The 144179-nt window shown below is 38.2% G+C and overlaps 1 protein-coding gene across 1 annotated transcript; it reads left to right on the forward strand.

The window, feature by feature from the left end:
* The first annotated feature begins 28884 nt into the window (after positions 1-28884).
* Positions 28885-102506, forward strand: LOC149147565 (transcription factor ILR3-like). The gene is made up of 5 exons (XM_089438127.1): positions 28885-29268; positions 84112-84180; positions 101217-101294; positions 101467-101629; positions 101830-102506. The coding sequence occupies exons 1-5, from the start codon at positions 29138-29140 to the stop codon at positions 102100-102102; spliced, it is 714 nt and encodes a 237-aa protein (XP_089294253.1). The 5' UTR covers positions 28885-29137; the 3' UTR covers positions 102103-102506.
* The last annotated feature ends 41673 nt before the right edge of the window (positions 102507-144179 follow it).

A 144179-nucleotide genomic window follows, 5' to 3' on the forward strand; every position in this document is an offset into this window, starting at 1 on the left:
TGGTAGATATTGTTCTTTTGGTACATTGTAATCATTTCTGGAAACTATCCACTGCCCAACATATCTTGTAAAAGTGAGGCCGGTAGAAATTTGTTAAGCATTGGGCAGCAATGTAATATTTCTTTATAAATGAAAAACCTTGACTTATACTATATATGTATGTATATATATATATATATATATATATATATATATATATATAGAGAGAGAGAGAGAGAGAGAGAGAGTTTTGTCTAAATTGATTCTCAAATATATATTATATAAATAGAATAATGATAATGAAATTGAAGGAATGCATATAAAAAAAGGTGATATTGCTAATTATAATCTATTTGTCAATGGATAATGAAAATAGTTATTATTGATTGTTATTTACAATCCAACTCATTATCATTATTGCACTGATAGGCGTTCTCCAACTCAATATGGTATAGATGTTGTGATGTTTAATATTTTGACTATGTCAAACTTAAATTAAATTAAATTAAAATGGTTTTCTCATGGTATTTTTAAACCATGGTTTTTCCAATGGTATTCTTCTCTAATGTAGCCTATTATCCCATGGTATTCTTAACCCATGGTTTTCCCCATGGTATTCTTCTCTAATGTAGCTTATTTAAAAGTTAATCATTAAATCAACCTAGATCTATCTTAACTTCATATCTGCCAAACCTGAAAAGAGATCAAATCTATTTTCACTCTAAAAGAGATTTACACTTCGAGATATTTGATCCCTCTTGATCCTTGGTAGATCTAAAATTGAAATGAATCTAAGCCTATTTAAAAAAAAAAATCATACCATCTAAAATAATAATGTATCTATAATTTAAAAAAAAACAAACTTTAATTTTTTCAAACTCCATCTCTTAACTAATTAAAATTACCTTTAAACGTAACTCTACAAGCAAAAATTGTTTTTAGCCGAGTAAAATTAAAATAACCCAAACATCCCTCTCATTAAAATTAACTTTAATAAATTTTATACTTTTAACTTCAATCCTATTAAAAAACACTTCTTATAATTATAATTTAACTCTTTACCATAAAGCCTTAACGCGACTTTTTACTAATTATAATTTTACTTCTTATACTTTTAACGCGACTTTTTGAAAGCCTTTCCGGCGATTTTTTCCGGTGAAAATCCGGCAGTGATTTATGGAAATCCAAGTTTGATAACTAATTTCTGCACAATGAAACTGTCCCAGGGGTTTTTCAGGGTGCTGAATCCGAATATGCAGTTAAAAAACCATTTTAACTGCAACAAATCATGATTTCAGCTCAATTTCTTTCGCCGGATTCCGTCACCGGAATCTCAAAAAGTCGCATTATAGACAACTCCTTAATTTTATATGATGATTTTTACCAGAAATAGATTTTATATTTTATGATATAAAATCAAATCTTATAATCGTGTATCCGGGTGACTCTTCACACAAACAACATGTGGCCAACCATTCTAAAACTCTCCATGTGATAATAGAGACATTATTTGCCAACCATTGACATTAGGATGACGAGGATGTACTAGTTATGTGTTAATTAGTTGGAATACTTTACATTGGAATCCAATTGTCCATGTGATAAAAGTGGTGTATGTGAAGTGGACATGACGTGTACCATATGTCATGTTTATAACAAACTATTCGTCACGTGTTGATCGTGGAGTAACTATGTACCTACTTTTTTCAACCCAAAAAAAAAACTCACTTTTTATTAAAAAAATAAGTTTACATACTGCATAGATCTTCTTCATATATGGCAACACAAAAAAACTAATACAATGTCTCTAGTACACATTAGAGTTACATTCTAGATCCACCTCTCATCTATACTACCTAAAAAGATAACCCCCTAATAAATTCAATTCTAGACTCCAACCATCTTTCCAAAACATTACACAGACATAAAGCAAGTAGTGTAGAGCCAAAATTGTTGTATAACAAGAATATCTAATCTTACGTGACACTTAATTGCAACTTTCTTTTGATAAAGAATTAACTTCATTGTTATGTTTTTGGAATATTTGAGTGACAGAGATCCTTTCAAAATACTTGATCAAAGTACATGTCTTATCCATTTAATGTGTGAGATCTGGAGCTTCAGTGTAGATATTTGATTTTCCCATTCGACAATCACCTTTAAGTCACCATAAACGATAATCTCAGCAATGTCCAACCACTTAGTGCAATAGAGGATGCCCCATAGTACCAACATCTTTGCTTCGGTGTTAGAGCCATAACCACTTAACCAACTAAACTTGTAGAAATCTCTAGGCCTCACAACAATTAGTATCCCACTACCACATCTAGTTGATGATGAAGCCCCATCGAAGAAGTCAGTCAAAAACCTGTCTCATAGATCCTTCAAAATGCATCTTCGGTTTGAAATCTTTTTTATGACAAGTCCTTTCTCCATAAAAAAGGCAACAATCTTGATGATGGACCCCCTTACATCCATATCTTTCATGTCAAAGTATTAGCGTTCCTCATATGCCAAATGCCCCATAATATGTAGAAGGGAAGATATTTGAATACCTTGTTCTTTGCAAACCATTGTGACTGGAAAGCACTGATAGAGGACTAATTCCAAAATGCATTGAGATGAAGTATGTGAAGGACCTTGTTCTAGAAAACAGCTGCAAATGGGCATATAAGGAATAGGTGATTCACATCTTCCAAGGAAACCTGGCAAAGAGCCTCTTTTGATTAAATTGGCCCAAGTGAGGATTTTATCATGGACCACTAACCATAAAAAACATTTAAGCTTCTGAGGTATATCCCAACTTCGCATTTCTTGAAACTAGCTTAAACTTGAATCCATCTCATTTCCTTGTGACAAGTATTGGTAAATCCCTTTGACCTATAATTTTTCCTTGACCATGTTGTCATTCCATGACAACCTATCATCCTTTGCTATCAATGTGATGCCTACTAACTTAAGTTGGAGAATATATGCATTCCATTCTTCAGTTAATGCACCAGAAAGACCTATGTTTCCTGTCTCTCTCCAAGATGATCGTTGAAGGATTGTGCCTCCGTCCATGGAAATAAATTTCAGCCTAAAGAAGCCATTATTGTGCAATTGTGCTAGGAGAGTATGAGACAGTGTATAAGATCCATGCATACCTTTGATGTTCGTTAGGTTTATCTCTGTCAGCAAACCAGAGCCTATTTCCCATCTGATGTGACCAAGAAATCAATGTTTTGTTTTCATCAGTCTTCTCCGGGTCATGGATGACATTTTATTCTTTGGAGTCGCCTCCATTATCCAGTTAACCAAAGAAGGATTTCTTGAGTAGTTTTCCTCAATAACTCGATTCCATATGCCTCCTCCACTAACAGCACTCCACAAATTTTTTATCAACAACGCCAAATTGAAAATTTTCATATTTTTGATACCCCAACCACTGAAATCCACCTTTCTAGACAATGTCTCTCAACTTACAAAGTGGATTTTCCTATCATTTCCAGAACCAGCCCACAAAAAATGCACTATGATAGATATAATATTATTGATGACAACAGTTAGAAGTTTTAAAATATGCATCCAATATATAGCGATGTTTTGTAACATCACCTTTATCATAATGAGTCGCCCACCCAAGGATAACCATTTTAAAGGCAACGATCTCAAACTTTTCTCAAATTTCTTCAACAACCAATCCCAGTCACTTATCTCATAACAGTTTGGCTTGATGAAAAATCCAAGATATCTAAAGCCATGGTCCAAAGGAAGAGATTTAACCCTGAACATGTTGGTTATCTCTTTCATCGAATTTTCCTCATAATCTGACGATATCAGAGTAGACTTCCCCTTATTCATGACATGGCATGATGCTTCTCTAAAATCATTTAAAATATTATGAAATATTGTCCATTCTAGTATGGTTCCATTCTCAGACAAAAGTATGTCGTCGACAAACATCAAGTGGGTCAGAGAAGTTTGTTTGGAAAACCTGCACCCCAAAATAATCCCCCTGGACCCAGCTTCCCTTATGATCCTGCTTAGCCCATCAATCATAGTCAAGGACAGTAGTGGAGACAAGGTGCAACCTTGTCTTAAACCTCTAGATGCCCAAAAGAAATCAGATGGGAGCCTGTTAATGATGACTGCCAGGTGAGCTGACGTAACACATTGCATGATCCAATCGACTATCTAGACCCCAAAACCAATCTTATGGAGAATTAACCTAAGAAACTCTCAGTCAATGCAATCACGGGCTTTGATAAGATATATCTTCAATAGACATGCCTTAAGTTTCTTAGACTTTATAGAATGCACACACTCTTGTGCTATTGCAGCAACATCATGGATTTGCCTTTGATATAGAAAGCCAAATTGCTATGATGTGATGTACCTCGATAACACATGTATGATCATGTTAGCAATTAGTTTTGATATTAGTTTATGTATTGTATTACAAAGGGAGATAGGGTGATAATCAACAAACGTGGACGGATTTTCAACTTTAGAGATAAGTGTAATAAAAGTAGAGTTAATTGCTCCTGATATCAAGCACATCCGTCGACAATAGTCTACCATAGTTGTTGGGTCCTCGATCATGATAACTTAGAAGAATAGGAAGAGCTCCACAAACCATTTGTCTGGCCTAGACTCTTCTCCTTTGCCAAATCTTTTAAAATCCAAAATACATCTTTCTTGGAGACCGGCCACTCCAAAACTGCTTTCACCTCCTCATTAATCATGATTGGATATAGATTAACAAAACCCATCTGTTTATCCACATTTTCTCCTTCTCTGGCTTTGAATATATGGCTGAAATATGAGACCACTTCCCTTTCTAAGTCTGGTTGTTTGGAAAATGAATTCTCTTCTTCACCTCTTATATGTCATATGGAATTTTTCTGCCTCTTAAAATACACTTAATTATGGAAAAATCAGGTGTTTCTGTCACCCTTAACCACCCACAACACCTTGCTTTTGATACACCATTCCTCTTCCTAATCCATCAAAATCTTGTTTTTTTTCTCTTTTCCATATCTATGACTCTTTTCTTAATATATTTTGAGAAGTACCATGGGTCCTTCAGATCAAAGAACCTCTTGATCTCCTTATCAATCTTAATTAGCTCCCTAAACATCTCTTTTTTTAAACATTAACCCAAAGCCTGACTACTTTATTTAGTGCTTTGAGGTTATAACATACAAATTCCATACATGTTGCTTCGATACCAGGAGATGACGAGAGCCATGCCTTGTGAATCGTATTAGCCAACTTCGAATCCTTAAGCCAGTTATAATTGAATTTGAAGGGAAAGGGTCTTCTATTAGAATCTTCTATCCATTCCAAAAATATTGGGAAGTGATCCAAAACCGTAGAAGTAAGGATCCATGATTTGAGATTCTCTAGGAATATTATCAAGTCCGACCATATCAAGAACCTGTTCAATCTTTTGGAAATCCCCACTTCACCAACTTTACCATTGCTCCAAGTCGGCCCTGCAGAAGCAGGTCTAATGTCCACCCGTGATTTTTGAGCGAGAAGTTCTTTAAAGAAAGACCCCAGGGAGTCCTCCTTAACAGTTGTACCCAAACCTCATCCTTTTCCAATGTGAAGTTAAGTCACCAACTAGGACCAAAGAGCTAATGTCCAATAAACCACCAACCTCACATCTTTCCCAAAAACTTTTCATGCTCGAATAAGGGGCATACATATTAATAATATGAAGCTTTCACATAGCCCCTCTCCAATAACCAGACAAGGTAATCCATGTGTCGAAATGATAAGCATTTAGCTTAAAAGTACTGAGATTCCACATAGCGGCCAAACCCTCCTCCCTGAAATTCCTGTGGTGTTGGTCGCGCAAATATGCCATTTAGGACAAGTCTTCGACAAGGCTTCCCAAGCCTTTTCTCTACTACACATTTTCTCTTGTAACATAACCAAATCTGGATGGTGTATGCTAATCAAACTACGGAGGGGTCTATGCTCGGGGCTCATTCCTAATCCCCACACATTCAAGGACATAATAATCATTTTGGAAGGTCCTCTTTAAGGACCCGAGAATCTAGAAGAGCAACATCCTCATATCCAACCTTGAAGCTAGCCTGATGATTACTAGGCATACTAGTATCCATAAGGGGCTCCCGTAATGTGGACTCGAGATCTGATGGCATCATTAAAACTTTTGAGATTTTTTTAAACTTCACCCCTTTTTTCTTCCTAGTGTACACGAATTTTCTGGACTCCAGGCTCACATAAACCTCCTTATTGGCAAAAAAAGACTTTTTGATAGTTAATGACTTTTTGTACCTACTTAATCTTTTCATATATCAATCTTTTATTTTACATTATTAAAATTTTAAAATAATTATTTTTAAAAATGAGATTTATGAGTAATATTCCATATATTTATTTTTAAATTTAATATTAAAAATACCTTCCCATAACCACTCAATCACATGTATATAGTTTTTTGAATAATTATGTTAAAGGACACTAGCTCTAGTGGTAGGTATTAGGGGTTTAATTCTCCTCTACCCGAGTTTTATTCTCCAGAGACATGTTAGCTTGCATGGTAAAAATTTGAATATGTTGAAAATCATGACGAGTAATTCTTATAAGCCCAAAGAGGCATGAAAATTTGAATACACTGATATTGAGGTGAATAACGACAATGTTTAGCCATGAATATTAATGAGTTTAACATTCTATGCCTAATCTATCTCATAGAATTTCTCTGTAAGAAGAGAATTATTTCTATCTTTTTTAAAACTATATATAAATATATTGTCAATTGGGTTTCATTTATGTGGTTGGAAGACATGTTTTATCCTCTCCACTATGTATGACATTTTGAGCTCATAACAAGTATTTCTTGTAATGGTTTTGAGTCTTATTGTCTAAGCAATGCTTTGAAGACTAAAACATGTATAATAAAAGTTATTGTTCATTTTCATTATCCTCACACTACATCATTGCTATAGAATTTTAATATGGAATTAAGTTAATCTCACTTACATTGTTTTAAGTTTTATTATTATCATCGTATGTATTTTTTAAAATGAGTTTATGATAGTAATTCCAAGAAATATCACATAAGTTATAACTACTTAAAATTCCAACCTCAAACTCTTCCAAATGAATATGTGTGTGTGTGCGTGTGTGTTTATTTTTCATCTTGTCCTCACATTACATTATTACTATGCGGTTTCAATGTGAAATTAAGTTCACCTCACTTGCATTATTTTGGGTTTATTGTTATTTCTTTATTATGAATTAAATTGGTGTTGCATAAATATTATGTCATTTCTAGATTAGGGTTATAACAATAAACCCAGGTAATACTAGGTAAGTTTTCGCTCATTTAAAATTGCAACATCCAAACCCTATCAAGATAACAATATGGAATAATATAAACCTAATTTGGAGACATGCAATGGAATTATCATCATATAGGTCATTGTAGGTGAGTATTACAAGATAAATACTAACATAGTGTGATTTAGAGGATACTTAAGATGAATAGTATATGGACATTTCTCGTTTATAAGATGACAACTATTTTAAACTTCTCTTTGTTTGAAAAAATAGTATATTCGTACAAGTCAAACACTTAAGGGAACCACTCACAACATAAATCAACGGTAATTATAGTTGAGTTTATATGGTTAAACCCTAAAAAGAGGGAAACAAACCATGGGCACAAATAACATGACCACTTGAGGTAATATATTAATGCAAAAAAAAAGAGTATATGAACATATCGCACAAAACAATTATAAGCAAATTATCCTCCATGCCCTTTAAATCGAAATCATAGATCGATTGAGTGCTAAGTCATGGATCAAGTGTCATCAATATTGAGGATAAATGAGCCATTAAAGCACTGTATGTCTATAACATAATCATAATCATTGATTATTGTTGACAGTGTTGGAAATCCATCAACCAAGGGGTTCTCCCCAATATGAAGTCCCAATTAGGCCTCACACCATTTGGAGTAGGATCCCCATTCGGAGTGTCGGCCTAGTTGCCATGCATTCTTATATATTTGGCTTGGCTTTAGCTATCAGCAAGAGAGAGAAGCGTCTATGTGCCTTTGCAAAAAGCAAGTAAGTGTGCCTGGTGAATGTTCGGTTGTAGGTGTATCAAGGTTCTTCTACTGTAGAGGGAGGAGAAGTGAGCCTCTTAAAAGAGAGGTAATAGTACCACACTAGTAGAGGTGCACAAAAGCAACAAAAAATAATTACCTAACATCAAGAAGAATAGTCCACATAAAATGTGGCGATTGCTACAACCATTATAACACATTTTCAATAAGATAAGCACTAAAATAACTGAAATAGTTCAACTACTTTAGTACAGGTGGAAACAAACATGAATCATAAACATTCACAAAACAATCTTACAAATATTCACAATCCATGCATGAAAATGTGTTGGCCATCAAGCTTCAAGTATTAAGTAAAAGTCCTAAGACACATGTATACAATGAACATCACTAGCTCCAATAATGGAGCATTGGAGCCATGATTTGCTCCCCAAAAGTACTGACTCTGTCTCTCTGATGCCTTATGGGAGAAGCCAAGGTGAAAAGTCTTTTGCATGAACAATGAGGGTGTATATATAACAAATGGGGTGATCCTTCACCTCCCTTGTGACTCTTGGACTACCCTCATGACTGTATTGCTTCTCATTACTTTTCAACTTCTTACATCACTCTTCACATTACATAGATGATTCTTGGACTTCCACTTCACATTACATTTTTAATATAGAATTACATAATCCATGAATGATGTGCCACATGATGGCTCATGACACGAAATGACATGACACCAATGACATGGACTGCATGATGACATGTAAATGTCAAGTCACGTTTTGTTGTTGCTTTCTTTGTGTCTTCTTGAAAGATGGAACATGCTCTTCTTCTTCCTCTTCCTCATGACTTCAAGATAAAGAGTTTCCAATGTAGTCTTGGTCTTCAACTGTTGTTGCAAACTGATGTCCCTTTGTCTTCTCTTGATGGATCAACTTGTCTTTACAACTGTAAGGGTATCTTCTAGAATGGTCTCCTTCTCCATCTCCTTCATCATCATCATGACATAAAAGAATACCCGTGATTACAAACCACTCATGACAAGACGACATAAGTCTGATAAACCCCTAGCCTAATATGCTTCATGAAATCACTTGTTAGGGTTGGAACTGGTGACTGATTGAGTGACTAAACCAGGGATTGTGTAGTTCCATAGGCCAATGTTTGGGACTAAGGCTTGAGACTGCACAATGCGCAGTTCAGGATGGCCAAGGTCAAAGTATTACGCAGTTGAGGGACTCAAGGACTCAGGTTGGAGGCTTGAGCCTTGAGACAACAAAATGTGCAGTTGAGGAGGCATGGGCAGAGGGAATGCATAGTTGAGGGAATCAAGGGCTCAAGTTGGAGGCTTGAGGATTGAGACTACCCAGTGCGCAGTTTTGAGGGCTTGGACTAAGTGACTGCACAGTTGGGGAACTCAGGAGGTCAAGCTTGAGGCTTGAAGTTGCCCAATGCACAATTCAGGCAGGAGAACAAGTTGGGAGATTGCACAATTGAGGGGTTCAAGGCCTCAAGGTTGAGGCTTGAGGCTTGAAGTTGCCTAATGCGCATTTCTAGAGGGAGAATAGTCTCAAGGATTGCGTAGTTGTGCAACTCAAGGTGTCAGGTTGGAAGCTTGAGGCTTGACACTGCGTAGTGCGCAGTTAAGGCTGAATGAGAAGCTGAAATTGCATAGTTTTGGAGCTCAAGGGTCGAAGCTAGGCACTTTGACTGCGCAATGCATAGTTCTAAGAGGCAAGGTTAGGTCTTGAGGGGTAAGATTGTGCAATGCGCATTTCAGGAAGGTTGAGTGAGGTCAAGTTGCCTGAGAGTGAAATTTTCCAGATGAGGCTATGTGTGGAATGAGTGAGCCAAAGTGAACAAGGAAAAAACTTGAGCATGATCACACATTTAGAAAAATTAGAGACACAACATTTATCACTCATAATGCATTAACAACATACTTCCCTCAATGCGACAATAGTGACAACACTTGTGCGATAGTGCTTGAAAATTTGGAAATGAGTGTGAAACATGTCTGCATGATAAGAACAACTCATTATCATGAAGATTTACGCTTGAAACAAGCCAAAACTCTATTTTACGCGATAAGCAATAGTTCCCACACCAAAAGACGACACTTGTGATATGACAAGAAAAGTGCAAACGACACTTATGATATGTCAACGACAGTGAAAGCAACACATGCCAGAGCGAAGATAACATGAAAATGAAAGAAAGCAAAAGTGAAAGTCAAAAGCATGAAAATGACATTCGTGAAATCAAGGGTGTGCAAAATCGACAGTTCCCAAAACTCACCGAAATAGAAGTACAAATGCAGTTAGAAGAAAGAAATTGTCAATGTCAGTGTGCAATCACTGTCGACATGGATTGAAAATAGCGCAAGCACTATCTTGATGGATGGTGCTAGGATTATTCGAGTTTGCATGAAGGAATGCACCCATTAATTCATTGCGGACTAAGCATGTGTGAGCAGGTGACTTCGACACTTATAATCCAAAAGGGAACTCAAAGGCTTAACAAAGCTATAAGTCACTATGGAAAGGTCGATCACAAGATCTAAAGTAGGCTCCACAATTCAAGTATAGGCAAAATTTTGGAGGGTGTTTGTCACAGCAACAATAATTAGATAATTACAAAAGGAAACCAAAGAAACATACTTTACCCAAAAGCACAGTTGACCAAGTTGAACTTAACTAACTCGTAATTGTATGAATATCTTAACACCTACTCTTAATAACAACTTAAGATAAGATTTAAATATTTATAGAGGTGACACAATAAGAGATGGAAGGAGGCATTAGAGCCTACCCCCATTAATCAACTTCTTGAACTCCTAACGTGGCTTGAAGCTTTGAAAACTTAGATTTTGAAGGGTCGTTATGAAATTTTGGAATTTGATCATTTGTTTAGAAACAAAGCTCTTCAATGATGTGATCTGGAAGAAGCTTCTTGTTGAAGTGCATGTGTATCTCAATGTGTTTGTTGCAATAAAGTTGAATTGGATATTTAATGAGCTAAAAAAAACTTTGATAGTCACAATAGAGTGTCATGGTCAAATGTTGTTACTAGAATCCAAACTTAGAAAAGGATCCATTGAAGCAACTTGGCTTGTTGGCTCGCATGAATGGTTTCTTGATACTATGCCCCTATTTAAGAAAGAGTAAGAGCACTTTTTCTTCTTAGAAGTGTAAGTGATATGTTCAAAACCATCACAAAAAATATAACATACAATAGAATTTTGATTAATTGGGTTTGCCATCCCAATTAAATCAATGAAGTCAACTAAGAAAGGAGTTTCCCTTGAGCTGTATTGTATCCCACTCTAATTTGTACCCTAAATATATTAAAGCATCATCTTTGTTGCTTTCTAATGGCCCTCTTGGGGTGGCTTCATGTATTAGGAAAAACGTCCAATTGCAAAGGAAATATGATGATGTATACGAGTCAAATAAAGGCTACCAACTAACTACAATACATAATGGAATCTACTTTAAGCATGGTACATATGGCAACAAGTTTGACTCCAAATTGAGAGGATATTGGGTTGCTTTACAATCATCCACATGGGAGCAAAAAAAAAGATGGCATGCATACTTAGATTGGAAAAAGGAAATGTATTCCTTGGTTTGCAAGACTCCGAGGATAAGAAAATAGTTTGCACATCCTAAATCGTGTTAAATTTATTATTAAGACTCGATTTCACATGGGTCAAAAAGTTGGGGTCATTAATAGTGTATATAAGGTTATAAATATAGAGAACACGTATTTTAAGATGGTCACACTTTATTGGCATGGAAATTGGGGTCAAAATGACATCTAGAGAATCATAAGTCAATAATAAAGCTATTATCTTAGAATACCAAAATCGAGGAGCTTACTTTAGACCATATAGAAATTTCTTAAGGAAACAAACTGATGCAGGAGCATCCAGCTCAGCAATTTCATTATATTCTAGTTAACTTAGGGGGTCTTGTGTTTTCAAGGAAGTTGGATTCCTATGTATCAAATTAATGTAATTATTAATGTTTTGAGTGATTGGAATAGGAATTAATTAGATATTGTGAGGATATTTGTAAATGCTCTCGAATGTAGGAGAACATGAGTGATGATGAGTGATTAGTGAGGATTGAGAGATTTGGAAATCAATTGTAAATCTTAGATTAGAAATTGGTTTCATGGTTTGTGGAACTAGAGAGGATTCTTAGGGATTAGTGGAGTCAAAAGTGGACTTAGAGGATATTTAGGATTTAGTTCAGCAGATTAAGGATCTAAACTAGAATTGGTTAACAGAACCTTTTGTATAAATGTAAGCCTAAAAGGCATAGAGTCAGTCAGTTAGTTAGAGTGAGAATTAGAGTTCAGAGATTAGATAGGGTTTGACTGTAAGCCTACGGGTAGGAAAGGAAAGGCCACTGATATAGAAGATCAGGTCGAGAAGGAATTCATTGTGTAAATATTTATTTATTAATACAAAAGTGCAATTTCTGAGTTTGTGTGGTGTGTATTGAGTAATTGAATTATAAATTGTGTGTGGATTAGAGTAATTCTGCATAACATAAGTGTGCAGGGAATTCAAAAAGAATCTGAGAGAGAGGACAGTGCTCAGAGGAGTATTGTGATGATCAGACAGTGTTGGAGTCTAATTGAATAACCAAATCAAAGCTCAGGAGTGGTAGTGTTTAAATAATACGCATAACAAAGTTCAAGAAGGAGTCAAGCGGAAGAGCAATCGAAGATCGAAATTAGTGAAAGGAAGAAGTAATGAAGCAACAATGCACAGGAACCGTTGGATCAGTCGGATCAACGAACAGGATTAATGGAAGATGAGCGGTGGAGATCTTATCGCAGGAGATTAAGTTAATAGATGGATGGATCACATCAAGGCACGTGTCGACAGAAGGGTGGAAAACGTGCAGAATGATGGAGCGGTCTTCGTAGGTGGTAAGCAGTATCTCGCGCGCCCTAAAAGCTGTAAGTGGTATTCTAAAATTTCACGCGATTACCCTTAGTGGCCGACACGTAGCACGAGAAAACTACTTTTCTCACGTGCTCTCGATCTGATATCGGTCGTGCAAGATTTCACGTGAGATTGTGCGATAACCGTTGGATCGAGCGGGATTGATCAACGGTGGAGATTGACCAAGCTAGTTGGCGAGCGAGTGATGCGATAACCGTTGGATCAAGCGAGACAGATCGACGATGGAGATTTGGAGCGCATAAAGTCAAACGTTGAAATGAATACGTCAGCTATGTGACACGCGGTTGACGGTGATTGGTTAGGTTTGTTGTGGATCGGACGGTAAGGAAATCCACGGGTGTAATATGATTAATATATGATTAAATAGCTTCCGCTTAAGCATTTAATTAAAGAGAGTTAAACCTTGGGTTATGGAAGGTTTCCCTAAGTACAGAATTTTGGAATTCCTGGGACATAGCGTGACATGCAATTTTATTTGCATACTGTGAGTATGTGTGGCTTAGGCTGCATCACAAACAAGATCAAAGTCATTCTTGATGTTAGCACTCATAAAGTTTTCTTGGTTGTAACAGAAAACTCCCTAAGGTAACCTTTTCAAACCAAGCTTGTAGATTGAAGGCTAGCCCCTTCAATCCAGAGAGGGCTCTCTCTGACAACCTAATCACTAAGTTTAGCAACTGGTTGTGTCTTAAAACAATGGCTAGATCTTCAGTAGGGTTTTTGGATTTTGAGTGTGGTGGTTGGGATGAAGTAATTAATCCATTAGGAAATGGGGTCAACAAATCAAGTTTCAGATGTAGATACCAAGATCTTGACTGTATGAATCAAGAGGGACAAAGGCAGGATAGATGGAAAACTGTAGACATATCGAACATCATATGAATGTTAGTAGAAAGACAAAACAATCCACTGGAAACATGAATCTTGCAAGTTACAGGAGAAATAGTGCAGATGTCTAAATCATATGAACTTGAGCATTAAACTAATGAATTTTCTCACATAATCTCATTTAAACATGAGAAGATAACAGATAAATGATATCACTTAGAAAGGAAACTACCACATAAGGAAACCAACTGAGCATACCATCATAGGAATCTTTGTATCATTAATATAATATCCTAGTCCTATTGGCACTTGAAAAGATGAATAATTTGATCACACACAGAAAAAAAGAATACTTTGTTTCAAAGTCTAACCCTTCTTCCTTCTTTTTCACTTATTATTAAAAAAATAAGTAAATCTGAGATCCACAATGTTTGGGAAAGTATTGATTACAATAACAATCAAGATCCAAAATAAATGGACGTGAAAAACTTCTTCACCCATCTTTACTCTGATCCCCAAGTCAAATTTGATGAGGTGGCCTTTAGCTATTAACTTGGCATTTTTATAGGAAATAAAATTTCGAAAAATCTGGCAAATTTCTAAAAAATAAGCTTCAAAGAGGCATTCAGATCTCCTAAACCATGATATTTGTGTAAAAACTGAAAGAGGTTTTTTTTAAATCAGCTCATTCCCCTAAAAAAACAATTTTAGATTTTGAAAATTCATCTTCATATTCTCGAAAACCGCGCCCAAAATGGATGACTAAAACAAAAAATAATGAAATATTTAACTCCTAAAAGATAGGCTGCAAATTTTCCTTCATATCCTTCAAACCATGCTAGCTGGGTAAAAACTAAGAGAACCTTCTTTAAATTGTTATGTTACTAATAAAAGCCTCTTTTGGTTTTTACAAATTCATGCCCATATGTTTGGAAACTGCATTTGAAAATAGTGACTAAAACAGGAAAATAACATAATTAGAAAATCTCGAAAAATAGGCCTTAAAGACTCCTCTGTAATTTCCAAACCATGATGTTTGGGTAAAATATGAGGTAGGTTTTTGTAAATCATCCCATTTCCAACAAAAATGTCTTTTGGTTTTTTTAAATTCATCACCACCTATTTTAAATCTGTGTTTGAACATAGTGACTAAAACATGAAAAAGTTGGAAAATGTCATTTTAGGGAAAATTATTGTTTTAGGGTTTAATTTAAAATCCCTCTCTTAGGCTTTAAAACTCTACCAAATGTCACATCAAGGTTTAATAAGGGTAAAACTTCTTGAAAATGGTTTGGGGACTTGAAAAGCATTTTGGAAACTCATATTTTTTTAAATTTCGTAACGCTAGTTATAGGCATTTGATAGGTTCTAATTTGCTACAAAACATAAGGAAAGCTTAGATATAACTTAAATAAATTCTTTTGAAATATTTATAAGCTTTATGTCACCCTTCCATAAAAAAATTCATAGGCCATTATATAACCCCTTGCACAATGAACTAATAATCATAACCTTTGGACCTTTAGAAAAGGTACAAACTTGGTGCTAACAGCTAGCTACAATGGAGATATTGTCTCCTCAGGAGACAGTAAAGAGCACGCTGACCATATCCCTGATCCATTGGGCGCTCCCGACTCTTTCCCAAAACTTGCAATCTGGTTCCTTCTCTGAAACCAAAACCATTATACACATTGAAAATCACAATTGCACAATAAAAACTCAAAACTAAATGTTGAAACTTGAAAACTGAAAAACCAAACTGAAACAAATGTTTATCCCAACAATATTATTGCAAACTAATTCCTACTCTATCTTGTTGAGACCAACTGCTGAATCAAGTAATTACAAATTTCCAATGTAGCCAATCAAGCAAATGACTATTTGTTGTTTTTTGCTCTCACTTCCTTGAAAAAGAAATAAAAAAACTAAAAACAATAGCTCTAACTGAAATTTGAATCTAATCTAGATGTTGACAAAAAAAAAATTGAGTCTATTTTCTGATTCCAAACATGCTGAAAAAGGATCCTCCCAAGAATCAACACTGATATTACAGTTTTGCCAAATCTTGTCACTCTGATATGAAACTCCTCCATCTACATTTTCTTTCTCGTACACCTCCATCTGATTGCTATCATAATGCTGCAAACAAAAATTTTCTGGACAGGAAAAGGTTGTTGGTTGCAACACTAATTTTTTATCATTTATGTCAGAGAAGGATTCCTGAAAAACTATAAATGGAACAACCATGTCTTATAGAACAAGAGTGACTAAGGATGCTTCTTCACATGCTTCAACAAGAACATCATCTTGACCTTCTAAATTTTCTGAATTTGTGTTTTCAAGAGATGTGATATCTTGAATACTTTCTACAATTTCCAAATAATCTAAAACAATTTGCCATTCTTCTATGACTTAAATAGAAACTATTGATTGATCATTACAATCCCTCTCTTGGTCACTTATCACTTGAACATCTTCATCATTTTTAAGAGAAGGAACATGCATTTCAAACTCTAGATCCTGGTCTATTTTAGACAAAGAATAAGTTATTATTTGTTGTTGGGATGAAAATTCATTAAGGGTTCCTATGATTTCCTCATCCATAAGCTCCTCATCACCATAAACATCTTCTAAGTATTGAATAAAGTCTTCACAATATTCACAACAATTTTGGAATAGTGACAAAGAAGGATGAGACTCCCCATAATACTCAATGAACACTGTGTGGAAATCTTTAAGTGAGTATAAGCTACCTGGTTGTAGTCTTTCATACCATGATCTTGCATGTTGTTCCAGGGTAGCCATAAACATCTTCATTAAAGAATCTTCATGAAACTTAACCCCATGCTTATGTACATGCATATGAAATTTAATAAAATGAAGCACAACATCATCTCCATTTTGATCTCTAAATTTTGGCAAATATGATTGCCAATCTATGCTCGAAATGTGATTTGGAAAACCTGGTATATGTTCACGGTTCATTGGAGCATACCTTGTAGATTTGTAAGTCTCCATGGAAGCCATCTTCATATTGTGGAGTCGCCAGTGACACTTTAAGTTATGGATCTCGCTAATAATGGAGTCGTCAGGTGAATGATGTATAACCTCTCTCATGTGTCTGATTTATGTCCACCATCACGAATCAAATCTAAAATAATAGTAATAGATTCTAGGAAGATGAGTCACTCTTCCCCAATATGGTCGCCAAGATGTTAGCACTCAGAAAGTTTTCTTGGTTGTAACAAAAAAATCCCTAAGGTAACCTTTTCAAACCAAGCTTGTAGATTGAAGTCTAGCCCCTTCAATCCAAAGAGGGTTCTCTCTGACGACCTTATCACTAAGCTTAGCAACTGGTTATGTATGAAAATAATGGCTAGATCTTCAGTAGAGTTTTTAGATTTTGAGTGTGGTGGTTGGGATGAAGTAATTAATCCATTCGGTAATGGGGTCAACAAATCAAGTTTCAAATGTAAAAGATCTCGATTGTATGAATCAAGAGGGATAGAGGCAGGATAGATGGAAAACTGTAGACATATCAAACATCATATGAATGTTAGTAGAAAGAGAAAACAATCCACTATAATAGGCCATGAAACATGAATCTTGCAAGATTTAGGAGAAATAATGCAGATGTCTAAATCATATGAAGCAGAGAATTAAACTAATGAATTCTATCACATAATCTCATTTTAAACACCAGAAGATAACATATAAATGATATCACTTAGAAAGGAAATTATCACATACGAAATTGATTGAGCATACTATCAGCAGAATCTTTGTATCATGAACATAATATCCTAGTCCTCTTGGCACTTGAAAATATGAATAATTTGATCACACACACATCAAAAGAATATTTTGTTTCAAAGTCCAACCCTTCTTCCTTCTCTTTCATTCATTATATAGGAAAAAGACATAAATCTGAGATCCACAATGTTTCGGAAAGTATTAATTACAATAACCATCAAGATCCAAAATAAATGGATCTCAAAAACCTCTTCACCCATCTTTAGTATTGTCCCCAAGTCAAATTTGATGAGGTGGCCTTCAGTTGTTGACTTGGCATTTTTATAGGAAACATAATTTCGAAAAATCTAGGTTTTTTTTTTTTTTTGAGGCATTTGGATCTCCCAAACCATGATATATGTGTAAAAACTAAGAGAGGTTTTTTTAAATCAGCTCACTTCCCACAAAAACCTATTTCATATTTGGAAAATTCATCTTAATATTCTAGAAAACCACGCTTAAAGTGGATGGCTAAAACAATAAATAATTAAATATTTAAATCCTGGAAAATAGGTTGCAAATATTACTTCATATCCTTCAAACCATGCTAGCTGGGTCAAAAAAGAGAGAGACTTCTTTAAATTGGTATGTTACCAATAAAAAAATCTTTTGGTTTTTACAAATTCATTTCCATATGTTCGGAAACTGCATTTGAAAATAATGACTAAAATTGGAAAATAATAGAATTACAAAAACTGAAAAAATAGGCCTAAAAAATTCCTCTGTAATTTCCAAATCATGATGTCTGGGTAAAATATGAAGGAGGTTTTTGTAAATCATCCCATTTTCAACAAAAACCTCTTTTGGTTTTTTGAAATTCATTACCACCTGTTTGAAATATGTGTTTGAACATAGTGGCTAAAACAGGAAAAATGTTGGAAACTATCATTTTAGGGCAAACTGTTGTTTTAGGGTTTAATTTAAAATCCCTCTCTTAGGCTTGAAAACTTTGCGAAATGTCACATCAAGTTTTAATAAGGGTAAATATTCTTGAAAATTGGTTTGGGCACTTGAAAAGTAGTTTGGAAACTCATATTTTCAAAATATTTCGTAGCGCGCTACGAAATCTTTTCATAGCGCACCATGAAATATTTTCGTAGTGCTAGCTATAGGCATTCAATAGGCTCTAATTTGTTGTAAAACTTAGGGAAAACTTAGATATAACTTCAATAAATTCTTTTGAAATATTTCTAAGCTTTATGTCACCCTTCCATAAAAAATTTCATAGGCCATTACATAACCCCTTGCACAATGAACTGATAATCATAAACTTTGGTGGTTGTTCCATGTGATTTTCTTCTTGTATATCCCTATGCAAGAAGGTAAATTTAGCATTTGTTTGACGGAGCTCCCATTCATATGATGTTACAACGACTAGTCCAAGGTAGATGAAAATCATTTTGTTTACAAGGGTAAAGGTTTCAATATAGTCAATTTATTCTACTCGAGTAAGTCCTTTAGAAAATAATTGTGCCTTTTGTCTACCAACTCCTCCATTTGTTGCATACTTAGTCCTATATGACCATTTACATTTGACACTATTTTTTCTCTTAGAAGGGGGACAAGATCCAAAGTATAATCCATGATTAAGGAATTATATTCTTCATCAGTTGATGTATCCAAATTTAGATGGCTATAAGCTTCTACAAATGTCTTTGGATCACAAGTAATTGGAGTTCGAGACAAAAGAGAGGAGGTTGACTATAATTATGAACATGTATGGCATTGATTTGAAGGATCATTGTCAAAATCACTAGCCGCTTCTCATGTTGTGAAGACACATCTAAGTAGCTGTGGAGCTGCAATTGATTTATTTGAATGGACTCAACTGGAAGATGGTGAGTAGGTAAAGTTGAATCTTCATCCTCACTATGATCATTTGAAGAAGAAGAAACTAGAATAGGGGCACTAGTAGAAAAATTGGAAATAGGGGGATTGCACATTTGCCAAATATGGATCTCAAGCCAATGATGGTATAGATGTTGAATTACGAACATTGCCTAGGAGATCTTAATGAATCTTGATGTCTCTCCTAATAATAATTTCTATTGGCTTAGATTGAAGGAGTATATAATCGTACATCTTCAAACTATTCATATGCAATTCTCACTCTTGGGTTGTAATGCTTTCTTTCTCATAAAAAATGTGAGCCTATGCTTCACTACTAATCATACAAAAGTGGCTTACATTTGTTTTAATGTTACTCCATGCTTATTGCAGTGTCATAACTTTTAAGTCCTTTTGTGGGAGTATGGTGAATTATGCATTTTGCATAATTAATAGCTTATGCCCAAAAATGAGGACCTAATCACTTAAATTTGATCATAAAATTTTCCATCTTCTTTGAATGTGTGACTGTTTCTCTTCTTAACACCACTTTGTTATGACGTGTATGGAATATTATGTTTCATTTGAATCTTCCATTGAGTGCAATTCGTTTTAATCCTTTACATCAAGTGAAAATCACTAATCAAAGCCATGAGCAAGATTTGACCAACCATGTATACTTTGAATCTCCTCCAGTAACAATGTTCCCTCTAGATCCACAACTAACTCTTTATTTCCATATGGGTGATATTTTTGCTATAGATGGTCCTAACATATTGTTGAAATGATAATTGGATCTATATCACTATGGTGAGCATCTTTATCAAAACACTCAATTATTTACCAATTTCATGGATCATGAGTTGGGAGTTATCATAAGCACTCATAGATAGGACCCTTGCTTATGGATGAACCTCATGGACCTCTTCATTATGAGCATTGAGGATGACACTAATATATGGGACCTTGGCTTATGGATGTAACTTATAGGTGTAAATATCGAGGGCAACACTTTTCAAAGTGGGATGGAATGATGGGATCCCAATATGTTAGGTAATAGATAAGGCCCATTATATTGTTAATAATCAATCAATGTAAAATGGCCCACTCTAATGTGGAGGGCATCGATAATTAAAATTTAAAATAACAAAAACCATTTACAAAAATAAAGAACTAGATAACCTTTAGTCAAAGATTATCATTATAATAAATCATTATTCATTTAAAAGTTACCTTTTAAAAAAACACATAAATACTAATCTCTTTTCAAAATATTAATAAAAAATTTAATGTTCTATTTCTAACCACCAAAAATATAAATATTAATTAAAAAAAAAACATACAAACATATTCACTAATGTGCATGTCAAACTTAGTTAGAATTGGAAGTGCACATGCTCATATTATTTAGATCTTCCAAAATGGAATTCTATATGGAATCAAACTAGTCATAAGTCAAATGACCATTACAAACATGAAAATGACATCTTCTCGCCATTAGTCAAGTGCGTCATAAATGGTGATTTTACTTTAATATGTAGACATTTGTTTTAAATGGTCATTAACGTATTAGTTTAATGTTATAACAATGACTTATTATTAGTTTAATGTGACATATTGTTATAGGGATTTTTCATTATTGGTAGCTAATGGATTCCTAGCAAGTGAGATGATAGCATACTATAGATAATATTGACTTTCTTTCTTAGATCTAATGATGAATAAAGTGCAGATGATAACATATTACAAAGAATATGGACTTAGATCGAATGCTTCCAAATATGAAGTGAAGTACAATGGAGAAGGGTAAATTGAGATTTTTTTAAAATACAATTGAAATTTATGGAAGTAAACCTTAATTATTATATTTTAATTAAAGTAAATAAATATAAAGTTTAATATAAAAAAATATAAAAATATAAGTAGAAATTATAAAAGTAATTGAGTTTGGAGTATGTCTTAAAATTGTGTTTGTTTAGTTAAGAGTTCGTATTCTAAGGAAATAAGTTAACAATGCAAGACCTAAAGGTATTTGGCAGGTTAAAAGCCTACTCATTTACAGACCATCAACGGGTAATTCCAAGCGGTTGTTTTTCTTGAATAATAATGACTAGTCACCCTATATTTGTGGATAACTAGTAATCACTATCCCCATTGTTAGTTTGACAATTAAATTATGATAGATTTTTCCACTTTGTACAAAAATACAAATAAAAAAGTAAATGAGAAATCATAAAAACATGCAAAAGTTACAATATTGGTTACGTCAACAAATACTTGTTCTCATAAAAACATGAAAATAAAAATGTGTAAAATTGATTAAATAAAAAATCATATCACTTGAGAAGGTACAATAATCATTTTATTTCGTCTTTTAACGAGTAAAAGTCAACAATGACATGTGAAAGTTGTTGCATACCACTTTTAGAATTTTTTTTTATATTAAATGTTTTTTATTTTATGTTTTAAAATAAAATTACACTTTTAGGGATCTATGTTTCTCCACTAACTTCTACAAAAATAATTTTAATTTTCAAAAAGTTCATTTTAATAATAAAAATTGTTTTTGAAAACATTGGAAAACTTCATAAAAATATGTAACACAAAATTACACTAGTGCAAAACCAAAATACTTGAATATAAAATTAAATTCCATGTTTTGGTAGGGGCTAACAATCATGCATAAGAACAACACAAGAAATTAGGAAGAGGAAAGAAGGTAAATTTATATTGATAAACAAATCACATGTAGAACAAACAAACCATGCATGATCTTGTTGCAACAACTCCATCACTAGGTCTCCATCCCTCCATGTTCAACTATATGTGACATAACTCTCCCTTGATACAAGACTCTCGATCTATCAATGTGGTGAAAGGATCAATGATGATTCTATTCAAACTATCTCAAGACAAGAAGATTCCAGAGAACTAAGATGATTCCCTCAACATTGACACCAATGATAAGAAGATATTGGCCGAGCTTAGCCTGAATTTCACTAGCATAAGAGTGAGAACCATATATCTAAGTCTACCTCAATTTTAGAGATGAACCATACAAGTTGCTGAGAGAGATCACGACCCTACAAGTGTTTAGTGTAAAAAAGAAATTGGTTGAGAATTGCACTTGCATAATTTTTTGGGCCATCGCTTTTGGTAGGTATGTCCCATTCACTAGCAACACAAGTGGGATGCATCAATAGGGTCCATGCACATCATGATTTCCATACTAGTTGCACCAGGTTACGACTAGTACATGTACAATAAAGTCTATTAGTTTTAATCCATGCAATATGCAACTCATTGGTTAAGAAAACGATGATGGTCAAACTCAACTCCAATGATGTAAATGACCAAAATTAAGTGTAACATATATGAATCCAATCAAACACCTTTTTTAAGTCCTTGCTTTTATGATTGGAATTGAGGTTGCCATTCTCAATTCCAATCATAAAAGGAAGGACTTAAAAAAGGTGTTTGATTGGATTCATATATGTTACACTTAATTTTGGTATATATATATATATATATATATATATATAAATTCCTCAGGGAAACCCTTTTAGTGCTTCTTCACATTTCGTGAATGGCTCTTAGGGTAAATGTTGTTGATATTCCACATGTATGCTTGATCCCAATATTCCTAAGTGGGTTCCCCCTCATGATCACCTTAACCAATACAATTTCAACATTGTAAGTCAAACTGATTGAGCTAACTCTTGGGATTGAGGTGTTTAGAAACATCTTGTCATACCTTTGAGAACTCAAGCAAGAACGAGTTTGTTGGTGTGTTGTCAGACCCAATTGACCCATGGAGGATAAACGTGTCAGAAGCAAGGTTTGAACTTGAGTAGATAACAACAACTGCACCTCTTAACCACCAAAAATAAGCTAGACCTAGTTGACTCATCCACATACATATTATTATTTCAAAGAGTGTTTTTTATTGGGAAATACAAACTTTTATGTTAGTTTAATTATGCCAAATAGACTTAAAATTTGGGCATCTTGGAATAATAATAATAATAATCTAATTTTAGGGTCACAACTAAACCAAACATTAAATTGATGTATATGACCTCCTTGTTTATGGGACAAAGGACTCCACTTCGTGCAACTATTTGACTGTTAAAGTCAATGGAGCTATACGTCTCCTCGTGGGACGCTTAAGTGGTTGGCATAATGGGATGTTATCCCCTCCATCCAGTTTCAAATCCCATGGTGGGGGTGTGGGGGGGGGGGGGGTGGTCTTTGGCCTGTTGTGATAAGGCTCAAAGAGTATCCCCCCCTCGTGGATTCTCAGCTCTTGTTAAGCCATAAATTCTCGGTATATCTAGCTTACGTGTTATTGGATACACTATTGGTGTTATAGTGGTAGTCGCTAGGTTTGATCTTGGGCATTGCCCAAATTACTCCAATGAGTTACCAATTCACCATGGTTTAAAAAAAATTAGTCTATGGAAGTGTACATACTCTATCCCTCTCTAGATTTGAATCTATGACCTCTTAGGAGGAAACACATGTTCATAACCATTAGCCCCACTCAAGTTGCACTTATAATAATCTTATCTTAAGATCACAAACGGGCCATACACCAAATTGGTGTATGAGACGCCTTTGTTTGTGGAACGAGAGACCCACTCCATATAATAATTTAACTACTAAAATCTAAAAAAATGTACATACTCTATCACCCTCTGGATTTCAACATATAACCACTTATTTACCACCCTCTAAATTTCAACACATAACCTCTTCAAAATAAGACATTTTTAATTATTAAATTCATTAAATTTTATTACATAAATACATTTCCCATATATATATATATTTGCGTAAATACTAATTCTATTAAAAAGAGAAAATATATGTACAGTGAGGTCAAGACCTCAGAGGAGGCCGAAGCCATTCCTCAACCAGATATTCAGAGATATTACAATTCATGCTTTCTGCCGATTTCACATTACAGCCATCAAAAGATTTTGTTTGGACCATGACCCCCTGAGAAATTTTACTAAGACTCACACTGTCATGCCCACCATTGACCAAAAAGACAAAAAGGTACCCATCATACTCACAGTTGCAACAATAAACAGAGAGCAGATTGGCTATCGCCACGCCCTTGAACAAGAACATAAACCAGACATAGACCCATAGACTTGGAAACGAAGACACGTAATCAAAATTGCACAGAGCATAGGCAAGAATGCCACCCGTCAGTGAAGAGCCGGCTTTAGTCTGCATGCTGCGGAGAGTCAGGCGTGTCCCTCTCCACCTGGCTGGAAGAAGCTACCCAGGTGACGAAGCCATTGTCATCATTTCCTTCTGTGCCGCCTTCAGGAGTGGTCACCAAATTGAGAATGCAGCCTGCACGCTGAGACGGCCCACAGGCCAGAATCTCGCTCTGAGTTGGGTCGACGGGATGCTGAGGCGCTTCAGAGACAGGGGTGTCCTCCTGCATATTGTCCGCGTTAGACACCACCCCAGCCATTTCCCCTTGAAGAACACTGTCTTCTTGAGAATGAGAGGAAGTGGTTTGAGCCGAGCTGACATGATTATTCTCCTCCTCCGCGAGAATAATTGTGATGCTTGCCGTCAATACAGGCCTGTTGAGCCTACTGTGGAAAGTAAACCTGGAAGTCTGAAAGGAGTTATGCGGAAGAGACCTTGCTTGACCCAAGGGCGGAGAAGAAGGGGAGGCTGAGGCAATGGGAATGATGTTCTATGGAGCAGGACGAGAGGTTCGGCCTCTATTTCCCGTGTTGCTTCCTCTGCGTGGGATTCCTCGACGGTGAGGCATGCTCGGGATAGCAGACTGACTGAGAAAGGGGTTGAGGCGGAGCAAGCGTGAGAGAATTTGAGCACAGAGGAGCCTAAAGACATTCAAAGACCAAGCGAGCTTCCAAATACGATGAACCAGGCAAGGGTGCGGAGAGAGTTCTGCGCAGAGGTGAATTAAACCAGTGACAGTGGCGTGAATGAAAAACGGAGCCATACATAAGAACTTACCTGAATGCTCTTGAACTAGGCACTCATAAATGCCAAACTGTGAGACCATCATTCCGTTCTGCATCGAATTTACTTCGCGTGCCTTTGAAGGAGTCTGCCAGCCCGAGGCGCATGCCATGAGGACCGTCCGCCAACCAGGTGCCAGGCCAGTTACCTGTTCTGTGCGGCGTCCCATTAATGTCACTGAATGCCACCCGCATCCAGGTAATACATTTCCCATATATTTTTTAATAAACAAAATTGATTTATAAACACCAACATATAAATTATAAAATAAAATAATATTTTTTATTAAAAACAAATTTGAATAGGTCTCTTCCTCAAAAGTTTGCCTTTGGCCCAAAAAAAAAAAAAAAAAAAAAACAAAAGGTGTAATCATTTCCATAGAAGCTACCCCATTTGTGAACTCACAATTTTCTCCGCATAAATCCCCTTCTCTTCCATCCACCACTCGTGTCAACGTTGAGATGCAACCCACTCACACTTCTAAACCGTCCGGTCATAATCCATCGTCAAAAGTGATTCTAACAATCCATGATTCACTTTTATCTAAAGCTTGAAGCTCCAGTCAAAGTGGGAAATTATGACATTTTTTCACAATATTAATCATAATATAAGAGGGTAGGAAACAATTTAATATATTAAAAATATAGAATAACGTGCTTTTATCTTTTAATATTTTTAATTAATAAAAAGTTTGTTGTTATTCTTTTTTGACTATATTAATTTTATTAATAATTTTAAGGGTGATATAAGTATATTTAAATTAATATAATGAATTATTTTAATAAAAAGTAAATATTTAAATTATATTAAAAAATATCAATAATTCAACAAACTTTATATGATGGAGGACTATGCTTTTCTATACACCACAATTCTATTAACATAGCAGAATAATTTCACATCAACCACAATTCTATTAACATAGCAGAATAATTTCACATCAACTCAAAACATATACAAAGTTTTGATTTTTTTAATCTATTTTAAATCTTATAAGTACAACAAAATATAAATCCTTAAAACCAACTAAAGAAAAAACAAATTATTTATCATTTTCTCTTTATAAATATGACTTATTTTACATTTTTTTATTTTCTTATAAACATTAAGTTATAACAAATATAAAATTAGTGCAATGCTTATATTATAATTTAATATTTTGGTTAACCTTTTTTTAAGACTTCTGTGATCCATAATGTTTAGAAGAGATTTTTTGGGAGAGATCACATGGAACGATTTCTTGGAGCCAACGTTTGAACCCTCTATGTGGTTCATCATCAAGTCAAAGGTGGAATATCTGATCTAACATTAACTATATATAGATGGAGAGGGCAAATGTGAAGTATCTAATCTAACATTATATATATATGTGTGTGTAGATGCTTCAGAGAAAACAAGAAAAAATAGAACCCTTAGAAAATCATAAAATAAAAAATAAAAAAATTATTATTAATAATTCTTTTTAGGTCAAAGTAAAATAAGATAAAACCTTAAAAAATGCTAAATCTATGGATAAAATAAAGAAGTCAAAAAACATGATACATATAAATTATTAAAAAATATAGGATCAATGAAAAAAATAAAATAAAAAAGTATAAATTATAATAAAATTAATTAAAATGGAGACTTAAGAAATATGTAAAATTCCACTAAAAAATAAAAATAAAAAATAAGAAATATTTAATTTCCAATAAAAAAGAAATAAATTATAATAAAATTAAATAAAAATGGAGACTCAAGAAATATGTATTTCCAAAAAAAAACTAAAAAAAGGAAAAAAAATGAATAAATAAAAAAATAAAAGATATATAAATAAAAAATAAGAAATATGTAATTTCCAAAAAAAAATAAGAATGAAGACTAGAATCGAGTTCGAGCCTTCATCCCTATTTAGATTGTTACCATGTTTCTCAAATTTCTAAAGCCTAATGTGATAGAAATAAATATACGATTTTCAACATTCTTTTTATGTATTTTCTTTTAATAGGATTCCAAAAATTGGCCAGCCCACCATACAAAAAGCATGATAATCAGATGCATTCGCTGACATAGGAGCATAAAGATCTCTCCAAAGAGAAAAACATAATTCAGAAGCTTGTTCTAGATATTCCAAATCCACTATAGACATAATCAGCATTGGAGGGAAGAAAAAGACCAAAATACTAGAAACATTCAAAACTATTAGTTAACTATTAGTTACTATGATTACATAATTTAAAAGAATTGAGGTATTTTCAAAACTTTAAATTAGTCTATACATTCAAAACAATAAATTGAATAATAAAAAATTGTAATTCACTAACCATTACATTACCCAATTCCAATATTCAAAAAATCTTTATTATTTATTATTACAACGTAATTTTGAAAATTTAAAATTTCAAAAAATATTGGCTTTTTTATTTATTTTTTAATTTCAATTATTTTTATATAACATTATCTACTATTCCATCATTCTGTTTTTCTATTTTCAATGTTTTCACTTCTCACTATTTTCAGCGTCTTAATTTTTCTTTTAATTTCATTTTTTTTATATAACATTATTTACTATTTTCTATTTTCAATATTTACACTCTTCACTATTTTCAGTTTCTTATTTTTTTTTTTTTTATAACATTATTTACTATTGCATCATTTTTAATTTTTCTTTTAATTTCATTTTTTTATATAACATTATTTACTATTTTCTATTTTCAATATTTACACTTCTCACTATTTTCAGTTTCTTATTTTTATTTTTTTATAACATTATTTACTATTGCATCATTTTTTCTGTTCTTTTCTATTCTCATTATTTTCATTTCTCACTATTTTCAACCTTTTAAATTATTCCATATATTTTTATTAAGTAACTTTTATACAAATATCTATTTTCTTTTATTTTAAATATTTATTTGGTTTTAACACGTTTTTTTAAAACAACTCCCCTAGTTGCCCATGTGTATTTATTTGCACCATTATCCTTCATTATTCACCATAATTTTATGCTTTACTATGCATTGTATTTTAGGGTCAAATCCACCCTTTACTCACCTTTAACAAAACTAAGCAAAAAATCATAGTAATAAAAAAAATTCCACTTTTACTGAGCATTTTTTAACTTTTGTCATAATAAATTCAGTATTATAAAATTGTAAGTTGTAAATTAAAAAAACAAATTTATATATTAAATAAACAAAAATAATTGTGAAACGTGAGCGACCACAGAAGCAAAAATAAAGATCATAGTGAATCTCCAGCACAACATCTTATCGTATCCTCTTTGTCGTTAATTCCACGTAATTTCATCGAATTTGGGGCGAATTTCATCATTAGCTTTATCGAGTGGGAAGAGTCAAAGCATTAAAATGAAAAATAAATAAAAAAGAAAACGAGTTAAAACGAAGTCATGGCCTGACGTTCCTCTTTACTTTTACAACTTGTAACGCTGGTCATGAAAACAGCCGGGGAGATCTGAAATTTTCCACTAAAGTCTGTTTTTGCTGGTTCTCGCTTGGGCCTCCATAGGACCTAGCCGGAAACCTCGAATCTCGTCTGGTCATTTTTTGTTTTTGTTTTAACAGGACCGGTTTGGTGATTAGGGTTTCAGATAGGAGGAGGACAAGTGTTCGGATTCGAGGGAAGCCAGAATGAGCTCTCCGCAGAGCAATAAGTGGCTGTCATATTTCGACGAGCCATTGTTGGATGAAGTAGGCGTGGGGCAGCCGGCCAATCCATTCTTCTGGTGCGGTCAGGGCATAAATGATCAGCCCGATGTAAGGTACTTTGCGGGCGCTAGCATCAAATTATCTGTTTTTTTGACATGATCGTTTTATATTAGTTTATGGGAATCCCCTGTTTTCCTTTTTTTTGTTTGGATTTCTGCGTTTCCGGTTCACAAAACTCATGGCAATGGTATTGTTTGTCTATCGAAATTATGGCGAGGCTTCAATTTTTGTTGCATTAAAGTAAAAAATTAAAAGAAAATCACAAATAGGATATATTTTGCTCTATTCTTTCTATCGAATTTTCAATTGTATTGAAAATTTAGAGAAAATAAAGCAAGGAGCTGTTAATTCATTGGTTTTATCTGAGAGTTGGGTAATGACTTTTCCTCGTTTCGGTTGTAGACTGTACATTTATTTTGAAAGCTTGGAAAACTAAAGCAAAGAATTGCATTTTTCTTTGCCTCTGTTGGGTTGCTAGGATATGATTTGTTTTTTGTTTGGTTGGTTTTTTCACTTTGGGAATTTTGGTTTGACATGAACCGTTTATTAAGCAGAACAAAGGATTTGCATTTTGTTGCGCTCTGTGCAGTTTTGCTCTGGGAGCTAGGCCCCCTCGCTGTGGTACCGTTTGTCAAATTTGCATGAATTTACAAGAATGCGGTAAATGGCCTCTGATTTTGAGGCTTCGTTTTTGTCCTTCCTTGGGTGCCAGCCCTAGAGGTTTTTTTTTTTTTTTTTTTTTTGTTATGGAATTGACACAACATTATGATAATGTAGTTGGTGATGAGTTTCCTTTGTCCATGGCAATGGAGAAATCTTCTGCATTAAAGAGCACTGCGGTAGCTGAAGTGAGAACGGCTCGTGCCAAGGTTATTCATCTGACCATAGTTGTTGGATGTGACTATCGACACAAACAAGGTTGCCCGTCATAACACGGGTATGTACCCAGTGGTAGAGCAACTCACGAGCCAGGGGCAGATCCAGGGTTCAATTCCTTCCCTGTTCAAATTCCAACATGGTATCAGAGGCAAGTATTTGCCGATGGATATGAGGCTTAAGTAAATGTGTTTCTTGAGAAGGGGGTTGTTGTGATGGCAGTCCACATCCTGATATCATACTGGTAAGGGTGCCTGGCGTTGGGCTTCTCTGCCACTACATACCCCTCATGCAGAGCCCTTACCAGTTCAATCCAAAGGTGTGGGTTGCTACTGCCTAAGATAAAGTGTGGCTTGAGATGGGGTGTTGAGGTAGGAGTCCACAGCTTGATATCAAACCCGTAAGGGTTCCTCGTGTGCAGGTTGCTCTACCACTGAGCTTCATGCTCGTCTTACCAGTTTGATATCAAGGTGCAGTTTTCTAACCCCGAACAACAGAGTTGAGGGTTATGTCATCTTGTGTAAAAATGTTTGGGTTGGGATTCTAGTAATAGTGGAATGGATGCAACCCCAAGGTGGCTGAGCATGTTGCACTCAATAGTGAGTTGCAATGTTAGGACACATTTGTTATTGGCAATGGGACCACATCAGTCCACAGCTTGATATCAAACCCATAAGGGTTCGTCGCGTGCAGGTTGCTCTACCACTGAGCTTCATGCTCCTCTTACCAGTTTGATATCAAGGTGCAGTTTTCTAACCCGGAACAACAGAGTTGAGGGTTATGTCATCTTGTGTATAAATATGTTTGGGTTGGGATTCTAGTAATAGTGGAATGGATGCAACCCCAAGCTGGCTGAGGATGTTGCACTCAATAGTGAGCTGCAATGTTAGGACACATTTGTTATTGGCATTGTGACCTAAGTAGTATTCTCTGGAATCAATATCAGTCCAAGGGAAAATGAACCAACGGTATTGAGAATTGGGCTATAATTTGTCCAGGGTATTTGGTGGTCGATGTACTATGTAGTATTGCCCAGGCAATTGATGCTTGTCTATGGATTCTACACGCAATATATGAAGTTATTTTGTTCACAGTGCTGGGTATTATTCAGTTGCCAGTGTGGTTATGGAAGCTGGATAAGTCCTTTAAATGTCATGACCTGGGGATGTCAAGCTTCAGCCATTCCATAGTGTTGGGGCATATGAAAATCCCTATTACGGCCGAAGGAAATCACTCAACCAATTGGTTTGATGCAGCCATCCCATTGTGTTGAAGTCCTTGTACTCTGATATCACCATTAATTTCATCCAATTTTCTTGGAACCTGTACAGTTAATATTCTTTGCCATATAAGTTTTGTGAGTAAGGCATGCACTATTGCATTAGTTGGTGCTGCAATGGGAATTGAGCCAGAGGCCTCTATTATTGGCACAACTCCCTAAATTACTGTGTGGACTCTGTGAAAGTGGAACTGGAAAACGTTTTCTCTATATAGCATAAATGTTATTTTAATATTTACAATTTTGCATAAACTTAGGTTCCTCTGCAACAAATTTAACAAGCATTTCTACTGTAAATGCTACTTTGCGTTAATGTTATGCTCTTCTTAACTTTTGATATTGCTCTGTGTCACGCAACCAAAGTTTTCATAAGTAGTGATAAAAGTAAAATAAAATGCTAGTTATCAAATGTATTTTCTACAAGTCAAGGTAAATTTAATGAACTCAAGTCCAAGTTTTGCTTTGGTTTACTTCATATCTGCACAAGGCAGGCCGCAGGATAACCTAACTGATCTTGTATGCCAAAATTAATTTTATTGAGAGTTATTAACTGGCTAGCAGTTCGATCTCATATTTTATGTTAATTGTCTCATGGACTTGTAGTTGTTCTCTTGTATTCTCTCTTCTTTCCTCTTCTTTGATGTAATATTTGGTTCACGTTTTCTGGTGGATCATGTTGTATTTTGCTTGATGTCTTCTGATTAGCGTTGGGCACCCCTACAGACTAGTATCACTGATTGCACTTTCTAGTCCCATTGACCTTTATCCTGGGCATTTTTTTGACATAATAAAAATAACTTCATCTTATGTTATGGTTGCATTCCTTAGTTTTGTAATAGGTGAACCATGTTTTTAAGAAGGGAATCCCGAATCTCTTTTTGAATTGTTTGGAACTTTTTATTTATTGTTTTCTGTTCAGTAATGTTTCAATTGAAGCTTCTCTTGGTCTAGTGCAGTAATTGTCACGTTGTTTCAACTTTGTTGGACCTTTTGGATGTTATTTTTAATCATCTTTGCTTGAGAAGAATAACACCTGAGATCTTTTAGTTGATTCTGTATTTGTGTTTGTAAAGTTTCTACTTTCAATAACTTTGCTGGAATTGCTAGAGCTCATTTTATATCATTTTTGCTTGAGAATAATGACTCTGTGGTCACTCAGCTTTTAGTATATTCTGCATTGGTCTATTTCTCAGTTTATAAAAAAATTATTACACACATCTCTGATGAGTACAAGGCACACGAATATTGAGATTAGATTAAGTCAATGTGCTATAGTAAGGCTCAAGAGTGAAGGTAGTGTCCCTTGAATATAGTAAGGCTCAAGAGTGAAGGTAGTGTCCCTTAAACATTCATGCACATAGATTTCCTATCGATCCTTTTTTAACATAAAATACCTGTGCCTTTCAGAAATAATTTAGGTTGACGGGGATGCACAAGATAGATCAAGAAGCATTATAGAAACTAAATAGCTGAATGTCTCGCAATGTGGAAACAAGATTATTCAAGAAAAAACACATGTTTTTCTTTTTAATAATGAGATAGATTGGAGAGATGGCATAAGTAGGAATACAAATTGGATCAGAGGTGGCAACTGGCAATGGATACATGGTGGACATGACATCTTTCTAAAGAGTTAAAGCCAACTACTGGTCAGGGAAAGATGTTTTTGTCCTCTATCCTTTAGTGGGTTTTAATTGGAGAAACCCTTGTCATATTTTGGAGCCACGTGTTGGCACAGTCCTACCTGATAAAGGGCAGAATTGCACTTCTTCTCTGCTTATATTAGGTATTCGAGTTCAGCACAAATATTCTCAGTTTACAATCAGTAGCTGCTGTGGGGGGATGGCAGAATGTGAATGCTTTTTACACAAATATTGAGATTCGATTGAGTTAACTCAATGTGCCATATTGAGGCTTGACGGGGGAGGTAGTATCCCCCGAACATTCCTGCACATAGGTTTCCTGTTGGTCCTTCTACATAAAGTACCTGTTTACTTCGGAAATAATTTAGGTTGACAGGGATGCACAAGATACATCAAGAAGCACTAGGAGAAACTAGATAGATATTTGAAGGTCTTGCAATGTGGAAACAAGATTGTTCAAGAAAATACACATCTTTATTTTTAGTAAATAGATAAATCGGAGAGATGGCTTAAGTAGGCATAAAAATTGTTTCAGAGGTGGCAACTGATAATGGATACATGGTGGGCATGACATCCCTTTAAAGAGTTAAAGTAAACTGCTAGTCAGGGAAAGATGTTTTTGTCCTCTACCTTTTAGTAGGTTTTAATTAGACAAACCCTTGTCATATTTAGGAATCACGTGTAGGTAGTATCCCCTGAACATTCCTGCACATAGGTTTCCTGTTGGTCCTTCTTCTACATAAAGTACCTGTTTACTTCAGAAATAATTTAGGTTGACCGGGATGCACAAGGTACATCAAGAACCACTAGGGGAAACTAGATAGATAGCTGAAGGTCTTGCAATGTGGAAACAAGATTGTTCAAGAAAATACACGTCTTTGTTTTTAGTAAATAGATAGATTGGAGAGATGGCTCGAGTAGGCATAAATTTCAGAGGTGGCAACTGGTAATGGATACATGGTGGGCATGACATCCCTTTAAAGAATTAATGCAAACTGCTAGTCAGGGAAAGATGTTTTTGTCCTCTATCTTTTAGTAGGTTTTAATTGGACAAACCCTTGTCATATTTAGGAATCATGTGTAGGCATAGTCTGACTTGATAAGGGGAAAAATTGCAGTTCTTCTCTGCTTATATTAGGTATTCAAGTATCACAAATATTCTCTGTTTACAATCTGTAGCTATGGAAGAATATCAATGCTTTTTACTGAAGCTAAATATTACAAGCTTTGATTAGGATGCCTAATTTATTTCTGTCTAGAGATGAGTTGATTTTCTTGGGCAGATTAAGGGGATATGAAGCAATGTTGCAGTAATGGTTATCGGGATAATATCGGGGCAGGAAAAAATCGGAAAAAATCGTAAAAATCGGGAAAAAATTGTAAAATACAAAAATATTCAATTTTTCTAATATCTAAAGCATCTACAACATAAAATAAATACATTGACACATAAATATGATAAAAGAACTAATATATAAGATGTGTAATATCATTTCTAGTGCTACATCACACATAACAGTGAATCATGTCCTGAATAGTCAGCCTGACTCTTGAGTCCCAAGTCAGCCTCAAAATATCAACAAAAAATATAATAATGATCTCATATCATGAGTCATAATGTCATATACAATGAAATGAACCAAATAACTAATACCACTGATTTCCTCTGCCCTTCTTGCGAGAAAATGCAATAGCTTTCCCTCTAGATGTAGATGCCAGTGGAGTTGGCATTGGACTCTGCTGTGCTCTAGAAGCTGAAGAACTAGGAGCTATAGGAGGTAGACCATGTCCTCCACTGGTGACAGGTGTAGCCTGGTTAGGTTGTGTCACCTCCTCCTCCTTTTGCTCCTCCTCCTCAGAGAAAAATTGGCAAAATATATATATATATATATATTTTTTGTCAAGATCTTTTTCCCAAGAACTCCCGATTTGTTTTCGTAAAAATCGCGATTATTTCAAGTTATCGTGATTTTTTGCGAAAAAAATTAACGTAAAAATCGGGCAATAATATCGCCAAACTCAAAAAATTGCGATAATATCACGATTTTCGCAACACTGATATGAAGGCTATCTTATCGTGTGAGATTTGTTCTCGCATATTCTAACACCACAGTCAGCATTTTCTTTTCTCACGTTTCCGCAATGGCTAAATACAGTATATGTACTTGATTAATAATAACATAATATAAATTAAGATTTGTTAGAACTTGGAATATTTAACAATCCTAAATAATCCAAAAGAAGGGACACTATCCCTAATGAAAAGGTATGGGGATGATAACATTCCACAATGGAATTGTAACTTTGTAACTATTGTCTTTAGAATGGGAATTCTTATACTGTATTGGAGGTCTTTTTTAAAGCATCTTATCTGCCATGTCAGCGTTTGTGAACCCTTTTTAGCGGTTAATCTTTTCGCTTTATGTGGTACATGTGAACCCACCAGGTTAACTCTAGTACATCCTATTCTTGTGCTTCCTATAATAGTAAGAGTTTAAGAAGTCCATAAAGTGATCATCTTTCTGGATTTAGCTGTACTTTCCATTTTAGTCATTCAACTTAACTTGATCTCAGACTGCAGAGGGTCATTGAATTGGTCGACCCCAGAAACTGGAACCGAACAAAAACCAGAAACAAAACCGGACCACAAAAGTGGTCAACCAAAACATATATAAGATATTTAAATTTTGAAAAAGAAAATAGTCATGTGCTTCCATGTGAATCCAAACCATTATACACAAATATCCCAATTTTTTCGTGTATATGGTAATTAGGGGTGCATATTACCAAAGTAACACAGAATGCATTCCTCCATATTTGAACCAAAATAGAGCAACAAAGAGTTTCTAAATGGCCTCTAGAATACCAAATAAAGCACAGTACCGATTAATATCTAAATTCTGGACTCTAGACACTACAATTTAATCATATGGGGGAATCACCAAAATTCTCATCATCTACATCCTCAACATGACTAGACTCGAAAATGGAATTCTGGCTTGATCCCTACAGGTTAGCCTTGATTCTTATTTCAATATGTAATGTTGTATATATTCCCTCCAGACATTGCACTATCCACTTGGTTGCTAGAATGCTACCTTGCGTAGCAACATCCTTACAGCTTGGTCTTCATCTTTTTAGGGGCCATGACAATTTTTATACCAACAAATAGAAATTTTGCAAATAATACCATAGGAATTCTTAATTACTAGGAAAAAACCAGCAATTGTTTTTAATAATTAAAATCTAAAAGGCATCTTTCACATACCTTGACTTGCTTTCCAAATTAAGAGAAAAAGGAGCAATTCCAATAGTCCAAAACATCTCCTAATAGCAGCAAAAACAGCTCTATAACAGCCCAAGGAATTCTGAAAGTTAACCCTTTAATGAGCCCCAACCAGTCCAAGAAATTCTGAAAATAAACACTTGAATCGGCTCAAAATCAGCCCAACAAACTCAGTTCAAAAACATCAAATCAGACCTTCAGTCTGCCCCTCAAAGCAGCCCATGAAAACTTAGATCAAAATTTTCAAATTGCTCAAGTGACTTGTGTAACTTAAATGGAGGATGGTAACCTCTTTAAATAACATCAGGGGGCCTAGGGTTAGGCTTAGTGTTTTGCATATTTTATTTTATTTTATCGATTAAAAAAAATCAAGTTCAAGTGGTTCCCATCACTGTTGTTATGGCTGTGTATGCAACTGACGAGTTTTATATCATGACTGGTTCTGTATGGAACCGGCCTTTTCCAGATCGGAACCTTCAATCGGACTGGTGCAGCATCAGAACTGGTCCCGTTCTGATAACATTTCTCATAAGTGGTAATAATAGGAAACATTGACTATGTCCAAAATTGTTGATATTTTTCCTGGTAAAATGAAATTGTATTTAATGAAAGTTTAGATTTACAAATGCCAGTAAACAGGATTCATTCACTAGCAAAATTGGGAACCTGAAAGTTCAAAGAAGTTACAAAAACAGAATTTGAATTTAGCAATTTTCAGAGCAAAGATAAATATTGATAAACCAATCAAAATAGTGATATCAGTCCTTTGTTCCACTTTCCTCACCATTCGATGTGCTGGCATTGTTGTCCCAGTTGAAGGTTGGAAGGGTCTGAAAATTTTAGAAGTCGTAAAGTCTGGAGAAAATTGAAAAAATTGGCAAAATTAAAAAAAGTACAAAAATATTCATTTCTTTAATTTCTTTTAGCATCTAAAGTATCCACAACATCAAATAAATGCATTGCCACATAAATATGAAAAGAAAGCTAATATATAAGATGTATAAGAAGTCTAGTGATACATAGTGAATCAAGTCTTGAATCTTGAGTCTTAATTCAATCTCAAGAGTCAAAATATCAACAAAAAATATAATAAATGTATCTCATGATCATGAGACATCTACATGTCATAAACTAATGAGTCATTGAGTTCCTTTACCCCTTTTACAGGAATAGGGAACGACTTTTGCTCTAGAGGAAGAAGGCCCTGCCCCTGGGTCTAGAAATGGACATTGACATCCTCTAGAAGCAAAAATAGGAGGTCGCCTCCGTCCTCTGTTGCAGCCCATGCTAGATTGTGTCGCCTCCTCTTGCTTTTCCTCCACCTCTTCTTGCCGCCACTCCTCCTCCTCCTCTACCTCCCTCTCCCCTGCGATTGCTACCCCCTCTAGTGCCTTCGGTTCCACCTCTAACCAATCAAGGATTGATTCCATGATAGGCCTCTCAGTCTCAACCCTCCATGCAACAGTGGTATCAATATGGTCCAATGAAATGGCTTCCTTGTCGGGGGTTTTTTGAAGTTGCCTCACCCATCATCAGAGATTGTAGTAGACGTAAACCATGTCATTGAGGTGTGGGACTACAACTTGTGTCAGGGTTTGTAAATTAGTAATTAGAAAATTTAAATATTAAAATAAGTAGATTATAATTTATAATGAATTCAAAAATTTAATTTGAATTTTTTTAACCTGTTGCGCTTTTTGCTGTGTATTTTGTCAAATACACTCACGTTGTGCAGCCATCTGGAGGAATTGCATGTTTGACTGAGTAAACAAATGGCAAGCTTTTGGAGATGGGGTACACTGCCACCATAACTTGTCCACCAAGTATCTACAAGTTAAATCAAGTACGAGAAACATAAGAAAAAAATATTGAAATTTTAAACTTGAAGCAAATTATGAAGAGACAATGAATTATGAAAAATGAAACAAACTAAAGAATTACCTGACATTTTGGTCTTCCTATCCCTAATAGCCATGCTAAAACCAAATGTGCCACCAACCATCTTGTATATCTCCATTTCTTTAGAAATCTCCACATTCTTGCTCAGATGGCACCATCCTCTCAACACAAGTGAGGAATCCATCCATCACCTCAGCTTCAAATCTGAAACCCACAGGACTAAGAAAATGCGGGGTTTAGGTAGATCCCTGCAGCATGAATGAGGCAATGGAAGGTTTTATTCCATCGCTCATCAATCACTTTCCATAGAAACTATTGTTTCTCAAACCTCTCATCCCCATTATTCTCATAATAGGCATGTATGGCTTCTTTGGCCCTATCCATGGCCTCATGCAAGTAGCCCATTGCAGGCTTGTCTTTATCAACCAACCGAAGAACCCTTATCAAAGGTTCGAAAATGGCACACACCTCCTCCACTCTTGCCCAAAAACCTTCATGCTATCAAACTAGTCTGCATTATACCCTCTCCCTTTGGTTTGTGGCTAACAGATAAAGCATGCCACTCTTGTGAAAAAAACATGGTCTTGACTCTTCACATCCCACATAGGATTCAAAAGACATTGAAGAGATATGAAATTAGTGGCAAACCATGTAATGGCACAACGCACCAACTCTTTGTTGTTGATGAATCTTCTCATCAACCTAACCACAAATGCATGATTATATATAAATTTTGTTTTATGCTCTTGTATGGTTCAATTGTATCCGTCACATAATGAATCTTGCCTATATCCTCCTACATAAAGTCAATACAATTTGCGACACAGGGTTTCCAAAACAAGTTAGGATACCTCTCCATAAGCAACCTGCCAGCAACAACATAATTTGCAGCGTTGTTTGTTATGACTTGGACAACATTTTGTGGACCTACCTCTTGAATGAAGGTGTCCAACAACTCACGTAATAAATGTGCATTTTTAATATGTGCAGACGCATCAACAGATTTCATAAACATTTTCCCCTTGGGACAACTAACCAAGAAGTTAAGAAGGGTCCTACCCATCTGATCAATCCAACCATTCGACATCAAAATGCGTCTAGTGTGTTCCCATGATGCCCTAAACTCCACCAATCTAGTAGTGTAATCAACCTTTTCATTTTGAAGAATATGCCCTTTTAACTTATAGGAAGGGGCTTTGTACTCCGGACCAACTATACCAAACAACATCAAACATGGCTTTGTAGAATGGATTGGTCTTGGCAATGTAGAATGGATTGGTCTTGGCTTTGTAGAATGGATCACTCTGTAGAAGACACTTACCCACCAACTTGTTAGCTTTTTTCTTTTCCCTTTTTTTAAGTGTTGATTTGATCCCAGGTTGTGCACCAGGTGTGGTTCTAGAAACAAAAAAAGATGAGATAGCTGAGGGATTGGGCAATGTGGATGTGGAAGGCGATGCTGAAGAAGCACTCTCACTTCCCCCCATTCCTCCCCCTACAATTTGACTTTTCATTGTTGCCTTATTTTCTTTGGCATCATCTTTATCATGCAGTGATTTAATGCCCTTCTAAATGATTTTTGGAGTTACACCTAGGCAAAGATCTATATTTTGTCCCAAAATTTGCCCCTAATGTAATTTTAATCGGTTGATGCACCTTGACATATGCTTTCCACACAAGTTGCAAGTCAAATATTGTTTATTAACCCCCTCGGTACAACATCAGGTTCACCACATTCCCACAAAGGGTCACTACCTCGACATTTTGTTTGAACTTGAAGTTGAACTTAGGGGACAATCTAAAAAAAATAAATAAAAAACTACCCATTACATAAGAATCGAGATATATATTAAAATATTAAAAAAATCAAAGTGCAAATTTAAATGCCTGTTCTCACTCATTGAAGTTAACACACTCAGATTCGTTTGGATATGAAATGACAACTTCCATGCCATATAACCTTTCAATTTACCAATGAACAAAATTCAAAAATAAAACAAAGCCTTGACATCAATTTAAAGGAGGATATTCAGGATTGAAAATGTCAAGTCGTTGGCATGAATGGGTAGAGCTTTCCATTTCTTAGGTCATTAATTTATCCATGGGAACTACTCAAATAACCATGATGCCAAAACGTTAAAAAAATAAAAGTGATATACCAAGACAAAATTACCCTTTTAGTAGTGTTCAAAATGTGCATGAGATTTAGGCAAGGGTTCGATACCAAGTAATGCTTACATCCCTATGGATGCAGATTGATTTGAAAGCTAAAATAACACACTGACCTCAAGAGCAAGATTGAAGGATCACATGTTTTTTTTTTTGGTTTATTTTATTTCTTATCTTACTCCATGGAAAATCTGGGCAGATCAACCCGAAGGGACCACATCCCGTCGACCAAACAAGCATAGCCTAACCCCAAGGGTGTCTAGGAGAATTGACCCCGTGAGCTCCCAATCGGTGAGGTACTTAGCAACGGGAACTCGACCAATTGAGCTAACTCTTGGGGCTTGAAGGATCACAAAGTTAAAACATTGAGATCACAAATAAATCATCCAAGCCTTTGAGATATTGTCCAGTGTTATTGGAGCATGTAAGCCTTGGGCTTGGAGAAGCTTTAACGTTGCAAAGAAAAGGAAATCATACAACAAAACCTGCAAACTTTTATCATATTGTTGAATGATTAGAAGGTAGGTTGCAAAATTGTCATATGCATTTGTTTTATGAGTGTTTGAGGAGAAATTAATTAGGCCACAATGCATGCCTAGGTCAATATGAGTGTGAAGATTAGAAAATAATGACTTAGACCCTAGGCGTCAAGCAGTCTAAGGTCGAAGTTAAGGGATAAGAAATGTAAGTTGGAGGGTCAAGCTTGGTATTGATTCACTTGAAGTGGGTTTCTAGATTGTATATGTGCCTAAACGCTGCCCAAAGAAAGAGTGTGAAAACTTGAAATTCAGATTCGTAAGTAGACCCTCAAGCCTTACCGCAAATGCCATATAGAAAAAACACTTAAAACATTAAGGGATTGTTGGAAACCTACATGCAAATTAGTGGTTGATGGAGTGAATATGTTGAGCAGTGGACAGAAATCCAAATCCATGCCACAAAATCGTCAAATCTTCTTCTCCTCGACAATGACAAATTCCTTTCTCTACAGTGTTGAATTGATGAGCTTTGAGTGCGAAATGAGGGAGAAAATTAGACTTTTCTCCACTTATATATGACTCGCAAAAGGCCTTGTTAGTGCGATTAAATTGCGATTTTATCGATTTAATCGGAAGTTTTTCATATTTGAAAAAGTCGCAAAAAAAATTGGCCAGTAAAATTGACAAGGTAAAAAAATCGCGATTTGCCTGTTTTATTGGGATTTTATCGTGATGTTGGTAACAAAGGCTTTAACTTAGGGAAATTCAAATTCAAATTCAATAATGAAATACCTTTTTTTTTCTTTCTAAATAAGACTATACCAGTGTTTTCAAAACCGTTTTAAAAAACCGGTTACCGGTCTAAACGGCCGGTTAGTAAGGCCGCCGGTCTAGACCGGCCAAAAAACCTGGTTGGAAGGCCCCCTTCGCCCAGTTTTTGCCCTAATCGGTGAAAAACCGGCCGGTTTAGGACGGAACCGGCCGGTTTTAGGCATGCTCTTCAAACGAAACAGTTTGTAATCAACAGATCACCTGTGTTCCTTTGTGTAGGATCTAGGGTTAATTCAGGCACAAACTCAGCTCTCTAAGGGGCATCACTCGGATGTTGTGTTGTCTTGTTCTGAATCTCAAAGAACTCTCAAGCTGAACTTTGCATGAACTTGAACCATGGAACCAAAGGGTATGCTCACAAATGTGCATGATCATTTACAATAAATTTGTGAATTTTGTGTTAACAACTAATAACTCATGTGAGCATTAACCGCCATTACACTATTTTTTCTTTTTCTTCTGGAGCATTGTTAGAGGTTCAATTATCCTCATTTTATATTTAACTGCTTTTCTTGTAGAAAGAGTCAAAGTTGACAAACTCTAAGGCTTAAATAAGATTACAGTTGTCTTCATTATTATGTGCAAACTCCATTGCTTCCTGCACGAAAGTATATCTTTCTTTTAAACTAATTATTTCTTTCAATCTCGTGTATTTTTTAACATGATACTTTGGATCCCATCTTTTTGCTTTTTGGTAAATTTATGTTGCGTAGCTTAAAAGACATTCCCACGATGTTGTATGTGATCTTTAAACCCCCTGAATAACAATCAAACTTCCTCTTAAGCTGGTGTTCCCCCAAATCCCAAGTGCCCACAATTATGCTTGTTTTTGTACAATTTTGAAATAAAACACCCCATGTGACTCCATATTCCTTTGGAATGTCCTCCCTCAAGCATTCTCACCTTGTCCCAGTAATTGAAAGCTTAAAATGTCATGTACATCTTCAGAATTACGAGTGACTTTTTTATCTGTAACATTTCTCCCTTTGCACTTAAAATGCCTTAGCATTTTTTTATGGTTGCTTTAACATCACATTACCGGTCCTTGCCAGACAGACGATAAACTTCAAATCTAGGAAAGGTTTCGTTTCCACTTCTATTGTCATTGGTGGCATTGATACTGAGGTTGCAAATCAGGCTGAGGCATCCTCAGACTCTGAACCAGATGATGTCTATGTAGCTCCTGATGATGATCCTGTGTCTAGTAGTGGTGATGAACTTGATGATTGATCATGTGTACACTGTAGACTTGTAGTAGGACTGTAGGCCAATGGCCTCATAGCTTGCAACATTGTTTTTGGACTTTATAGGCCATTTAGAGCCTCATTTCTTATGTATTTTGCTATTTTGTCAATGATATGTATTGCACTCAGTGCCATTTTGATATATTCACCTTTACATGGTATATAAATGAGCAAACTTTGCATATTTTGTCTCTATTGGCTTGGAATCATGGTTTTACATCTTAAAAATAGTTTTGTTTCATTAAAAATTAATTATTTAATGTTTTTTTTTAAAACCGGTTTGTTTAGACCAAACCAGTCCCGGTTAGACCGGTTCCGGTCGGTAAACCGGTTCATTAGGTGGACCGGTACGGTCACCGGTTCCGGTTTTAAAAACATTGGACTATACTATTATTCACAGTAAAAGAGTAAAATTACAACATGTTGAGCATAGTGAGCTAACTAGCCTGAGAGGAAGGCTGTTTGAGAGAGACAGTGTCCAAAATTGAGAAATTGGACAAGATTTTGTTTTGCAGTCCCACGCAGGGGATCCAGAAGAACACAAACAGCGAGAAAACACAACAGAAACTAGAGATTGACCTCGACACAATAGTAGAAACATAGTTTGACACAATTAACAAAAAAGCCCTTTCAACTGGGCCGCAAAACCTGTTAAGAAGCTTCATAGCTTGATTAAACATCTGGTATCTCCTGCATGATCCTGCACCAACCCCCTTCAGCCAGGTCCTGAGCTTGGGTCGCCTCATTTTCGCGCGTGACCGGAGGAACAGGCGCCATTGGATTGACATTGACAATGCTGGTCGGCGGTTCCATCTCTCGCTGCAAGCCTGCAATTGGCATCAGAGCACTGGGTTCGCCCTCTTCATGGGCATCCTCTGTAATTGGCATTGGAGCACTGGGATCGCCCTCTTCTTGGGCTTCCTCTAGAAAGAGGACAGAAACGTGTGCAGTGATCCGAGGGCGATTAAGGGAGCAGTTGAAGGTGAAGATAGCAGAACCGAAGGAGGGTGAAGTCGAAGATCCTGGAGAGCTGGGTTCGAGGAATTGGCTGGGCCTCAGAATGCCCCTTCTTCCACTGCGTGATCGAGGTTCCTGACTCGAGGCGGCGTCACCGGCGGAAGGGCGTGAAGGAACGCCCCGCGTTGAGCCTCTGCGGCTGAGCATCCTTTGGCGAAGCAGAGGCATGATAGCAGCGTGAATGTAAACAACACAAACAACAGGAGAGGTACAACGCGAACCGAGCACACAAGCTTGCGGATGGGTGCCCACAACCACAGCGGAGGACTGTGAATAAGAGCCAGAGCCCAACCACCACGAAGCCTTTGCACCAGCAGCACCCGCAACCATCCAGAACAGCATAAGAAACAACATAGTATTATCATGGCGGAAACTGGCTAATAAACAATTTCCTCTACCTTGAGACCCTCCCGCCATAACTATGGCATTCATGGGAGCCGAGGGCCGATAACAATCATCGCATGCGATGAGGGACGGCGTATTAATGCTGGCCTCAGACATTCCCTTACACTCTATTAATCCCACCTGCAGACGATCCTCCCTCCACATGGCTTTCAGTCCTCTGTACATGGCTGGTAGGTGGCATCTCGACTCCGCCCACTCCAGTCCCATCGCAGTGAATGCGCCTCTAATCACACGCATCCGGGGGTGCAGCATCTTTTTGGACCAGCTGATTGCATTCCTGTACTTGATCATGGGTTGATATTATGTTTAGAGTTCCTGTGAGTAGAGTATGTTCACTTTCTACACCCACATTGGCTAGGAGGTCAGCGACCTTGTTGCCCTCCCTCTTAACATGATTGAAGATTATGGCTCTGTTGTTGAGAAGCGCTTGTTCTATGGCTTCCAGTATGGCCTCGAGTCTCCAACTCGTGGCTATTTTCCTAGCATGAGATCCATTGAGGAGCTGCTTGGCCATATTGATAAGGAGCATGGAATCGCCTTCGACCTCCAGGGGATGGTATTTGTGTTTCCATGAGAGGAGGAGACCTTGCCATAAACCTTCCAGTTCCGCCGAGTTATTGGTGTCCCATCCAATGTTTCCAAAGTAAACCAGAAGAGGCACTCCTGCATGATTTCTGAAAATGCCACCATAACCTGCTTTTCCAGGGTTGCCCTTTGAGGCTCCCTCAAAGTTGAGCTTGAAGGTGTGCTTCGGAGGAGCTGTTTAGGAATCCCTTTTTGTGTTGATGCTTCTTGAGGGGGCTTTAATGTAGGTTTCCTGAGGGAGATGCATATTCCAGTTCGCCCAAATGGCTTTCTCATTGTCGAGAGAGGGAAGGTCCTCCGGAGTCCAGGAGCGTAGCAGCAGAGTTTCTTTGAGATTCATACAGAATTTGCTCCAAATGATTTCTAAGGGAGAACTTTGATCGTTGAATATGCGCTTGTTCCTTTCTTTCCAGATTCCCCAGATGAGTAGTCCTGGAATTATCTTCCATAAATGGTTAAGGATTTCACTTTTGTAGGGTTTCTTTTGCCATTGACACAGAGTATTGGTGATGTCCTCTGCCACTCTGCATCTTCTTTGACACCTGAAGCTTACCTTCTCCCATAAATGATTGGCCAGGGTGCATGAGTCCAGAAGGTGCTGGAGGGCTTCCTCCTGGGCTTTGCAGTTGACACATATTGAAGGGCCATGGTAGTTTCTTCGCCTTAACCTATCCCATGTGAGAATTTTCTGATGCCCGACTAGCCATAGAAAAAGGGAGACTTTGGGCCAGATACCTGAATCCCAAATTTTCCCCCATATGGGATCGGGGGGTGAAGGGTCAGTACTTATTAATTTGTAAGCTTCTGAGGTAGCAAAGGTGCCTTTAGGCCTGTAGCCCCATCGTAAAATGTCCCTGCTTTCAGAGTGTCTTATGCATCGTTTTTGGAGCTCCTTTTCCAGATCCTCCGTAAAAGGGTGATCCGCATTCTTGATTAACTCGTCACCTTGCTTCCATTGCCTGTATCCTTGCACCGTCTCCTGTGTCCAGTACTGCCAAATATTTTTCTGTTGCTGTTCCTCCCCAATATAGTTTGGAAGCGGGTTGAGAATGCTATTGAGCTTTGGCATTTGGTTCCAGGCGTCTGTCCAAAATCGGGCTGTTTTACTAATTCTTACTTACCAAAAACTATGTTGCTGAATCAACAAAAAATGTTGCTTGGCCGCATTCCAAATGAGGGAACCTTTTGCATTGGGTGAGTCTTATAAGCTCCTCCTGAGGTCTGTGATTGGCGTATTTGGATGTCCATATGGCGGCCCACGACTTATCAGGGGAAGAGAGCCACTGCCACCAGATTTTAGCGCACATTATAGCATTGCTGTGATTGGGATCCCTCAGGCCTATGCCTCCCATTTCTTTAGGCAAATAGGCTGTGGTCCATTTTACCAGGGCCCATTTGCGATTGGTCGCTGTATTCCCCCATAGGAAGTTACGCTGTAGATCCCTTATTCTTTTAATTACCCACCTGGGCGCTGCAAGGATAGAGAATAAATAGAGCGGCATTGCCTGAAGCACAGCCTTTATGAGCACCACACGACTTGCAATGTTTAGTGTTTTGTACGTCCAAAGGTTGAGACGGGATTCCAGCTTCTCGATGAGGGTGCGCCAGGAGGAATGCTTGATGGCAGAGTCAATGAGGGGGGCTCCAAGATATTTGGAAGGGAGAGAGTCAATGGGGAAGCCCAAAATGCGAGCTATAGCATGCTGCACGACAGGGGGAGTATGGAAGAAAAAGATCAATGATTTGGCTTTGTTGACGCTGGTGCCTGAAGCCTTAAAGAAGTCGCTGAGCAGGGATTTGAAGAGGGAGGCTTCCTGAACTGACGGGTAACCAAATAACATGTTATCATCAACAAACTGCTGATGAGTTATAGCCGGGGAATGGTGGATGGAGAGACCTTTGAGCTGCTGGGAGATGAGGGCTTGTTTGATGTGGCGTCCCAAGCCTTCAGCCATTAACACAAAAAGGAAGGGGGATAGAGGGTCGCCCTGCCGAATTCCTCTGGATGGACTAAAGGGACGGGAGGGGATGCCGTTCACAAGAATGGAGAAGAAGGATGAGGAGATAAGACTCATAATCCATCGAACCCACATGGGAGAGAATCCGAAAGCATTTAACATTTTTTGAATGTATGTCCAACTTAGCTTATCAAATGCTTTTGAAAGATCAAGCTTAAGTATCATACCTGCCTGTTTGGAGTGCTTGAGGGAGTGAATAACTTCATGCGTGAGGATTATGCCGTCGAGAATCTGTCGCCCTTCCACATAGCCAGATTGTTCAGGCGAGATGAGCAGGGGCAGAAGAGGCTTTAACCTGTTGGCGATGACTTTAGAGATCACTTTGTAAATGATGTTGCATAGAGCTATAGGGCGGAATTTGTCCGGTGTGTTAGATTTCTCTTCCTTTGGAATGAGCGCAATAAAAGTCGAGTTGAGGGAGGGTAACAGCCAGTGAAGAGCTCTGGATTCCTCCACTACTTGCCACACCTCAACTTTTATCAGCTCCCAGAAATTGTGGAAGAAGGTGGTCGTGAAACCATCCGGGCCAGGGGCTTTGCCCTCCTTGAGTTGGTGCATAGCTACATCCACCTCCTGTGGGAGAATTGGGCGAAGAAGGAGCTCGTTGTGTTCCTCAGTGATGATTTTTGGTACATTTTGGATTATTTTTTCTATGGCAGGGCTTCTGTCTGCCAGGGGCTCGTTATGCACTTGTTTGAAATGTCTGAGAAATTCCTCCTCGATTTCATCATGCTTTTCCACTCTTGCCCCTCCCTGTTTCTGTATGAAAGAGATATTGTTGTGCATTCTTCTTTGGACAGTGGTTCGATGGAAGAATTTGGTGTTCCTTTCCCCTTCTTTTAACCATCTAATCCTGGATTTTTGCTTCCATAGAATCTCCTCCTGCTTTCTCCTTTCCTCCAATTGAATGTGTATGCGCTGCTCCTGTTCTAAGGTCCATTCAGTGTGTCCCCCAGTAATAATTTGTTGCTGGAGATCGGCCATTTCCTTGTTTAGTTCTTGTTGCGCTTTGAAGATATTTCCAAATGTCTCTTGATTCCAGCGCTTTATTTGGGATTTTAGATATTTGAGTTTCTGTTGGAACTGAAACATTTTGGATCCTTCAGGCGGAAAGAAGGTGCTCCAAGCTGTTTTGATGAAGTCCTTGAATGCGGGGTGAGTGAGCCAGAACTCTTCGAAGCGAAAAGGTCGTTTGGTTGTGTTGCCTGGCCTTTGCCATTGGAGGGAGATGGGCCAGTGGTCTGAGCCTGAGTAAGGGAGAATTGCTGCCGCTATATCCCCGCCCAAATGAACCGAGTTGTCTGAAATGAGAAATCTGTCTAGTTTGGAAGCGATTTGATGCTTCCCGGCTCTGCGGTTGCTCCAAGTATGTGTACCATTACAAAATTGCAGGTCGATTAGAGAATTGTTTTGGATGAAATCTTTGAAGTGGACATTTTCCTGTTCCATCCTAATTCTCCCTCCTTGCTTTTCCTCCAGCTTGGTGATCATATTGAAGTCCCCTCCTATGATCCATAGAGGATGCCTTCTGTTAAGGCTCAGAGCTTCTATTGTGTTGAGTAAAGCTATTTTATTTCTTGCTTCCTGTGGGAAGTAGACATTTGTAAGGTGGCCATGAATATTAGTTCCTGTAATGTGAAAGGTGGACTGGATAATGTGGTGGGAGGCATGAAAATCAGAGAGAGTGAGCATTTGCGAGTTCCACACTATGGCTAGCCCGCCCGATGCTCCTTCAGCATCCACTGCTACCGATTGGCTTCCTGGCCATGCTCTAGAAAGGATGCATCCTAGTGTACTGCTATTGCATTTTGTTTCTTGAAGAAAGCATATTTGCGGCTTCTCCATCTCTATCATGTTTTTTAGAATTCGGAGTTTCCCTGGGCTGTTGAGCCCCCTTAAATTCCATGAGGTAAGCTTCATAATTCACTATTAATGGAGGGTTTGTAGTACTTCGTCAATTTTGCATACCTGCCTGAATCCACCAGGATTTTCCCTACTTCAATTGTTCGTTGGAGATCCGTTCTCCTCCCCCTCTTTTTGAAGTCTTTTGGAGGGAGGCTTCCATCCCAGTAACTGCTTGGTTGGATGCCTAGCTGTTTCTGCTGATAAGCCTTCGAGAGGACTACTTCCAGTTTATTGAGTTGCAGCTCTGGGATTTTGTCATAGTCCTTCTTTTTACATGCTATCTAAAGCTCATGAATGTCCAGTCCTTCCATATCGAAATTTTTTGGATCTTCATCCATTTGCTGCGACTGAATATTTTCTACAGTAGCTGCTTCTAAGCTCAAGGGTTGGTTTGGAGTGCCATCTACTTCCATTTCATTAACTTTTGCATCAAGATCTTTTTGATTTTCCTTGGGGGTAGCATTTTTATCCTTTGGGAAGAAGAGAGAAGCAGGGGTGGAGCTAGAGGGGGAGGGAGTACAGAGGCAGAGATGGGTACGGAGCTAAGCTTTGAGTTCAAGGGTTGCTCTTCTGAGGCTTGAGCCAGAATTTCAAAACTGTTACTCGTGGAGGGGATAGAAGCAGTGTCTTGCTGGGGTTTTTTCCCGGAGGCAGGTTTTTTGTGCGCTCGTTTGCGGCTAGGAACTTTGGTAAAGCCATCTTGGGCCGACAGATCAGAGGGGTCAGATACATTGGCTTTGGCATTTAGCGGACAGTCCCTAAAGAGGTGCCCGTGAGCATGACATTTGCGGCAGCGAAAAGGTACATGTTCATAATCCAAAGGTTGGATCCATTCATAATCATCATGAGAGAGACTTACCGAGTCAAGCAAAGCTTTGTCCAGGCGCATGAAGACACAGATGCAGGCATATGATGTGTATCTTTTAAGCTTCGTCTCTTTTGTCACTTTTATGTATTCCCCCAGCCCATTTCCAATATCCTTGAGTAGCCCTTCGTCCTAGTATTCCTCTGGAAGTGAGTACATTCTGATCCATACTGGAGCCTTGGTGAGGTCTTCCTTGTCCGGGTTAAATTTGGCTACCCAATCCCTCAGATACAATCTTGCTGAGTTAAAGAAATATGGTCCCTCATCCATGATTCTAAACTTGTCTTCTAAGCATAAGAAGATTAAAGTAAAAAACCCCTTCGGTCCTAGTTGCAATGTGATATGGCCTTTGGGTTTCCACTTAGCCGCGATCCAGCCATACAGGGCTTTTTCTGTTGGCCAAAGTCCTATAAATTTTCCGATGAGTGCATGATCCGTCATATACTGTATTCGCTCGTTGATCTTCTGACTGGGCAGTTCTATCTTGGGTCTTTCAGCTGCTATTGGTTTGTAGGTTTTCGATGTGACTTTGGTCTTTTCCTTTGGCTTATCTTTCCCTTCTGGTACTGCATCATTCTTGTCTGACTGACTGGCTGAGTCTTTGGACTTATTCTGCTGCGATAACTCATTATTGCTCGTTTCTTCATGGATCGATCCAAAGATGAGGGATCCCGTATGCCCTGGCGGCGCTGTATTGGACATAGGGGAGGGCTTTGAGGCCCTCCCCTGGGGGGGATCCATGTGCGCTGTAGTAAAGCCTGTAACACTCTGTCGAGCCCAGGAGGTCAGACCCTCGAAGGATGCAGAGCTGTGCCTGAATGCGCCGTTTTAGAAAATTACCGGAACCCTAGTTGCAGAGCCGTCGCGTTCGAGGTCTGCTAGGGTTCTTGTTAGCTCTGCTATCATACTTCAACAATAATGAAATACCTTAATTCATACATCATAAATGATTAAATGAAATAGAAACAGTGAAATATTGTATATATTGATTTAAATTCATAGCTCATTATCTTAGAATTTGATTAATACTAAGAAAAATAGTAGATACCAAAGTTTGAAGACTGGAATAGTAAATTGAAATTACTCAAACTCAAAAATAGTAAAAAGCAGTGTTGCACACATCGCGATCGGGATTTAATCGGCGCCGGGAAAAAAGCGGAAAAAATCGTTAAAATCGGGAAAAAATCGGAAAAAAGCGGGAAAAAATCGTTTGGCACAAAAATATTCATTTTTTTTCAATTTTTTTCAATTTTTTTAATATCTAAACCATCTACAACATAAAATAAATACATTGACACATAAATATGATAAAAAAACTAATATATAAGATGTTTAATATCATTTCTAGCGCTAAAATCACACATAACATTGAATCATGTCCTGAATAGTAAGTCCTGAGTCCCAAGTCCAACTCAGCCTCAAAATATCAACAAAAAATATGATAATGTATCTCATCATGTCATAATGTCATATACAATAAAATGAAAGTCTAATCCTATTGATTTCCTCTGCCCCTCTTGCGAGAAAATGGCACAACTTTCTCTTTCCCTCTAGATGTAGAAGCTGGTGCCTGTGGTGGTGGAAATGGCAGTGGAGTCTGACGTGCTCTAGAAGCTGAAGAACTAGTAGTAGCAGCTACAGGAGGCTGAGGTGGACGGAGACCACGTCCTCTACTGGTGGTAGTGGTAGCCCGGGTAGCCCGGGTAGGCGGTGTCACCTCCTCCTCCTGCTCCTCCAACTCCTCCTCCTCCTGCTCCTGCTCCTGCTCCTGCTCCTGCTCCTGCTCCTCCTCCTCCTCCCCCTCCTCCTCCCCCTCATCCTGCACTAACCAATCCTCAGTGGGATCCATGAGAGGCCTCTCGGTCTCAACCCTCCATTCAGCAGTGGTGTCAATCCCATCCAATGAGATGGCTTCCGTATCAGGTGTCTTCTCTAGTTGTTTCACCCACAATCGAAGATTGTAGTAGACATAGACCATGTCATTAAGTCTATGGGACTCCAACCTGTACAAAGTTCATGAAATAATAAATTAATAATTAATATTATAAAAAAAATATTGTTTAAAACTTTAATGAATTCAAAAATTTATTTGGAAATTTGCAATATTTTAAATGTTTAAGTGTTAACCTATTGCGCTTCTTGTTGTGTATTTTTTCAAATACACTCCAATTGCGCTCACATCCGAGGAGCTGCATGTTTGGCTGAGGATGCGCACGGCAAGATTTTGCAAAAGGGGTACTCTGCCACCATACATCTTCCACCATGCGTCTACAACAAAATTACAAAGAAAATTTTAAATAAACATAAGAAAAAAATGGAATTTGAAGAAACAATGAAATTTGAAACAAAGTTACAAAGTACATACTACAAACTAAAAAATACCTGGGATTTTAACCGTCCTATCATTGATAGCCATCTCAAAGCCAAATGTGCCAGCTGACAACTTATATTGCTCAATTTGTCTAGAGACCTCCATACGTTCTTCTGGAGTTCTCACCATCTTCTGGACATAGGTTAATAATCCTTCCACGACCTCAACATCAAAATTAAACCCACATGCATAAGAAAATGCAGGGTTCAGGAAAAGGCCAGCAGCATGAATGGGACGATGGAGTGTGTTGTTCCATCGCTCATCAATGACGTTCCATAGAAGGAGTTGTCTCTGGAACCCATCATCTCCCTTGTCATCATAGTAGGACCGAATGGCTTCTTTGGCCCTATCCATGGCTTCATACAAATAGCCCATTGCGGGCTTCTCACCATCTACCAACCGAAGAACCTTTACCAAAGGTTCAGTGACAGCGCACACCTCCTGCACTCCCGCCCAGAAGTCTTCTTGGTATGAAACAAGTCTGCAGACGGCCTCTCCTTCTGGTTTGCGGCTCATTGGCGAAGAACGCCACTCCTCTGAAACAAACATTCTCTTCAAATCCCACATAGAATTCAAGAGGGATTGAAGAGATATGAAACTCGTCGCAAACCGTGTAATGGCGGGGCGCACCAACTCTTTGTTGTTGGTGCATTTTCTCATCAAGCTAAGCACAGATGTGTGATTGTAAATAAATTTTGTGATGGTTTTTGATGAGTCAACAGCCTCTTTGACAAAGGGAATTTTCCCTATGTCCTCTAACATCAAATCAATACAATGGGCAGCACAAGGTGTCCAAAATAAAGTAGGATGCCTGTCCATAAGCATTCTACCAGCAGCAACATAATTTGCAGCGTTGTCCGTTATGACTTGGACAACATTTTCTGCACCCACCTCCAAAATAAACACATCTAGCAAATCACATAAATTTTTTGTATCTTTGATTTGATGAGTTGCATCAACAGATTTGATAAACATAGTCCCCAAGGGACAACTAACCAAGAAGTTTATAAGGGTTCTCCCCTTTTGGTCAGTCCAACCATCTGACATAACAGTGCATCCTGTTTGTGCCCATGATGCCCTAAAATCCTCCAATCTTTGGGTGCAGTCACGCTTTTCATCTTGAAGAAGCCGGCCTCTGAAATCATGAAGAGAAGGGAGTTTGTACCCTGGCAACAGCATCAAGAGTAGGTTGGAAAAATGGATTATTCCTTATAATGCTGAAAGGAATATCACTCCAGAGGAGAAATTTTGTCATCAACTTGTCAGCTTTTTCTTTTTCAGTTCTTTTCATCATTGAACCGATAGTTGGTTGTGAACCAGGTGTGGTTCGAGGAACAAAATATGATGATGCAGCAAACGGATTGACTGACGCTGCAGTAGAACCTGTGCCACTTGGCCCACTTCCTTCAACTGACCTTCTTAGTTGCCTTTTGAGTTCTTCTTTGGCGTCTCTAGTGTGCTCTAATTCTCCCAATGCTCTCATGGCTTTTTGGATAATTTCAGCATTTGTCTTTAGACAGGGCCCCACATCACGTCCAGGGATTTGTGCAAGGTGGAACTTCAACCTGTACACCCCCCCGAATATTTCCTTTCCACACAACTTGCAAATCAAGTTTTGTCTATCATTCGGAGTTTTAGGGTCACCATATTCCCAGAAAGGATCCAATTTCCTTGGCATGTTTGTTTTTGAATTTTGAATTTGCAAACCTATGGAAAAATAAGGATTAGGAAATAGGAATTTAGGATTACATAAATGATAATAGTAAATACAAATTACAATTTAGCATTTGCAAAATTACAAGCTAATTATTTCCAAAATCCCAATTTCTAAACCCAAAAAACAATGAAAAATAAAAAAAAATAAACAATGTTTAAAGAAAATGAGAAAATAAAAATCAAAAATTGGTTCTCATAGTCATAACAAATAACCCATCCCAAATCAATGAAAATTTTCCAAAAATTCTTTAAAAACAATGAAAAACAAAGTTTTTATAGAACCAAAACAAAAAAAAATTAATCTACATACCTGGTTTATGGACAAATTGGCGATCTTGGCTTGGATTCCTCCTAAAATCGCTTCGATTCGCTCCCACAACCGACGGCAACCCTCTCCCTCCCTTCTTCTCCTTCTCCTCCGCGGCGGACTGCTGAATGAATAAACAAAAAATCGAATTTCCATATAAAACCCCCGCTGCCCGCGCCTCTGGCGATTTTTAAGGAAAAAATCGCGATTTTATCGAAAAAATCGCTATAAAAAAAATTTGGCGATTTTTTGGATAAAAATCGCGCTTTGAATCGGGAAATTCAAAAAATCGCGATTTTCCGATTTTATCGCGATTTAATCGCGATGTGTGCAACACTGGTAAAAAGTAACGAGTCAAAGACTTGGTCTAAGGTCATCAATATCTAGAGTCAAGACTCAAAAGTTAAAAAACTAAAGATGAATAGTGGACAATGAACTAGTGTTATTAGAATTAGACTGATAATCGAATTGGTCAAGCCCAAAATTGGGAACTGGAAAAAAATGGACCAAAAAATCGATCGACCAAAAAATACATGAATATTCAAATTTTGAAAAAAAAATGTAAATATTCATGTGCATCCATATGAATTCAAACCATTATACACAAATATGTAAAGTTTCTCATATATATAGCAAGGCTGAATGTAACCAAAATAACACAAAGTGCAATCCATATTTGAAAAAGAGGCTCTAAATGGCCTGTATAGTCCAAAAAATTCATGCTATAACAAATACCTACATATCATCAAAGGCATTGCGTATATTGGGATCCTCATCATCATTATCACCCTCTAAGCGTTAACATGAGATAGAAAAAACTTAGCATGTCAAGTCGAGATTTTTATTTGAGTGATAGGTACAATTATAGTAGGGTCATGACAAAGGAGTTCAATAATCAATGCCACCAACATCGAGGTACATAGAAGGCTTGGTGCTTTTGATTAAATGCTAGTTCCATATCCTCATGCATGATAGAATCCAATGGAAATGTTGCAATCTCCTCAATCCTGAAATCTTGAAAAACTGCTAAGTTTGCTAGATTTTGAGTGGGATTTAAAAGTCTACTCCCTTCACATGAAATCCAATGAGGTCAGAACCACTCTCAAACATCATAAGTCAATTAATGGTGATATTGGAAATTTAAGTAATCCTTTTACTTTAAGAACTTAACATCACCATTAATTATATAGCATTAGTAGGGCTCTAGGGTTGAATATTAGGCTCCCCCACTCATAAATTATTGTTTGCAAGCAAAATTCAAGGGGATGCCCATAAACACTCCTTTTTGGGAAATGCGTCCCTTACATTGGGAAAATGTTTCCCCCCTACGTGTCCTCATGTTTCCCGAAAAGGGGGACATGGGGAAATGTTTCCCCAGGCGTCCCCCCGTCCAGGAGCATGGAAATGTGGGTAGTGTGCCCCCCATCCCGGGGGGCATGATCCCATGTAACACTGCTTTATTTGTCTCATTCCTATCCGTCGTAGCCCATGTCAGTCATTCTCGAATCCCTGCAACTAACTGATGAACCTCCTTGTATTTTGTTGTTACCAAATATATATGCTTTATTGTTCCCAAGTGCTTGTGGTCTGAACTTCATAAGGACTCTCCCTTCTCTTTCATACACTTCTTTCCCACCTTCATGATCTCCTCATACCAAGCCTGAGCCTCCCACATGATGGAAGTAGGTGTACCAATGATTTCTTTTGGTGCATGGTTCTTCCAAGTTTAGGTAGGACTTGTTTTTTTTAAATCCTCGAAGAAAAAAAATCTTAACTTTCTATTAATGAAAATAGTGACAAAGTATATGCATCGAGTGCATTTAGCCACTGTCGTAAGGACTAAAAAGACAAAATCAGGCTACATTGAAGTCATGAAAAATAAAATATATCAATATAGTGAAAGGAGTCCTTGTCAGTATCCATATACCAAACTATCACAAAAATGGAAAAATTGTTTTGTTATGTGTACTGTCATAACATAAACTGTAAACAAAAGCATAAATTAAACGTTGTAGATAGATATCATTTTCATAAAAAATGAACCCCAACTGAGACTGTGAAGATAAGTGACCAAAAAACTTTAGACTTCAATGAATAACTGATGCTGATATTCCTGAATTGTCCCATCTAAGTGCTTTGTGACCTACCAAATGCCCAAATGCTGCCTAATGCCTTCTTTAGATAAAAGATCTGCTTCGGTATATCTTTATTTGTAGATGTGACAACAAGATATAAAGTCAAAAGCTTGCTTTAACTGTAAAATCTCTTCAAGTATTGGAAGTAGTGTGTGATTGTAACATTTTTGTGAAGCATTAAACTAGTTGATAACATTCAAGGAGTCCCTGGAAACTTGAATAGAATGACAATATTTTTCCTGAGCCCAACAAAGAAGAAGTTTGAGAGAAAGTAGTTCTGCATCGTTGTTGGACCCCCTGCCTAAACCAATTTTTGATTTCAAGAAGTGCTGATTGTTGAAGAAAAGAAGACCAGCCCCCCACAGATACCATCATCATTAGATGCTCCGTCAAAGTAGGACCATGGGATTTGTCGATTGATCACTTCTTCAAAGATGGTGCGTGGGACATGATGAGACTCTCTAATAGGTAAGAGAGCATAAAATGCTTTGATTTCAGCTGAAATGAAGTCTGGAGCGGATGGAATATCCTTGAAAGTGGCTTTATTCTAGGCCAGCCAAATCCCTCCAACAAATGAGGGGCGTAATGTTCCTAAGAGCCTTCTTTGTTTGATGAGTCCAACCAAGACTTCCATGATCATGGAAACTGTTACCCCTCCTTTCCAGATTACAACCCATAAGCTGTTTGGTTTTGGCCTATGTACTCAAAGAAAAAGGACAATGCAAGAATAGATGTGAGACTTGTTGCCACACAATCTAGTAGGGCCCTATTAGGGGAACCTATTGGACAACTACTAGACCAAGTGCCAACAATGGGACAAAGACCCACTGTCACTACGGTCAATGCCCTCTACTCTTTACGGACTTTCACTGATGGGAGGAGTCCTGGTAGGAGGGAAATCACTTGAAATGGATACATCAATAACTAGGTATGAAGTGATTTCATAAAGCCCATTCAAGGAGAGACACAAAAAAGGTGCAATGCTTCAAGGAAGCTAATTTGCTCTCCAAGAAAGACCTTGGTGAGAGGAATCTAGACCTAGGGTTTGAGATATGCAATGGTAATGTGTTTTCCTAAGGTCAAGTCTCTCAAATGAGGCAAAACCTCTCAAAGGAGCTCTGTGATGGTATGACCCTTCCTAAGGGCTCTTCGCTCTCTTTGAAACACCTAGGAAAGGCTCGCACTAGACCTAGGGTTTTTTGAATAAGTGTGGGAAGCAAGGCTTCCAAGGTAATCACTAGGTCAAGGCAAGGGAAGAGAAAGGGTCTCTTATGATTTATTCTATCGAATACAAGGTTCATACAACCCTCAAGAAAGCCACCTATTCCAAGGAAACACAAGCTAGGTTTCCTTGCTAGGGCACAAGGATTTATGGATAAATCACCATGAGAAATCAATCAAAATTGGAGATCCTTTAGACAAGACCTCAAAAAAGAGCTATCCGAACGAAATCCAAAAAATCCTTCTGTAGAGGATTTCGCTAGATGCCCTAGCTCGCCGTCCTGGTAAAGAGGGGCCAAATTCTTAAGAGAGAAAATATGGAGAAAGGAAAAATTGATCACCAAACTTCTTGGACCAGTGCCTAGTCCCTTGGGCTATGGAGTCTAAGATGATTCAAAATTGGCCAAAATCGTCCTTAAGGAGGCTAAAGATTGATGCCCTAGCAACCAACCTTTAACATTTACCCACCCAAGATTTATGGAGTTTCATGGAAGAAAAACGAAATCTCATCCACTAGGAACATTCATCAATTGTCATGCAATGAGTAACATATGCAATTGCCAACCAAATAACTTTCCAAAATAATATTCAACAAATTAGGGTATAAAAACATTAACTAGTTGCAACAATTCCATACATTAGACATTATTCCAAGAAAAATATTCAACAAGAAGCACTTACAAAATGACAATATGATATATCCATCCACAAATCATGAAGTAGCTCCAAAGAAGATCGAAATTTTAGCTCCAAATATCAAAATGCATCAAAGAGTCTCCACTAGTGTCCAAGAGAAAAAGTGCGAAGTCTTTTATAAGAGAAGAATCCAAGTGATCATGATGAGTTCTCACAAATGAGACTCTTTTCTATTTATACGAGTCTCTGAAAATCGATTTAGCTTAATGAGCCCCCAAAATTATAAAATAATGTGATAGAAACAAGTCTTGGTCACAAGCTTACCAAGTAGTTATCATAAGTTATGAAAAAGCCATCCATAAGTAAGCTGAATTGATGACGTCTTGATGAAGAAGGGCCATTGGAGGGCCACGTTGAGTCCTCTAAGTGCCATGATGAGAGAGAGGGCTCCAATAAAGATGCATTAGGGGATGGCCCCTAATTTTCCATTAAGTCATCATGTGGGGCCCCAAAGTGGGTTTGGGGCACATTTGCTGGTCTCATGGGTCTCCAAATGAAAGGAAAGCCTATACAATGCTCTAAATGAGGGCTTTGATGATGGTGCAGGCCCTCTCATGCCTCAAGGGTGAGACAAACCTTCTTTGGGCCTTGGATCAACTGCCCTGATCATGCTATAAGCTTGGTGGGTCATGCTGGGCCAAGTGCATCTTCTCGCGAATAATGTGGGGCAATCAACAAATTGTTGAAGGCACTGAGGGTGCCCATGGCATGAAATGATGCTCAAACACATGATAGAGTCCCATTGCTCTCAACACATCCCCTACAAATGTCAATACAAATCATGAAATTGCTCCAAAGAAGATCGAAATTTTAGCTCCAAATATCAAAATGCATCAAAGAGTCTCCACTAGTGTCCAAGAGAAAAAGTGCGAAGTCTTTTATAAGAGAAGAATCCAAGTGATCATGATGAGTTCTCACAAATGAGACTCTTTTCTATTTATACGAGTCTCTGAAAATCGATTTAGCTTAATGAGCCCCCAAAATTATAAAATAATGTGATAGAAACAAGTCTTGGTCACAAGCGTACCAAGTAGTTATCATAAGTTATGAAAAAGCCATCCATAAGTAAGCTGAATTGATGACGTCTTGATGAAGAAGGGACATTGGAGGGCCACGTTGAGTCCTCTAAGTGCCATGATGAGAGAGAGGGCTCCAATAAAGATGCATTAGGGGATGGCCCCTAATTTTCCATTAAGTCATCATGTGGGGCCCCAAAGTGGGTTTGGGGCACATTTGCTGGTCTCATGGGTCTTCAAATGAAAGGAAAGCCTATACAATGCTCTAAATGAGGGCTTTGATGATGGTGCAGGCCCTCTCATGCCTCAAGGGCGAGACAAACCTTCTTTGGGCCTTGGATCAACTGCCCTGATCATGCTATAAGCCTGGTGGGTCATGCTGGGCCAAGTGCATCTTCTCGCGAATAATGTGGGGCAATCAACAAATTGTTGAAGGCGCTGAGGGTGCCCATGGCATGAAATGATGCTCAAACACATGATAGAGTCCCATTGCTCTCAACACATCCCCTACAAATGTCAATACAAATCATGAAATTGCTCCAAAGAAGATCGAAATTTTAGCTCCAAATATCAAGATGCATCAAAGAGTCTCCACTAGTGTCCAAGAGAAAAAGTGCGAAGTCTTTTATAAGAGAAGAATCCAAGTGATCATGATGAGTTCTCACAAATGAGACTCTTTTCTATTTATACGAGTCTCTGAAAATCGATTTAGCTTAATGAGCCCCCAAAATTATAAAATAATGTGATAGAAACAAGTCTTGGTCACAAGCTTACCAAGTAGTTATCATAAGTTATGAAAAAGCCATCCATAAGTAAGCTGAATTGATGACGTCTTGATGAAGAAGGGCCATTGGAGGGCCACGTTGAGTCCTCTAAGTGCCATGATGAGAGAGAGGGCTCCAATAAAGATGAATTAGGGGATGGCCCCTAATTTTCCATTAAGTCATCATGTGGGGCCCCAAAGTGGGTTTGGGGCACATTTGCTGGTCTCATGGGTCTCCAAATGAAAGGAAAGCCTATACAATGCTCTAAATGAGGGCTTTGATGATGGTGCAGGCCCTCTCATGCCTCAAGGGTGAGACAAACCTTCTTTGGGCCTTGGATCAACTGCCATGATCATGCTATAAGCCTGGTGGGTCATGCTGGGCCAAGTGCATCTTCTCGCGAATAATGTGGGGCAATCAACAAATTATTGAAGGTGCTGAGGGTGCCCATGACATGAAATGATGCTCAAACACATGATAGAGTCCCATGGCTCTCAACACATCCCCTACAAATGTCAATATGATCCTTTGGTGGGCTTGGGCCCTAGTTAAGTTGCCCAACCCATGATGAAACCACCTGCCAATTACATATAAGATCCAATGCACTTCCTCACCATCAGGTACAATAATTCATTAGTGCATCTAAGTGAACCAAGCTTGTTAATCAAGGGCACAAATGAGACTTCATAATGGGCTTCCCTTCCAAATTTGGGGCTTTAAGCATGTAATAGTGTTACCTCCCTAGGTAGGAGTGGCTAATAAACAACCCTATTAGGTGTTCCTAGCCCCTAAGGGGAAAGATAGGTCCAAGGTACATCCTTTAATTGATAGGGGTCATGTGAATAATGATGAGGTGGATAGGGACACAGGGGTCTCAAAGTTAAATGCCACGGGTTCAAGGGTGGTAATGATGAGGGATGTCCACATATTTAGGTGTGTAGATGTAGGAGGGAGTAATCGTGGATACATGAGTTAGTTCGACCTTTGTTTTTCCACCCTTCTTCATTTGTGTTTTGCCTTTTCTTGATTTTTCTTTGTATTACTGCTCGGGGCTCTAGGGGATGAGAGCATGTTGTGTATGATATAAGCAGTTATTACCCCCTTAAGGTGGGGTAGTTCATTGCCCACCAGGGGTTGGGACGTGCATGGGTTCCTTAATGATGTGGGGGGCACTAGGAACCAGGGTGATCGCCATAATGAAGGGGTGGGCTCATGTTTGGCTTTTGCCAACGCGCTAATATAATGTTTCGGCCATCTTTTGCATTTTATAATATTGTTTTCTTTTGTTTCTTGCTTGTGGCCATGACATGTGTTTAACCTTTTGTTTTTTTAACTACATCAACCTCCGGGGCAACATTTCTAGGCTCGACCCAAACATGTGGACAAGGGGGGGGGTGTACCAGTGCCTTGTGGACTCAATGGTTATGTGGACCCAGAGAGGGAAGATGATGAGATAGGGCTAATAATGTGCGAAGGGGAGTGAAAAATGTGAAATGGGAAAACAAGACTGTGCTACCAAAATCAGGGTTTCCCAAGTAGTGCCCTTCCTGAAGCTATAAGCCAATAGGGGAGATCCCACGGGACTAGGATTGAGGATTAACCCCCCATTTAAGGTGAGGGAACAAAACTACAGTCAAAACCCTCCTCCTTCCAAGTCACCCACTAATCCATGCCCAAAGTGCCTAAGGAAAAACAAGCATAAGCACTCGATTGACCAATGAAAAACATATGTTTAGGATTGGATGGCCCGCCTTCAAACGTACGCTCTCGACAGATGGGCGAGGGGAAATATGGCTGGCTCAAGGAGTGGAGATCAAATGGCACAATATATCGGCTACACTGGTGGCTGTCGGCCGAAGACAAATATAGGAGAAAAATCCTCCTATGGGGTCACCCACTTTTGGGTAACAAGTTCGATTCCTCTGCGTTCTTGCATAGAATGCACCAATTAGGTCCTTCTTTGTGATGCTTTTGTAAATTATCCCTCTAGGAGCTTTGTTTTTGGTTAGGCACAAAAGGAAAAGTCTTGACTTTTCCAGGCAAGCAAACTTCCATATCAGCTTCCACCACCATTCTGTGTTAATCTTGTACTCTAGCAGCAATCTGGAAACTGTACCCAGATTTTGGGGAGTAGGTCCCAAAAGGAAAATGTACCCAGCATAAGGAGTCCTCTTTGTCTCAGATTCTAATGTGCGGCATTTTAAGAGAATTTATATACTTTGTAAGTTTGTCCAGAGGTCAGCAAATTCTTCATGTAGATCCAGTTGGGAAACACTCTTCCAACCCTGTGATCAGAATGCAAACCTGTCATCTTCAGCGATCTGATTAAGGAAAATTACTTCCTGCTCGTTAAGGACTGTCACAAGCTTCTGGGGGAGCCTGTAATTTTCAGAACAACCAGCCCATGGGTCCATTCCTATTCTGGATTTTTCCCTGTTTCCAACGCTCCAAGCAATACCACAACCGACTACATTAATTTTTAAATGAAGAGAGGACAACTTTCCAGATAACATAGGGATTTCTCGTCCATTTGTTTGGCCTTCTAATCCATTCGTCGAGCAAGAGAGGGAAGATGTGTTTCCTATACACCACAACTGTCCATAAGCTTCCTGTTAGCCTCCACCCAACCTTAGCCGAGAGAGCTTTTGCAAAAATGGTGAGATCTTTGAGACCCCAGCCGCCTCATGCTTTAGGCAGGGCGATCTTATCCCAACGCACCCACAGAAGAACAAATTCATCTTTGGATCCAACCCACAGAAACTGCCCGCAGAGTTTTCTTATTGACTCTATAATACCTTTAGGAACCCATGTGAGAGCCATCTAGTATAGTGGGATGGCTTCAAGGACAGATTTAATCAATACCAATCTCCCAGGTCTCGAAAGCCATTTGTAGCTCCAATGCTTAAGCCTTTTCTCCACCTTAGCCAATAACCACATCTAGTCAAGATTCCTGTATGAGTTGGGTTTTAAATGGGAACTGAGATATTTAACTGTCCTGGAGAGTTTTGACGGCTGTGCCCTTTGCACCTCTCTGCGAGACAAACTGGCATAAGATACAGTAGACTTTTTGAACATTTATGACCATGCCTGTTGCTTCCTGGAAAAGAGCGAGAGCATCTTTAATTATTTCCAGGTCCTGTCTTGAGCCATTACAAAAAAATCAGAATATCATCCACAAAAAGTAGGATTGATAAAAAGATTTTCAGCCACCTCAATGCCCATAAGATCACCCCGTCTTGGCTATGATTTGTAGATACAATTACACAGTGAGATAGGCCTATATTCGTCAAAGGATTGGGGGTCATCAACCTTCGGAATAAGGGCGATAAAAGTCGAGTTGAAGGGGTCATAAAGCCGGAGTAGATCACCCCCAATCATGTCAAAGAAACCTGGATAGAATTCCACAGTCCAGCCAGGACTCTTATCCTTTTGCATTCCTTTAAGAACAACCTCCAACTCTGCAGACGAGATAGGCTCCATCAAGCTCTGATTATCTTCCTCATCTGCAAACCGTAGAAAGAATTGAGCCAACCGAACCACTTCAGCAATAGTGACATCCTCCGCTGCCTTGAAAAGGTTTTTAAAGTAATTTTTCCCCAAGGATGCTATCTCATCAAAGGTGTTTGCTCTGCCTCCATCTGGTTTTTGCATTTCCCAGATTGTATTACAGTTTTTCCTACCTTTGGCATAGTTTTGGAAGAACTTAGTATTCTCGTCTCCACTTTTTAACCAGACCGCTCGGATTTTCAGTCTCCATTATCCTTTTCAGCCAAAAGTCTTCTCTTTGAGGCCTCCAGTTGCATTATCCTTTGTTTGGCATCTACCGGTTCATACCCTCCACCCTCAGGAGATTCAAGTCTTTCTAGTTCATCTTCAATGTATTTGAGTTCCGCCTCATCTCTGGCTTACTTCTGCAATGCCGATTGGATGGAAGCCTGCTTTACTTTTTAAAATTTGTCCGCAAACTGATAAGCAATTGAGATGCCCAAATCCTGATTATAGGGGATCCATGTATCCTTTATCATCTGCACAAAAATTTCTTCATTCATCCAGGAGGGATTAAATTTAAATGGACTTCCAGGTTTGTGATTACCTCCTTTCGACTCCAAAAAAACTGGATGATGATTCGAATCTTCACCAATTCCGATCCACTGATGAAACAGAGGGAGTTTTCCAACCAAATTTTCTGCCATAAGAAATCTGTCAGGACATTTGGCTACCATCGCATTACCTGTTCTCCTATTCCTACAGGATGGTTTAAACTTTATAGTTGATGAGATTAACATCGATGAGATGACTGTCGACCAATCTCCTAGTAAAAAAATCCTAAGTGATCTGGAAGAGCTTGAGGACCCCGGACTTCTGATTACCCCAAAGAGAAATTCAGATCGCCTCTGACTATGAGATTGTCCTTCTTCATAAAGGATTTGGTTAGTAAGTTGTTCCAAAAAAGGGTTCTTTCATGGCAGGGTCCATGACTCCATATATGTTAACAACAGATAGCTCCATGCTTAAGTTCGATGCGAAAATATTGCAGGACTTCTTGTTACTTTTCAGGCCTGCAACTATTCTTGTATGCGGATGTCCTCTCATTTGTGGCACGTCCTGATGTTTTGCCATCCTCAATGAAGTAGAATTTATGGAGCAGACCTAGAAAAGCAGAACAAGGGAACTGAAAATAAATGAAATGACAATAGGCTTTAGAGAAGATGGGTCTGCCATCTCGGCTGATATAGAGCAATTGTTACCTGCCATATTTCCAGATATAGAGCAATTGCTGCTCATGCATTCTGGCTTGGTGGTGCTCTTCCTCCACCTTTAATATTTAATAAAAAATGCGAAGTACCATTTCTGCCAAGGTTTCTAAATGGCATCGCCAAAATTTACCAAACCAGGGGCATTCATCATTTGGAAACATTTTTTTGATTACAACTGTGACAAGTGTGCCCTACCCTATCATGAGAATGTTACAATGAACTATAGTCGGCTTACAATAGGATTATTCAATGATATCCATGCTCAACACCACCTTGGCTAAGATGCCATGACTGGGGGGGGGGGATTTATTCTATGAAAATGACTCAGTACTTGCACCTGGCCCCATCTGCAAGGAATGGCTTGATATGCAGGCAAGACGAGATGACCTTCATGCATAGGTGAGATGGCTCATGAGGGGCAAATGTGTCTTTAGGAATTTCAACCTTGGTGGGGGTTTGGAACACCTCTGCTTTACCATTGAACCAAGAACCAATTGACCATTTCGAAACAATATTAGTTTTTTGTTCGTGACTAATGTTAGCTCTTCTGCAGGCAAGACAAGATGGCCTTCATGCATAGGTGAGATAGCTCATGAGGAGCAAATGTGTCTTTGAGGAATTTCAACCTTGGTGGGGGTATGGAACACCTCTGCTTTAGCATTGAACCAATAACCAATTGACCATTTGGAAACAATATTAATTTTTTGTTCGTGACTAATGTTAGCTCTTCTTCCTCTTAATCTCCTCTTTGATAGGTCCCAAGGGGCATATTTGGCTAACCAATTAGCTATCTTGTTTGTGGGTATAGCTTTTAATCTGAAGCTACAGAAGACCTCTGCATCAAAATGATAATAACTAGTCTTCTTCCACCTCAATTTTCCATATCTGAAGTTTGAGACAGGCTTTTATTCAGGCCTTTATTTCTGCTTTATTGATTGTATCCTTGCCATTGTTTTCCATAAAGATATTTATAATAATATGTCTAGTGTCCATCAGAACTCCTCCTCTTCCTGCCTTTCCTGGGTTTCCCTTCATCAGCTTTACTTGAGATCTATGTTAACGGATCTGTCAGGCCCAGTGGCTGGATCTGCAGATCCCCGGATTGGAGATGGATTTAGATCTGGATTCATGGAGATCTGCCCAGCGTCTGCCTGTTTGTAAAACTGTTTGACGTCAGCACAAAATTCCAAAGCAGATGTCAGTGCAAAATTCCAGAATGAAAAAGTCAGTGGACGAGTCGCCTGCTAATTGAAAAATCAGCAGAGTGAATAGTAAATTAGGCAGTTGGCCTGCGATAGTTGATTAAATTTTCCTTGGTTGACCATATTATAATCCTTAATGCAGACCATATAATAAGCACAGACCTTATGATAAACTTTAATGCTTATGAGGTAAATATTATAAGCTACGGACATTTATTTAGATATTCTAATTAATTTTTAAGTTGATTATCAAGTGTAAAAAGGAAAGTAGTATAAAGTAAGTATAATAGCCATTTAATATAAATATATAACTAATAATTAATATTTGAATGTTATGATACATTAATTCTAATATTAATAAATGAATAATTATTTTAAAAAGTATTATATAGAAGTTACATATTAAAAAATTACATATTTTTATTTTTATTTTTATATAAATTTAATTAATGTTTAATTGATATTTATAAATGATACATTAATTCTGATATTATTCATCCAATAATTATTTTTACAAGTATTATATATAAAAAAATTATGTTTAAAAATTAATATATGTTCTTATTTTATTTTTATACAAATTATAATTTTTAAAAATTATAAAATATTTTATATTTGTTTGTACTTGCCATTTCGTTACTGTATTCGGATCCTGCCTTTGAAAAAACCTGGCGGATCTGTATCCTGATCCATATCTGGATTCGAATCGTGGTAACTTAGCTTGAGAGCTTCTCTGGGTGGTCTCCCGACTCTCCAGTACTCTAGAAATCGAAAATCGTTGATTGGATCTCCTATTTGTAAATGTTCTTAAACTTGTATCTTTTTATAGTCATCAAGTTCTCAACAGAATTGTTCCTTTTTCCTTCCTGAGAAAATATTCTCCCAGAGAACTAGAAATAATAGATATCTCGACACAATGAAATGTCCTTGAATGATTTCTGGTTCAATTTGTGCGTCTAGGTTCAGTGTGTTTAATGCAGGCAAAGAAAAATGAACTCATACCTCTTAATTTCATGAATCTGTTTCTTAGCTATTATCTGATAAATATCTACTACACAGTTTTTACTAAGTTTATGATTTCATTTGAGAGCTCTTGAAATTTTATTTTCTTATCTTAAAGCTTTTCTGGTAAATCAAGGTGTGTTTAGGTTAGGAGGAAAATTTGAAATAAATCCGCAACAGTAATATTCCTGCACTTTCAGACATCTAAACGCTATATTTAATATGTATTTATAAATGCTAAGACATGCATTTATTTGATCCATTAATGAGGGACTTTCAGACCACTTACTTCACCGACATAGATACCTTGCAATGTTATCATAAATGGACCGTTCATCTAACTGGTAGGGCCCAAAAATGTGAAACAGACTGGAACCTGAAAAAACCTCAATCAAAAAACCAGTTCATAAAAAATACATAAATATACAAATTTTGAAAAGTAAACAAAATATATATATATATATATATTATATGTGTGCATCCATATGAATCCAAACCATTAGAAACAAATATGCAAAGTTTCTCCTATATATAGCAAGGGTGCATATAACCAAATAGCACTGAGTGGAGTCCATCTCTGAACCAAAAATACATCAACAAAGAGGCTCTATATGGCCTCTAGAGTCCAAAAATAAATCATGCTATAACAAATACCTACATATCATCAAAATCATTGCTTATATTGGTATCCATATCATCAATATCACCCTCTAAGCATTAAAATAAGATAGAAAAAGCTTAACATGTCAAATTGAGATTTTGTTGGAGTGATGGGTACATTTTTGCTAGGGTCATTATAGAGGAGTTCAACGATCAATGCCACCAATGTGAAGATACATAAGAGGGCTTGGTGCTCTTGGTTACATGCTAGTTCCCTACCCTCATACATGACAAATTCCAATGGAATCGTTTCAATTCCCCCAATCCTAAAATTCTGAAAAGTGTTATGTTTGCTGGATTTTTTGTTTGTTTGTTTGTCAAGTTGTCTGTGTTCTTCCATGCTTGACCTGTGGCTCAAGAAACTGCGACCTAGGGACATCTAAGCCCGTCAAAGTTACCCGGGGATCGCACCCGGCTTGGGACACACTAGCGCTAAGCTGACTGGATTTTAGTGTGTTTCCTCCCCCTAACATGGACCCAACAACCTCCGTGAGGTTTGATCCTGAGTTGTCTTACTAACGAGGCCCATCTTCAACTGGTAGTGCTAGTGGTACTTCTTGTCGCACGAAATGTCTAGGCACCGCGACAACGACTCAGATCGGGGGCTATGACCCTGATCCCCAATCTCTCTATTTAAGCTGTCTCCCAACAATAGGTTAAGGGGGGTAGACCCTACGGAAATGAAAGGAAGGAGAACTCACTGGGAACCAACCGGTTCGGGAGACATAGTCAAGCGACCAAGTACTTGTTTTAGATTTAGCAAGACTTATAGGATCGATTAGATTTAAACGATTGATACTAGTGCCTTATGGAGTCAACTATCTTGCTATGAAATTTAAGACCAATAATTGATGAGAAACTGTTGCTTTTTTGAATAACTATCTTATATGAAATGCAAATCTTGAAACTAATGTGAGATATAGGAATCTTGTTAAATTTTAGTTAAATGCCTATCTAAGTTTTAACCCTTCAATCCTTTCTATATCGAGCTTGATTTCACAGTAAGTGGCAGAGAGAAGATAAGGTGAAGCACACTAAGGTGCGATTAACGATACATCTCCTGAAAATCTAACATACTCGGTGCCTTCAGCGCTGCAGAGAGCTGCGGCTCTGACGACTACAAGGTCACTGTTTTAAGTACTATTAAAACCAGGTTTTTCAAGCAAAGATGGATGGGTACCTATCTTTCTATCGACCAAGCTTATGCTTGGAAGTAAATTTTAATTATGCAAGACTAACTTAATATGTAAATGCACGAGATGATTAGAAGATGGAGCAAGATGAAGCTAGATTAAGGATTGGAAGTGCTCATGTCACGATTTATTTCTAAGTTATGTGACAAAGCCTTAATAATTGCCAAAATATTCACTTCACCAGATAGTGACTAAAAGATAAACCACTTAAAACATTCAGCTCAACAATGTCACAGTTTAATGCCCAATATGAAATTAAATCACAAGCTTATCACATAAAACTCATCTAAATTCTTTCCAATGCAATTATAGCTCAAAGAGAACAAAAACTTCTCCACAATTCTTCAATATCACCCCTCAAGATAATGCCAATTATATATTATGCTCAAATACTCAATTTAGGAAACAAAAGATATGCAATTTACCACAATTCCATGAAAGAGTACTTAACAATTACTTGAAAAATTTTCAAAATTTAATTTGCAATAGATATCCAATAATTCAAGTAAATAAACCCATGCTTAGAGCGATTAAAGATAGTTAATATCTAATGACAATGATCATGAAACTTAGCAAGACTTGAGCACTTAAATTTCGAAAATTAATTACCATGGAAAACCCATGAAATTTAAATTCCAAGTACTTCAAGCAATTCCGGAATCAAAATGATTTTCTTAAGTAATTCAAGCCCAAAAGATACTTATTGTTTTCCTATAGTCAAACTTAGAGATTTAAAAAAAATGAAACTGCCTTGACTATAGAAAAATTTAAAATATTTTTACCACCTATTTTTTTTAAAGACTTGGATCTCAAAAAACCTTTATCACAAAAAATAAAAAAAAATAATTTAAGATGAACTTTCATTTATATTACTCTTTTATTAAATTTTGATGTGATAAGGTTTATGAATGAAAATTAAAATTTTAAAGTGGCAAATGTGAAAATTTAAGTTTTACAGAGGCTAAAGGCTAAAAATTAAATCGAATTGCAAACTGAAATTTTAATCCCAAAAATTTGAAACGAAATCTAATGAAGGCGTTTAAAAAAGGGCAAAAATTGATTTTTTTATTGTTTTGATTAAAGCTAACCCTAAAAAAATCGAATGAAGTGAAATGAAAGAGGCAAGGTCGAGGGGTGTAAAAGCAGCGAGATAGATTGTATGTAGGTTGGAGCGGCGGGGAGTAAGGGTTAAAGAAAAAAACGCGATGGTGAGGAGGTAGTGTAGGTCGACAAAGCAACGAGCAAGGGGAGCCACGACAGGGAGATGGCAGCACTGAGGCAGGATGGCAAAGAGGATGGAACACAGAGACGAGGACGCACAGAAAAGAGGGAGAAAGATGCGGGAATAAGGAGAACGACGCAGGGAAGGAGAAGCAGACAAAGGAAAAGGAGCACGCTGGAAAGCAGCGAGGAGGGAGAACGCAAGTCGAAGGGAAGAAAGGACGGGAGCTGTGGACGCAGACAGAGAAGCAAAGCCGAAGGAGCCAGGTGCAAAGGAAGGAAAGAAATGAGTTAGGGCTGCGGATAGGAAGAGTGAAGGGGAAGAAGAAAAACACAGCAGGAGAGGGTTGCGATTTGGCAACAACAAAGGGAGAAAACGCAGCAAGGAAAAACGATTTCAAGTAGAGGGAAAGAAAGGAAAAAACACAGAGAGCTTAGCAACGAAATTTGAAGGGTTTCAACGTAGTGAATGGTAGCCCAAGAACCATAAAAAATTTCCCGAAAATTTATATATTAGATTGATATACTTCTGCTTCAAATTTGTTCTCAGAAAAAAAACTTATGAAATCCTCAGATCTAAATTTGAAACCCTTGAATTTTTTCTTTTTATTCTTTTTTGAATAATCTTCCTTGCTAATTTTTTTAGGCCAAATCTTGCCCTCCATGTTATAGTTCTGTCTCCAAATTAAATTTTTCCTTTAGATCTGCACTTGCAAAATAGAAAACAAAAATATCCCGATATATACGAAAAATAAATAAAAACCCAAGACCCAAATTAAAAAAAAATTCATATCTATACAATATAATTACAAACCTATACAAAATATCTACAGATCTATGCACAAGAGTTGCGGATTTGTTAGTTCTGAGGAGTATGAGTCCAACTTCGCTCCCAGATCTGAAGATCTAAGGCTCTTACTAGCCAAATCTATCAATTTTTCCACAGAATATTTAAAGGATTTTGGTTTTTGGAGAGGTACTAGCGCAAAAGCTTCATGCATAAAAATTTAATTTTTAGATAAATCTTGAAATTAGTATCTCTTCAGAAAATATATGTTGAGAGTCGGTTGGTCTAACCGAGGACTATCCCCAAACGCTTAATGAAAAGCCTTAGAGATCTTCTGCAAAAACTAGATCAACCATCAAACCAAGTAGATAAGATAAGATAATTTTATTAATGTCCAACAAATGACCATAATAGGTCAACGAGACTGCCGGTTACAATGATTACATCATGCCAAGCCGGTGGACCAAACGGTCCACTTTAACATTTCTTTTAAAAAGAAGAAAACACATGTAAATGTAAATGTAAATGTAGAAGCTAGAAGCTGTCGGCTTCTAAACAAAGCACTGCGATGAAGCAGAGAAGGAGAAGAAGAAGAAGGAAAATGGGGGGGAAGGAGTCCCTTGTCCAGTTCCTACTCCTAACATCCGAGGCCGAGAGAAGAAAACTGAGAGAAGCTTGTCAAAGTTTGCTGTCCTATGGGCATATTGGGCTGTCGCTACTGTCGCCTGGATGTTCTAGGGCACCTCCCAGGGGTGGATCCAATCCTGGAGCACTGGTGCAGTCTGGTGGGTTGGCTCCCCCGGGACCGCGCTGATTTGGTCTTAGTGTCTGTGGGTCAGTCAATGGTTCTTTTGGTGCCCTGCGCTGATGGTAGTGCCCTAAAGAAGTCTGTGATCTTCTATGTGGTGTCCGATCTGGTTGGGGGCTGAAGAAAACGGGCCCGAAATCTGAAGGCCTCCTGGAGATAAAGTGCAAGGCATCTCGGATCAACATATCTGAGGAAGCTGGTTAAAGTCTGAGAAGACTTGAAGAGACAATGGAAACGACCTCGAATCTCATAGTAGACCCTATCGATGTGGTGATCTGTCTCCGCTCGGAGTCTGTGAGACCCAAGTCTAAGCTGCTTGAGGGGGATTCCAAGGGCATGCATCCAATGCTGGAACGTGTACTGGGGTCTGATGATGAGCCCATCCCTGATCTCCAGGCAATGCTCCGCGTAGAAGGCCATTTTTGGATGTAACCCATTGGGAGGGTTGGTCCATGTCGTTTGAATGTATCGTTTGTAAATATCCTCCTTAATGATTGTATTCAGTTCTTGCTGATTGGGAAGGAGGTGGCCTGGAGCATTTAGAGAGTACTGAAAAGGAGGGAGATGGTCAATCTGGATTCCTGAAGCCTCCAGAAGCTCTGTCACACTGGTGTACCAACAATTGGATCGACCTTTCTGCATACAGGCGATGTTCTCTGAGGAGCAATATTCTAAATATGGGTATCTGTCACGACCCTTCCTCGCGTCTGCCAGGCCTCGAAGCCTGTGCAAGAGCGACACTAACCTGAATATCACCTCTAGGCGGAAAGGTTGAGCCCCAAACTCTGCTAGAATGATGTGCTGAGGAACTGTCTGCTTGCACCTAATGAAATGATGCAAAAGGAGGGTTTGGACCCGCTCCGCTGAAGCCCAATCTGACTCTAGGAGAGAGGGACCCCAAATCTCTGAGCCGTAAAGCATTGTGGGGCGAATCAAAGTGTCCATGATGCTCATTTTGGACGAGATGTCCTGGAAATGGTGCCAGAAAAACTGCCTCTCCAGAAGGGCTAGGGAGCCATACCCTTTGTTGATCCGAGGTTGAAGGGCTGGCCGCAGGCTGAAGCGAGACCCTGAAAACTGAACTCTCAAATATGTATAGGTGGTGACAATCTTGATCTCCTCTCCTTTAAATAGGAAGTGGAAGTCCGAGGTTTTCTCGACTCCATTGAAGATAATCACTTTGGTAACACCCAAATTCACAGTTAGATGCTTCCGGTCACAAAAAGTTGCGAGAGCATCCCGCTGTCTCTGAAGGCCTTCTTGGGAGGAGGCTATAAGGGCAATATCGTCTGCAAAAAGGAGGATGGAAATCAGGACCTGGTGAAGAAGACACCCATCTGTATCTTGGATATGCTCCCGGAGGAAGGACTCAAGCTCATCGATACAGATCCCGAATAAAGTAGGAGAAAGGGGGCATCCTTGCTTGACTCCAATGGTGCTTCAGATGAAATCCGACATTCCTCCGACTGCACGGAGGCGACCAAGGACGGCATCATAGAGGAGAGTCGAGGAAATACCAATCTCTCTTAGCCTTTGGAAAAGATCTTCCCTCGGGACTGAGTCAAAGGCTTTCTGGAAGTCTACAAAGCAGCAATACACTTTAGAGGATCGATGCCTAGCCTCCTCGATCACTGCACTATGAGTAAGGATGTGGTCAATCATCTGGTGGTTTGGGCGGAATCCTGCTTGGCCCTTGGCCCTGAGTTGTCTCTGCTCAAGGAAATGGGAGAGTGTCCTATGGAGTGCTGTAACATATAGCTTGGAGAATGTGTGCCCAACCATGATTGTCCTGTAGTTGTTGGGATCGGAAGTAGGCCCTGACTTGTGGATTGGGTAGATAATGTGGTGTGACCGACGATTCGGAAATCCATCCCGAACCACCTGGTTGAAAAGGTCCACCAGATATCCTATTAGTGGGCGAAGTCCATGCTTGAAGAATTCTGCCTGGAAGCCTTCTTCGTCTGCTGCTATTCATTGTCCATATTGGCTCTCTGATATCTTTGTCGGAGAAAAGGCGACAGGAGGTGGGGGGGAAGTAACCTGAATCAGAGGCTGCCCAGGAATGTCATACAGTTGGGAGGTGTGGGAGAACATTGAGGCAGGATCAAGGTCGACTGGGGTAGGTGAGCGTCGGGAAAGGATGGTCCCCCATAAATCTTTAGGGGAGCGAAGGAGGAGAGTAGAAAGAACCTGTCTTCTATGGGCAATGAAAAGGCGCTTCTTGTGGCAAAGGAGGCAACGGTAGGCTGAATAGAGGTCTGGGTATGTTGGTAAGGAGTTTCGGAATGCGTGTCGGAGGTCCTGATGCATAGACTTGCATTCCTGGTCATACCATTTATTCATAGGGCAATTTCCCGGTTTGCGAGAGGTGGTGGCGGAACGGGTAGAATGGGGGAAGGATTGGAGCGCAGCTTCCCATATTGCATATGAGAGGCACTGGTATTTGTCCTTGGCGGAGCTGAGAGAGGTGAACTGGGACTCCGATGGGAGTGCCTGTCTGAGGATAGAGGAGAAGAGATCAGGGTCACCCTCGTCAAATCGGAAGGTGGTCCTGGGAGGGCTGTGGGGAAGAGTAGGATATGGATTCAGGAGGTCAAATTGCAGAGAGAGTGAGAAGTGCATGATCTGCGAGAGGGATGGGGGTGATCGAGAAATTTTTGATGTAAGGGAGGAGATCTAGGTTTGCAATAGCGTAGTCAACCACACTTGCCCCGCCTCCAAATGGTCTGCAGGTAAAGAAGTGCGATGATGGGAAACATGGTAGGCCATTCAGAATTACCAGCTCATGAGATTCTCCCAACTGTAGCAGATATCTCCCATAGGCTGTGGTGGGTCCCAAGTGATCCTCGGAGGTCCGGTGCATGCTGATCGTGGTCGGGTCAATCCCCCGAGTGCAAAATATATCCTCTGTCCGGTTGTGCATAGGAGTCTGGAGGTCTTTGGTCTGGGCATTGAAATTCCCCGTGAGAATGATGTCCCCTACTGCCGAAAACCTGGTGATGTCAGAGTACAGGTTTGTAAAAGGGTCTCCATATGAGCTATTGTGAATAGCGTAGGAAGACGAGAGAGGTGAGAAGTAACAGACTGTGACATAAATGTCTCTCGTAGGTGATGTTTTGGCTCTTATCTGAATCCACATGAATCTGGAATACTCATCGGTCGCGACCACTGATACTCTGCTCCTGAGGCTATCACGGACGAGGCAAGCAACACCCCTTGATCTCCCGACAGCTCCTGAACTCTGTGTCTACTGTCTGCAAATTGCGGTCCACTGTTATCATGTAATGTCGGGGAGAGGTCGGACTAGGCTCGCGTGAGTCTCGGTAACCAGGAGGATATCTGCTGAGCTAAGGGCTTCATAAAGTAGGCTTGGTGAAGACCAGAAGGAGCCATTGCCATTCCAACAGTGAACCGAGAGATCCGTGCCCTGCCTCCTCTCCACTCGGGCCCGTCATTTGGAGCTACCTGAACGGGATGCCCATCCTGCGGGGAAGGTGTCTCGGATAACTGCGCGAAGGTTTCTAATCACTGCCCATTTCCCTGCCTGTTTGCTGTTGCAACCTGTTCCCTGGCTTGTTTCAATTCAACTACTTGAGCTCTTGTGAGGTCTTCATCCAAAAACACTTTATTCAGAAGAGAGAATAGCTTCCGCTTGGCTCGGAGTACCCAAAGTCTATCTGAGGAATCACGGAACCTGAGGAAGAGGGTAGAGTCCTGCCCTATCCAAGTTTTGTTCAAGGTTATCTCTGGTATGTCAAGAGTGTCGCATAGAAACCTGTTCCCTAGTTCCATTGGGTCCGCCGAGGGTGGAGGTGTAGGGAGTCCTCTTACCTTAAGATTTAATTCTCTTGCTTGTCGGGTTCTTTCCTCCATGAGCTTTCCCTGCACTACTGCCTCCACCGCTATGAGCAGAGGGGCCTTGTCCTTTCCTTTGACCACCTGTGCCCATGTGCTGATATGCGACTTCGTTTCTTGTTTAAAGGACATTTGTTGGGATCTAATTTCCTCCTGTTTGCTTTTAAGATCTCTGATCTCCGCCTGTAAATTCTCGTTGGAATTCTGCCCCGCACTTTGTTCTCGATATTCCTGCAGTGTTTTTCTGATAGATGCGTTGTCTCCCTCTACCGATAGAACTTTGTTTGACAAAGTGCCGATGTCGGCTCGCAGCCCGCGATTTTCCGCCTCTAGGTGTTCCATTTTCCTCACAATTTGTCTAATTTGGGATGTCTAGAAAGCAAAATCTGTTTCTAATGCAATATCAGTGGGGCTGTATACATTCTCACCTATATTGTGGCATTGCTATAAGTACTTCAACGGACCTTTGTTGTTGAAATCTTTGGACAGTGGCGTTTCGGCTTCCCCCGAGGTCCTTGTTGTGTTGCTGCTTTGTCTTGGTGGTTCAACAAGATGCTCAACCAAGGCCTGGATCCTTGCTCACGCACACGATGGTTGGTCTTCACGCAAAGGGCAGATATATGGGCTTCACGCAGAAAATTAAGTCTGCACGCAGAGGGCAGAATACGGGCTCTGGTCCAAACCCTTGAGCACCAGAGGTTGGTCTTCACGCAGAGTTCAACACTTGAGTGCAGAAGCAACCAACGGCTCTGGCAACAACACGCAGAGATAGGCAGCACGTGGTCACAACTCCAGCACGCAGACGCAGATGCAGACGCGAAGGGGCAAGCACGAAGGGGCAAACGCAGGGGTAGACGCGGGGGCAGATGAGGGAGCAGACGAGGGATGGCAGACGCAGGGGCAGAGGAGAGAAATAGAATAACAGTAAAGTTCTGAAGAAATAGAGATACCTTCTAATTCAATCAAAATTAAAAATGTTACCCTAGATCCAACAAACTGAATAAGATACATGTATTCAAATTATTATAGGAGAGCTATTGATTTGCAATTTTCAAATAATATTTGCAGAAATTAAAACCATGTTATTGCAAGTTGAAATTCCAAAGACTTTTGCATTAATTCCAGAAAATATACAAGAGAGCGTGAGAGCTTAGTACACGATTCAATGATCGGATGAAAAATACACTGACACCGACCTATAATTTAGAGATAAATTCTCCAACGGCTAGTTCACTTGATCCCGGTCAAAATAATTTCGACAGTTGAAAAAGATTTGATCATCTTTTAATCTAGTCCGTTGATTTTTTTTAGGAATTCCCTTGGCTCAGAACTTTTAAAAAATTATTTTTTAGGGCTCACGAATTTTCCTTTGGAAAATTTAAATTTACTTAGGATATAAATTAAATTTCTGGCTTAGGATTTTTAATTTAATCTGACCAACAAATTTAATTAATTGACTTTTGAGAGGATTAATTATTTTTCCAACCCTCTAATACTTAACCATGGTGTCTAATTATGAAGGATCATGCACTAAATATTTTTTAGATCAAGATTTTACATTTTAATAGATGAAGGGGGAAAACTTGGTCGTTATAGACCCTCAAAAAATACCCATTTCTGCGACACAAAATATAATCTAGTAGACCAATTGACTTGTAATAAAATAATCTAGCCAATTAACTAGGATTATTCCCAAATCACTTTTACATAGACTGGATCAAAACACTAATATAATACTTGCCTAAGATCTTAACAACAAAATCCACTCTAGCTTTGGGGTAAGAGTGGCGGGAAAAACTCTGCCGATCATTTGTGTCTAGAGACCCAGATAAATCAGTGAGACAAAACCTCCTAGAACGGAGATCGTCACCAAAACCATAGGTTTACCTAGGTTGTTACATACTGATGCCAACCTAAGCCGACAACACCCACAGTATGCATATAAAATGCATAATCTCATTTATTCCTAGGAATTTCATTTATCCTGCCTAGTCAAACCTTCACTAGTTAAGGTTTAAGACCCCTTAATAAATTCTCATGCGGAAATGTTTCAAAAACTAATCAATGGTCTAAACCTTAATTAATCACTCCAGCGGAAACTTTACTCAATCCTCATAAACTCTGATTAATTCTTAAACCCGCGCATATTAACCATACCTTCTTACTTTGGTCTCAACACTAATCATACCATGGTTAATTGCCCTTAATCCGCTTTATTATAGAAATATACATAAATCGCTTTTAACTTTACCTTTCCACTTTTTCCACGGCTTTGGCACATTTCCCAAGGCTCACCTAAAAATGATGCAAGATGATGCAGGATTGAACAACACCGATTGAATAGCAATTGAACAGCAATTGAACAACACTGATTGAATAGCAATTGAACAACACTTGCAATTGAACAACAATTGAACAACACCGATTGAACAACAATTGAACAATGCCCGATTGAACAACAATTGAACAACAATTGCTCCCACATTGACTTCCCACGTTGACTTTCCACACAAATCTTGTCAGATTAATTCTCCACCGTTTGATCAAGACACACTTGATCCGACACCCAGCAGTGATATCACATGGACTACTTGCACGACATTTAATTGCCCGATCATCTTACATCGCATGTCGCAATTTCTTCTGTCTAGGGTTCATTCACTCATGAATGATGCGATGCGATATTAATCCAACGGTCAGCACAACAATGATCCAACGGTCTGTGGCCCTTCAACTAACACACTGGTTAAATAATGGTTAACCCCCGCAGTTGACTGTGACGTCAGCGGTTGAAAACACGATTGACGACCAGGGTTTAATACAACGCTTTAACCATGATCAAAACTTTCGTCCGTTCCTATCCTTGCTCTTACTGATAACTTGATTTCATCGCCAGTTCACCATTCCAGAACGTCTTGTTATCAAGTTCAATTCTGCCAACTCATTTCTCCGCTTAGGAATAGTGCGTCGAGACTTCTTTGATTACTCCGCCTGCAACTTATACCTCTGTTTCTTTAACACCACTTCGAACTGGAATACATAATACACTTTGTATTATTTCCCTTCCTTCAAATTTCGTAATTACTTGACCTATACATACATCTATTAAATCTGATTGGAATCACACGGATTCTACCTAGACGATAAGTCTTTTGTCACTCAGAAAGACTTTTAGAAATTCCACTTGAATTCATTCATTATGGTTTATCACACAGAACCATAAATTCCCAATTACGGATCACTCAACACGCAAAAGGAATGACACACAGTCACAATGAATTCAATTTCCTCATTCATTAACAAATGTACAGATACAAATAAAACTTTGTTTTTACAATCTAGCTTTGGCCTGATCTGCCTTTACACGGTCTGTATCAATGGCCCTTTCTCATTTCAATGCCCGTAGGCTACAATCTAACCCTATCTATCTACTAACTCTCTCTCTAACTCACTTGACTTGACTAACTTGACTGACTCTTTCTCTGCCTTTTTGGCTTACATTTATACAAAAGGACTCTGTTTCCAATTCTGGTTTAGATCCTCGATCTTCTCAACTAAATCCTAAGAATCCTCTAAGTCCTCAATTAGTCCCTAAAATATCTTCTTTACCCCTTAAGGATCTCAACTTTCAACTAGTCCTAAGGATCCTCCATAAATCATGTACTACTTTCTAAGATTACAATATTTCAATCCATACTAATTACTCATCATCACTCATCTTCTCCTACATTCAAGAACATTTACAAATATTCTCACAATACTTAATTAATTCCTATTTTCATTAAAATCACTCAAAACCTAAGTAATTACATTAATTCAACACTTAGGAAACCAACTTCCTTAAAACACAAGACCCCCCTATGTCTACTAAAATACAATGATTCTTCTAAGCCAAATGCTCCTTCATCACATACATACGCGGTCATATTGAGATTATTTACATTTTACATATGCAGAATGGGCTGACATATTCAAAAAACTGCCGGCTGATGATGAGTCTGAATGGCACGAACACTTGAACATGATGGACCCCTTTTGCAAAAAAAGGGGTGTACTGCTATGGGTCGTTGACACAAAGTGGTCAATAGGGCTTGCCAAGTCTGTTGGATTTTGAGTGGGATCTAAAATTCTATTTTCTTCATATGAAATTCAACAAGGTTGGAACCACTCTCAAATATCCCGAGACAAATAATGGTGATGTAAAAAATTTAAGTAAAAGGATGAGTCCTTTTACTTCAATAATTTAACATTACCATTAATTGCATAGCATTAATAGGGAAATATGGTCAAATACTAGGCTGCCCCACTCATAAACTAGTTTTTTGTTTGTTTGTTTGTTTGTTCTTTAAAGTATACTTTGAAAGGTTTTTTCGGTAGCATTGTATGAAACCAGCCTGTTTCGTGAAAAATGTTGGTTCAGTATTGAACTGGTCTTTTCTACTCTGTGACAGCGGTTCAGACTCGTTTTCCCTCGAAAATGGTCAGACTGACTGGTTCAGTCCAGTCCGGTCTGGTTCTTATAACACTATACCTTGCGGAATTAAATTTCTATTCTCCATTATGAGACTTATTCAGAGATATCAATCTGCAGAATGGCTACAATGCCTTTGTTCTTTAGTGTAACCTGTACACAAGCAACCAGTGGACATGCCAATAGAAACCATGACTCTGCAAATACTCTGGCTTCGGTGCAACTCCTTTGCACATTAGTATCTGTTAATTTTTGGTATGTTCTATGCTTAAGAGCAATTTACTTCAATTTTCTTATTAGCCCAATATCAATATCCAGATTAGCAATCACATCAGCATGATGGTAAAATGCAGATAGAACATAAACATAAACAATAGAAGACAAGCCAAGACAAGAGGACACAAGATGTGGCACTAGCTAGGGACAAACCCCAATGTGGGGAAACCCTTGATCAATTCTTCTTATAATCTTCAATAGTTCAGCAAAGAGAGATAATACAAATATACAAAACTGATATTTTATGACAGCAACAACAAACCCTAACCAACAAAGTCAATGCTGGTCAAACAGGTCAGATTTGACCTCCAATCAAGCTTGGTCAAAGCTCAGTGAACTCGGCCTCCAACAGCAAGATGTATCAGTCCAAACATTGCTCATAATTCGGATTTCATTCTGCTAATGATGACTGTTTTGAACTTGCTGCAATGTTGCAATTCTGGGACTGGTTACGGCACTAACCACAGCCCCTAACAGCCCATCAAACTGGCCCAGAATAGCTCCTATTGGTTGCGGATGTCCTCCAATGGGATGCTGCCTTCCACGCTGCTCCTTTAGGGCAGTTTCAAGCCCAACACAAAGACTAGCCCCCCCAAAACAGCTGCAACACTTAACAGGACCTTAACTAGGTCTGCGGCAACTTCTTAGGAGGACTGTCCACCCTCCAGAAAGCCCTCAAGCAAACCTACTAGCCTCGGCCTCCAAGAACAGGGCATCGGCCCTCCAACCAGCAGCTCTGTCCTCTAAACGGACCCCTGAAACAACCCTTAAATGCCCTTGCTGTCACCTACAGCACACCCGAAATTCTTATGCTTCTTTCACGCTGTCAACAGGCTTCTTCTTGCTGCGTTAGGGCCTCCCTTTGACTGTGGATAGGGCCTCTCTTGACTGCGGCTAGGGCCTCTCTTGACTGCGTCTTTAGGCCTCTATTGACTGCGGCTTTAGGCTTTTATTGACTGTGGCTTTAGGCCTCTATTGACTGCGGCTTTAGGCTTTTATTGACTGTGGCTTTAGGCCTTCATGATTGCAGATTATGGCTCCTTTGACTGCGGCCAGATCTCCCTTCAACTGCGGCTAGATCTCTTCTCAAAACTGCTGCTAGGGCTCTCCCTTTAACTGCGGCTAGGGCAATTTTAATGACTGCGTCTAGGGCTCTCTTAGATGTCTCTTTCCACTACGCCTTCCTTGAGAGAAGACAAACCCAAACAAGTGGAGAGAGATCATGAGATGTTGTGTGTCTCAAATGACTTGAGGTCTCCTCTATTTAAATGTAATGTTGAGGTTGAGCTGCGGGTAATTTGCTTGCTGGTCGACCTTGACAAATTGTCAATAATACAAATATATTCATATCTCCATAGATACATGTTGGAATCGGATGATCTTTAGATCAATCCTACACCTCTCGGAATATCTCTTATGTGATTTTTACCCAAAGACGCTGTTATAATTTTAACAGTGTCAAACTTAACTAGACTCATCTTCTCAATATGATCAAGGCTGAGACACCTTCATGGTCTGGTGTGGGTGTTCAGTTCTGATTGTAGTGCACTGATTCCCAGCCAATTACTTCACATACACCACATATTGTAAAGTGCAATCAATACAAATCAAAATTTTGTTTAGTATGCAAAAATCCAACATTTAGCATGGCCAATGATATGACTGCAGGTATTACCAAACTTCTTTTCCAGAACAGATTCAAAAGAGCTATGTTCTACAGATTTATGCCCAATGGAACTCACTCCAGAATAGCACTAACTTGCCCATTGCAAATTTGCAATTGCATATGCAATCTGAGCTCTACTTTTCAAATATGTAACTCAGCACCTTCTGCCTTTGTTTAGAATTGGCACACTATTGTAGACTTGGACTCATAGAATGATGGAACCAATTGCCTTCTCTATGAACAAAACATATAGCATGATTGGTGTAATTGATTGCTCCAGCAAATATAAGGGACACTGCTGCTTCACTCAATGGAAACCAAAATGCTCAATATTTATGAAGCAAAACCAAACCCTTACTTCCAGGTTTTATATGTATATAGACTCAAGCTTTATCTTGAACATTTTAATGAAACAATATTCATAAATTTAATGTCTTTCCCCAATGACTGGAAGGCGAGATGCATCCTTGCAATGCTTTCACATACAAGTATTAGTCTGGACACTTGTTGAAGTTTTCAGAATTTATTAACTCATTCGAGCCATTCTAGACTCCTATTGGCATCTCCTGCCAACCAATCAAGATATATGGTCAAGGAAGAGAGACAAGACCATTTCTCAAGCCATTAAACTCTCCACATTGCACATACTCAATGCCTACATGTATTACGTATATGGCCAGCCCAATTTGTATCATCTCAAGGAGATGAAGACAGTGTACCAGTGCTGTGTACAGCTTGTACGGCCCCAAAGCTATGTTGCATGAAATGCCGACACATTGCAGTTTTTCCGAAACAGGTACATTTAGAATCGTCACCTCCCAAAAATGGAAACATTGGCTGAAACGTCATATATATGTAATATATAATTTTTTTAATAAATAAGTGAATAACACATTATCTTACAAGAAAAAAAGGAACAAGACCCATATATGACAATTTAGAAGGAAAACCAAGTCTATATTAACTCTCATAGATGATTACGGCATACGGCACCCGGCTTTTTGGCCGAGTTTTGGTGTTTCAGGTACCGGTACGGCCCGAAATGCTGGGTTCTTGTATTTTTCGTGCAACATAGCCCCAAAAATACTCACAAGCAGTGTACGGCCCTCCTGGAGTAGAATGGGCAGCATACAGCCTCATGTAATATCGCAAGTTCTGCGTGAATGCTGGATTATGATGCCAACAATCTGACGGGTTGAATTTTGTTATTACTGGGATTTAAATCTAGACACTTCACTAAATAATTGCAACAGCTATCTCATGACAGCTTTTGATCTCAATCTCGTAGTAAGATGAATGATCGGTAATACACAGCTGTTTGCATTCGTCAAATACTAGTGGATAAAGAAATCCTGACTGATATAATAGAACTAGAGCTGGGAATTCATCATCAGAATTATTATTCCAACTACAGGCACCATTTTAACACACAGGAATCACCAATAACTGACGCCAAGCTATTGACACAGCCATTGAGAAAATTTCATCACACAAAGACAAAAATGTTACCTTGGTAAACGAGCATTCACTGGTTGTTCAGTGATCTTAATCTGGCAATTTGTGGTTACAATGCCAGCTTGTGGCTCTCTGTGTGTACTCCTGTCTTTCCCCAAAAAACGCTTTGAAAGTCAATTTACAAGAAGATATAGGAGAGCTGGGGGGTAATGGGAAGGCCAAGAAATTAACCTTTCATTTCCCATTCCTTTTCTTCTTTTCTTCTCCTATTTTCTTTTATCTACTTTATTTAATGGATAATTCTTTGATTTTCCGTTCTTTTGTTTCATTTAATTTTTAACACTTGCATTGTATTTTATTATTGTCCTACCCTCATTAATTTCCAAATTGTACCTACATACTGAGTCTTACAACCATTATCATCTGTTCAGATCCATTTCAGATCATTATTGGATTCATATAGTTGGGTAGCCTTTCTTCTGAAAGGAATAACAGGAGAAAAGTCCAGGCTTTTACAAATTTCAAAGCTGAATTCTTTGAAGTCAGCATAAGTAAAATTTTCCAATACCTGGCATATCTTATCCCCAACTTTGAAATTCATGAAAGTTTATTTCTTGTACCTTGAAAATTAGAAGTAGGAACTTGGCATGAATGGAAAAGAAGATTATTACTTATGCACCCTCTTCTAAGTTCTTATATATATATACATATTCTGATCTGGATAAAAATTGAGCTTAATACAACTCTTTCATAGTTTTATCTTAATGTTGCTTGTTTATGTACATTTTCTAATTTATATTGTTTAATATTGTACAGTGGAAGTGTAGAAATTGATGGCCCCAACAAGGACATGGATGAGCAAGATAAATTATGTCCTAGAAAGAGGTACTGGATCTTGATTCTTTTTATTATGCCATTATGTTGTTTATACAGTTAGTAATGCTTAATATCAAAGGTTTAGTATATACCTTTTTAGATATAGTTCCATGCAAACGAGACTACTATTTAGGATTTCACCAACTTTTCTCTTTGGCAAGCCGAAGTTTTAATTTGAAAGGTTATTATCTAAATTGTCTCATCCTGGCAAATGCTAACTTTTAGTTTAAATAATTTTTTGGAGGGAAAATTAACTCTATATTTCAAGACCAGAGGTTTTTGTCTTGCTATAGAATGTTAATTTTTTTAATGCAACAATAAAAAGTTATCATTATAATTGTTAACATCACTTTCGCATAAAGTTCTAAATGATAGAAAAACTTTGTACACATTGAGTATGTGTTCAGAGATGAGAATTGTATTCAATTCCAGTATACTGAAGTTGAGAAAATAGTGAATTTTTTCATCCTCTGGGTTCCAAACTTTTCAGTCAAGTCAGCCAAGTTTCTTGGTCTAAGGTGCACTGATACTGCAGGGTGCAAGTTTCTATGGACTGTTCCTGGTTCCAATGATGTCATTGTAATAAAGGGACCAGAATGTATCATGAAGGTTATTTAGTGAGGTATTGGCAGTCCAAATGTATAGTTTCAGAAATTGCATAATGCAAGTGAAACAGTTTATTTCTTTCCCGGTCATACCCAGGCCTTTGTTTTTAATTTTGTTTCTGCACTAGTAATTCCATATCAGATATATTTGCTTTTATTTTGAGCTTCCATAGAGGTAGTTTCCTTTTGCAGGGGACCAACTTACAGGCTAAGTTGCACTGAAATGGATATGGGAACGGATACGGATATGGGGTTTGAAACGGTATATATATAACAAAATAAGAATTTCATATTACCATTCATCTTTTAAAATCTAGATTTTATATCTAAAAATACATAATCAATTATTATCTATCATCATCATCAATTCAGCATAAACATTGTTATCATCATTAATTAATAATGATTATTATAACAATAACATTCATAATTCAACATATCATCAAGTTTCTATTTCAAATTTCAATCAACATGACAAGTTACAACATCATCACCAAAATTAATAATGCACACTACATAGTACAAAGTACAAAATGAACTATGACTGGCAGTCTACTAGTATTATTCATTATTCATATGGCATATTATCAATATTCATTGTTCAAAAGTTTAGAACACCATCATAAATTACATTTACATCTCATCTAATATGTTTTCATTCATGTCACTCGGAATTACATCCTCTCCAGAAGTGGGAGCGTTGCTGCCATGTCCACTTGAAGATCCAACTATTGGTGCCTCCTCATCAAACAAAGTCATATGAGACCTAGCATTCAACGTGATATCCAAGTCAGGGACTCTAGTTCCACATCCCATGGTTTGGCGGGCCCAAATTTGTATTCATCTCTCGTGTGACAGAGAGTGAAGGTTTGAATGAACATACATTAGTTTCTCAGCTTTCTTAGAGCCCAATCTGTTTCGCTTCACTGAATGGATGAAGCCATAAGTACTCCAGTTCTTTTCTGTTGAAGAGGAACTAGTTGTTGAAAACAATACCAAGGAGAGGTGTTACTAGGCATTTATCCCTTTTAGCCTAGTAGACACATTAATGACTTTTGACTTGGTGACATTTATGAGTTATATTAATGTCATGGATGGAAGAGATACTTAAAAGTGGTGTACCATGTACTTTTTTAATATTAAAGTCACTTGCACTTTATAAAGTGACTATGTGCAAAGTACTAAGTGTACTTTTCTAATATTAAAGTCACTTGCACTTTATGAAGTGATTTTATGTGTAAAGTACTAAGTTCACTTTTCTAATATTAAAGTGAGTTGAGAAATTCACTTTATGAAAAAATTAGAAAAAGGTATACAACTTGAAAAAGGTACTAGGAGGCTCTAAGTAAAGGGGCCAATGTATGGGGGGGGGGGGGTCACTTGGGAAAAGTGATTTCAACCACCCATCTTGAGATTTGGAAATTAAATCTCAACCATTGAATCCTAGGGTTAGGGATTCAATCTTTTCCGAAGGACAAAAGGAGAAAAGGGAGGCTCATTTCCTCACTTCACAATTGAGAGGAGAGGAGAAGAGGAAAGGAGATCTTCAAGGAGAAATCGCTGCAAGAGAAGGAGAGTTCGATTTTCTAGGAGGGAGGCAGCCATAGGAGGCTCGAATCCCAAGGAAGAAACTGTACAAACTGATGCATGCATTTCGAGGAGGCAGCACAGAATTCGAGGGACAGCAGCGTGAAAATCGAGGAGCTGGGCATGATTTTCAAGGAGGTTCTGAGCACACATTTCAAGGAGGAATCAAATCAGAACAGGCCTGAAATTCGAGGCAGAAATTTCGGGAAGTCTGCTCCAGGTAGCACAAAAATCGAGGAGGTTTCCAGCTGCTGTTTGGCATGAATTTCTAGGAGTTACAGTCAGTTTTTTGCACAGAAATCGAGGTTGTATTTGCACAGATTTTGAGGCTGTTTTGGGCACAGAAATCAAGGCTGTTTCAACACAGATTTTGAGGCAGATTCTTGAGCACAAAAATTGAGGAGCTGAGCTGTGTAAAAGTGTAGAAAATTCTGGGCACTTAAAATTGTGAAAATCTGAAAAACATCAATGGGCACAATCTCCCAGATTTGCATTTAATGTTTCAGCTAAAAGGGGATAAGTACTGTGGTTATTTTTTATGTACTTAGACTAATTTCTCAAGCAATAAAATCCTCCTTTGAAGACTGGTTTTCCCCAAAAGGCTGTGGGGTTTTTCCGGGGTCACCTTGACCAAAAATAAGTGTCTCTCATGCTTGAATGCTTGCATAAATTTTAATTTAATTACAGCTGTTAGGAAATGTGAAAAATAGTAGAAGCACTCATTAAATGTTTACAATGAATGCATACTGAAAATTATATCAGCATGACAAAACATGTGGGTTGGGTCAAATAAACACTTGCAAAATTGTAAACTGGGCTTGTGGTGCAGATCATTAAATTTCTACGCAACCTGTGACAAGATCCTGATGGCCAATTTTTGGATATGAAGTTCCCCACCATAGTAGTTCCACCAATCAATTGGACTTAATTTGATCTTGTCCCACATACAATCAATATTAACACCCAATCCTCCGACTCCACAAAATGAACAAACTCTGAATGAATCCGAATCCCAATTTTACGATCTACAAAAAGCTTTTTTAAATCCTTGTGAGACTTTTGGGTCTTTGTTTGGTGCAGTTCATTCTGCGTCATTTAACAACTCTGCAGCATAATATTTTGGATTCATTGCATAGGCTAAAAGGTGTAATGGGGTGGTCATCTTGTTCCACCTTTTGGTCAATATAAAGAATTTCTCTAGGGCCTTCTCTTTGGAATTTATAACCACCCTTGTCTTCTCTATCATGGAATTAATGCCCTCATACACCTCTCCCAAACTAGGCATATTTGTGTCAAACAGGTGGAGCAAATCCACAATTGGCTTAGTAAATGCCAAGTGGTACTCCACCCTATCCCACCATTCATCATCAACAACCAATCTTTTCATTGCTTTGCTCTATTAAATTGGGTTTGCCTCTATTGATTCCATTGATTGTAATGCTTCTTTCACTTGCATAAGTCTTGTTAAGACTATGATGTGAAAAGCAAAACAAGTCTCGGCAACCTGCAAGTGCCAAATTTTCAATGTTTCAATAAATTAAAAATCATAGTTTGATTGAATATGCTATGAATAAATTATATATATATATATATATATATAGTAAAAATAATATAAATAATAGTAAGACATAAACAACTATTAATTAACTAATAATTAGTAGGAAGAGGCATGTTTCTACATACATGACTCTTCGTGAAAGGGTACTTCCTGACTATATATATAGGGCTCTCTCTTCCAATTGTATCATCATTCTTATTCATACATTTTATATATAATAATATTTGTATCCTCAATGGATATTTTCATATTCCAAGTCATCTGGAGTATTTAACCTGAAGAACGAACTATGTTCGTTCCAAAATAACTATTATGATTCACGAATAATGACATTTGAGAATCCAATTTACATATTTGAATTTAGAGTCATAGAAATTAGAATTTATGAAATAAATTTTAAAGTTTAGGTATTTTAAGGAGCTCCAACTTCGCAAATTCATTGTAGATGCCTTGGGACATGTGGTGGTTTGTGATGAAGGCTTGAATTTCTTTTGCCTCTTCAAAAATAACACGAATACACTCAATTTGGTTCTCCATTTTGCTCAACATGAGGTTCAATGAATGCACAACACAAGGGGTCCAAAAGATGTGTTGATATTTGCCTTCAATAATTAGGCCTGCTGCTCTACACACCGTTGCATTGTCAGTTATTACTTGGACAACTTTTTCTGGCCCCACCAATTCAATTGCTTCAATCAAGATGTCAACAATGAATTGGGAATCTTTTATCTGCCTTTCACAATCCACTGCCTTCAAAAACATTGCCCCCTTTGGGATCTGAGCAATCACATTGCTGAAAGGCGTATTCCTTTGATCTTTCCATCCATCAGAAATGCTGGACACACCTAAAATGCACCATGAATTACGAATGGGGCTTAATTTAGCCGCCAAATCTAACTTCTCAGCACTCAACATTGTAGTGCGTACTTTCTCATATCTAGGGCTCTTGTACCCTTTTCGGGCTTCATTCACTGCTTTTATCATCTTTGCCCAGTAAGGAGATCGCACAATGTTAAAGGGTAGTTCATTTGCATAAATAAATTGACCTATAGCTGTATCTGCGCGAGCATCATTATTAAAACTCCTTTCAAGCGGTCCCAAATTAGATCACTTTGAACTAGGGTTGACAATTCCATGAGAGGGAAGTTGAGGTTTGATGAAGATGCTCCCAACCTTGTTGGTTGGTTGAATTGAGAGGCAGGATTTGCCTCATTTGCTTTAGCATCAGCCTCTTGTTCTTTCTGATATTTTGCAAGTTTTGCCTTAAACCGTTTCCATCTGTCCCATTCTCTTTAGGTAGGCCAATGCATATTCGAACCCCATTGTCTTTTAACCCAAGTAAATGTGCTTTAACCCGAGTATATGATCCCTTATACTCCTTTTTACACTCACTGCAAACCCATGCCAATGATCCCCCTCCTTGGATCTTCCCAAGAACAATTACATATTTCCAAAGTGGTGACTTTGGATCAACTTTAGGGGCATATTCAATTTCATGTTCCACTTCCTCTGCCTCACGAATTGCTGAACTTGAAGTTGCCATGATGATGATGTAAATGACATGGCAGGAGGTGAGAAAGATTCAGATCTTTTGTGATTCAACGTTGACATTAGATTAGAAGAACAACGAAGGCCTCGAAAATGTTTTGCTTAGGTCTTTAGTAGACCAATTAAAATTGCTCAGCTTCTTTTTTTTAGTTTATCTCCTTCATGCATGTTTTTAGGGTAATCTCTATCAAAAGCAGGTTAGAGGAGATACACGAAGGAAGGATGGAGTTGGAGGACAATAGATAGGGTTCATCAGTTCCCTCAACAACTTCTTTTTGAACCTACTTTGGCATAAGGACAATGTTAATTTTTGAACAGGAAGTAGAGGGGGCTTCACTCTATCATAGGTATGATCTAGCTCATAGATTCCTCTCATGGACACATCCTATATTGTAAGTTGAACATGACAAATTTAAGATGTATTAAGCATATGCTTGAACAATTCTCAAAGCGCATGAATAATGTGATTCATTTCTAATTATGAATAGAATAACGGATTTTTCCAGGGGTTAAAAGGAATAAGCCATGAGTGTGCACATTTCAAGTAGAACAAAGCCCCAAAGTTCTAAAATAATATCACATTTTTTAATACGGTTTCAAGGCAAATATTGCAATATTAACATCTACAATTGGTTTGTAAGCTTTTATGAGTTTCTCCTAATATGATTTAGGTATTAATGGAAGAATTACGAGACCAAGCCATGCCAAGTTATGTGCTCAAAGTAACTTACTACCGGACCGACGACGACTCCTCCAAGCTCAAGCAACGACTTCGGCCGACGATGACTCCAGCTCAAGACTACTCCAATGCAATGATCTTCCGACGTCGAATCCTTTGGCTCCAAGCTGTGCTGTGAATGAAATGTCAAATGAGGAAAACAAATGAAATGTCAACTGTGAAATGTGGGGTAGCAATTAAAAGTTAAAACGAAAAAGTGAAACCCTAAAGTTTAAACAACGATTTTTAACCAAGGAGATTAAATAATATCTGTTCCCAGTGACCTTTTGCGTGATCCGTTTTTGGCAGGCAATTTTTGCAAGGATCTGTTTCCAAAAATCTAGATATGGATCACAATTTTATTGGATCTATATCCAGATTTCCGGAAACGGATCCAAAACTGCCAAAAAAATTGAAACATGGGAGAAAACGAATTCACCGTTTCCTTCAAAATTCAAACACCACAAATACGTTTTCATGCCGTTTCCATACCGTTTCGTACCCGAATCTGTTTATGATTCGGTGAACGACGTTTCCAACCATTTTCCTAGGCGTTTCCAGTAAATTAGCTTACAGGGATTTTCTAGGCTAGCTATTAGCTAACCCAATAGGTGATTGATACAGGCAGGAAAAGTGATATTTTGTTGAGAACTGATTTGTGGTTTTGGAATCCATCCTGATGTGTTTAATAGCCTAATCTATGATCATTTTTTTGAGTATTTAGCTCTTGCAAGTGTAATGCGGCATCTAATCTCATCCATCATTTTGGTACTGGGAACTAGAACCTTTATTTGATGGCAATTTGTTTAAGATGCGCAACGTTACATGTGTTCTCTATTTGTCAATTTTCTGAAGAATCAAAGATGAGCAAACACATTTGGTAATATTTCCTTATACCACTGTTTATTCAGGTCCTTCATGTGTGTTCTAACTTCTAATCTCCTCATTTGTAATAATAAAGTCATGTTAGCTGCTTTGTTTGTGGGAATCTATCATTGAATAAGATCGATATGGTGATTATTTTTTTGTGCATTAGGAGTGCAAGGGGAAGTTCCTCGGGTATTATTCCCTCATGCGTCATCTAACATCTATATGCAAGTCTCTCAACATACTCTTTTGTTTCACTCTTTTTGCCACCAAGGCATAGTACTCTCTTCCTCATACACATTTAATAAACTACGTAGTGGACCTTTCATTTGGATTTTGCTGTAGACAACATCAACTTGAACAACTTGCCACTTTGGATGGAAAGATTTTGGTCGACTGTAATTGATTGCATACCACATTATCACTGTCTCCTCAATCCCATATGGCAAATACTTTTTGAAATCATAGCACTGACATCTATCTAGTTATTATCCAATTGTATTTGCATCTATTTTAGATATTCACCAATTAATTTTGTATGCTTCAGGTGTGCCTGCTTTAGGTTTAAATTTTCCATGACACTAGTAGCTTTTGATCTTGGACCTGCATTTTTGTAATTATGATTTTGCTTATATTCAAATTTGATATTTGTCTTATCATTAGCCTTCCTTCACTAATTTGGTTTCAACCGTATCTTGCCAGATGTGGTGGTCTAGTGGGAGTAGTTCTCAATGGTCTAAAGTCAGCTCCATATGCACTAGCCTTGGGTTCCATTTGTCACAGCTGCATTATACTAGCATTGAATTTACCCTCTCTTTGTTTTGAAATCATGTAACTGAGATCTATCTAGTTATTGCCCAAGTGTAATTGCATCTATTTTAGATATTCACATTATGCCCAGTTTGGAACCAAATAATTTTGTATGGTTTCAGGTGTGCTTGTTTTAGGTTTAAATTTTGAAGGACCCTAGTAGCATTTGGTCTTGGACATGCATTTTTGTAATGATTGTTTTGGTTATATTCAAATTTGATATTGTCTTATCATTAGCCTCCCTTCCCTAATTTGGTTTCAGGCATATCTTGCTAGATGTGGTGATCTAGTGGGAGTGGTTCTCAATCGTCTAAAGTCAGCTCCGTATGCACTAGCCTTCTGTTCCATTTGTCCACATCTGCAATATACTAGCATTGAATTTACACTCCCTCTTGGTCAAGTCCTCCATGGTGTTCCCCTCTCCCATATGGCATAATTGCACTTCTGTCATAAGGTGGTCTCTAAGTTTGTGTACAAGGCTAGTATCAATACCTCTCTACCATAGAACTTGTCGTTATTTTCCATAGCAAATTTATACTCCACTTTCAAGGTTATCTGACTTGTAACATAAAGCTATTTATTGCAGGTTGTTTTGATTATAGAAGTTGAATCAATTTACAAATCACAATGCAGTTTGCCTTGGACTCTTTTGCAAATAAGTATAATTGAAATGCAGAAGAATTCATATTGTATTTGTCCGTAATCTGGTAATGCTTTTGTTTGAGGTTTGGAAACTCTTAAATATGTTTTAATTGCTAGTTATGTGTACCAAAAATGGCCAAGCTGGAGCTCCAGATTTCTTGACACAGCTCAGTGACATTCTGTAGGTAGGATTATCTCTCTCAATATAAATGAAAGTGTGTCAAGTTGCACCATGCCTTTCCTTTCATGCTCATGTGTCTTCGTAGATATGGCCAGTATATTGTAATGTCTCTGCACCCTTGCTTCTGAATATTTGACTCACACGAATCTTGGATCTCCATGTACAAACATTACTGTTGTAATGTTATCCATGTCAATAAGACTTTAGGACTGAGGTTACTATCACGTTTTTTTGTTGTTGAAATAAGAACACTTTAGTCCACCTTGGCATAGTTGCTTCTAATGAAGTCAAAATTTCTTTACTGTTTACTGTTTCCTGTTATTATTTTTCACCTTCATCACTAGAATGGGTAGCCTTTTTGTTGGTGTGCTGATTGTTTCTCTAGATTTGTGCTATCTTGCTATAATTTTCCTCTCATGCTGATATAGCCACTACATTGTACCGTCTCTGCAGTCTTGCTATTGAATATTTGACTCATATTGAATCTTGGATCTCCTTCATGTAAAATTATTACTGTCAATGTTATTATCCATTTCAATAAGAATTTAGGACCGAGGTTACCATCTGATGCACTTAGCTCAGATTTTTTGGTTGAACTAAGAACACTTTAGCCCGGTGTAGTTGTCGCTTTTAATGGTGTTCAAAATGTTGCAAACATCATATTGGCGAAAATATTGCTGAGGGTCCAGAAAAGAAAATATCAGCAACTTTGGGAAAATATCACAAAATATTGGCAAAATTACTAAAAATTGCAAAAAAAATGAAAAAACTACAAAAATATTTCAGGTGGGTGATATTTTTGATCGTCTTGCAAGAATATCGCGAAGTTTTTTTGTTTGTTTTTTAATTATCTTTGGTTTGTTCATTCTTTATATATTTTCTAACAAGGTTGGTAGTTGATATATTACCAAAAGCTTTGATGGAGCAAGCTCCTATTACAATCGACTGTAGCATGATAAACAACTAAGCAATGAGAAACGAGCGCAGTCCCTTCTCCTATGCTTGTGTTCAAAACTTCATGTATTTTTATAAGTATTCTTGAGTACTGCCTAACAAACTGACCTACTAGGAAAAGAAATTTACATGTCATGAGTTCTCTGACACTTTTTCATGGCTTGTAGACTGATTTCTCCTGAGTTGGCTGGGTCTTCTTGTCATAATTGACCGAGTTCTCTCCTTCATTGCTCATGGTGTTGTTTTTGTAATATGCCACTGCTTCTTCTAGATGTTTGCATTTGTTTTTTAGTGCCATGATTTCTTCTTTCTGCATTGCCATGTTTCTTTTCTAGTAGCTATACTCCATTCTCATTTCGTTTCTGACATCCTTGAGTGACTTTTGCAGGCATTGTATCATGAATTTATTAGCTTTGCATGCTGGACATGCATCATTCCTTGCTGCCTTTTCAATGGGTTTGAATTCCGTTTGTTTTGTTTTCTTGTTCTTCCTCTTGCTTTGCTTACCGCTCCTTGTTTTGCTTTGCTTCCTTGATTTTGTATTGCCTGAGATAATACTTCTTCTACTGATGCTGACCACTTTTTTTTTGTCTTACGCTTTCCTGCATGTTGTAGCTCTGTCCCTGTGAATGACAGGAATGAAAGATGACCAAAGTCTGGTTATAACAGTCAGGGAGGAGGGCTGAGATGAAGGGAGGGGCAGATGGTGGGTGAGGGTGCTTAGAGAGGCTTTGCGCTCGATGGAGAGTTGCTGTTTGGAGGGAGTGACAGGATGCGAGGAGCGTGAGCTGGGTAAGAAGGTAGGTGGGGACCTAAGAGGAATTCTGCGCGTTGAACAAAGGAGGAGAGAACGTTGCGGACCGAGATGGAAAGCAGGGAGGGGCTTTGAAACGACAATAACACTGTGCGAACAGGGGAGATGGAGATTTCTTCACTGAGATTTTGCCTTATACTGCTGTTGCGATTATTGTTAATGCACCCTCTATTCTTATAGCAATTTAGTGCAACCCGTGATCTGCCTTTGATGGGATAGATTGCGACTTGGTTCTTGTGACTAGGATTGCGATCGTCCTGCCTGCTATTGCTCATGCGAGTTTCTGAAATTTCATGATATTTCCTTTGCCTTCTCGTGATTTTCTGCCTTTCATTGCAGTGATGTGTCCTTTGTTGATTTCTGATTGTTGTTTTTTGATTTATTTCTTTTATCATTGTGATTTTTCCCTTGTTTTTTGTGGGCTTCATACTTGTGGTTTTTGTTGATTATTATGGAACAGAGTTGTGATATTCCTCCTGGTTTTCACGAACATTCGCTTCATTTTTTTTCACTTCTTGGTTTGCGAAATAATCCGCTTGTTGATTGTGTATTCTCAAGACATGTCTGAAGGTTACATTGCCAAAACCTTCTAAGTTATTCCTGATTCTTCTAAAAATTCTGTTCATGAACTCATGGCTTGGATTTTTGTTTCGTGCCATTGCCTCTATTATTATGGCCAAGTCTCCTATTATTATAGGATTTTGAATCTCTTTTTTTGATTATTCTTGTTCCCATCAACACGCTGTATGCTTTTGCCTTATTTTTTGAGATTTGTCCCAGTCTCCATTAATATGTGATATTTTCTTTCCCATCAGGATCGAGGATTATTCCCCCTGCCTCTGCCTTTCCCGGATTATGCTTTGAGGCCCCATCAAAGTATAGACAATATCTATTCTGATTTTTCCTCCAGTTTGCAAGTTCCTCTTCACTCGTTCTTATTTTCCATATATTTCCTGAGTTTATCTTCCTCTGTCCTTTTTGCCCATTATTATTTATTATGGCTTTGCTGAGCCAATCTCGCTCTTCTTGTTGGAGAGTGTTATAATCTGTTGGTGCTGTTCCTTTGACGTTGAGGATTTCAAAAATTAATCCCCATGTTTTTGAGAGGGTCTTCCCTATTCTTGGAATTTGATTTTTGAAAAAGCACTTGTTTCGTGTCAACCAAATTTGCCAACATAGAACTACTGGAATGCATTTCCATATTTTCTGAATTGTGACTTTCTTTTTTGTTGTATATGGATAGGCCTTCTCAAAAGTTTGAAGAAAATCCGGCCAAGGCTTTTCAAAATTTATACTTGTTTCCAATGGTCTTATCAGCTGCTGCCAACATTCTTTGGCAAAAATGCATTCTTGGAATAAATGCTGTGTATTTTCTTCAGTCTACAAGCATAATGGGCATCGTGATAGGCCTTGAAAGCCTTTTTTTAAAGTTTTCACTGGTCAATATTTTCCCTTTTAAAAGAGTCTAGATGAACATTTTGATCTTAGGCAAACTTTGTGATTTCCATGCTATTTTCCAAGAATCCCAATCTTGTTGATTTGGTTGTTCTTGAAGGATTTTATATCCAGTCCTAATTGTGTAATGACCACCGCTTGGATCCCAGAGGTAATCATCTTCCTCATCATGGTTGATTGGTGCTGCCCCTTTTAGGAGTTGCCTAATTTTGCTCCATTGCCCTTCCAGATTTGCAGGGATTGTTGAAATTTTCTAGTCTTGCCATTCCTTTTGGTTCCATAGAGAGATTGAGTGTAAAGTGTTGAAACCTTTTCCTTTCATCCACTCTTGTATGTCTTCAATTTCTGGATGAGTCTGCAGTGGTTCTTTTCCCATGATTCTGTCCTCCCAAATCGATATTGTTTTTCCATTGCCTGGGATTTTAGAGATGTAGCTACTCATTAGAGGAATTGTCTTTTTTACTAGCTTCCATGCTTGGGTACATTGTCTTATTGGGATATTTCCATTAAGCAGTCTTTTCCTGGAGCCATCCATGTATTTTGAGATGAGAGTTTTTTTCCACCAGCTCTTTTTTCCTATAATTAGTCTCCATACTATTTTCATTCTTAGGGCTGCATTCATGAGCCCAGGTATCCGTATTGATAGGCCTTCTTGTTCATATGGTAGCACTACTTGCTCCCACCTAACTAGGCTAAATTTTTTTTTTTCTTGCTTCCTCCCTTGCCACAAAAAGCTTCTTAAGATTAACTCCATTTGTTTGTGGGCACTTGCTGGGGCCATGATTATTGCATATTGGTAGATAGGTAGTGTTGCAAGGAGTGCTTTGATTAATATTACTCTTCCTTCCATATTTAGCCATATCATACCCCAGCTTTGTATTTTGTTTTTCATTTTTTCAATCTGTTTAGTCCATATTTTTGCCTTCATGTTCTCTTTTGAGATTGGAAGTCCTAGGTAAAAGAAGTGTGTCCATTTTTCCTGTACAGGGATGTCTAAGATTTGTGAGATCCTTTGCATGGTTATGGGAGGGGCATTCCATCCATATATTCTGCATTTTGTATTGTATCTATTTAGTCCATATTTCTACCTTCATGTTCTCTTTTGAGATTGGAAGTCCCAGGTAAAAGAAGTGTGTCCATTTTTCCTGTACAGGGATGTCTAAGATTTGTGAGATCCTTTGCATGGTTCTGGGAGGGGTATTCCATCCATATATTTTGCATTTTGTATTGTTTAATAGCCCACCCGATACCTGTAAAAAATCATCCAGAACTTTTTTGAACCTCCTTGCTATTATTGTTGATGCCCCTCCCAGCAGCAATGTGTCATCAACAAAATGTGAGTGATTTTTTATTTTTACTCCTTTTGCTATTCTGATCCCTGTGATATTTCTTTCCTCTCTTTGTTTTTCCAGAGCTTTGCTTAAAGTTTCCGCCATTATAATATATAGGAACGGAGAGAGAGGACATCCTTGCCTAAGGCCTCTTGTGCTTTGAAAAAATTTACTAGGCCTTCCATTTATGAGGGGGGCAATTCATGGAGTAGAAATGCATGCCTGGATGACTTACATTATTTCTCTTGAGAAACCAAGTTTCTGGAGGACAACCATTAGATATGGATGGGTGACCCTATCAAATGCATTTGCCATATCTAGTTTGATTATGAGGCCTTTTTCTTGCCTTAGCATACTAGAGTGTACAACTTCCTGTACAATAATTACATTATCTATGATTTGCCTGTTGGGCATGAATCCTCCTTGATTTTCAGATATGATTATTGGAAGGACTTATTTGATTCTATTTGCAATTATTTTTGTTATTATCTTATAAGATGAATTGCAAAGAGAGATAGGGCGAAACCTGTTGAAAGTGGAGGGGTTTGTTTCCTTTGGGACTAGAGCAAGGTAGGAGGATTTTGTGTTGCCTCTTTTTTTTTTTGAAGACATTCTTCACCATTCTTAAGAAATCTTTTCTAATTGTGTACTAATGAAATCTGTAGAATGCTATTGTGAAACCATCTGGCCCTGGGGCTTTGTCCGGATGCAGGCTCCATATAGCCGCCACTACCTCTTCTTCTGTGGGTTCTTTGCACATTTCTGCATTTTGATCTTTTTTTTTTTTTGTGTGTGCTTCAAGAAATCTTCATATTCAACCATTTCTTCATTTGCTGAAAGTAAGTTTTTAAAGTGCTGGTGGGCTGCTTTTTTTAGTTCCTCTGCACATTTGACCTCTTGGCTTTCAACTTGTATTTTTTATATTTGGTTTCTTGCTCTTCTAATCTTCATCGTGTTGTGGAAAAATGATGTATTTTTATCCCTTGCCTTGAGTCACAAGCTTCTGGATTTCAGTCTGGCCTCTTCTTCTTCTTCCCTGTTTTCTCTATGTATTTCCCAAAAAATTTCCTTCTCTCTTAGATAATTTTGCTTGCCTTTTTCTTTGCTTTCTTTTTCAATTTGCATGCTGTCCATTTTCTGCTGTAACTCTTTTTTCTTTACTTTTTTTTTTTTTTATAATTCATTTGCCCTTGCCCATTCCTTTAGCTTGGTTCTTGCATTTTTTAATTTTGTCTCCCAAATATACTGTGGTGATCCTGTTACTCTTGGCTCCCATGCTTCCTTGATTAATTCACTGATTTCTGTGTTGCTGTCCCAAATTGAGCTGTATCTAAATGGGATTGGTCCTTGGTTTTCCATTTTGCCCATGACTATTGCCACCGGTTTATGATCAGATGCTGTGGTGTGTAAAATTTTTGATTTGATGGAGTTGTACACTGCTGCTATGTTTTCTTGTATCAGAATTCTATCCAACCTTTCTTTTATGTTGCTTTTGCCCACTCTTTTATTGCTCCAGGTGTATTTCCCATTGCTTGGCGGGATGTCTATTAAATTGTGTTGTTCCATTATTTCTTCTAGAGCATCCTTGGATGGGTCTGTGTGATATGTTCCTCCAAACTTTTCTTCTATACTTCTTACCAAATTTAAATCTCCTCCTAGTATTATTTTCCCAGGTTGCATCTCTTTTAGTGTTTCTTTTATGGTAGCCCAACGTTGCTCTTTTTCCTTGTAGTGATTTGGGGTGTATATATTTATGACACTATACTTCTCTTTTGTACTGATTTGCATTAGATCCGTTTGTATCCAGTGTTGATATTTTTTGTGTTGTATTAATTCCCAGGTTCCTTTTTTCCATATTGTGCAAATACCTCTTGACGCTCCTGTTGCTTGTATTGCTTCCCCTTCATAATTTCTGAATTTCTTTTGATATTTTCAGTTTCTTGGCTATTTGTTTTTTTCTCCTGCATCATAAGGATGTCTGGGTTTTCTTTTGCCAGAATGTCTCTTGTGGTATTTTCTTTGAAGGATGATCCCATTCCTCGGCAATTCCAGGAGACCACTATCATTATTTGCTTGTTGGGTGATGCTTGGCTCCTTTCCCTCTTTGCTGGCTATTTTCGTTGTTTCCTATACTCCTTCCTAAGAAGGTTTCTATAGATTGTTGCGTTCCTAATGCCATTTCCCTTGTTGCTGCTGCATCTCTCAGTTGTTTGTTTGTCTTTCTTCCTGCGTTTTTTTGATATTCTACATTTGGGAGTGCTTCCTTTGACTGCTTTCTTGTTAGGATTCTGTCTACTGAGCGGGGGGGAGGGGTATGAGTGTTTGAGACCAGAGGGGATGAAGGGGGGTTGGGGGTATGGTGTGGGGATCTAGATCTGGGTCCAGGGGATGAGGGGGGCTGAAGGATCTAGTGGATCAAAAGGATTAAGACTAGCAAGAGGATTATTGTCTTCTTTTGGTGATAGAGGATGGAGATCAGAGGATATGGAGGGCTGCGAGGAAGAGAGATTTGGTTGTTTGTGGATTTTCTTCTTTCTTTTGATCTGTTCCCATTTGTTTTCCGGATCTTCAATCTTTTCATTTTCATTTTCTTTTTTTTTGTACATCTATTAGCAAAATGATCGTATTCGTGACATACCTTGAATTTGAAGGGAAAATATGATGGTCTGTTCTTTGCCGGGCCCATTGCAAAAATGAGAGAGGCGAAAGCTTTTGCTGTTTCTTCATTTTCTTGCTGTTGATCTGAAAGAGGCTCTCCGTCCTCTGATGCATCCATGATGCTCGATCCCCAGCCGCAGGAGGCCGCTGAGGGGCAGCTGCGTGCTTCTTGCTGAGATTGCTGGCTAGGGCTGCGCAGCTCCTTCAGCTAGCAGCGCGTTTTTGAAAAAAAGAATATTGCGAAGTTTTTGGGGATGGAAACATCACAGCATTTTCAGGCGATCCTGAAATTATCGTGAGACTGTTGGGCAATATTTTTGCAGCCACGAAAAAATCAGAAAGATATTTTTGCAGCCACGAAAAAATCAGAAAGATATTTTTGCAGCCACAAAAAAATTGGAAAATCGCATTAAAATTGATGTTTGCGCTGGTTTAGATTCCTTTACCCTTTACTCCTATTATTTTTCTTGTTTACCATTCCATGTTGAGTTCACATTACAAGAATGGGTGGCCATTTTCTGTTGTGTGCTGATTTCTTTCTCTAGATTTGCACTTTGTTGCTTTAGGGCAGCCTCCTGATTTGTCTATTCAGGACAAGTTGAGGGACCAAAAACCAGAAGACCTTGACGATCAATTCAAGACATAACGTCAACCATAATAGTTAATATTAAGAAGATACAAATACAACTATACAAGATTCAGAGATGTGAACAGTAAGAAATTTTATCGAGGATCCAAGTATATGTTACCTTGACTAAGCATTTACTCATGTATTTTGTAGTTACTCTACTGGACTCTCTCCATAACTAACTGACCACATAAGTAATACCAACATTACATGTGTGTATGGAGACGTGAAGTAATGTACACGGTACACCTCCTTCACCTGGGCTGTAGAATGTGCGTCTCACTGCAATAAAGGGGAGCCGATTTTTGTCATTTAAATGAACAATGATTAACTGCAGATTCGTTGATACAATGCTTTTGAACCGGTGGACCTATTGGCACGATATCTCTCTCTTTCCTAGTGTTGCTTCACATGTGCTTGCTATCCATTACATGTTCTAAAGTGTCACAGAGTTTCATTGTTCGAAAGCATGTATTCACTTAAATATGTTGCATTTAATGGTAAAGATTAGATAAAAATTTAAAATTGGCAGTTTGTTGTGGGACCCCTCCAATATTCATAATTGTGTCATGGATATGCAACAATTCTTATGAACGGTGAAAAAAATTTGTTCTCCAAAGACTGTCGATATTGTAGTCTTTTGGGCTTGCCTCACTCTTTAATTATTCGTTTTCACTTGCTGGTAACAGGTCACGGGAAGAATCTAGTGGTGGACCTGGGTCAAAAGCTTGCCGTGAGAAGATGCGAAGGGACAGACTTAATGATAGGTTGGTACAGAATTTATTAATTTATCCATTATTCAAGAGTTTAGGTGTTTTTATCATGTGTGCAATTGGGTTCTGTTTATTTACTTCATGCCATGCCTACATGTCATGATTTATCTCTTGAAATAAACTGGTAAGAATTTCCATTGCTCGATTTGCCATGTAAATGATTCAGGTTCATGGAGCTAAGCTCTGTGTTAGAACCGGGTAGGCCTCCCAAGACGGACAAAGCCACAATTTTGTCTGATGCTGCACGTGTTATGACCCAGCTACGAACTGAAGCGCAGAACCTGAAAGCTGAGAATGAACGACTGCAGGAAGCCATTAAAGATCTGAAGGTGGATTTTTTTCTCAATGATGTATCCTTTAAATGGTTATGCTACTGATGTATGATCACTGTCTGCTTTCTCACAAATAAATTAATAGATAGGATTGTTATTCATGTGGCTATATGGACATCTTAGATGCGCTGGCTCCAGTTCCATCATTTTATTGCCATTATATATGATTCATGTTTTTTTATCTCTTTCATTTGCAGGCAGAGAAAAATGAAATTCGTGATGAAAAGCTGAGAATGAAAGCAGAAAAGGAAAAATTGGAGCAACAAGTAAAAGCAATGACTTTGCCCACAGGCTTTGTGCCGCATCCTGCAGCATTTCATGCGGCTGCTGCTTTTGCAGCCCAAAGTCAAGCAGCAGCCAACAAAACTATGGCTGTTCCAGGATATCCTGGAATGGCAATGTGGCAATGGATGCCTCCAGCTGTGGTTGATACTTCCCAGGATCACGTGCTAAGGCCTCCTGTTGCTTGAAGCAGGCTCTTATTTTATATTCCAAACTGGTGCTACTATTTCTTTGGCCTTAGAAATGACCTTAGTTTCTTTGGTATCCAAGTTTTAGATGCTAGGTGCCATTGCATCAGTTCAATATTCTAATTTTTTATATTGTGCCATAGAGATAATTGAGGATTAATTACAATTCATCCAGATGATGAAATGGATTCACTGCTGTATTAGGATAAATTACACTGGAGCTTTGCAGAACAATTATTAATCCTTTGTTCATGGTCATGACATGTCTTGAACTGGAGATTTCTCGAACAGTTACAGTTGGTATAAACAACTTGACATTTCGTTCAAAAAATCAATTGTAAATTGTGATAAGTAACTTTTGTTATCCAAGATTGGTTTCAGTGCCTTAGGGCCTTTGAAATGTTTGGGCACTTCCCTGGTGACAAATCCTAAATCTAGAAGGAATCTTGATTTCTTTATACTGTTTTTTCTGTGAAATTTATGCAATTCCTCGTAGAGTTTTACTTCAAACTGTTGTGATGAGAAACCACTTATGTAATTTTTATATTCTGGCCTTCAATAATTTGTCATTTTCACAATGGCTGAACGTTTTGAAATGTTTACCCGTGGATGTAAAATCCAAAAAGTAACTTTGTTATCTCGTTCTTTCAACTCAAACCATAAATGCTCTCTTCTTGAAGGTGTTTTATTACTCTATTTTTAATGGTTTCTACTAATGAGACGATTTATGAGAACAATTTCTGACAAAGAAGTTGTTGATCCTATTTACTCGTCATTTTAAACTACAGTTCGTTTGACCTTCCACTGCTGGTCAATACATTTTGTAATCTCTATGTAATTAACCCAGTTGATGGGCTGGGCTCTAGAAACTGTTGGCCGGGAGCTTTAACCAATTACTTTACAATTTTTTTAAGGACAATGTTTCTATGAAGGCATCAGATCTTTGAATGTTTGAGTGGCGGCAAAATTATTAGTAGTTAGACACAAGTACTTGAGTTTGCTTTTTAGTGAGGCAAGTGGAATCCAAGGAGGCTTTGCAACTTGGACCATCAAAAGTACTCAACAATGTGAATAGTTTGGTCATGATTTCTGTAATCCACAGCCAATGGAAAATGTTCAGCATTGTTTACAACGTAGTGGTCGGTGTTTGTACTTTGATGTATGGGGAACAATCTTTCATAACTTGATGTTTCAGAGAATCGAGGATTAAACCAGAAAAAATTCTGCACAACATAACAAAATAGGTGATTGGCACGAAGTTCAACCTATGCATGTGAAAAAGTAGATCTCCTTATTGAGCGTAGGGGCCTTAACTCATGCACATTAAATTGGATATGTACATTGAATGGAGCTTGGAAGATGCCAATTCTAAAAACACAATGAACATTAGCAAACAAATAAATGAAAAACAAAGGGAGGGGAGGGAAAATGAAAAGCAATTACTCTTTTCAAGTAGGTTCAATGAAACCTTACTTCCATGCGTGAAACCTTTGAAACCTTACTTCCATGCATGAAACCTTGAATCCGCAATAACAAAAGAACAATAAAAATAACAAATCAATAAAATAAGAGTCAAGGGGGAAGGAGGGAAGGGAGAAGTGATTACTTTCATCATGTAGGTCTTCATGAAGCTTTGGCATCTGCCTATGAAACTTTAACAGTTTAAATAACAGAATAAAGATAAAAATTAGTTCAACCAATAAATGAAAAATAAAATAATAGAGAAAGAGAGGAGAGTGGAATGAAGAATTCCTTAACTTCCTCTTGGAGCTTCTTTCATGAAATTGAAATCCCAGTGTCCATGAAGATGAGACCCTAAAAGAGAGGAGTAAGAGATGAAAGAGGAATGACAAGAGAATGGTTGAGTAAAGATTTGAGAAAATTTTACGAGGTGAAATACGGGATTCTAATTAAAACAAGATAAACATCCTTGCATAAGGATTTGGACAAGTATTTGTGAAAACATTTCTATGCTAAAGCTGGTGCTAAACATGATGGTTTGCAAAATTTGGTGCAAAGAGGGTCATTTAATAACAATGCACCATCAAGTGAATCTATGGACAAAATTGATCTTCAGAATTCTTGGTAACAATTCCTATGCAAAGTCATGTGACAACATTTTGAGTTTCAAAATACTACATACTTTTGTGGAAATACTGAGGGGGATGAATCAATGTCTCTTCAATTAGTTAATTTTGCTTTTCAAAGCATTAATTAGCATTAACATTAGATCAATACATAAATCAACACCATTTAATAATGCACAATATCAAAAATAGTAGACACCAAATTTTTAGGTGGAAACCCTTCCGGGAGAAAACCACTGAACACTTCTTAATATGTCTTTTCAAGATTACATCAATGGAAAGCTACAACTTCCAAGATTCTCCAGCGACATTTGGAAGGAGGTTCCAGCCCCCTAATTTATTAGCTACAATTGAAAGGGCGTTTTAACGCTCTAGTTTACTAGCTCCAACTGGAAGGATGTTCCAACGTCTTGTTTTACAGGCTCCAACGCCTTGCTTACCAACTTCGACTAGAAGGGTGCTCCAATGCCCTGTGCAGGCTCTAACCTGCCCTACTACCACCCTGCTGCCTTGCTCAACAAGTTTTCACTTGCCCTGAAGACTCCAACCTTCATCTCACCACATCGGACAACGATTTCATCTCATTTACAAACTGGATCCACCTCTAGTAAAAAACAACACAAATACACAAGTTTTCTGCTCAACAATCAAATATGTTTCTGTTCAGTGTCTTTGCATCAATCAATACATTATTAGTCCTGCAATCATGTAATCTATAACTTGTACTGTACAACCTGAAACAATAGCTTGCAACTACAATTACTGTCACTGTCACTGCAACCTGCATAAGTAGCTATGCTCAAGATAGAAAAGCATATATATATATATGGTTTTCTGCTTCTAATCATTAGCAGCAAGACCTCTGCTTCAACTTTGCCAAGACACAACATGAAACCCTAGCTCATCAAACATATATCTTTGTAAACCCTGGCACATATCCTCTGCTCACACAGTGCAATAACACTACTTAATAATGACAATAACTCTACTCATAATTCAATTATGCTCAACAAACCCCAACAACATATAGTAATTCTGAGTAATACATCTCTGACAACTTATACCAGCAAAATACACAATCAACAACAATTTTGCTCAACTCTAAGTATCAAACCCTAGGCAACATAGGCTCTCACTGTTACCATGACTCTGCCCAAATTACATCAATTATAATGTCATATCAACAATTTGATGGAATCTTTAGTAGCATATCAAACAGTGAGCTACCAGCGACGTCAAACCTTAGTTCAACAAACATCTCTGCATAAGCAACTGAGATTTAAAGGAGTCTTCTACATCAGTGTAGTCGAACCTTAACAAAACTGTTCTGACAATTCAGCGATCATCAATTCAATCACAAAACCTAGGTCATCAATAATGTCAAATATTCACTAGCAACTTAGTAGTAGCATATGCATCGGTTAACACTCATCAACACTATAAGCTGATCAATAGCGTCAAACCCTAGCAACATAAAATCTTTATGCACAATGCTCTGACCTCTCAACTCAAGATTCATACATGGCTTTAGAAGCAACATACTCATAATTTTTAGCAGCAATGCAAACTCATTCAACCATACAATCCCTTACAGAGAGGTTATAGAGGCAATACAACAACCTCAACAATTTTCAAACTCAACAACACATGCTCACATATATAATGGCATCAAGACGTGAACAATATTTCGCTACAGGTGTCTGCATAGGAGTGTGTGTGTGTTCAACACCTTTGATCCAACACAACTGCTCATTCAGATTTGTACGCAGAAGACCACACTAAGAATACAAGCCTCAAACTAATGCTTCAGATTTGTCATTGATGGTTTGTTCAATGTACTGGTGCTTTATACGTTATACTTGGACCTCAATCACACTATCACATAGTTCAACATCCGTTTATGCAATCGACCTCTCAAATGCACCCAACAAAAATGTTTCCAATTTGATCTAGTGGATACGCACTTGATGCTTCGACATCTTTATCAAATCGCCCTAGACTGTCCTTTTGGGTCGATCCATGAACCTCACACACAAACTTGTATTTTGTTCAAGTATTTAACAACATGTCAACATACTATTGAGTTGTATACCCCGAACCATCCAACCTGCAATCACGTAGAAGAGAACATTTGTGTGACACCAACGAACTTCATCGCATAACACAACCATAAATACGACCAATTGGCATGTTTTACGACTGTACCATGGATTTCAACAATTCAGATCAATTGTGGCCACTTCTAGCACTGTAATCCACGATCATACAACAAAGAAACAATCACCAAGACACACTCATCAAATCAACAAATATCTAGAATCAAAACTGTAAAGCGAACACCTAGAGCCAAACTGTAACACCATCGAAACCAATTTATCGATCCAAAGAACAATGGACAAAATTAGAATACAATTTAAAAAAAAATGATTACTCATACACACTACTCAACCCCTCAATGACGATGAGTATTTATAGTTTTTTTTAGAGATTGAGCAGACGAGAGAAATGCTAGCTCTCACACCGGTGTATCCGGAGACCACAAAAAAATATAATCATTAAAATCCCCATTAAAATTCGAACCATGGCCCGACACGCCATTTCTGCACATCTAGATGGTCATTCCCGCACATCTGGATGGTCAAAGATTTTAATATATTTTTAATGCAACAAAATCTGTATATTAGTATTTCTTTGCCATAGAAAGAAAGAAAGAAATAAATAAATTATTTTAACGTCTACGAGGCTAAAGATAGCCTATGGGACAGATTGCTTTTTCATCTGCTTGATGTATTCGGCCCTTTTTTTGTGAAGCTTCACAATAAATGCTCCCGTCTTCTCGACAAACCCCTCGTTAAATAGGTTATCCCAAGAGCTAGCTGCCAGCGTATCTGCATAACTTTCTCTGTTGTCTTTGAAGGCCTCACATTCTAAAATGAAATGTTTCTCTGTTTCCACTTTTCTGGAAGAACAAAAAATGCATACCCTTTCCTCCCACACTTCCTTTGGCCTTTTCCAGCGCCCTGTTTTACAACGGAGTTGATGAGAATTAGTCCTTAACTGAGTAATAAGAATTTTGGCTCTCCAAGAGATATTGGCCTCTATGTATGCTGTTGGTTGATGATTATGAGTTGGATTAAACACTTCAATATAGTAATTTTTCTTTCTTCCTAGCTCCTTCTCCCAAGTACGTTTGTGGAACTTTTCCATAACAAAAGCTTTTATCTCTTTGCTGTTTATGGGGCACGCATTCAAGCAAATATCCCATTTACTAAACCATCTGTTATTTTGTTGCATCCAAGTTTTTTTGCTCTTGCACAATCTATCATTAAAGACAACCTTAGGCCATCTACCCTCTTCCATTTGCTCAATTTTTTTTAAATAACTTATGACTCGCACCATAGCAATTGCTTCAATAGGAGCAGCCCCTGTTTCACTTAACAAGATATCATAAGGCACTGCACTTTTAATCTTAAATTTGTTTGTAATCAAACGCTTCTGAATTTTCTCAATTTGTCTCCACTGCATTTCGGAAGTACTGCTAGCCCACTATTCACAACCATATAGAATCACTGGAATCACTAGAAGCCCAAAAAGAGTTTGAGTGGTCTTCCAGTCCCATAACTCTGCCTCTCTCCACCTATTTTGAAAAGCATAAAATGCTTTCCAACCCCCCAAAGTTCTTTTCTTTCTACAACCATTCCAGCTTAGATTTTTGTTGAAGTCAACTCCGAGGTATTTGTATTCCGCAACTTCTTCCAGAATGTTGCCTTCAAAGTAGAACTCATGTTGGTTATGTTTTCTTTTCTTAGAGAAGACCACTGCTTTCGTTTTGCTGATATTGACTTGCATCCCCACACTTCTACAAAAATGCTCAAGGGATAGTAAGTGCTCTTGCAAACCAAGCGCCGATTTAGCAATCAGAATAAGGTCATCTGCATACAAAAGAAGCCTTATAACAAACTTGCACAAATAGATACCATCACCCTTTGCGAATTTAACCACTCCTCAAGCTTGTCGATATATAAACCAAAAAGGGTAGGAGACAGTGGGCAACCTTGCTTGACCCTGATATCGCTTCTAAAACTTTCAGAAATGCCTGCCGAGGTTCTAATTTTGACTTTCACCTCTTCATACAGCCTATGCACAACTGCTCTCAAATGTTTAGGAACCCCAAGTTCCTCCATTCTTTGCCAAAGTTTATCCCTAGGAACCAAGTCAAACGCTTTTCTGAAATCAACAAAGCAACAAAAGACTTCTTCCTTATTTTCCCAAACTTTTTCAATGATGTGCCTTAAAGTTATGCAATGATCAACTGTTGAATGCTTAGGTCTAAAACCTGCTTGCCCTTTAGCACGCTTATTTCTTTCTTCTGCCCACTTGCTAATTTTGTTTTCTAGCATGCTTCCAAATAGCTTTGCAAACAAAGGGTTTATCATGATGGTCCTATAATTGGAGGGATTATTGATGTCACCGCTCTTGAAAAGAGGTATTGCCAGACTAGTTGTCCAATTTGTGGGGAGCCCTTGTTGTATGATGTTGTTGAAGATTTTTGTAATGTGAGGTGCAAGGATCTTTGAGCCCCACTTTAGATATTCTGCTTGGAGTTCAGCTAAGTCTCTTGCTTTTCCAACACCCAACTTCTTGATACCCATCTCTACCTCTTGTACCGTGAAGAGTTTAGTATCCGTGTTGACCAAGGGGGGAGGGTCAACCTTGGGAACCTGCTCATAGAGTTGTCTTGCATAGTCAAACCATTTAGAAGCTGTAATATTATTTCCAATTTGTATCTTTTTCGGTTGGAGCTCCTTCCAAAATAATTTGGGATTATTTTTCCCAAGGAAGATTAGTTCTTCCCTCCTTGAAACCATGAAATCAACGTTTTTCTTGCTTAATAAATGCTTGTAAGATTTGAGCTTTATGTTGTCCTTGTTTGACTCTTTCCAGATTCTCCTTGCCTTTTTGCATTCCTCGTCAAACCAAGCATTAACCGTAAGCAATTTGTTTCAGACTTCTTAATTTTTGTTCTTTTGCACTTTGCAAGTGCGCATTGAATTAAATGTGTTAATTCATGACTATGAAGGCTGTGACTATAAGTTTTTCATGAGACTTTTGGAGGGGTCTTCTTAACACCATAGCGTTAACCATGAGTGGGGCCAAAATTTGTGCAAAATGGACCACATTATAATTGATTATAAATTAAACCAACCATAAACCCAAGTCAATGAACTTTTATAAAAGGACAAATAGGTGGCCTAAGAAACTTTTAGTCCTGCTACACGTAGCACTCTTTTTTTCCTCTTTTTTTTTTTTTTTAATAAATTCATTATTTGTTTGGGGCACCTTGAACGATTTTGGGGTTTCCATTTTCAAGAAGTTGTCTTTCCTCAACGAAGAGGATCCACGTGGCGTGCTACCTATCGTTGGAATCGAAATGACGAGTATTATTAACTGATGATGGTCATGCGAGTAAAGTCATTGTTCTTTACATCCATTTTCCTTAACAAATGGGGGGCGTCTAGGGTTTCCCTACTTGTCATTTGGAGCTTCCATCAATGCAATCCAGATAATTATTTAGAGTGTTCAGGGATTGATGTTGGCATCAATGACAACACCATTCAAAAATCTCCCCCTTGTCATTAATGGCAACACATACCCCCCTAGCATTAACCATGAGTGGGGCCAAAATTTGTGCAAAGTGGACCACCATATAATTGATTATAAATTAAACCAACCACAAACCCAAGTCAATGACCTTTTATAAAAGGACAAATAGGTGGCGTAAGAAACTTTTAGTCTTGCTACTAAGTTCACGTATCACTATTTTTATTTTTCTTATTAAATAAATTGATTATTGTTTGGGTCACCTTGAGCATGATTTTGGGGTTTCAATTTTCAAAAGTTGTATCTCCTCAACCAAGAGGATCCACGTGGTGCGCTACCTATCGTTAGAATCAAAACGACGAGTATTATCAACTGATGATGGTCATGCGAGAAAAGTCATTGTTCTTTACATTCATTTTCCTTAACAAATGCGGGGCATCTAGGGCCTCCCTGCTTCTTGTCATTTGGAGCTTCCATCAATGCAATCCAGACAATTATTTAGAGTGTTCAGGAATTGATGTTGGCATCAATGGCAACACCATTCAACAATCTCCCCCCTTGTCATTGATGGCAACACATACCCCCCCTGTGATCACTGCTCCCGCTGACTTCATTCTTCTAATATTCTTCTTCTCATTTCTCTCCCCCTTTGACATCAATGGCAAATGATTTCTCTCCCCTGTAGAAATGCCTTCTCCTGCAATATGTCTTTCTCTGATTACTTCTCCCCCTGATATGCTATGATTCTCATGGCTTGCCACTATAGAATCTACCTGTCAATATGCATCAATAACAATGAGTCCTTTAATCTTGAATGCTAACTTTTGTTGATCCATACGGTGACTAATCTGCTCATCATGCTAATCAATGCTTTGATGACTGCCATCTATCAACTTGTCAAAAGATAGATCTTTAAACTTGCAACCACTGCTACATAGAATCCCCCCTTCAACATTCACAAAGAGTCATCAAACTGGATTCTTCAGAATAACATATGAACCAGATCTTCGGTTGGATCATCCTGAATTTTGGCATATTCCAATGGAGATTCATCATGACCTTTCGAATTTACAAAGCTTGAAAGCAAGGCTGCATAGAATTTTCCATTCATTTGATATTCTTGAGTTTGTTTTATTCTCGAGACCTTCCTGTACCTAGCGTTAGGGAAATCTTTCATGGAAGATTATATCATGTATATGCAATCATGAGCTATATGCCCATAGTTATGGAATTTGTAACATTTAATGTTGGGCTTGAATAATAGCGCAAACGACATATACTTGCTAGCAAAGTCATTTTGAAACTTATCTTGCGATCTTGCACACTTGCTTCTTCGGATTTGTAATGTCTTTAATAATTACACCTGTCATACATTTTGCAATCCCCAATGATATGCACAAAGTTAGAACATGAAAAACAATAACCATTAAACATGCTAAGGTACCTAAACGTGTTGGCTTGTCATAAAGACTTTCTAAAGTCATCCTTCTTTGGAGGAGGTATTTCCTTTTGTTGATTACTTCTTGGAGCAACAACAATTTTAACCTTCTTCTATCCTTCATTTCGATTTGGCCTATGAGATATCCTGCTATCAATCTTGCTCTTCGAGTACTTGTTGCTTGTGCCTTCATCACATGGAGCTTCACCCGCGTCTTTTTCCTTCATCTTCAATTTAGCCATGTCATTATTCTTCCTTTCGTCATCCAACAATTTCTCCTTCTCAAACTTGTCTATTTCAGCTAGGGCAACATCAAGTTCTTTTCTCTTTGAGCAATATCTTCCCGAAATTGACTTTTTAAGACTTTTCTTTTTTCTTCTGCCTTCTTTACTTGCAGTGTTAGAAGATTGAACTTTTCTGTTACTCTGTTAAGATCTTGTATTTGTTCCTTCTTCTTTTCATTTTCCTTTTTGAGGCTGCTAAAGATGCATCTTCTTCCTTTTGTTTTTGGTAAACTTCAGTTATGCACCTCTAACCAGATTCCCTTAAAGTCTTTCTCTTTCCTTTCTGCTTCCTGCACTTGGAGTTTCAAGAGATAAACTTCTTCTTGAAGTGTGTGATTCTTTAATGTTATGTATATAATTCATATAAAAATAGTAAATAGTAAATAGTAAATATACATATAAATATAAATATAATAATAATAAATAATTAATTAACTAAGGGTTAGTTAGTTAGTAATGCAGAGACATGTCTTAGAGACATGACTATTCATGAAAGGGCACATTACTAGGGTATATATGCATGCCCTCATTCTCATTTGTAATCATCTCATATCTTACATCAATTCCATATATAGTTACATGTATTACAATGGAAATTTCTGTCTTTGAAGTATTTTAAAGATTTCCGCCGCGTATATGAGTTTTGGTCGTTACATTGGTATCAGAGCATTCCTCTGAGTAAACAAACTTTGTTCGTTACATTGGTATCAGGGCATTCCTCTGAGTATATGAACTTTGTTTGTTGCATTGGTATCAAAGAATTCCTCTGAGTATACGAACCTTGGTTGTTACATTGGTATCAAAGCATTCCTTTCAGTATATGAACCTTTTATAAAAGTATTAAAAAGATCAATAATCATTTAAGTTTAAATATTATGGTACAAGAATTGTTGAAAATGTAACAATAAAATCCTAATTTAATTTTGTCCTTAAATTAAATTATGAATTAAATTGTAATTCCACATTTCATGACAACTTGTAATAGTTAACTAAGTTATTTTGACTTAGCTGGCTCAATTAATTCGAGTTGAGGGTCTAACTAGAGTAATGTAGAGTGTCTCCTACTTTTTAGGAGTCCTAGTTGAGCTTATTTTGAGTTGTAATTATTAATTCAGTTTCGCTGAGTTAGATTCAGTTAAACTAGTTTCAATTAATGGAGGAATTAGTGAGAGATTTAGTAGTGGGGTGTAACCATCATTGATCAACTAGTAAAATGAAGATTCACTCATAATTAACTCATGCATGTCAGACCAAAGAAAGAACTAGTTGCGATTAGAGTTCAGGGACAATGTACTATCAATCGTATAATCATCCGAATTGTACATGTCATGCAAGCAATAAGAGGAAGGCCTATGAGGATTGTGCAATTCATATTTGTGGGTTTTCCCAACTAAATATGGCTAATTCCCTAGGAGATTGCGTAAGGAAATAAGAGCTTGGCAGACAACATAATTGGCTAAGTATTGACTTGAGCTTGTCTAGGAAGCAGTGAGATAGATTGAGATAGTGTAGAGGTTGCTCGATCTTGAGAAAAACATTGTAATCTTCTCATATTTTTTGATTAATGAAATATACAAATAACAAAGGTTTTTAGCTGTGGTTTTCCCTAGAAAATTATTGTGTTATGTGTGATTGAATTCTTTCTCTTTTATGCTTCGTGATTTCATCGATGAGTTATTGTTTCCATTGATGAGTAGAGTAGATTCAAGTCAATTGTTTTAGCATATTACAATTTTCCATTTGAATCTACAAGAAGTGAAGTTTGACAAAGGTAACAAAGAATAAAATAGTAAAAGGGTTACCACAGAGCCCTAAGGTAGAGCAATGGAGTTTAATTTGACAATGAACGAATAAACTAAGGATTCCATATATAATTCTACGTTTTAGATGATATGTCCATTTTGTCGAACAAAAGATTAGTATTTATCAATTTTTAAAAATTGCACAATACCTTGTCCAAAATGTCAAAGATTGTTTATTTTGGAAGAATATCAAGCTAATTCGTAGACACAAATAAAAATATTAAAGGAAGATGTGGAAAAAATTCAACAAAAGAACGAAACATCAGAAAAGATATATAAAGATCTCGAAGATCGGTTTCATGAAAAATCAACAGAAAGCAACGAAGAAATTTTGCGCCTAAGGGACCACAATGAGAAATTAATTTCACAGATAAAAAATTCCAAGGTTAAGAAACAAATACTAAAACAAGAAAATGAAAGTTCTGATAAGGAACTAAAGGAGAATCTATTAGAAAAATAAAAAGAAAATTTGTGCCTAAAAACCCTTAAAAAAAATTTATTAGAGAAAATAAAAAATTTAAAAGATAAAGAGAAAGATACTAAGGACAAAGTCAACAATTCAGAAAATGACGAACTTTCACGTCTAAGGAATCATAACCAAGCCTTACTTACGCAAATAAATAAGCTTAAAAGTGACAAGAAATCACTAAATGACAAGTTAGAACAACTTCAAGAAGTAGTATTGAAGTCTCCAGTCATTTCAGTCTAAGTTGAGGATAAAGAAACAAATATCGATCCAGTCAAAATCGTAAATAAAACAGAGGACAAACCTACTGAAGTGAAGATATATGCAAAAGTTGCAGTTCAAACGATGAAAATTCCAAATGATGATTCAATAGCCAACTCAACAACAAAAACGCTTGAAGGAAATAAGGAAACAACCAGTAACATGATAAGAAAAAGTCCACCCAAAAGAACTATTTATTGACATTCGAATCACAAGAGAAAACTTTCCAATCAATCTACGTACCAATATCACTCAGAACATAAACGAAAAATTTTTGTTCCAAAGAATACTGAAGTTTGCAGAATCCAGTCCCACGATAACTATTTGTCACAAATTTCTAGAGATCAGAAGATTCCACAGAAGATTAATCGAGGATGGTCTGATCCGTTCTCACTACGACAATTTTGTCTATCACTCATGGCATCATATCATCTTGTATCAATGAAGATGAAAGTTTAGAGAAGATATTCTCAGTAAGCTTTGAGGACAAGCTTCTTGAAAAGAGATGAAATGTTATGAATATAATTCATATAAAAATAATAAATATAAATATAAATATAATAATAACAATAATTAATAATTAATTAACTAAGGGTTAGTTAGTTAGTAATGAAGAGGCATGTCTTAGAGACATGACCATTCATGAAAGGGCACCTTCCTAGGGTATATAAGCACGCTCTCATCCTCATTTGCATTCATCTCATATCTTACATTAATTCAATATACAATAATCAATATACAGTTACATGTATTACAATGGGCATTTATGTCTTTGAAGTATTTTAAAGATTTCCACTATGTATACGACTTTTGGTCGTTACATTTGCCAAGGTATGAGTTAGTACTATTTCCATGTCTACTTCTTCTTCATCATTGTCAGTTTCATCCGAATCACAATCATCATCATTATTTTCATCTTGACATGCATGTTTCTTTGAGTAGAGATTATGGAGTATTTTGGAAAATGAGCATTAATCAACTTTCACTTTTATGGTGTCAGGCAGAGCACTAAGAATGACACTCATGGATTTCGTATTGTACCTTCTAGTCTGATCGGTAGATGTGTCTCCAGAGACAACAGAGTGCCATACATAATATCCTTGATCTTCAAATAAACTTATGTTCTGGAATCCCATATTTCATATTTGGCTTCATCGAACTCGGGCGCTGGATAACCGAGTTGATTATTTGCAATATTGGAGTCTTCCTTTAATTCTTTTGAATGTTTGGTGGCTTGCTTCTTCGAATTTCCCATTTATGCACTTTGAGATTATTAGAAAATAATTAACATAACAGTGAAACACATACAATATTGCGGAAACACAAACACATAAATGCATAAAACAAGAGACTCGAAAAGGATATATGTGGTTCACCCAATTTGGGCTACTTCCACGGAGAAATAACTAGTCTTTCCTTTTATATTATCCAACAAAATGAAGAGATACAACCTACAACGGATCCACTGTAATTTCGTCGTCACTCTCACACAATCTCCTCTCTTTTTCTCGCTCAAAATAATAATACACAACTGTAATAGAATTCCCTCATATAAACCTAGGGTTTCCTTCTAAGGAAAATAAACCCTAAATTAACATAACTTCTATAGTGAGATCATCCGCATAATGAACAACCTAGATTTCCTATGAAATTACAATATTTTACAAATCAAATTTTCGTCGAACCCTCATCGGGGTGGGGGCTCATAAAAATTGTCGTCGCCCTTGCGCGACGTTTCCGCTCCATTAGGAATAGGGATTCAACGTGGCTAAAACGAAAAACCTCTAAACAATAAGGACGATAATCAGGCTCCACACCCAACAAAGATCTGCCTTCCAGCTGTTAAGCTGCAACTACAAGAAGCTGCTATGATTCCAATTGTTGGAAACACCGAGAGGTGGATGAATCAATATTTCTCTTCAATTATTTAATTTTACTTTTCAAAGCATTAATTAGTATTAACATAAGATCAATACATAAATCAACACCATCCAATAATGCATAATATTAAATTTAGTAGACACCAATTTTTTATGTGGAAACCCTTGTGGGAGAAAAACCACCGAACACTTCTTAATGTATGTATTTCCAAGATCATATCAATGGAAAGCTCCAACTTCCAAGATTCTCTGACAAAAACTAAAAGGATGCTCCAACCCCCTAATTTATCAAATACAACTGAAAGGATGCTCCAACACCCTAGTTTATCAACTCCAACTATAAGGATGCTCTAACGCTTGATTTTACAAGCTCTAACCTAAAGTATGATACAACACCCTGTTTACTAGCTCTGAATGGAAGGACACTTCAATGTCCTGTCTAGACTCCAACCTTCCCTAGCACCACCCTTCTCCCCTGCTCAATAAGCTCACACTTTCCCTGAAGGCTCCAACCTTCAACTCACTACAACGGATCACGATTTCATCTCATTTTCAAATTGGATCCACCTCTGCTCGACAGCAATACAAATGCAAAAAATTTCTGCTCAACAATTAAATTTGCTTTTGCTCAAAGTATACTCAATGCCTCTGCATTAATTAATATATTGTCAGTACTGCAATCATGCAATCTGTAACTTGTACCGTACAACTTGCAACCATAGCCGACAATTACAATTACTATCAATGTCACTGCAACCTGCATAAGTAGCTCCGCTCAAGATATAAATACGCTTGTATACTTCTAATCATTAGCAGTAAGACCTCTGCTCTAACTTTGACAAGACACAACATGAAACTCCAGCTCATCAAACATATAGTTTTGTAAACCCTGGCACATTGTTAATGTTTCAATGTTTTATGCTATACCAATTAATTTAACAATTTCTTCTTTCAGTAGCAATCACTTTCTCCAATTCATTTCAATCACCCAACAATAGTAAACAATTGTAGATAGAACAATAAACAACATGCACAATAGAAGAAAATAGATCAAAAGAGACACAAAGATTTAGGTCAAAGACCAAGGAAAAACCACACAAGGGGGAAAACCCAACCAGATTCTTCTTCTATTAGATGTTCATCAAATGTTCAACAAAGATACCTAATCTAAGTACATCCAACAAATAGTCAAAGGTCAAATCATTGACTTTCAAGTCAACCAATCAAATATCCAATCAAATCATTAGAAAATTTTCGAGGTAAAAAATGGGTCTCAAAAAAAAATGTACAACCAAAATCAACTTTATAAGAACTAATAGGATTCAAGATGATGATGTCAACCATGGGAGATGGTTCACCATTTTTGGAGTAAAAAATTAAAAATATTAAAAAAAACTACTTTTTCAACTCGTTTTCAACTTCTCTCTCTACGATTTTACTAAAATCAAGAGCGCGAGCGCTCGTTGGATGAAAAATTTAATTCCTCATCCAAGGAGTACCCATGTTGCATACGTTCAATGGACCCTAGAACATGAAAAACGAGAAATACATGAAAAAGCATGATTACAATCACATTTTTTCATGTATTTCTCATTTTTTGTGTCACAGGGTCTATCAAAAGTATGCAACATGGGTACTCTTGGATGAAGAATTAGATTCTGCATCCAATGAGCACCCCCACTCTTAATTTGAGTAAATTCGTAGGGAGATAAGTTGAAAAAATAGTTTTTTCTTTTTTCCCTCTAAATTTTGATGATGTAATCTAATCTTATTTTATTATTTACACTATTATTTTATAATATTTCTTAGGAGGCCCATTTTAGACCTCAAAATTTCTCTAATCATGAGAGATATAGTTAAATCTGGTTAAATACCAATTTTGCAAATTTTCAATCAAAGTCAACAACAATCGACGCAACCCTAAACAATCCACGATCAATGGTCAAATTTGTAGGTTTTAACCCTATACAGAAATTAACTGTGTTAGGATATTCCGACACATAGGATATAGTTAAGTTCAACTTGGTCTAGCATAGAGTTAGGTTAGAGTTAGGTAAAGTGTTTTCTTTACCGTTGTACATATTGTAACTTACAATCCGACGGTCACGATATGTATGATCCGACGGTTCGGTTCACTCTCACCTCGTATTATCGACACTTGATCCGTGGCTTGACACCCGATTGGTCCATGAGTTCTATTTAAAGCGCATGGAGGGTCATTGTTCGGGTAATCCGTGCATGAGAGAAGCTTATGTAAATTTTCATTCTTTGATTAATAAATTGTCTGTACCCACGTTGGGACAGGCCGTGGACTGTTTCCCTCCTTGCACTCTGAGGGTTTTAACCACGTCAAAAATACTGGTGTATTGATTTGAGATCTGGTTGTGAGCGGTGTCCTTTTGGTATTCTTTCTGAGGAACTTACCCTGTAAATTCCTACATGGTATCAGAGCTATTTGAGGCCCGCGTCCGTTGGTGATCCAAATCTGAAGCCGGTAGAACTGCATGCGGCTGTCGTTTCCTAGATCTGCTGTTTTCTGACTGCTTTCGGGCCGAGAGGACTGCTCTGTTGCGTTCGGAGCATCTGTTTCAGTGAGGAACCCCTTTCGTTTCACGCGAAAAGGTTTCCGGTAGCCCTAGCTGCGTCATTTTTCAGATCGGGAGGTATACAGTGTTTTTTGCAGTTTACTGTCATTTTCTCTCTGCTTATTTCGGTTTCGGTTTATTTAGCCTTTTTTTTTCCCAGACCTTTCATTTCTGCGTATGCTCTTTGCCCTGCGACTCTGTGCGATCTGGGCAAATCAGAAACAGAAAGAAAGGATTTTTCTCATGCGTATGCTCTTTTCCCTGCACCTTAGTGTGATCTTGGAAAATCAGAAACATTGAGAAAAATATTTAGTTTTTCGGTTAAAAGCTAACTTGAGATTTTTTTTTTTTTTAAAATTCTAGTTTTTTTGCTAAAGCTAACTTTGAGCCGTAAGGTTCGTTTTTCTTTGCATATTCGTGTTGGGTTTTGTGTTTTGTGTTTTGTAGGGGAAAAGAGCCTTCCCAAGGCAAGCACGCAAATCGAGGCCCCCCCCTCTCTCTCTCTCTCTCAAATATTTTGTATAGATCAATTGGTTCAAAGACTTTTTAAGAGAGTATAGGTCTTGGGTTCAAGTCTCCATTTTGTGGGGGCGGATTTTTTCATTCCCGCACATTCGCGCACTTTGCGGCAACGTCAACAATTTTTTTTAAAAAGCCATAACTTCTTCATCCGGAAGCCTTTTTCAGAGCCGTTTTTTTTAAAACCGCCTATTTTTTCGAGATCTATCCATTGGACCACTTACTTTCAGCATCTTCAGCTTCAGGTTTTTTTTCAAAAAAATGGAAAGTCCATGCCAAGTCATTCTTGACAGCACTAACTACTTCCAATGGGTAGCCTACATGGGAGATTTACTTAGAAGTAAAGGTCTCTTCAGAATAGCCACAGACCAAGAGAAGAAACCCAAAGATGAAGACAAGGCCGAAAAATGGGAAAATAGACAAGATCAAGCACGTGGTTTGATAGGAATGTCTGTTTCTCCTGATCTTAGATTCCACATTGCAGAAATTGAAACTCCTCATGAAGCATTAGAAAAACTTGCTAAAGTTTTTGGGATTAAAAATGAAATTAGAGCCCATCAACTTGAGAATGAGTTGCTTACTTTGGATCCTAATAATTTTTCTTGCATTGAAGATTTCTTGTCCAAATTCAAGACCCTTAGATATCTCTTGGAAGGTGTTAAAGTTAAGAAAGAAGATGGTAACCTTATTTATTCCATCCTTACTAAGTTGGGACCAGCCTACTCTGTATTTGTTTCCACTTTCCATTCTACAAGGGAAGCTTTCATTTGTCAAGGCAAAGACTACAACCCCCTTCCTTTGACTCCTTTTGTGATTCCTTAATAAGAGAACAAGAAAAACTCTTACACCTTGGTCTTCTTAATCTTGGAAACTCTTCCTCGAAAGCGTTAGCCGCCCAGCAGCAACCAAATTCAAAGAATCCTAAGAAGTCTTATCCTCAAAGGAATGGTCCTAAACCAACTCAGCCTCAAGATGAAAGACCATTTCAGCAAAATGACAAGACCAATAAAAACAAATGGAAGAGGACTGACAGACATTGTAACTTTTGTAATCGAGATGGCCACTTAGAATCTAAATGCTTTAAGAAGATGGAAGCCTTGGAAGCCGCAATGAAGAAACATAACATCCATCTGGAGCCTACTTCAACTTCAACTTTCGGAACGGCACTTTCTGCATGTCATCGTCAATCATCTCAGTCTGGTTATGCATTAAATGTATCTTCTTCTTCTTCTCATTCTCATGAGTGGCTCATTGATTCTGGAGCCTCTTGTCACATGGCCAAAAACCAAGCCATGTTTTCTTCTTTAAATGATTGTAACACCAAAAATATATATGTTGGTGATGATAGATCTCTTAATGTTGTAGGGACTGGAACTGTTCATCTAGACAATGGTCAGTTCAATGATGTATTATGTGTTCCAAACTTATCCTACAACCTTCTATCTGTCTATCAGATAACTCATTCAGGTGAAGGTAAAATTGTTGAATTTTCACCTCATGATGTTGTAATCAAGGATCTAAAAGATCCTAAACAGATTCTAGCTACTGGTCTTGCTGATGATTCCAAAAGGTTGTATAAGTTTCACAACTTTGGGTCATCCCATCTTCCCTCAGTGTTTGTTGCTCATAATGATGAAGTGAGCAAACTTTGGCATGAGCGGTTTGGTCACTTAAACTATCGCTCCCTTCAGCATCTATGTAAAGAAAATATGGTGACAGGTCTTCCTATGGTATCTTGCAAAGATGGTGTTTGTTCCGGATGTGTACTCGGAAAACATCATCGGGACAGTTTTGACAAACGTGCCTCTTGGCACGCCTCAGCCCCTTTACAGCTTGTGCACAGTGATTTATGTGGTCCTCTTCCTGTTGCTTCATTCTCTGGCTGCAAGTACTTCTTAACTTTCATTGATGATTTCTCTAGACGCACTTGGGTATACTTCTTAAAACTCAAGAGCGAAGTATTTAGCACTTTTTTGGCCTTCAAAGCATTTGTTGAAAAACAATCTGGACATCAAATTCTTAAGCTAAGAACTGATAATGGTGGAGAATATGTTAAAAACGCATTCATCAACTTTTGCACCGAAAATGGAATTCAAATGCAACATACTGTTCCATACACTCCACAACAAAATGGTGTAGCTGAAAGGAAAAATCGCACCTTAAAGGAAATGGCTAATTGTATGCTGCAATCTAAAGGACTCTCAGTCTTAGTTTTTGGGCCGAAGCAATTAATTGTGCAAATTATATAATCAATCGCACTCCTACTAAGGTTCTAGAGAATATCACTCCAGAAGAAGCTTAGAGTTCCATTAAACCAGATGTAAGTCACTTTCGTGTGTTTGGAAGTGAAGCATGGGCCCATATTCCAGATGAAAAGCATAAAGCTTTAGAACCTAAGAGTGAGAAATGTACTTTTGTTGGATATTCTGAAGATGTAAAAGGTTATAGACTTATTCCATTTAAGTCCAAAAATGTTATCATTAGAAGAGATGTAAAATTTGATGAAAATAAATCGGCCTGCGAGCCTAGTCCGGCGGATGTGCCACCTCTTCCTATCTCTTCTATCTTTGAAAACATTTCTTCTTCTGATGATGAAAGAGCGAGATGAAATCCTCCCCCACCTTCTCAGGATCCTCAACTTCCAAGATGGGTCCGTGCTACTCGGGATGCAGCAGGTGATCTTGCCGGTGATCCTACAGATCAGCGACGTACACGTTCTCAGTTTGAAAGAGCCTCTTCTTTACTGGCTCAAGCTCCAGTAAATCATGATCCTGACACTTTTGCAGAAGCTTCAGGCCATCCACATTGGGAAGCAGCTATGAATGAAGAATATCATTCATTGATGACAAATGATACATGGGATCTTGTTCCTCTACCAAAGGGACGCAAACTTGTTAGATGCAAATGGGTTTACAGAACCAAGTATGGACCAGATGGGAAAGTTGATAAACATAAGGCTCGTCTAGTTGCTAAGGGCTTTTCACAGGTTGAAGGCATTGACTACACTGAAACCTTCTCTCCAGTTGCCAAAATGAACTCTATCCGCCTTGTTCTTTCCCTTGCTGCCTCTTTAAAATGGGAAGTCCATCAAATGGATGTTAAATCTGCCTTCTTGCATGGGGACTTGCAGGAAGAAATCTATATGGAACAACCCATTGGCTTCATACAAACAGACTCCAGCCTCGTTTGTCGACTTAAGAAATCCCTTATGGCCTCAAACAAGCTCCTCGGGCTTGGTATGCCAAAATGGATAGCTTTCTTTTCGAATCTGGCTTTTCTAGGTGTCATTCTGACAATACTCTCTACACCAAGAAAGTGGGCAACTCTCTTATCATCCTTGTTCTTTATGTTGATGATCTTATTCTTACTGGTAGTGATCCCAACCTTATAAACCATGTGAAGTCCAGCCTTAAAAAGAAATTTGAAATGACAGACTTAGGACACTTACACTATTTTCTCGGTCTTCAAGTCTTGCAATCCCAAGAAGGTATTTTCCTTTCCCAGTCCAAGTATGCTTGTGATATTCTTCGTCATTTTCACATGGAAGACTGTAAGCCAGCCCTTTCTCCCTTTCAGTCTGGAGTCAAACTTTCAGTCTCTTGTACTTCTCCTGAAGTTGATGCTACCTTATACCGTCAACTTGTCGGAAAACTCTTGTATTAACCCATACTCGTCCTGATCTTTCCTTTGCTGTTGGCCTTGTTGCTCGTTTTAGGCAAAACCCCCGTGAAAGTCATTGGAAAGTAGCTAAAAGAATACTTCGTTATGTTCGAGGTACAGTACAGTTTGGGATTCATTACAGTGCCAAAGCAGCTCCTCTGTTAGTTGGTTTCACTGATTCTGATTGGGCTGGTGACCTTGATGATCGGAAGTCTACTGCCGGTTATGTCTTCACTCTTGGTTCAGGACCTATTACATGGGCTTGTAAAAACAGGCTGCCATTTCTCTTTCGTCAGCAGAAGCAGAGTATCGTGGTGCCGTGGAAGCTAGTAAGGAAGCCTTGTGGCTTCGTCAGATCCTATCAGAATTTGGCTTTGAGCAGCAGCATTCAACCACACTTTGGTGTGATAATCAAAGTGCCATTCAGCTATGCAAAGATCCAGTCCAGCATCAGCGCAGCAAACACATTGAACTACACATGCACTTCATCAGAAAGCTCATTCATGACCATGTTCTTGAAGTGCAATATTGTCCAACGGATGATCAGGTTGCAGACATCTTCACAAAGGCTCTCACAGAGGCGAAGTTCACTAAACTTCGATATATGCTTGGAGTTCAGGAAGTTGTCACTAAGGGGGGATAGGCTCTAGTGCCTCCTTCCTTCTCCTATTGTGTCATATTTGTAAATCCTTCAATCCTATCCCAAGTTGTTCTTAAGGGGGGATGTTAGGATATTCCGACACATAGGATATAGTTAAGTTCAACTTGGTCTAGCATAGAGTTAGGTTAGAGTTAGTTAGTAAAGTGTGTTTCTTTACCGTTGTACATATTGTAACTTACAATCCGACGGTCACGATATGTAGTGATCCGACGGTTCACTCTCACCTCGGTATTATCGACACTTGATCCGTGGCTTGACACCCGATTGGTCCATGAGTTCTATTTAAAGCGCATGGAGGGTCATTGTTCGGGTAATCCGTGCATGAGAGAAGCTTATGTAAATTTTCATTCTTTGATTAATAAATTGTCTGTACCCACGTTGGGACAGGCCGTGGACTGTTTCCCTCCTTGCACTATGAGGGTTTTAACCACGTCAAAAATACTGGTGTATTGATTTGAGATCTGGTTGTGAGCGGTGTCCTTTTGGTATTCTTTCTGAGGAACTTACCCTGTAAATTCCTACAAACTGCAAGACGAATTTTAAAAATTAAACATAAATAATGACGAGAATATAAAACAAATACACATAGATTTTCCCTTGGATCCCAAAACCGGGACTACCAGATTGATTTTTTCATTATGCTCCTTTCAATTTTACAATACATATATATACATGTCGAAGCATTCATAAACCCCAATCCATTAACCTTGGGTTAGGACATAACTGTAGTTCCCTTGACCGAATATACAAAGTACCATTGGTGGAAAACCATCATGCCCAAAACCATGTGCAAAACCCATGCACAAAACTATAGGTAGGTCCTCCCACCTAATATAGGGTCCATGTTATGAAACCAGCTCAAGAAAAGATAGAAAAGATAGATCAATGCCTTAGAATTCAGCCTCTTCGAGGGGGCAACCTCCTTTACATTACATAAATGAAAAATTCTTGGATGATTCAAATGACAAAACCTCCTTTCTATATATAGGAGTCTAAGGAGTCACAATATAATCCAGCCGACCTAACAATAATATTATAAAGCCACAAAAATAACAATAGAGGGATTCTATGGGGCACATAAATAACAATATGGGGGTAATAGGGGCACAACAATATAAATAAGGGGTATAACTACAATAGTAATGGGGTAATCACTAGTATTATAGGGACCCAACATGCCCCTCTCCTTCAAAAAAGTGTTGCCCTCAACGCTTGAGTAGTTCTTGATACTTCTGCATAAAATTCTCATCCTCCCATGTGGAATCTTCAACGGATAAGTTCTTCCACTTGATAAGATACTCTGAAATTGATCGATTTCGTAGCTGTCGAGTTCTTGTTTCTGTGACTGCTTCCGGTTCCAATATAATTTTTCCTTCCTCATCAAGTTCTGGCAATATTGTTTGAATTGTGAGCTTGTCGGCTATAACCTTCTTTAAACATGAAACATGGAAAACTGGGTGCAATCGAGAAGCTGCAGGAAGCTCCAATTTGTATGCCACAGTACCAATCTTTTGCAACACCTTGTACGGACCATAATACTTTGGTGATAATTTATTATCATTCTTAGCTTGCTTTAGGGACATTTGCTTATATGGTTGTAGCCGTAGGAATACCCAATCACCTACATCAAAACTTCTTTCACTGCGATGTTGATCTGCCTGTTGTTTCATTCTATTTTGTGCCAACACGAGGTTATCCTTTAAGAGTTGGAGGACTTGTTGTTGATGTTTGATGTGATGTTCCACTGCCTGAACCTTAGAATTTTCTCTTAAATATGATGTGATGGATGGTGGTTGATACCCATAAAGTGCCATAAATGGGGTCATTTTTGTTGCTGTATGGAAGGAAGTGTTATACCACCATTCAGCCAGAGGCAACCATTTGACCCATTGTGTCTGTTATCAGATACAAAGCAACGAAGATATCCTTCCAAACATTTGTTTACTATCTCAGTTTTCCCATCAGATTGAGGATGATAAGATGAGCTATGAGCTAACTGAGTACCAAGACAAGAAAATAATTCTGTCCAAAAATTTCCAGTGAAAATGGGATCTCTGTCACTTACAATAATCTTTGGGTTTCCATGTAGCTTTTGAACTGTTTCCATAAATGCGGTAGAAACTGTATTGGATTTAAGTGGATGTGATAATGCGTAAAAGTGTGCATACTTGGTAAGTCTGTCAACTACCACCATGATGACACTCTTTCCCTCAGACTTGGGTAAACCTGTGATAAAATCCATTGAAACCTCCTCCCAACGTTGGCTTGGAATGGATAAAGGTTGTAATAGACCCGTGTCTTAATTGTTTCAACTTTATTTTTCTAGCAAACCAAACATTCCGCCACAAACTTTTGAATATCTGATTTAAGGCCATCCCAAAAAAATTCCTTCTTAACCCTGTGGTAAGTTTTTAAAAACCCTGAGTGCCCACCTAAGGGAGAAGTGTGCAATTCCATAAGAATCTTTTGTTTTAGCTGGGAATTCTTACAGAGGTATAAGCGATCTTTGTACCATAACGAATCATTTTGCCAGCTAAATGTATCAAGTATTGGAATCTTGTGTGATTTTCGAATAAGTGCCCCCACTTCTTCGTCATTCTTCCATTCCTCCCTTGCTTCGTTTATCCAATCTGGTTGGATAATAGAAATGACACACAACAATGCTTTCCACATCCTCACCCTTTCTTGATAGTGCATCTGCCACCCACATTTGCTTTCCTTTTTTGTAGATGATTTCAAAGTCATAACCCAACATCTTTGTGACCCACTTTTTTGTTGCTCTTCTAGAGGATAAAATCTTTGGCTCTAAAAATATTTAAGGCTACATGATCCGTTTTTACCTTGAAGTGTCTTCCCATTAGGTAGGGTCGCCATTTCTTAAGTGCATGGAGTATTGCCAACATTTCCTTCTCATAAATAGCTTTGCTTAAAAACTTTCCCTTGATTGGACGACTTTCAAAAGCAATGGGTCTTTCATCTTGCATTAGGACAACCAATTCCATTTCCTAAAGCATCACATCCACATAAAGGTTTTGTGAAGTCCGGTGTAGCTAAGATCGGTGCTTGGCACATTGCCTCTTTAAGATGTTCAAAGGCCTTGTTGCTTCCAGAGTCCATGAAAATGAATCTTTCTTCAATAATGTTGTTAGAGTGCTGCTATTCTCCCATAATTCTTAACAAACTTGCGATAATACCCTGTGAACCCAAGAAATCCTCTCAGATCTTTATGGATGTGGGAATTTTCCATTCCTTAATGCTTTAATTTTGCTAGGGTCTACCTTAACTCCTTCATGAATACAATATGACCCAAATATCCACCTCCTGGACTCCAAAGAAACATTTGGATCTTTTTGCATATAATTGTTTCTCCTCCAATAGTTGTAGCACCCTGTCAACATGTTCAACATGATCCTTCCAAGACTTGCTGTAGATTAGTATATCATCAAAAAATACTAACACAAATTTTCTAAGGAATGGTTTAAAAATTGAATTCATCAAACCTTGAAATGTTGAAGGTGCATTGGTAAGGCCAAAAGGCATGACCAAAAATTCATAATGACCCTCATGAGTTCTAAATGCTGTTTTCGAATGTCTTCAATATTCATTCTGATTTGATGATATCCGAACGAAGATCCATTTGGTAAAGTAAATTGATCCATGCAATTGATCCAGTAATTCATCAATGACAGGAAGGGGGAACTTATCTTTAATAATGAGCTTGTTGAGCTCCCTATAATCTGAACCGGACACATGCGCCATGATCCATCCTTCTTGTGCACCAATACTACTGGAGCTGAGAAAGAACTTTGACTTGTGGTTGAATTATACTAGCCTCTAGCATTTCTACAACCATACGTTCAATTTCACTTTTTGGGACATAGGGATATCTGTACGGCCTGATGTTTGGAGGAACCCTTCCTGGAATTAGATGAATAGCATGATCATGATCACGCATAGGTGGGAGACCTTTGGGAGTCTCAAATACCTTGGAATGATTGTCCAAGACTTTTTGGAGATCTGGAGAAATAGATGATTCCAATGTGGAAACATCTAGTGAACATAGTTGTTGTACAATTACATCTCTTTGCTCCTTTTTTAGAAGCTTTGTCATGCCATTAGAGCTGATTATCTTTTCTGGTTTCCCCTGCAATACCCCTTAATTCAACTTCCTTTCCTTCCATAGAAAATTTGATGAAAAAGTTCTTGAAAATTAAAAGCTATTCTACCCAAGGATTGTAGCCATTGGGACTCCTAGTACAACATCAACACCTCCCATTGGAATGGAAAGCATTGAGCTAGTCAATACATATTCTCCCATGGATAGCTTGATATTATGACACTTTCCAGAGCAATTTATTGTTCCTCCATTTGCAATCATCCCTTGACACTATGGTGCTGGATATAGGAAGCAATTCAATTCTTTTGCTACCCTACAATGAATAAAATTGTGGGTGCTTTCTGAATCAATCAACACTACTACCTTTTTCTTCTTGATTTGTCCTTCTATTTTGATGGTTTGAGGAGTGGTAATTCCCGCCAATGCATTACAAGATATGGTCAGATTTATTTGTTCTTCATCTAGGCTTTGTTCCTGGAGTATATCCTCTTCTTTTGACCTTTCTTGCTCCTTTTCTTCTTCCTCTTCACAATCTATGTAGAATAATTTCTTCTCGGCACACTTATGACCTTTTGTGTATTTGCTATCACAATTGTAACAAATCCCTTTTGCTCTTTTTTCTTCCAATTGTTGTGGTGTCAACCTTGTAGGTTGTGGAAGACTAGGGGCAACAACACTTCCGTCTTTATAGTTGTGAGTGGTATGCTTCCTAGTTGCCATAATTTTGCTTTCCATTTCTCTTGCTAACCTGAATGCCTTCTCTAATGAATCAGGTTCCCAAGGTGAACATCATGTTGGATATATCCTTTAAAGACCCTATGAACACATCAATCCTATGCTCCTCTGGAATATCTTTTACCCTTATGTTCAATTTTTGGAACTCCTCAATGTGCTCCATTATTGAACCCTTTTGTTTGAGACTTATCAATTGGCTAAAAAAAGTGTTGCCCAAGTGATAAATTGTTTATGAGAACAAAGCCATTGATACCATACAAACTGATTTGGTTCCAAATATACAGTTGCCATACGTACCTTTTGTGCATTTTGCACATTATTGAGATCGAAGAATTGCTCCATCTGTAATTTCCATGTGGCGGGATCCTTGCCATCAAACTTCCTCATATCAATTTTTGGAATATGGTGATTTTTCGATCCAACATTAGCGTCTATGGAATCATGATTAAAATTTCTTTTGTTCTCATCATGAGTTTCCTTTACTACCTTTTCACCATTAGTAAGTATTTCTTATAGAAAATTTGTCAAATCTGTCTTCAAATCTGCCATGTCTGTCTTCAAATCTGTCCTCAAATCTGTCTTCAAATCATCCATCTTAGCTTCCATGCCCTTTATATTAGATTCCACACCATTTATCTTAGATTCTACACCATTTATCTTTGCGTCTGTTAGCTTTTGTGAGCGTGACATTTGTTGCACTTGTTCTTGTAATTTTGATATATCATGTAGCATTTCTTCCTCTTCTTCATGAGTCATGCTAGAGCTTTCAGGTTCCTTACTAGGTGTTTGCATTTTATTTCCTCGGGGCATCAGTTGCCGATAATAATGCTTTACTATGCCCTTTGAATTCCTTCAAACCAAGCTTATGCACAAATTAAAAAAAAAAACTACACACCTTTTTTCACTTTGTAGAATCCTGATATTGAATCTGATGTATCTCTGTAATTTCGGATCATCCAGTTCTAAAATTTATGACCTGTAGTAGCTTTCTTTGTCCTCTTTCCAATTCCACCAGTCTGATCCAAATTGGATTCTCCAAGAAAGAGTTATGCACAATCTCCCAAGATGACCTGATTATAGACCTTTCCAGAAGAGCAAACTTGTATGAAGTGCCACGTGTACAATTTTCGATCTTTGGTTCTGAAAAAGATATACAAGAAACTACAGTCCGTTCTCTTTCTGTACCTTCTTACGAAATTTCAATCTGATTCCTAGAGAGAAATTTATGACGATTTTTCCCAGGTCACCTGTTTTGAATGTAATTCAGGAGTCTGAAAAAAGACCAACTTCCTCAAATCATATCTCCGCGAATATCTCACAAAAAGCTCTGAAATTCGGACCCAAGGTTCAACGCGATTTCTTCTCAAATGGGTTTTTTTGCGACTTCTGAAACGTCACAGAAAAAAAGTTATAGCGAAAATGCCACGATGACCTGTTTGGAGCAGCGAAACCCTAGAATCCAAAGCTCTGATACCAAATGTTATGAAACCAGCTCAAGAAAAGATAGAAAACATAGATCAACGCCTTAGAATTCAGCCTCTTCGAGGGGGAACCTCCTTTACATCACATAAATGAACAATTCTTGGATGATTCAAATGACAAAACCTCCTTTCTATATATAGGAGTCTAAGGAGTCACAATATAATCCAACCGACCTAACAATAATTATATAAAGCCACAAAAATAACAATAGAGGGATTCTATGGGGCACATAAATAACAATATGGGGGTAATAGGGGCACAACAATATAAATAAGGGGTATAACTACAATAGTAATGGGGTAATCACTAGTATTATAGGGACCAAACAATCCAATTTTTTTCCCTGGCCCGCTGCCCCGGACCTTGGACCCCCTGTGACCTCCTTGCTAAGCTCGATGCAATGAACAGGGGTACCTATTGCCCCACCTTGTGACCCCCTTGCGTGTATGACTAGTCGTGGAAAGAATATAACACACACCCAACAAAATTAGCTTCAAAAGGTTTGGTCAAATATTGAAAGAATGCGACTTCTTTTTCTCAGTCAAATTTGGTAAAAATAGTTCAAGAAATATGCCCACAAAATTTGGTCAAAGTCAAAGTCAACATGAAAAAACCATAGCTTTAGATTTGTATTCAAAGGTGGTCAAAGTGCTCATAAAAATTTGGTATTATTCTCCTTGAATTTGACCTTCTAAACAAACCCAAAAACCAATTCAAACCAAGCACCCAAAGCCAATGTGGTTTAAAGATGCCAAAACAGAAAGTCAATCCAGTGAACATAAATGTCCTCTCTCTCCTTCGCACTTGTAAACTCATACCCTATAATTTCAAACAAGATCAAACCAAATGAAGAAGTATGAATGTGATGTGATGCCTCAAAGTGATGCCAAGTGAAGTGTATTTATATGTGGTATAGGTGGAAGAATTTCTCCTTCAGGCTGCCTTGTACTTTTTGTGTTGGTTTTGAAAATAATATTTTTCCATGTGAAAATTATTTTTTTCTAAGGAAACGTAGGGTCTCCTTAGGGTTTGTTTGTATTCTCCAAGGAGGGAATTGCTCTCTCAACTACCAATTTTCGACACTCCCTCTCAGATAGGGAGGAATTTTTGACTACACCATAAGTCTAATCTCGGATGTACATGTATCATCAGCATCATCGCTGCATCATATCATATCTCATCTCTATTTATCTGCTGAACAATGATGTCTCGATCTAAGAAGAAGAATCATCATAGAGGAGGTTAATCTGCCACCCTATATCCAATGACAATAGATGAGATACCACTTACCATGAGAGGTAAGGATCACACACATCCTACTGTTCGCTGATCTTCCCACCTTGACCCTCGAGAATCAAGTGGTAGAACACCTGCATCCAATCACTTGTGGCAGATACACACTTACCATAAGTGGTAAGGATCAGACACATCCCAAGTCTCCTCACCCATTGGCCAAATGGGTGGAAATCCCAACAAGCCCAAATTGTGGGTAGGATGCATACTAGGGTATACTCTAGCAAGTCTCAGACTTGATAGTAGGGGGAGATACCCAACTTGCCACAAGTGATAGGGATCACACACAAACTATAGTGACAATAAGAGAGATACAACTTACCACAAAGGGTATGGATCACACAAACCTATTTTCCAGAGTTCCCTCAACACTAGGAGCTCTTCGGTTCCATTCTGTTGTAGATCTAACCCAAGAATATTATAGATCTGATATGATAAATAAAACCAAGAGATAACAAGATAGAAATAGATAGAAATGATTCTCTTTATTATCAAAACCCTTAAGGTAGGGCAACACCATACATTCACTCCTTAAGGAAGGAGAACACTCCACAAGCCATATGCTTGTTCATACAAGAATACTTCTCTTCATCTTCCTATCTCTCCATGTGGAGTCTCTAGCCTCTATATAGGCCTCATACATACAATACCATGCATCATTACCATGGTTTCCTCATACCATCAACTAATACCATGGGCCCATTACATTATTATTAATTACTTGTGGTCCCTTACATGACATGGGTTAACCACCTTATTTATTACTATGGCCCATCCCATTATTACATTATTACCTTGGGTACCTCCCTTGGTACCCCATATTATCCCCCCTAGGTACATAACATTCCACCCCCCTAAACATGTTTCGTCCCCGAAACATGGGAAGAACATAAATAATAAGATCTACTCAAAAGAGTAGTCCACTGATACCATGCACGTGCATCTAGCCATCCAAGAGAAAGTTGAACCCTCGATCTCGCTGGTGCCTCGCTCGTTTGAGATGGAAGTTGACCGTGGCAGTTCTTCTCTGTTGATGTGTAGTAGGTGGATCTTTGTTCCTCTCGATCTGTCTTGCGGGGTTTGTTGTCCATGTGGCTAATTGGTTGCCGTCTTGATTGTTGTCTTGCTGGGTGATGATATGTTGAAGTTTTAACCCACGATGGTTTTTTCTTTACTTCGCCTTGCTGTGGTGCCTCTTGTGGTGTCTTCTTTTTCAATATGACTTCAACCACTGAATCGTCCTCAGATGTATCAGCACCTGTAACCTTTTCTGCTTCAGCCTCTGTTTGTGTTTGATTGTCGACCATCAATTGCTCATCATCTGATATGTCAGTCCCTGTAACATCTTGTGCGTCAACCTCCGTGGACTCTACCTGTTTATGGATGGAAATATCCTGTAATGTAATTTTCTTCTTTTTATACCATAGCTTCAAGAATTTCTTCTGCACATTAATATTGATAGTACCCACAGATTCCATCCAAGGATATCCCAAAACAACATCGATATTATCCATCTCTGAAGCATAAAAATCACCATGAAACACATACTTATCCATAGAAAGCTTCAAATCCTTATAGATTTGAACATCCTTATCATCATCCTGTGTATGTGCAATTTGTTTTGCTGGGACTTGCAATTTTTTTGCCAAATTAACACTGATAAAATTATGTTTACAACTAGGATTGATAGAAACAATGATCTTCTCTTTCTGAATCAATCCATGAACCTGCAATAAGGATATACCAGTAGGAAATAGACCCACATGTTTCTCCTTATCTTGTTTTCTGGCATGAGACCATCTGTCTAAAAGTAATTTTTCAAATTCTTTATCCGACAAGTCGTCGGACTGTTTGATGCCAAGTGATCTCCACCATCTGTCAGCCTCTTCTGTCAAATTAAGCCGTATCATATCTTTCCAACATATCCAATGTTTGGACTTCATTCTTTGTATGAATTCTTCAATAGTAGGACCATCATCTTTTCCTGTAAAATATAGATCCTTGCTAGAAGCCATGAAGAGAGTTTTGAAAAAATTCACTTACTTGGCGAAAATTTGAAATGGTCACAGTTTCGTCAATATTGCTCAGAATCCTTATTATAACCTGTTTTTGGAAATGTAACAACCATTCTGCATCTGCCCATGTGGTAGAAATCCTGATTCAGACACTGGAATTTCAGATCTGCGCTGCTACTTTCCCGCCGTCACCCAAAATTTCTGAAAAAAGCGCTGATTTTAAATCAGCGATATCTTCCTCATCTGGACTCCGATTCGCCTGATTTTTTTTTGAAATCAGGTGTTTTGTCACAAGGATTCCAGATCTACAATTAGATCTTACAGATCTGGCACCAGGACGTCCAGATCTGCGCCGAAAATTCGCTGGCCCTAAAAATTCTCTGCAACCCTACTGATTTTTAGATCAGCGATATCTCCTTCATCCAGACTCCGATTCGACCGATTTTTTTTTTGAAATAGGCTATTTTTTCACAAGGAATACAGATCTGCAATTAGATTCTGCAGATCTTGAACCAAAACGTACAGATCTGATCTGCAAATTCGCCACCCAAAAATCCCTGCAAAAATGAAAAAAATTTCTCCACAGTTTGCCCAAGAAAGAGCTCCGATACCACTTGTTGTAGATCTAACCCAAGAATATTATAGATCTGATATGATAAATAAAACCAAGAGATAACAAGATAGAAATAGATAGAAATGATTCTCTTTATTATCAAAACCCTTAAGGTAGGGCAACACCATACATTCACTCCTTAAGGAAGGAGAACACTCCACAAGCCATATGCTTGTTCATACAAGAATACTTCTCTTCATCTTCCTATCTCTCCATGTGGAGTCTCTAGCCTCTATATAGGCCTCATACATATAATACCATGCATTATTACCATGGTTTCCTCATACCATCAACTAATACCATGGGCCCATTACATTATTATTAATTACTTGTGGTCCCTTACATGACATGGGTTAACCACCTTATTTATTACTATGGCCCATCCCATTATTACATTATTACCTTGGGTACCTCCCTTGGTACCCCATATTATCCCCCCTAGGTACATAACTTTCCACCCCCCTAAACATGTTTCGTCCCCGAAACATGGGAAGAACATAAATAATAAGATCTACTCAAGAGAGTATTCCACTGATACCATGCACGTGCATCTAGCCATCCAAGAGAAAGGTGAACCCTCGATCTCGCTGGTGCCTCGCTCGCTTGAGATGGAAGTTGATCGTGGCAGCTCTTCTGTGTTGATGTGTAGTAGGTGGATCGTCTCTCCTTTCTATCCATCATGTGACTACTTGGTTTCCATGATGGTTGTCTTGCGGGGTGATGTGGGTGATGATATGTTGAAGTTTTAACCCCCGATGGGTTTTGCTTGACTTCACCCTGCTGTGGTGCCTGTTGTGGTGTCTTCTTTTTCAATATGACTTCAACCACTGAGCCCTCCTCTGATGTATCATCACCTGTAACCTTTTCTTCTGCAGTCTCTGTTTGTGTTTGATTGTCGATCATCAAAGGCTCATCATCTGATATGTCAGTCCCTTGAACATCTTCTGCTTCAACCTCCATATGCTCTACCTGTTTATGGATGGAAATATCCTGTAATGTAATTTTCTTCTTTTTATACCATAGCTTCAGGAATTTCTTCTGCACATTAATATTGATAATACCCACGGATTCTATCCAAGGATATCCCAAAACAACATCCATATTATCCATCTCTGAAGCATAAAAATCACCATGCAACACATATTTATCCATAGAAATCTTCAAATCCTTATAGATTTGAACATCCTTATCATCCACATGTGTATGTTCAATTTGTTTTGCTGGTACTTGCAATCTTTTTGCCAAATTAACACTTATAAGATTCTGCTTCCAACTAGGATTTATAGACACAACGATTTTCTCCTTCTGAATCAATCCATGAACCTGCAATAAGGAGACACCCGTAGCAATTAAACCCTTATATGTCTCATTCTCCTTTTTTCTAGCCCGAGACCATTTGTCCAAAAAGACTTTTTCAAATTCTGCATCTGGAAGTTTGATCAACTGCTGGTAGTCAAGTGAAGAATACCATCTATCAGCCTCTTCTGTCAAATTAAGCCGTATCATATCTTTCCAACATATCCAATGTTTGGACTTCATTCTTTGTATGAATTCTTCAATAGTAGGGCCATCATCTCTTCCTGTAAACTTTTCCATGAAGAGGGTTTGAGAAAGATTCACTAACTTGGCGAAAATTTGAAATGGCCACAAATCTGTCAATATTTCTCAGAATCTCTATTATAACCTGTTTTTAGAAATGGAACAACCTCTCTGCATCTGCCCATGTGGTAGAAATCTTGATCCAGGAACTTGAAATTTCAGATCTGCGCTGCTACTCTCCCGCCGTCACCCAAAATTTCTGCAAAAAGAGCTGATTTTAAATCAACGATATCTCCCTCATCCGGACTCCGATTCGACTGATTTTTTTTTTTGAAGTTGGGTATTTTTTCCCAAAGAATCCAGATCTGCAATTAGATTTTGCAGATCTTGTTCCAGGACGTCTAGATCTGCGCCGCAAAATCGCTGCCCTGAAAATTGTCTACAACCCCACTGATTTTTAGATCAGTGATATCTCCTTCATCCGGACTCCGATTCGACCGATTTTTTTTTTGAAATCAGGTGTTTTTTCCCAAAGAATACAGATCTGCAATTAGATTCTGCAGATCTGGCACCAAAACATACAGATCTGATCTGCAAAGTCGCCGCCTCCTAAACCCTGCAAAAATGAAAAAAAAAAAATCTCCACGGTTTGCCCAAGAAAGTGCTCTGATACCACTTGTTGTAGCTTTGATACCACTTGTTGTAGATCTAACCCATAATTATATAGATCTGATATAAAAGTATAAGATAATGCAAATCATATTCAATCTATATTCAATATATAATAATAATGTAAGGGGCCCGTGGTATATAGAGTCATTTCTATCTATATTCAATCTTATTATTCTTGGGTTATTTCTGTTCTCGTATATTCTTGGGTTAGATCTACAACAAGTGGTATCAAAGCTATTTCATATCAGATCTATAATATTTCTGAGTTAGATCTATAACAAGTGGTATCAGAGCTATAATATTCTGGGTCAGAGCTACAACAAGTGGTATCAGAGCTACAACAATTGGTATCAGAGCTATATTTTCATATTAGATCTACAACAAGTGGTATCAGAGCTATAATATTCTGGGTTAGAGCTACAACACATTCCCACCCCTTGAAGCTTAATAAGGGGGAAAGAGCATAACTTAGTGTTCTCTATCAACTATGGCCCCTTCCAAAAAGGGTCACATCCACTAGTCCAAGATGTTCTCTAAAGACCAAGAACTTCCCTTTCCACAAAGGCTTCGAAGAATGTCAACTATCTCCGAGATATCTGATCTCAATGTTCTTGGACCTATCGTGGAACACAAGATTATGTGAAAGTCAGATCCCACTCTTGTTGTCACAATATATCACAGTCGTATCCAATACCTGCTCAAACAACTCTCCAAAGAGCTTCCTCAACCATACTGCCTTGCAACTAGCCATGCTAACAACAATGCAGTCAACCTCAACCGTACTAAGGGCAACAAACTTTTTCTTCCTGCTCATCCAAGATATCATGGCAGACCCCAGGATAAAACAACACCCTGTTGTGGGGAAAAATGCCTATGCAGGACGATCCTATCCACCTAAGGTGTGACAGTGCCTTAGCAACAAACAGAAACAGCTATTCTAGTATTCTTCCTTTATGAATTAAGAATGAAGAGAGATGGATGGACTAACCGGTGTCTTCCGTTTGTCCCTCGATCCGGTTTCTCTTCTCTTTGAGAGTTCCCAGCTACTTGCTTTCTCGCTTGCCCAGCTTCAACAGGTCCCTGGAAGATCACAAGAAGAGAACACTACACAAAGACATAGATTCATATTCATAACTAGTTCAGGATTAGAAATAAACTAAACATACTAATGCAATCATACATCAAAGATACATCAGTATATAGGAGAAACCAAGATAGCTTTATTGATGAATAACAAGGTTCAGGAGGAGATACAACCAAGAGAGTTCCAATCCAGCATCTCCTTCCCAGCAAATGAAATTCCTATCTTCACCTCCCTTCAAAGCATTAAGCACCCAATGATTCCAGTCTCAAACCAACAACAATTCTTTGCAATAACAAAATTCCAGCTTCCTGGATCTCATGGAGGAGAGATCCACATATAGATGTTTGGAGAGAGGATGAGTCAGCTTGAGATTTGACTAGTGTCCTCTCCCTCTGTCAGTTCTTGCTTCCACTTGGAGACTAAGAGCCTCTTACTCATCACTAGTCGAATTCATTGAGGCAAGTGTCATTGGAGAAGATTCTGGAAGCTTCTAGGGTCTTTCCACCTCGTTGAATGAACTTGCCATTTGTCACTTCCCACTCAGCGCACCCTGGTAGTGCTTCTACCTGTGTTGCAGTGCACCTAGCCAGTGTAATCTCTGCATTTCAGCGCAGATAGCTAGTGGAGCCTCTCAATTGATCCTGAATTGACTTGTTTTTGAGCAGTTTCTGGTGGAGAACTTCTGTGAATTGCTGTGGTTTGTTAGCCTTGTTCCTATAGGGGTAGGAACAACATGTTTAGGGACTTTGGATCCCTTAGATTATGGACATTTCATGCTTATAGCTGTAAGGCACAAAAATGTCTATAACACACCCTAAAGTAGTTTTCTTGTCAACAACGTTTTCGACACAATCAACATTATTATATCCATGAAGTCTCACGTCTTTGACAATATATCTTAGTTGAAGATTAATAGTCCCATGCATGTATCTTAGCACATGCTTAGTAACAACCCAATGTGCATGTTGTGGATTTGTCATAAAATGACTCAGAGTGTTGACAACAAAACATATGTCTAGTCTAGTGTTCACCAAGAGAATTAGTGTCCTAATCAACTGTCAGTACTCAGAGGGATTTTCCAAGTCAGGTCCCGCAACTTCACCACATAACTTCTTGAAATTCATTTCCATTGGCGTGGTCATGGAATTGTATTCTACCATTCCAAATATTTCCAATAGTTTGACAACATATTCCCTTGAGAAATGAAAATCTCACCAGGTCTCAATCACACCTCTAAGCCCAAGAAGTAGTGCATCAAATTAAGGTATTTCATTTCAAACTTAGAGGCTAACTCCCTCTTACATTGGAGAATAAGAGGCTCTCCACCTGTAAAGAATGAATCATCAACATATAATACCAAAATTAGGGGCATACCTTGGACAACCTAGAAGTAGATATTCAGATCAACATTGCTTCTTGTAAATCCAAGATTCATTAGGTAGCTATCAATACGAGCATACCAAGACCTGGGGGCTTGCTTAAATCCATAAAGAGATTTCTTCATCCTACACATGAGTCTTCCTCTCATGCTCCTCAAAGCCTTGTGGTTGCTCCACATATCCTTCTTCCTGGAGAAAGCCATGTAGAAATGTGGTCTTAACATCCATCTAATGAAGTTTCCATCCCTGGCTAGCAACAAGAGCAACAATAGATCACATGGTAGTACATTGGGAAATCGATGAAAAAATGTCATCATAGTCCTATCCCTCTTTATGGGATAATCCTCTATCCACGGATCTCATCTTGTATTTCTCAATACTTCCATCCGCACCATGATTAATCTTGTACATCCATTTAGAAGTCACAATAGATTTCCATTTGGGTTTCAGAACCACTTCCCACACATCGTTCTTCATAATAGATTCATATTCTTTGGCCATAACATCCTTCCATACTTTCTCTTTCACTGCTTCTTCAAAAGTTCATGGTTCAACCTGTATAATGTTGCTCATAGCTACAACATATCCTTGATATCGACATGGAATCTTGCTTTCCCTGAAGGTTCCTCTTGCGGCAACATGTTTCTCAGCATCTTGCACGGTGTCACAAAACCATAATGGTCTCTTCCTAATGGGAGGATCACACAAAGGGGGATCCAAGGGGTCCATGGGTTCCATGGGATCATCAACAAGATCAAACTTTTTCTCAATCATAGGAGGGCCTTATTGTACATCCATGGAATCATCCTCTCTCTCAACATTGGTGGGGGGAGGAGTGTCCCTTGGTTTTCCAAGAGAAACATCTTCATCAAATGTCACATCCTGGATAAACTATATATTCATTTGACCAGGTACATATATTCTTTAAGCTTTAGAATTTTCACAGTAACCAACAAAAATACCTTTCTTTCCTAAAGATTCTAACTTGTTCCTCTTGTCCTTCGACACATGAAAGTGGACATGGAAACCAAAGATCCTGAAATGTTCAACTTCAGGCTTTACACCTATGAAAACTTCTTTAGGAGTCTTGTCACCCAAGGCTTGATGAGGAGTCCTATTTTGAACATATGTTAGGGTCCAACCCTAACCCCCTTATTTATGTAATAGGGTTGAGTCATAGTTATAGTTAGTTAAAGAGTTAATAAAGCCCATATTAATAATTGTAAGTGGTTGACCCACATTTAAAGAAGGGACCACATTTAGTTGCAAATGGGCCATGGTAATCGAGCCCAACTCTATTGGAGGTTGCCCCCTCGAAGAGGCAAGTGAACATTGCTTTCCTTTCTGAATAATCAAATACATGCTGTTATTTCTCATTATTCTTTGTTCTGGGTATACTTCTTTGCATATTTGGTATTCTGGTATCTTCTCGCAGGTCAAGAGCATAACAAGTGGTATCAGAGCACTTTCCAGGGTCTGTCGGATCTCCATTTTTAGCAGAATTTTTTTTGGCTAGAGATGTGTTCCGACGTCTTTAAACCACAGGATCTGTCATTGAGCGCATAAATCTACAGATTTGGGAGGCATGCACGCAGGAAATACAAGAGGTGGTCATGCTTGTTGGATTCCCTTGTAACCCCCGTGGGTACCCCTTCGAGTAGTAGCGCATTAGACAGAACCGCGCACGGACTATCTTCCAAGTACCCTCTGGGTATATCGGAAGCCCCCTAGGCTCTCTTGAAACCTTGCCATAGATAAATCGTCAGCCGTCTTGCTGCTACAGTACACTGAGAACAACACTCGAGGAGATTACTCATGCGTATGATAGGGTAGTCAGGTTGTACAACTAAGGGTATGGTTGATCCTACTTGGTTAGTGCCCTGAACAAATGGGCCGAGTACTACTGTCGGACCCTTATTTATATTGCGATCTGTAGCACCTAACACTCCTTGAGACCATAGTTCCCTTGTCTCTCTCTAGATCATGCATCATTTTTGCTAGATCAGATCTAGCAGGTTGGGTTCTGTCGCAGCCGCAATAATCAGTTCCGCCATTCAGATCTATCAGATCCGCCATCCAGATCTAGCAGTTTGGGTTCTGTAGCAGTCACAACAGTCAGATCTGCCATTCAAATCTAGCAGTAGGGGTTTGATCACTGCCACATTCCTATTCATACTCTGCAGTTGAGGGTTTCGCCGACAAATCTGACTATTTGTGTGGCTTCCTAAGCGAGGAGTAAACTTATGGGCTAAGTTTTAGCCCATAAAAATAGCATCGTTGATGCCACTGCCACCATTCCCATCTTTTTTGGTCCTCGCTTAGGAAGCCACACAAATAGTCAAATCAACGAGACGTTTATAGGAGACTTAGCCCATAAGAATTAGGTCGACAGGCTGAGCAAGGTGGTACCATTCACTTGTCAGTGTCAAAATTTTGGGTGGTCCCAAATTTTTTTCACAGTAATGACAAGTGCACCGGATCTGTGCATGGTACAAACCAGAGCTCAAGCTATGGCCAATGAGAAGATAGACACCCTTGAACAAAAGTTGGAGGCATTAACGAAGCAAATCCAGACATTAAATTACACAATCACAAAGGGCAAGTCAGGGAATAATTAGAGGCATATGATTTTAATGAAAACCTTGAGTGCAAGTCTAGCCATTCTCTTCACTTCTATGGAAACCACCAATAGTCCCATCCTCGACCACCCAAGCTGGACCTGTATAAATTTTATGGCTCTCATCTGGCCATATGGCTAGCACAAATGGAGCAATATTTCACGTTGAATCACATCAGAAATGATGTGACTAAGCTAAGTGTGGGAAGCCTGTACTTGGACCAAGAAAGATGGCAATGGTGGCAGTGGCATCAACGCCGCTATGCAAGGCCAATGACTTGGTAGATATTCTCAAAAGCCCTTTCTGATCGCTTTGACCATGAATCTAACTTTTTGGGTCGTCTTACTAAGCTCCGACAGACAGGCATAGTGCAAGAATATATTAAAGCCTTTGAAGGATTAGCCTTCCGCACAGGAGGTCTAGTAGATGAATTCTACTTGGCATGTTTTATCAGTGGTCTCAAAGATGCCATACAAGCCCACGTCCAACTGCAACACCCAGTCTCATGACTGGCAACTTGCAAGACAACCAAGGGACGCCCCAAATTTCATAGCCAAGGGACGCCCCACCCAGGCTCCGAGCACTACCCAAACACTTAAGGTTCAAAATGTGTCACCAACGGAAATGGCGGAAAGAAGAAAGCAAGGATTGTGTTACTACTGTGATGAGAAATACTCCCCGGGGCATAAATGCAAGGAACCCAAATTCTTTCAAATTGATGCTACTGATCACAGTTCATCTGAGGAAGCCCCACCATTTGAGGGACCAGAGGAGGAAGATGAGGACAACCAGCTCCCAACTACACCTGAAGAATTAGTTATCTCGCTTCATGCTTTGGCAGGAATTTCTTCTCCCCAAACTCTCAAAATCAGAGGTTTTATTAAGCATCGCCCTGTAGTAGTCTTGATTGATAGTGGTAGTATGCATAAATTTATCCATCAAAGAGTCGCTGAAGCAGTGCATTGTTTTGTCAGAGCAGTCTCTAATTTCCAGGTCCAGATTGCTGATGGGGGGACAATGAAATGTGAAGGCCGCTGTGAAAATGTCAAACTTCAAATGGGGGATTATCACCTAAATACCCACATGTTTTCCATCAACATGGGTGGGTGTGACATTGTCTTGGGTGCTGAATAGCTCTGCACACTCGACCCAATCACAATGGATTTCCACTAGTTATATATGAGCTTTAAGCAAAATAACCACACACATACCCTCGGCGGACTCCAGGGAGGTGCTCCTTCTATCATCAGCTCGCATAGGATGGAAAAATTGTTAAAAAGGGTCCACCATGGAGTTATAGCCCAATTTAATGTCATCCAACCCTTCAAACCCACTTCTCTTCCTATTCATCCTGAGATGCAATAGGTCTTAAACAACCATCTGCAGGTCTTTGACAAGCCTCATGAGCTTCCACCCTCGAGAGGGGAACATGATCATAACATTAATTTGGTCCCAGGGGCACAACCACCAAATGTGCGCCCATATAGATATCCTTTCGCCTAAAAGAATGAAATTGAAAAAGTCATCAAGGAACTCCTGGAAACCGGTGTCATTCGTCCTAGAATTAGTCCTTATTCATCGCCTGTGGTCATGGTGCTCAAGAAAGATGGGGAATGGCGTATGTGTCCAGACTTCAGGGCCCTCAACAAGCTGACAGTCAAAGATAAATTTCCCATCCTGGTTGTTGATGGTTTGTTGGATGAACTAAATGGGGCTCAATTCTTTACTAAGCTTGACCTTCGCTCAGGCTATCACCAAATTCGCATGAAAGAAATAGACATTCCAAATATTGCTTTCCAAACTCATGAATGCCATTATGAATCCTTGGTCATGCCATTTGGTCTCTGTAATGCCCCATCCACTTTTCAGAGCCTCATGAATCACCTGCTCACACCATATCTTAGAAAATTTGTCCCTATTTTCTTTGATGACATCCTCATCTACAACCTCACCTGGGAAAAACATCTTCAGCATGTAGATCTGCTCTTGCAACTGCTCCGGAAGCATAAATTATTTGTCAAATTGTCCAAGTGCTCTTTTGGCATGGAAGAAGTCGAGTATTTGGGCCACATTGTGGGGCGTGAAGGTGGATCCCAAAAAGATCCAGGAAATGTAGGATTGGCCTCAACCAAAGACCTTGAAGAGTTTGAGAGGATTTTTGGGTCTCACTGGCTACTATCGCAAATTTGTTCACAATTATGGTCGCATTGCTAGACTCCTCACTCACCTTCTCAAGAAAAATCATTCCTTTGGAATGATGAAGCGCAATAGGCATTTGTAGTTGTCAAACATGCCATGTGTTCCACTCTCGTATTGGCACTACCCGACTTCACCAAACCTTTTGTGATTGAATGTGATGCTTCAGGTACAGGTATTGGGGCTGTCTTAATGCAGGAAGGTCGACCCTTGGCCTTCACTAGACAACAACTAAGTGGGACAAATCTGGGACAATCTACCTATGAGAAGGAGATGATGGCCATCTTACATGCAGTGGATACTTGGTGACCATACTTATTGGGGCGGTGTTTCCAAATCTGCACAGACCATCAAAGCCTTAAATATTTTTTGGAGCAACACCTATCCTCACCACAACAAAATAAATGGCTAGCCAAAATGTTGGGATATGATTATGAGATAATTTACAAGAAAGGGCGCGAAAATGTAGTAGCGGATGCTTTATCACGCCAATTTGAGGAGGAAAGCACCCTGCCAGCAATCTCTCTTCCCATTCCAGAGTGGATTGAAGAGGCTCGCAAGGAATGTTTTCACATCCTTCGCTCTCCCAACTCATTAATAAATTGCAGGTGGATCCAAATTCCACAACGGGCTACTCTTAGTAGGATGAAATTCTTCGCTACAAGGACAAAGTAGTGATATCACCAACATCCACCCTCAAAAGTCGCATTTTGGCAAAGTTGTACTCATCTCCCACTGCAGGCCATTCAGGCTTTCAGAAGATTTATGCTCGCACTCGACGTTCATTCTTTTGGACAGGCATGAAAAAGGACATTCTTACTTTTGTAGTTGAGTGTGATGTGTGTCAACGCCACAAAGGAGAAACAGTCAAATCCCCAGGAACATTACAGCCATTGCCCATCCCTGCCTCAATCTGGACGGAGGTTTCTATGGATTTCGTTGCTGGTCTTCCAAAGTCAGGAAACAAGTCAGTCATCATGGTGGTTGTGGACAGACTTTCTAAGTATGCTCATTTTTTCTTCCCTACCCCACCCTTTTACACTAGCTTTGGTGGCTCAATCTTTCATGGACCAGATCTTCAAATTGCATG

Source organism: Pinus tabuliformis, chromosome 9 (assembly GCF_031772625.1).
Source record: "Pinus tabuliformis cultivar Carrire ecotype Pingquan chromosome 9, CPIR1, whole genome shotgun sequence".
NCBI lineage: Eukaryota > Viridiplantae > Streptophyta > Pinopsida > Pinales > Pinaceae > Pinus > Pinus tabuliformis.

What these genes read in the sequence shown, in the direction of transcription:
- LOC149147565 (XM_089438127.1), top strand. Translation starts at nt 29,138, where the DNA reads ATGAGCTCTCCGCAGAGCAATAAGTGGCTGTCATATTTCGACGAGCCA. An exon ending in AGGGACAGACTTAATGATAG is followed by an intron (nt 101,295 to 101,466) that starts GTTGGTACAGAA and finishes TAAATGATTCAG; the next exon opens with GTTCATGGAGCTAAGCTCTG. An exon ending in AAGCCATTAAAGATCTGAAG is followed by an intron (nt 101,630 to 101,829) that starts GTGGATTTTTTT and finishes TTTCATTTGCAG; the next exon opens with GCAGAGAAAAATGAAATTCG.